The sequence below is a fragment of the Excalfactoria chinensis genome, chromosome 4 (assembly GCF_039878825.1).
Source record: "Excalfactoria chinensis isolate bCotChi1 chromosome 4, bCotChi1.hap2, whole genome shotgun sequence".
Taxonomy (NCBI): Eukaryota; Metazoa; Chordata; class Aves; order Galliformes; family Phasianidae; genus Excalfactoria; species Excalfactoria chinensis.
In genome coordinates this window covers 37,950,777-38,094,955 of record NC_092828.1, presented here as the reverse complement: position 1 = coordinate 38,094,955, position 144,179 = coordinate 37,950,777, and the positions used below count along the sequence as shown (strand labels likewise).

The window sequence follows — 144,179 nt, the reverse complement described above, 5'->3', positions numbered from 1 at the left end:
ACGTGTTGTCAGTACTGCTGAAATCCAGTGCCTCACCTATGCTCACATCCGCTAGTTGGACCCCATAAACAATCAGCAAGCATCAACAAATGCCAATGGGTGTCACTGTTTCTGCATGGAGGAATTCAAACACACATCTTTGCTTCATATGCACTCCCACATCAGAGACCATTTTGTCAGACTGCCCCTCTGCTGCCATCTGCTGCACAGCAACAAAACATAATGGAATACTGATGGGAAGGTTCAACCTGTCCCTGCCATACCACCACTACCCACCTCTGACACCGTCAGCCCACATCATAAAATAGGAGGCACTACTTCCAGAGCAACCATTTTATATTTAGGGAGACAGCAAACCTCACGAGGGGTAAAACAAGCTTTTTCCTCAGGGGGATATTTTAAAGATTATTTAAGCAGCTAAAACGCTTCCTTGCTACAGGAATCAAGGGAACGAGTGCTCTTAAATCTCAGGGATCCTTGGTTCATCAATCCAACAGCGCATACACTTTTTCTATTGGCTTCTTCATGTTTGCTTGTAGCTGACTAGAGCTGAGGCATCCAGGAGCAGCAGAATGCTGGGTTCACACAGGGCAGCCGCTGCTTTCCAAGCAGAGGACACAGGTTTTCTAAGGCCATCTCGAAGCACCTCAACACTGCAATTTGCACTGATTTATTACACAATTAGCAGTGGGTGCAGCTCAATGCTCTGTGCATGAGGGCAAGCACTGGCAGATCTCAGTACTTAAAGCTGACTTCATACTCAGGTACCAAAATAACCACCCAAACCTTCTTCACTGATTAAGTTAAGAATTTTGTCCAAAAATTAAGATAAATTTTGGAGATTCTCGTTGCTGAAAGTCTTCATCGAAACCCACACAACTAGGAACCAAAATTTTAAACTGATGACTTACACACTGCCTTGCCACACTGGATGCCACACAAGCAGAGAACATAGACATATGGACTTACTGTAAAGCCACAGCACAAATGCTTACTATGAAATGTAAAAGCATAGACAAATGAGAGATGGGGATTCCTGAGGGAAATCAAAGCCATATTGCAACTATGCAAACCAGGCACACCTGGGGAAGGTTTTCAACACATATGCACGAACCATTATAAATGCGAAACACACAAAAGATTAGGTGGGTTGTGAACAACAACTTCCTATAAGCACACAATGTTCATCAGGTGGCAAAACAAAGCAACAAAGATCTTCACCACCCTACTTTCTCCACAACTTGCTTATATTCAATGGAAATTCCATTTGCAGCAAAACTCTCAATTCCTGGGCCCCTTGCAATGTGGATCAGAAAAATGAGTCACCCACTGTGTTTCTATTGAGTATTTGTTCCAGTGGCTGCTGCTCGTTGACTGGATAAAGAGAGGCAGGGCCAGACAATTACTGTGTTTGGTTGTTTTTCAGATGGCCATTCTGACATCTGGGAGCACGCCTTGGCTCTGATGGCCTATTCAATGTGCCTGCAAGGCAGCTTCCCTTCCTTTTGCCACGCTGAACAGTAGGGCTATTATTTAAAACCTCTAATTGAGCAAACAGTTTTACATGGTAGAATCACTCCCCTTTGTCTAGAAAGATTATTTCCAGACTTCATAGAAATATTATGGGTAAAACACAGGCACGCAGAAAGGAAAGCCTGAAGTTACACCTGGCAGGAAGTGTCCAGGGGCAAAAAAAAGAGCCACTCACTGGTATAGACAGAACATAGCATTCCCGACATGAGGAAAAACTGTATTGCAACAGTAGTTAAACCTTCCCACCAGTCTTCCATTACACATCGTTGCTATGTGATAGATGGCCGCAGAGGGGCAGTCTGACAGAATGGCATCTGATGTGGAAATGCACATGCAGCAAAGGGGTGGCACTGAATTCCTCCACGTGCAGGAAAATCCAACCTTCTAGAGATAAGAAAAATGTAAATAAAGTCTACCTGCACATTGCTTCTGGAGATACTTCTTTTAGGGGTCTGATGACTAAAACAAGTAAGCAGAGCTGTAGGGACAGGCAATACCAGCACAACAGGCCTTCCCTCATGGACTGGGTACCGAGCGCCATTTTGTTTTGTATTGCTTTTTGATAAATCATCCATTTAACCACAGGAAGAAGAGGTTATTTTCAAATAAGCCAACAGCTGGGATCCTTTTGGACAGATTTTGGCATTTTAAATAAAATAAATAAATTAGAATAACTTACGACCTGACATCCTATATCAGTGAGAGATCAGAGAATGCTGGGTCTCCTCTGCAGCCAGCTGCCTCACACTGCACCTCATGCCATGGCTGCATGCAGGGCTGGGCTGGAGTGAGCTGAAAGGGCAGCGTGGAGGAGAAACTCAGCTCCTGTTAGGACTACATCTTATCTCCTCCATAGAGTAAGCTCCCTCAGAAGAAAGGAACGTGTGATACCAGTGCCTCCACTGGCACAAACGGGAAGTAGCCCCAGAAATTCAGTGGCTCCCAAAGTCCTCCCTGTGATTTACACCAGCTGGTAGCTCAGCATCCCACTGCATGACGTTAGATAGGAGTCACCATATAAATCATTATTCCTCTCAGCAGCTGAGGAGTTGTTTCTCCTCCAAGCTGAGAGGAGCAGTGGCTGAGGAGGAAGAGACAGCATTCAACCCCTCTTTTTTATTTTGATCCACTGTAATTGGGGTCAGGTCAGTGACCTTGTTTAGTCTGCAAGTCCCGTGCAATCAGGGGAGATGGAGAATTGCTCAATCAAACGTGACGCTACCCAGCTCTATGATCTATAAATGCAATGAATAGTTCAGATGACAAAGAATATATTTTTGTTATTGGATGGGCATCTCAGGCCAACAGATTTATTGCTGGGCAGCCAAAGGCACAGAAAGAAGAGACGTGTTTTCTGGACTTGTATGTCAGCTTGCAGCAGCATGAGATTTTAATCTCTCTTTCTATCAAACAGGAGCATTAAATCTTTTGCCAATCACCAGTGACTCCCTGGGCGATACCCCTGACTTGCAAGTCCAACGCTGAGTGAGAGGAGACATCATTATGACCTCCGTGGCAAGTAGTGCTATATATCACAGTTACAAATAACTTTCTCACAAAACTATGATCCCTTGGGCTCACCTCTTCACTCACTTGCTCAGAGGCAACTGTTGGTTCTGGTTCTGTCAAGGGTGGCCTGTGATACCCCCCCTTGTTGCTTTAGCAGAAATTTCAGCCCTCCTGTCCTTTGCAAGAAGCCAAGCATAATTCCTATGGGAACACACATGCTTTTGTTCTTTGATCATTTTGGATCTAAAAGGTTACAAGAGGTGAGTAGGCTTTCAAAGGTGTCATAGGCATCCAAGAAAGCACCTAAATACATATTTTAATAATGTGACATGCTGTGACTTGCAGTTTCATCTTATCCATACGCAGTCAACTAGTAGGTTACTTTAAATACACTCCACAGTTCCCTCTCGTTTTGGTGCTTCCTCCTCTGTGGTCATGCAGTTGCAGGAGGAGGCAGGGAAGATTTTTTTTGTTGCTGTTCACTCTCTTCCTGAGCATCATCACAATAACTCAGTTGATCCTCTCTTCTCCCCACCAAGTGCTCCATACACCATAGCTGTTATTCCTTGCTGGACTGCCTCTGCTGTCCCAGGGCATTTCTACCCTCAAGCCTCCAAATAATCTAAAAACTTACTTAAATTCATCAGCAAATATATTTGAGAGTCATGAAACACAAGATTATTTACGACTAAGAAAACCTGAGTGACCTGAAAATTACTGCTCAGCATTATCAACACAAAAGAAGGAATTTTAACTTAGATTTTAAGTATGTTTGATGAGCATGGTTAAAAAAGTGGAGGGTTCATTTATGTAAGTGAATAAAACAAGAATATTCTGAGTATCTGCTTTCAACTGACAATTAAGATGAAAACAGAGCAAATCCAGAGACAGAGTAGGAGCTGCTTACTCTAGCATAACTGAGTTTTAGTTCTGGTGTCCCCCCCTCAAAAAAGGGGTACCAGACTGTTCAGATCTTTAAGAAGCCACCAGAAATAACACTAGAATAAACAGCAGCAGATTACAAAGGACTTCTGAAAATATTTTGTGATGCCTGTTCAAAAGGAACGTTCGCATTTTCTCCTCGCATGTAGCCCAAACTAAAGCTCAGCTAGAAAACATTTAAGGGTCAGAAGGCTATAAACAGTGAGTGGTGAATTTACTACCCAGCTATGCTGCAGCTGGTCTAGAAGCTTTGAGTCTGACTCATAACACATTTTTGAGAGAAGCATAGGGTTTTGCTGTAAAGACTTGAGACATAAGGAGATGCGGCACAACTCCTGGTGAACTGTTTCAACAGTTAATTCCCTTGTTAAAATCTGCCCTTTGTTTTGTAGCTTTCAGCCTTCAAATCTTGTTGCATCCTTGTGTGCTCAGCTGAAGAGCTCTTTAGCTACAGAAAACATGGCTATGTTCAGTCTTTGATCAAATCACTTTTCAGTTTGCTCTTTATCAAGCTAAACGGGCACAGCTTCTGGGCAGCTTCCACATCTTTCATTTTGAAAGGCAATAACAGAAAATGCAAGATGTTATTCCAGGGGCAGCTTCGTAGGGCTCCATACAGACCTTATCCTCCTGGCCCTCCCTCTTTAGAAAGGCTGTCATATTTACAAAGCAGTGTATTCTTCTTGATGAATAATCTCACTACAAGCAAGAAGCTAGGCATTCTCCCATCTCCACAAAATGCCAGTTATGCCCCAGCTCTGCATCTTGCATCCTGCAAATTCAAGGCAGCTCACACAGTCACAAGAAAGAGATTAACACAGACCTCAGGTGCTTGCTTGATGCAATTTTCCACAGTCAAGGATTAGTCTGCACTGTTTTTGCTGGTGTTGAGGAAAGCAAGAATTGTTAAAGGCCGCTGGAGTGTCTTTTGGTGATAGAGCAAGCAAGAACTTGCTGGCATGCTTACAGCACCCACGTTATTCTCTCTCTGCTGTATGTGTAGGCAAATGGATAGCAGCATTATGAAGAGACCAAGATTAATAAAAATATTAACATTCAAAGTTCCATTCACTTGGAAGTACTGCTCTGTTTCAGCTCTGTTTTTAACCCATAATCTTAAATGTCTAATTCACTAATATTTTGCTTCAGAGACCAGTAAAACAGAGAAACCCCTCATAGCTGTGGGTATAAAAAGAGTAACAGGCTGGTATAGTTTTATGTCCATTCCACTGCAATAAATAGTGAAATAATGCAGATAGAACTATGATCCATAATTGTTATATAACCATTAACAACATCCATTATCATCTGTGGGAGATGAGTATATTGTTCCTATATACAAGTAAATGTGCACACACATCCCTGTATATAATAACCATCAGCAGATTCCTCAGGATAGAGCATTTCTGCTCTGCAAACCACAGCAGCATGGTCCCAGCCCTCTATGAGCTTCTGCCTGCTGTTGCATTGTACCCACCAGCACACAGTGGAGGAAGCTGAACTGATGTATTCCACAGTTCCCAGCCCCCCTGGTCATCGGGCACAGAGGCTTTTCTTTATTAAGGCAAAAAAAGTGGTTTAAAGGCCTCCTATTCTGTTCCACTCCCATGATGTCCTACAGCTGTGCCTTTGAGTGAGACCTTTTTTTCCTTAGTTAAAGAGTTCTGACATTTTCATTATTTAGCACTTGAAGTTTTATTTAAAAATACAAACCACCAAATTGCAAACTCTAATCAGGAACATGAATCATCTGTGTATTAGTGATGGAACATGGCACACGCAAATTCCTGCTTGTTTTTAAAATGCTCTTTTCCTGCAAAGGAAGCTAATGACTAATTGCTTCTGTTGGTCATGTGTGTCAAGTGGGCATTTCTGCTGTTCTGCCTTTACTCTTAGGTGCTAAGACCACTCATAAAGATAAAACATCCCATGAATGGTCAAGAGCTTGGCACAAAGTTCTCCCCCCAACTGACCCCCAGGCTACACAATAGCAGGACTAGCAGCCAACTGCATGTCTCTGTCAAGCTGTCACAGACTGCTTTGGTTGGTGGTTTTATGATTTACTGAAAAAAAGAAAAGCTGATCTAAAAACACCTGAATGAATCCAACTTTAATCATACCACTACTGACTCCAGATTTCCTGCAGTGAACCTTCAAGCATAAGGCTTCCATCCACGTTGTATGGTCATCCAAAACTGAATGTAGGCTCCTCAAGATATGACTAGCCTGAATTTAAACAAGGAAGTCCTACCATGAAAACCATCTCACAGCTTCTGCCTATGCACAGCTCACCAGCATTCATCAGCATTCATCAGCATTCATCATGAAGCTAGAAAGTTTCCAGGTGCTCTAGTCCTGCTCTGCACACTGATAAAAAAAATCTAGACCAAGCCACTGAGTTTCTGCTCATGCTTAATCCTAGAAACATCCTTAAAACAGCAGGGTGTCTTACCCATTTTCCATGGGCTTGTTCCAAGGCCTTCTGTCTAACAGGATTTCATTCAAAATGTGGTAAGAGGGCAAGATGCAGTTATAGTCAGTGTCCTGTTATGGTGGATCTGGACCCCTTCACTGAGCACTCCCCAAGGCCAGGCATGGGCAGTACTAACTCTCCTTCCAAATAGATGCAGAGACAGAAGAAATTAAAGATGCCTTTGGCTGGGCAAATAACCGGAAAGATCTTGTGTTCCTCCTTCTCTTCAATAAATAAGAGTATGCATTAAAAAATAATGCATGGTTGGACTGACCCTTTCCAGCTCATTGGCTGCATGGAAGTATTTTGAAAATTACTGTAATACATATTTACCCAATGAACCAGAATGATTCAGTTTGGCACGTGAATACACCTTATTAGAAGCTGCTTACACCCAGGTTTCTCAACTCAGCCTTCTGCTTCCCCCCCTACCCCACCCCCAATCTCTCTGGAGCACATATGAAATATCACATTCATTACACACAGGTCCAGGAGTCCCAAGTTATTTCTCCTATCTCCATCTCCACCCAGAGAAAAGGCAGTGCCATAAAAAGAGAATGATAAACATCATTAAAATTAGAGTTACGGCTTCTATGAACTGGCAGAATTAAGTCTACTTGTAGCTGAAGCTGAGCAGGCAAGCCAGCCAGGGTGGCAAACTGAGGCATGGATGCAGGTGGCCACCTCACCCTCTTGTGTAAAGCTCCCTGCAAAGGGTCCAGCCCCCAGAGTGCAGAGACTCTATGGCAACACGGTCTGAAAAGGCTCATTTTTCAGCAGGAAAAGAATACCTTTCCATTATCTTCATCTTCTGTGACAGGGCAGCCCACCTGCTACATGAGCCTACATCACTTGATGTGTTGGGGCCAACCAGCACCCGAGCAGCCTCTGGGAGAAAAGCGCCTTAATTGCCAGTAATGCAATAGCTCCACTTAGCACCCGCAAAGCAATTTGAAAATGGAATCAAACACTTACTGGCTACACATTCAGGGAGCAGCCGGCTGTGTTGGCATGTTATTCCACTACTTAACCACTGGGTCATGTATCTGGGTCTACAGATGGCTTTTACACCCATACCTCTTAAACAGCACCTGATACCATCACTGAACCCTGGCCCAAAGGGAGGAATGTATCCATTCTGATCAGAATGACTTTTCCTTTAAATTAAATACCATCTCAGCCAAGGCACCTAAAGGCTTTCCCATGGCCCCATTAGGCCCATGGAAGAAGCCTTCCTCATCTCCAATATGTGAAGAACTGCTCAGCTGCAGTTTGGCCACAGCACCATCATGCAAAGGACAAGAGTTAACAAAAGAAATGTAAAAAAATCTTTCCCCACTGATCTCTAACCAACAGCCCAGGACTCACATACACATCTTCCTACAGAATGCTCTTAGCAATATTTCCTTTTATTTTTGTCCCTTGAACTCTCCTTTTCCTGGACCTTTTCATCCAGGCATCTCCAGTTCACCTGCAGCCCCTGGGGAAAGCTGTACAAACAAGGATTTATTTGTGCCATGAACCTGCTAGTCTAAACGCTGATGAGGCCATAACAGCTCAGCCACTGGCTCCATAGGGAAGGGAACACAGAAGAAGATTATCTCCACCATAGGGACAGACTGAGAGAGTTGGGACTCTTCAGCCTTGGCAAAGAGAAGACTCCAGGGAGACCTTAAAATAGCAGCCTTCCAGGATCTGAAAGGAGCCTACAGGAAAGCTGGGGAGAGACTTTTTATTAGGAGAGGTAGCAAAAGGTCATGGGTAAATAGTTTTGAACTGGAACTTAGACTAGATATGAGGAAGAGATTCTTCACTGTGAGATGGTGAGGCACTGGAACAGGTTGCTCAGTTTGGTTGTGAATGCACCTCACTGGAAGCATTAAAGTCCAGACAGGATGGCGCTTTGAGCAGCCTGGTCTAGAGGGAGGTGTCCCTCCCTATAGCAGAGAGGCTGGAACTAGATCATCTTCCAGCCAAAACCATTCAGTGATTCTATGAACATCAGCAAAAAGTGCTTTGGACTATCTGAACGAGAGTATCAGCCATATCAGTGTCAGATACACACACAAAAGCAGAATGGTCTTACATCAGACCGACAAAGCATCAGCTTATCAACTATCCATGTGAAAATACTCACGCTATGGATCCTGCTGTATGTCAGGCACTGTGACACAGAGATGTAGCAGAACAGATCACAAACTCCCAGCCCCTGGCTCACCACACTAACATGGGCTTCAGCAAATGCCTCAGTGGACACTGTGAGGCTCTCATCAGCCACAGGCTAAACATCTAAATGCCTAAGCCTTACCAGAACTATTCTGTTGCTTAAATATATTAAACTGATTCCAAGGTTCCGGCATGCATTTGCAAATAAACCACAAGCCCAAAGCTCACTTTTGCAGTAAACAAATGTATCACCTTTGCTGCTCATGTGGCTAATCAGAAAATCATTAAGGTTGGAGAAGACCACTAAGATCATTAAGTCCACCTGCAAACCCACACTACACACAACTTAGCTACAGGACTGAGGGAGATTCTGCTTTCTTCACATTAAAACACTTAACCACCTCAAGCCTTGTTTGCTTCATTGCAACTGTTGAGTACTCCGCTACTTCTTACTAGTTTGCTCATTGTTGGGGTTGGAGTAAATTTCATAACAAAGTATTTAGTAAGAAGAAAAAGGAGCAAAGCTTCCATACTCAGAACATGCAAATTGGTTCAAAGCCTTCATCCTATGGGAGGGCTGGGGAGGGCAGGGGTCTGTTTTCTATTTTCAACAGTTCCCTAGTCAACAAAGTATTTTTTTCCAATGATTTAATGAAGGTATGAAGTGGGTTGTACCTCTCAGTTCAATACCTGGTCCACAAAAGAGGGAAAAGCTAAAGAGAACACAGGGCAAAGAACAAAGAGGCCATTTCAGAAAGCCCCCCAAAGAAATGCAAAGAACAAATAATAATTCTATTGTCCAGTAAAAGCAGAAAGGGAGGATTAACATCACAAAGAGGATAAGAGAACAAGAATCCCCATACTCAAAAGGTACAATTACACACCTCTTAAGGGCTTACCTGGCAGGACTACCCACAGAGCAAGTTAATCGACAGCAAAAGCCAGCTCCTGTCATTAATATCAGTAGCAAGGCTGCTAGACAGCAAACCTTTCCAAAACCAGAGCTGCTGGATTTAGAGGCTGCCTTCAGCTGCTCTGAAATTAGTCCTAACAAAATACAGCTGACATAAACTGGGTGGAGTTCTTAAGCCAACTTACTTCTGTTTTGGGTAGTATTTTCCAACACTGAAGTTCTAGCAGATTGGGCTAAAGGATCAAGCAAAAATGATATTGGCTCTATTTGCAATTTAACATTTCTTATGGTTTACTGTGATTAGAAATGCATTTAACCTGCCACCAGTGCTGGGGAACGCAGCGTTATAGCAGGAAGCACTGGTTGTTTTAAAACTTCTTATCTTAAAAGAAAACAAACAGCACCCACCAGAAATGAAGGAAATGGAATGTGAATTCTGTAGCAAAAACAAAAAACAAACAAAAAAAACCCCACAATAAACACAGGTTAACATTTTGAGCCCTGGCATTAGAAAATACAAGGTTATAGTTGCCATGGTGACTACAAATCAATTACTTTACGCACAGCTGTTACAATATTAAAGTAAACGTGTCCACAGTCAAAACTACTCCATGGCCTCTTGGGGACTAAGTTAAAATTGTTGTGGAGCCCAGAGCACAGTGGTAATGTAAATGCATTATTACATGACTTTTTTATTATTATTTCCTGCTTTGCATTTCAATCTGTTTAAGCCCCTCAGCGCTGCAGCACAGTTGGACAGGGCGAGAGGGATTTCTCCTCCCTAAAACCTGTCCTGTTTGGCCTTGCACAAGTCTGAATAGTGACAGGAAACCTGAGCAGTGGGAACTTGGATGAGAAATGCCAGATGTGCAAGAAAACTGACTTTCACGCAGGTCACGCAAGTCGCAATGAGTCTCTCTACACTGCCTTCAAAACCTCAGTATCCATGTGAGGATGATGAGCACCTGCAAAAAGTCAGCATGGCCCCTCTTGTGGCACACCTGTTAGGAAATGCCATTTACACGAGCCCCAGAGCCACTGGGGTATCTAGTAAAGCTAATATTTTCCTTTGGGTCCTAACAGCTTTTACAAGCTGATTTCCACTCATGTTAAAAGAAGAGTATCACCACAGTTGCATTGCTATTAGAACTCTAGCCCCTTTTTCACTTAATAGGCATCCTTTAGGGGACAGCAGTGTAACAACAATCTAAATTTCTGAGCTAGATTCACCCAGCTGGCTCCAGATAGGATACATAGGGCTTGTAGGGGCAGGGGGGTGAGCTTAGCTCTGTCCATGCAACCTAATTACATGTGACAATATTCAGAGAGTCTGAGAGCTTATTGATTTGTTTTATCATCACACTGTACGTCCTCAAGAGCTGAACAAGTGCCTGATTTGAATGATTGGCTTCATTTTTTTCCCCAGCTAATTTTAACAAGTGCTATCACCATTAACGCACATGCAATCCACATTTGAGCTTTCAGTCTTCAGCTCTGGTAGAGGCAGATGGCAAAGCAAAGGGGACAGTGCCTGAGAATCCACCTCATCTCCTTTTTTCTTAGTTTTTAAATAGTTTCATTTTGTATTTATTTATTTTTTTCCTACCTGATAGCAGGCAAGAGTTCCATTTGCTTCTACCTTCACCCATTTGGCATTACCTTGTGTCTGCACGAGTGTAAATCAGAATAATGATCATCAGCTCCATTTTAGTTCTAAGAGCTTATCCAGTAAGCTAGCGCTATTTTCCTCATGCAGTCTGTCTGTTCGTCATTTTCCAAGCACCAGGCAGCACGCTGAGTTAGAAACTGACACCTAAAATTCACAGGTAGGCAAATATACTGGGGTGGGGGAAAGCACATGTTGTACACCACTAAATGGTTACTACAAAGCTCCTGGTAGAAACTTGTTTTCCTTCAGTTCTGGACCAGTGGGGTGCTCCAGCAAAACGCTCACCTGTTTTCCGGCAGCATGTAATTAAAATGGAGACACGTGCTTTCACTCAAGATAAACAAGCATTTTCCCAGAAGTTTAACTGGAAAATTCACAGCTGGTTTTAGTGTTTAAATAAATAGGATCCCCTTTTTTTTCACTGCAGATTCACAATTTGTTTGCTTTTCCAAGCACGACTGTTTCCCCGCCTATTTTCCCTTACGTTCTCTCACATTCATGTTTATCAGTTACGCACAGAAATAAAACTGTTTTATGGTGAATACTCTCATTAATGTGCTTTAAACGCTGTTGACTTTAAAATGATCCACTCCAAAGCCCTAAAGGCATTTTTGAGATTAAAACTACCATTCCCCTTTCAGCACAACGTGAAAGCACCAGGTAGAAGGCAGAGATAGGAGAAAGCCATTTCCAAAGCTGAAAGGGATTCAGGAGATTTAGCCTCCCCAGCTTAAAATAAAGTTATGGCCCCATCCCTTCCAGTGGCTCATGTCTCTGACAGCAAATGTCATTAAAGCCATACGGAGAGACATCGCTTCTTGTTCTGAGTTGCTGAAACTTGACGACTGAGAAAATGACGCCAGCTAATGTGTCCCTCCAGGGCTGAGCCCTTTAGTGGATTTTTTCTCCATTTGCACAGGGCATACTGCTAACGGGAAGTGGTGCAGCAGCAGATCTCTCTGTGCACTACGTGCTCAACCTGATGGCACTGCCAAAACTGAGACCTTGCCCTAGCTCTGAAAATTCGGGTACTTTTCTAAAGGAGTTAAATGATGCTATCAATCCGGTTACCAAAACGATCTCCTACCTTATTTGCCTGTTTTAAGTCTACTTCTACACACGCACATACCCAAAGTGCCTTTGCTTTCAGATTCAGCTTCGCTCTTACTAAGAAAATGAAAAGGCAAATTACTCCTTTAGATGTCAGACCACACTAGGTGACCTCTGCTCTCAGGCCAGTTGCATAAAAGCCTTCCTTCTCTTTGGATTGCCAGATTTTTTTTTTTTATTATTATTTTTTTTTCTTAGGTTGGATATAAGAAAAAGGCTTTTTACAAGCATGTGAAGAACTGCAATGGGTTGCCCAGAGAGGTGATAGATGCACCATCCCTGAAGGCACTGGAGGTCAGGCTTGACAGGGCTCTGAACACCTGAGGTAGCTGTAGGTGTCCCTGCTCCTTGCAGTAGAGAAGGACCAAATAGCTTCTAAACGTCCCTTCCAACCGAAATGATTCTGTGACAAGGAGGTCAGCTTGTGGGCCTACCTGCAAGCTGGGGAGCATTCCAGCCTCACAGTGACTCATCTGCTTTTCTCTACATTGCCAGTAATGCTATGTTTTTTGGGATTCCCTGGGTCGTGGCTTCTGATTTTCTCCCTGAATCCATGCAGGTGGGATGAAGACTCATCCCTGGGGCCTGAATCAAAGCTGTCCGTTCCTACAGCTTTGCCCTGCTCCGGGTCTGCAGTGCCCGACACGCATCTTCAGAGCAATAACGAAGCTGTCAGCTGCAACCAGCCTTTGTGGATTACCCCTATACATTTTGTTCCTGTAAAGCCTCTATTAAGGATGCCATTCTGTGATACATATTTAAGTCAGTATCTCAGCACCACGGTTGCCTGCGTGAAAGAAACCGAGAAACTATTACTGTGAAATTGCCTGCAGCTCTTGAGCACAGGAGGTAGCAACTGGCTAATAGTTTCTTAGACAGCCCTGGCAGACGTGTCAGGTTGCTTCGCAACTGCGCAGCTCATGGGAGAGCAACACACACAAAGCTCCCCCTTCATAATGTCCCCAGCTGTAATTAATCCATAGCATCATTTCTATAGTGTCAGCAGCACCATATGGACTAAGCACTATTTTGCAGGACTAACCATAGAGGAGGAAGGTTGCAATTACGTCCCTGATTATTCTCCAGGGAAGCTATGAGTCATTTTATTGAAGACAGGAGAGTCTGAAAGGAGTGGATTTACCACAGATGTGGCCAAGAAGGATGACCAACCAAAGACAAAACAGCTGGATAAGCCTACCTCACATCTACAGCAATGCTGCAGGCTGGAAACAGGAGCAGGAAAGCTGCACAGAGCAAAAGGATTCAGGAGTGTTAGTCAATGTCTGGCTGAACATGAGCCAGCAGTGTATGCAGGTGGTCAAGAAGGCCAATGGCATCCTGGCTTGTACCAGAAATAGTGCAGCCAGCAGGCAAAGGGAGGTGGTCATTCCTCTCTACTTGTAAGGCCGCATCTTGAGTACTGTGTTTTGGGCCCCTCACTACAGGAAGGATACTGAAGCCCTTGAGCGTGTCCAGAGAAGGGCAACAAAGCTGTCAAGATTCTGGAGCACAAGTCTTATTCTGGGATTGTTCAGTCTGAAGAGAAGGAGGCTCAGGGGAGACCTTGTGGCTCTCTGCAACTGAGAGGAGGCTGTGGTGAGATGGAGTTGGCCTCTTCTCCCACATAACAGTGATAGGACAGGAAGGAATGACCTCACATTGCATCAGAGGAGTTTCAGCTTGGGATTAGGAAAATCTCAGAAAAAGTGGTGTTGCAGTGGCACAGGCTGCCCAGGCAGGTGGTGGAGTTACTGTCCCTGAAGGTGTCCAAGAACCACAGAGACTTGGCACTGAGTTGTGCATGGTTAGCGAGCATGGGTTGGTGGTTGGACTGGATCTAGAGGCCTTTTCCAACCTTAACGATGCCATCTTCTATACTGCTACTGTCTTTTGTGATCCTGTTTGTCTTCTTGCGTACAACAGGAATCCACAGAGCCACTCCAAAGCAACACATTTCCCGTCTATGTGGTACTGACCTCGCCAAGTTGTGCACAATACAAGAGTGAGAATTTACGAAAAGTGCATGATGTATTTCTTCAATACCAACATAAAAGCCTCTACTTCCCAAGGCTTTTAAGGATCTCCAGGGAGTTCCCAATCCAAGCTGAGTGTCCAGCTCCCCACAGGTATTTAAGTCAGCAGCAGGTGTTTACAGGTCTAGAATTAGTCACAAAACTCCTTTAAATGTCTTTCAAAGCCCTACTCTAGAACGACAGAAACATTTTTTTTAAACACAGAACTGCCTCACTCGCCCTTTATTAAAACAATTTTGTTGGCAATGCCATTATTTACAGATTATCTACTTAATTTATATGTCTATATTATATGCATAATCAGATTATGTATAAGCTGATTTATTCAAGGAGACATCTGAGAATGATTAAACATTGCATTTTGCCATTGGCATCAGCACTGCAATAGCAAAACTCACTTCAGCACCCTGAAGGAGAGACTGGATCACCCCCATGCTTCCCATAGAATCCCCAAACTGTCCCACTGGCAGACAGATGCTGCTTGGAGCCACCTCCAAGGAAATCACTAAAATATAAGAATGAGAACTTTTTCCTTCCCTCCTTTGGCCCTGCAAGTGTGAAGTTTACCAGGAACACTATGTATCCATTCAACGTAGGGAAAAGGAGTTTATACTTAAGAAAAACAACAACTGCTTGTATTTGACTCTGCCTTATAAAGACAGTTGAAATAAAGCAGTTATGATCTTTGTGACAGTCACTACTGCTAATGCCTATCATAAAACCCAGCAAAGAGGCAGATAAGTTGATTTATTATGCATAGCTGCTCCCATATATCTACTTTCTAATAAAAATCTGTGGAATGATTGCTTGCACTGAGTTTTGTGCACCCATATTTGTATTGCTAACCTCTCCTGGAAGATTTCTAAGCTTTATTTATGAGAGGCTTTTATCTACCCCTAGGAAAAGCATTTCAATGGGAATGTGCCAGCCCCTGAGACTTGAACCTGTTAAAGTACAGATTTATACAACATAGATTCCCTAGTGGAGAAACACGCTCTTTATCTAAGCTCTTGATTACTGTATGGCTCCAATTCATGCTTGCTGTCACAAAGGGTGCTGGCGATCTGAGGACTTTTGTACAAGTCCCAGGTGAGTCCTCCAGCACTGTCTCTTTGGGCAGGATCACAGAGGAAGAGTTTATTTTGAAAAAGGGGAGAAGCACTAAGGCAGCAAAGTCAGCCCACCTCCATTATCATTTCAGTTTGCCTTAGTATAGTACCAGTGTTGTAAGGGACATCAATGAAAGGCAACAGAAATGTTTGCATGTGCTCAGAATCATGGCCTGAGTATTATTACCATCTTCAACTTATTCTTTCATTAAAAATGTTCAAAATAAACTCTTCCTCTGAAATCATGCAAATACAGTATCCGCCCATGGAGGATTTATGGCTTCAAAACAGGCCCCATTTAACTGGGCCAGGTCTCATTCTGAACCTGAGGTAAGGCACAGCTGTGCATATATGCTGTCAGAGATGCTGGGCAAGGATCCTCACCCAACAGAGGTCTCACCATTTTTCACAGCTCTCTGGCCCAGTGTAATGCTTTGGTGAGAAAGTGCAAAGAGTTGAACTGGGTGAACATGTCTTGGCCATTCACACAGAAAATGATGGATCTGTAATCAGCCTCACACAAAATGTACTTCAAATTAAAAGGTTGGGGGTTTCAGAAAGAGGAATACCTGCTAAGTCATTTACCCTATCTATACTATGTCCTGGCATGCAGTCATGAAATCACAGAATGGCTTGGGTTGGAAGTCCATCGAGCCCCATGGGTTGCTGCCATGGGCTGTTTGCCCTACCAGATGAGGCTGCCCAGGGCACCATTCAGCCTGGCACTGGTCACATCCAGGGATGGGGTATCACTGAACTCAACACATCTTACCATAGAATCATAGAATCACTCAGGTTGGAAAAGACCTCAAAGATCACCAAGTCCAACCACAGCCTAACCATAGTACCCTAACTCTAACAACCCTCTGCTAAGTCATATCTCTGAGCACCACATCCAAACGGCTCTTAAACACATCCAAGGACAGTGACTCAACTGCCTCCCTGGGGAGCCTATTCCAGTGCTTAACTACCCTTTCTGTAAAGAAATGTTTCCTAACATCCAAACTAAACTTACCTACTTACCTTGAGCTTTAGTGAGATCCTTAATCTCGCTACCATCATTTTGACCACACTTTGCTGCTAGCAGCCTTGAAGTATGACTTAGATTACAGCTGGGGGAATGAATTCTCATTTCTCACCCCAGTAAAAATTAACACAAAAAATCCTAAAGTAACTTTATTCCACCTTCTGCTCTCCAACCCAAAATGAAAAACTGTTTAAATTCAGTTTGTGTGTTTCTTAAAAAAAAAAAAGAAAAAAAGAAAAGCCAAAAAAGCCCTACACTTTATATGGAAGAAAGTTCTAGAAAGAACTACCAACAGTTTCTCCCAGACAAATTTTCATTTTTGATTAAATCTATTTTTGATTAAATCTATTTTTGATTAAATCTATTTTTGATGCACTCGAGGACGAAACATATCAAGCTTAGGAAATAAGCGTGAGTTATTTCCAAGAATAATCAAGATTCACAGTGACCTTTTATTCCAGGCAAGCAAAGGCAAGCTGTGTGATGGGTACAGAAAAAAAAAGCCTGAGAAACAAGGAAATTTGCATCCAGAGGCAGCAAAGGGGCACTGAAATACGCTTGCTTTGCACAGAGGCCTACGGTGCCATATTATCACAGACAAACGAAGGGCTTGTATTAAAAATGCATAATTTAATCAAGAGGAAAAACTGCTAATCAGATGGAACTATGCAGACCTGATATTGATTTTTTAATATTAGTGTTATTAAATTCTGCTGTAATTTCTTACTGAATCATCCAAATGTAAATTAATATAAGGAGAAACAGTTAACAAAATTACAGGACCAGATCAAACATTCCTGCTCATTTACGAGCATCCCACTGACTTGCCTGGGATGGCATGAAAGGCTTGGCGCAGAACAGCACAGGTGCCAGCTGAGCGGGTTTCCCCTGGGCAGAGCAGTTCGCAATGAGCCCTGGTGCAGTTGTTTGCAGAAGAGTGGCAGCTGAGGGCCCAATGCAGAACCAAAACCTGAGCACAACCACAGGGCTGCCAGCTCTGCTCCACATCTCACCACCAGGACTGGTGACATTCTCTAATCAACTTCCAGAATTAATGCCTGCCCTGAGAAAACAGGTGGGCAAAGCAGCTGTGCAGGAAGGGACTGTCACTTGCCAAGTGAAACAGCCCCTCAGGGTTAAAGTGAGGAGAAGACCCCAAGTCCCTTCTCTCATTTGAGCCTTTCCGATGTGGCAAACCTCAGCAGAGAGAGATGTGCTCATCTTGAAACTCTGCCAAGGAACTTGGAGCTCACGTTTCAGACCACAAGCCTTGCTTCAGCCTGCTCAAATTACAGCAATAAAGTCACTCTGTAACACCCTTCTCACAGAAAACAGAGAATTATAAACACTGACTTGAGTTATGACAGCACTTCAAGCCCTGGCCCCACTGTTTCAAGCATCATAGAAACACCAGAAAAATTACACATGGGCACTTTCCCTTTGTCAATTAGAACATGGTAGAGCAGATATTATTTGTTCCTACAGCACCTTGTACCAAAAGGTCCCAATCTTTCAGGCAAATCTGAACGCACACACAAATACAGGGGAACTCTTAATGTTAAAGACTGGCTTCTGATGACACCTCATTTGATTTCCACATACAAGAGAAAAAGAAGATGCTCAGCAGGAAAGAGAGAGAAATTAAACAGCATATGTGACCAGCAATAGACAAAATTGCTCATTTTGTAAAAATAGCTGTATACTTCTCAATTAGAAGCTGATGCCAGTCACACTTCTTACTTCTTTTTCATTTTCTGCTATTTACCACGGGAGCGTTTGTAACACTGCTCACATGAGGAGACAGATAAAGCCGAGCCAGATTTCCCCTGCTTCATTTTTCTCACTGTTTTTACCAGTTAGTACCACTCTCTGATAGCAGGTCCTTCACAAGTGTAACACCATCACACTGCACACACAGCCACCGGCAGCAGCAGATAATGGCCAGGAAGCTGCTGCTGCTGCTTGAGACTCCCTGCTATGTTACACTAGCCTTAGTGAAGAGTAAACGATAATAACGTATCCACTTTTTTCAGCTTATGGTAAGGCATACAACATTCGCTGCAGCCACTGGCAGCACAGGGTAGGTTTCTAGATGCATTTACATGGCAAACACTGCAATACTGCAAACTCCATATTCTTGAATAACAAGTGTGAGGTATGTGCCTCACAGCACCCATCCTGCCGTATGCCAGCGTTTGTGGGTGCTCTGGCTAAAAGTGATGCATTAAGCCAAGCCACCACACGTGCCCTGCAGTTTGCACTCAGATTAAAGCTGGCAGAGCAATGTTCTGAGCTGCAATCCTACCATGGCAGCATACCTTGGAAAAAAAAAAGGGGAAAAAAAAGGGAGAAGGCTGGTTACTTCTAAAGGCCAATTCACCAGGATCTTCAGAGCAGTTTAACAGGTTTAGGAGAAGCAGCCAAAGCACAGTACTATGACCAGGTCCAGGAGCAAGGCAACAGGGGTTACACGTACACAAGACCCTTGCTAAGCAGCAACCAAATCCTAAACATTTCAGTATCAAGAACCACAGAATCACCAGGGTTAGATCTCCAAGAGCATCCACTTCAACCATCCACCTACCACTAATATTTCCCCACTAAAAAAAGCCCTCAGTACAACATCTAAATGTTTCTTGAACACCTCCAGGGACAGTGATTCCACCACCTCCCTGGGCAGCCCATTTTGGCATCTTAGGTTGGAAGGAACAATGAAGGATTACCTTCCTCCTGCTGCAGCAAGGTTTTCACCCACTAAATCAAGCTACCTGAGGCCTTTGAACCTGGCTTCTTTGGGCAAATAAGTGCTTTTGTCATGCTGTAAATGTTTCTGATGTTAGGCAGAGTTATTCCTTGCTAATTTAGGAAACATGAGATAGCTCATGAGCTATCTCAAACTGCTGTCCCAAGAGCTGTCCCAAACTGCTTCTTGTCTGCAAGAGCTAGCACAACTTTCTTTGCATTTGAGGACTTCTGGCTGTCCTGAACCTTCTAACTACAACAGAGTGAATCTGTTACCTGGGACTGAGAGAAGCCAGGAGGCTGCAGCACCCAAACTGACTGATGACAAAGCATGGATGGGCCCTTGCCCTCTGGCTGCAATGGGATGCCGCTAGCTTGGATGCAGCTTGTTTGGAATGATCCCAAAAAAAGTAGCTAACGCCATATCATTTCCTGAAACTTCTAAAAGACCAAAGCAGTGACATTGCCATTATGTTCCCAGAGCCTTTTTCATGACCCACTTATTCTGTGGAGGCTGTTCCAGGGTTAACTAAGAACTGAAAACATGGAAGGAAAACACCAGTCAAGAGGACAGCTCTTAACTCCTTGAAGGTTTTGAGAACAAAACACTGGAAGGAAGAATTGGCAATTGAATTCCACTTTATTAGAGGGCAAACCATTTTTGAAAGAAGAAATTATTGAGATAAATACAACAGCTGAGCAACAGGTCTGGGAGGGAAAAAAAATGATGGGGTTTTCTGCTTAAAGCCTTGCAGCTGTCTTGTCTTACACTTTATTGGCCTCTAGTGGAAAACAGAAGCTATGTCCTGAGATCATAGAACCTCATATACAGAGCACAAGGGAAAAAAATACCACTTCTCGCACAGAGTTTGTATTTACACTTGATTAAGGAAGCAATGCAGGCAACAAGAAAGGATGGCTTAGCTACCTACACACGACTGACATTGCTAACGTTCAGGAAGGATGCTGAGTTAAATGTTAGCTCTTTTCTACATAGAAAACACCATTTAGCTGTACCTTTTAACTGTCTGCCATAATACATTCAAATACAACCTCACTTGCAGAGGTACTACCTTTTGCAATGCTTGTTCTGGATACATTGAATGTGCTTCACAACCTTTTTAGCACTCTGAGAGCAGCAGCTTGGCTATAATGTCTAAATAGTCTAAAATAAGAAGTTTAGTCGCTATCATTGGTAAACACAGGTTCACCATATATGGCTGTATGAAACAGACAGCAACTGTGATAGCAGCGCTGCCTAGGTGTAAATTTAGTGACTAAAATCCCTTTGCTCCAGTTTCTGTGGATATAAACAAGAAGACAAGTCTCTTCAATCCATTCAGAATGGAATAATAACCAAAAGAAGTTTTGCAGTTTGCAGTGCAGCAAGATGTGCTCACAGAATCTGTCACTGGCTGCTGAATAAATCCAAAGAAGCATTTGACTTGTTTATTCTGGTCAAATCATTTGTGTTCCCCATTCACCTTCAAGGAGAGAAAGGAACAGACACCAACCACTATCCTGTTGATATTTTTGCCAGTTTCACCACTCACCTTGTATGAATGTGAGGAAGAGGCTGAAATGTAGTCAGCAGCAGGGAAACTCAAAGCAGTACCAGGCTGCATCTTGCTCAGGTTCCCTTGGCTCTGTGCTGAGGATCCAAGTGCCTTTTCTCCCCACATTTAGAAGACAGCAACCCAAAGCAGCCTGATTTTTATGCTGCAAGGTTAAAATATTCAAGCATAGGTGTTCAAGCCTATGAATCCTCAGAGCTGGATGAACTCTCTGTAAACTATGCTCGTTTCCTTTATGAGGGGAAAAAAAAAAAGTCAGAAGAAATGCATTTAACCTGAGCTAAGAAAAAAAGAGCTGCTCTCCACCTGCTACACTGAGTGGGATCTCAGAGCAGCAGCAAACAGGTATGCTGGCAGCAGGACCAGCGGGTGATGGAGCTTCACCAGGATAAGGCAACACCAGAAACAAACCAAAGTTACTGCAGCATTGGAAAGTTTTCCCTGGTGTCCAGAGAGGCAGATAGTCAGCTTTCCATACCTTGTCCTTTGGCTTTCTTTGCACAACATAAGCAACCCATCTACAGTTAGGCTGCAAAGCATTTGGCCCTGCTCCGATGCATATCCAGAAGCATACATGTGTGTGGATAATATCCAGCTTGGAACAGAAAAGGCAAAAAATAAAAATAAAAAATTGCACAAGCCTTAATAGATGAGTTTAAACTGCTTATCTGCAGAGGAGAGAGTCTTCTTTTAGTAACAGCTGAATAACATGAGAAAGCAGTCAGTTCTACATCAGCAGAACACATACCAGCATAACCAATTTGCTTTCCATGGGAGAGAAGGATCCTTGTACCTCAAGGTACTGAAAATACCAAAAGACTAACATGGCAAAACCAATCTTGAGCTGCCAGAAGCATGCAATGAGTGTGACTTTTAGTAACCTCTTCTACCACCACTAGACAATGCAGAACTTCTGAGGCTGCTCTCAAGCTCTGGATATAAGCATTTGCTTTTATACCCACCACAACTCAAAGCACAAATATTCAGAATTAGGTAATAACAGAGCAACAGTTCTATAGCTTGTGGCACATTTGGTGCCATTAAGTTATATACTGTACCTGAAACTGAGCTACAGCATAACCACTCTAGACCATTGGGTAACCTGTCTCCTTTGTGTGGCAGCACAAAACCAGCAGATCAGGATAATTTTGGTCACTGGTACCACCACTGTGACCCTGAGCTCTTCTGCAGTCTCAGGTCACTTCTGTTGCGATAGGGAAGCTCTCAGTTCCAGATATTCCTAAATTCTTGATATTCTCACATCTAGTATTTACCTGCCGCCTGTGCTGCAGCCTTGGAGATGAAAAGGGTTTCGTGTGAACAATCAAGACAGTTGGTCAAGCCTCCGTCTGACAAACTGGTCTTGATATTTAGCTGCAGCTATACTGTTACCTTAGTACCTGTGCACTGTTGCTCAAGAAGATGCGTTACTGCTTGACGAATGATTTCCTTTTATGTCCATAAACACATTCCAAGTAGCTTGTACTTCATTTTCCATGCGCTAAGATAAAAAGTGGAATTTTACTACATGCAGAAGAAATATACCCTGTCACCTTCTCTCACGCCCTACAAATTGTGCACTTTACCTGTTTATCGCACCTTAAAACTTGTGAAACATTTTAGACCTTCCACTGACATGAATCTCATTTATGCTCACTGGAAAAACTGAAAAGATACCCCACAATCCCTCCTTCCCCAAAAAAGATAATCAGCACAAAGGTACAAGACAAAGACTCATTGCTACCTAAAAATTAAAACTGAGTCAACATACAGATTTCATTGGAACTTCTATGTAGCTATGACTGAGTCTAACAGGTATAGGAAGGACATGTTCTGATTGATTCATCAAGGTTTAAGGCAAGTCAAAGAAAAAGGTGCATTACTTCCTGCTTAGTACGTTATATACGCGGTTACTGCTTTGTTTCTTCCCACTGCATTGATTTGATCCAATTAAAAAAACCCAATGTTATGGATTGTTCCAGATGAAGGCATCTCCGCTCCTACTTACAACGGTGTGGAAAAGAAAAGCGGTAATGATTCCTTGTGTTAGACCACAAGCACAAGAGAGCGTGACCCTGACTGAACATGCAAGGGAAGGGAAGAGAGTCCTGAGATTCATTTCCTGCTCAAGGGACTCAACAAAGCAACCTAATCAGCAGCACAAAAGAACAAAGTGGCACGTGCGTTAGTTTTAGGCTCTCTGTGCAAATATAGCATCCTGCACTAGTGGGTACATGCACACACTTCCCACACAGGCAAAAGAGGCAGTATACACAAGGAGCTTTATAAAGACTGGGGGTCTTAATCTAAAGCCTGATTCTCCATCTCTTTAATTGCAAATACTGCCTGAAACTGAGACAGGGTGTCAAGAATTACTGAAACTGCAGGTACAAAGTCTGGCCTTCAAGGAGGCCCGTCCTGGCAAAATGGCAACCAGTGTTGTGAGGGCATGGCTGATGGGAGTTAACAGAACGTTCCAAGAGTGGAAAATCCCTCTTGCTCTTTTTGTTCCCAGTAGCATTTAAATAGCTCAGCACAATATCATTTGTAGCATAGGTCACTGTTGCTCAGGAAAACATTTATTCTCACTCTCCCACCCTCAAAATGTTTTTCTACAGTGCCAGAATGGTTTTAATACTGTTCCAAACTCCAAGGTTTTAAATGTCAGACAACCCTACAACACTTTGCTTATAATAAAACAGCGAGCTGAGCTGTGGCAAAAGTGCATTATAAACAAACAAACACAAAGACCCACACTAACTGCCCACACTATGTACTGTATACTTGAGCACAATCTGGATTTTAAATGATTCCTAGAGAGATCTACTTTTGCTACTGACATTAAGATCTTTGAGAAAACATCTGAGTTGCCGTGGAATTAATTATAGATCTATGCAGATTGAATTTCCCAGGAGATTAAAAAAAAAGATATTAAAAACTGACATTCCTGGCAAACGAGAAACTAATGGACAAGTTCTCAAATATCAGATCTCAAGAGCATTGGAAGATGACAGTGCAGCAGTCCAGCTCTGTTCGTCATTTACTTCTAAACTAAAAGATCCTACAACATTATAAGCTGGAGTTCCTGTATGCCTGTGGCAGTAACAGTGGTGATCTACACTGGAACCAAAGCCACTCAGTCAGGAACATTGTTTTTCTAAGACAATATGAACTGGCATATTTAACTTTCAAACTACTTTTAGAAGATTCCACTGGTGACGTTCTTGTAACCACTCCATGTAGCTCACATTATACATATATTTTACAAGTCAAGCTCCTCATTTTCACACCATTACTTGCAAATTCAACCTTCCATCAACAACCAGAAAATTCACTTTTAAATGTTTTAGAAAGGCAAAGAAATCAAAAAGGATTTGTATTATTTAACATTTATTAACAAGAAAGAAAAACTAATTTGTAACAAACCATATATTTACAATTTACAGAGAAGCAAAATTTCTTAAGACCAATGAAACTACGCACTCCCAGCACTGACATATATTTCTACCTGGATGGTGTTCTTTAGAACTCTCTCCCATTAGACAATCTACAATCTGAAGGTGAACGTATGGGGAAGAGGGCTCCAACAACACGCTTCCTGCAGTTGGTCTAGAAAACAAAAAGCATAAAAATAAGCTCATCCAAATTAACACGGCCTTCGGTTAAAAAGCAACAATGAAACACCTCTGTGCTATAACGTTAGTTACTAGTCAGTAACAACCTCCTATTCACAGCAGCAATGATCTTAGAGCATCCACATACTCCAGTGGCAAATAATAATAAAAAATATATTAGTGTCAAATCAATTATGACTTTTAAAAAAGCACATTAGTCTAATTCAATTAAACACAGTCCCTAATAAACATGTTCCTCTGTATGAAGTTCGGAGCTGTCAAATTTGAACACTGACGCTTTTTCCATGACCAGGATGTTTTTCACATGCACTCCGGGAACATTCTCTCTTTCTACAGTATGTAATAGCTTTATCTGGGCAGGGTCAGCTTGGGTGGTAGACCCCTGAGTGTTGATTAATCAGGTGGCTTTTGCTAATTGCATGCCCTTAAGTTTGAACATCCCAGCACCCGTTGCTCTCAGTGTAATTTTTAACAGTCCATTCTATCACTTTCCAGAGGCTGGTGCACAGTAAGGGACATGATATACCCACTCAGTAACATCCTCCTTGGCCCAAGGTTGTTTCAGAAATGAGTCTAATTATCTGACTCAGTTCTATCTGGGGTGCCACGTCACCACAAAACTTGGTTTTCCAAGCCAAAGGCCACTTGATATAGAGAGCTTACAATCAGACTGTAATTCATTCCAAAAGTCAACACCTAAGGAAGCTCAAGGAAACTTTTTGCTAGTTGGAGTGGATAGAGCAGTTATTTTGCTGATCACATCCATAAGGATCTGATGATGTCTATTCTGCCATTGTATTCCTAAGAACTAGATCTCCAGTGCAGGTCCCTTGACCTTCCTTCTATTTTTTGGCAAAACTGCCTTCCAGAAGGGTGTGGATAACTTTCCTCTCTTTCTCAAAAACTTCCTCCGCTACGCAACCCCACATGACATCATCAACGTATTACAGGCATTCAGGAGCTTCCCCCTTTTCCAAGGCAGTCTGGATCCTAGATCAGCCCATGGTAAATGGCAGGGCTGTGTTTTCTCCTCTGGTGTAGTTGATTCCAGGTGTACTGGATGCTTCTCCAAGTGAAAGCCAACTGTGGCTTGCACTCCGCTGCCAAGGGGATTGAGAAATACACACTGGCAATGTGAGTAACGGTGTACAGCCAGTGATCCTGAAGGGCCACGCACAGCTCGCAGCTTACACAGTCCAGGCTCCTCTTCAGACACCAGAGAAATCACAAGAAAAGAATTCTTGATCAGAAAGTCAGGCAATAACAGGGTGCGAAAGGGCATATGACCCCACGTCAGCCAGACAGGTGGTACGTCATGAAGTGTGCTGCCTCCCTTTGGCTCGGGTCAGGGACATAACCAAAAGACTCCCTAGTCTGGTTTGCCCTTTTGATCATTATTCTTTACTGACAGTCAGGCTTGCAGCAATGAAATCACTGAACGAAGCCTGAGGGCTATCAAAAAGGACTTCATGGGATTGGGGTAGTTAATGGACAGTGCAGGAATACAGGTGGTGTTTTTCTCTATCCCTTCACATGGCAGTGAGGGACAATGAGAGGACCAGGAAAACCCATGTGATTAAACGTGATTAAGCAGGTGCCACCACAGAGATTCTGGCTTTTTCAACCACAGGGCGGCTTATTCTGCATCAGCCTGATGGCTGCTGACAAGGGTCACTTGGGTAAAATGGGTGAAAAGAATTCTGCCCCAGGAGCTGTCGGAGCTCATTGACAGAGATTTAAACTAGGTCTGAAGTGGGAGGGAGATGATAGTGAGCCTGCCCATGACACAGGATACCATAGCTAAGTTAAAAGGACAAGGTGGTATGATGATGAAGGGAACAGGGAGACTGAAGGTAAACACTACAAAGGAATTAAAGAGTTACCCTGCAAGAATGTAACAAGACCAGCTGCAGCAGTGCCTCTACACCAACGTACACAGATTGGGAAACAAACCAGAGTCAAAAGCTACTGTGCTACTGGAAAACCACAATGCAGATGCCACCATAGAAATTTGTTGACATGATTCCTATGACCGGAATGCGGCTGTTGATGGGTACAAGCTGTTCAGAAGGAACAGGCAAGGAAGAAGAGGCAACATCAGCCTCTGCATCAAGGAAGGAATAAAACATGAATAGCTTGTCCCTGAAGAATGGCCATGAGCAAGTCAAAAGCCTATGAGTGAGAGACGGAGGCAACAAAGGGAGCCTTGTGGTTGGGGTCTACTACAGGCCACCTGATCAAGTGGAGCTTGTTGATAAAACCTTCCTCCAGCTACAGGAGGGTTCACATTCACAAGATCTCATCTTGCTGGAGGACTTTAACCACCCAGACATCTGCTGGAAAAGTAGCATGGCAAGCTAAAGGTGATCCGTGGGGCTCCTGGAATGTACTGAGAATAACTTCATGAGATAGGTAGTAGTCCCCCCAGGGGGGAGAATGGTACAGGACCTCTTGCACATCAGTGTGATCGATGACATGAGGACAGAAGGCTGCCAGGCCATACTGACCACACAATTGTGGAGTTTACACTCTTGAGGGATATCAGACAGACAAAGAGTAAAATCAGAAAGCTTAATTTTAGCTCTTAAGGGAGTTAGTCAACAAAACCCCTTGGGAGTCCTCAAGGACAAGGGAGCACAGCAGAGCTGGCAGATCTTTAAGAAAGCTTTCCTTTAGGCACAAGAGTTCCCTATCCCCAGGTGGAAGTCAGGAAAGAAAGGCAAGAAGCCACTGTAGCTGAGCCAGGACCTGCTGGTCAAACTGCAGAGCAAGCAGAAAACGCACAGACAGTAGAAGCAGTGACAGGTACCATGGGAAGAGTATAAGGAAGCAGCTAGGCTGTGTATGAATGTGGTAAGGAAAGCCAAGGAACTGGACATGGCATGGGGCAGAAAGAAGGGTAAGACTTCTATAGGTACATCAACCAGAAAAGGAAAGTCCAAGACAGCATATCACTCCTTAATGAGCAGTACAGTTAGGCTAGTAACAACAGACAAGGAAAAGGCTAAGGTCCTCAATATTTTTGACTCAGTCTTCACCAGTGGTTGATCTACACACAGTCCTCAAACAGACAGTACAGAAAGCAGAAACTGAGGCAGCAGTGCCCCTCCTGCTGCAAGTGATGATCAGGTTCACAACAACTTGAACATAAACATCTGTAAGTCTATGGGTCCTGATGAGATGCATCCCAGAGTCCTGAGGGAACTGACTGACACTGCTGCCAAGCCAATCTCAATGATATTTGAAAAGTCGTGGCAGTCAGGTTAAGTCCCTGGTAACTGCAAAAAATATAGCATTCATTTTTAAGAATAGTGGAAAGGGTGACCCAGGGAGCTACCAACCTGTCAGCCTCACCTCTGTGCTGGGGAAGATCATGATGCAGATCCTCCCAGAAGCAATGCTAAGGCACATGAAAGGGATGGAAGTGATATGGGAGAACCAGCATGGCTTCACCCAGGGGGCTATAAAAATAGGAGGAGACAGATTCTTTAGCAGAGTCTGCTGTGACAGGACAAGGGCAAACTGTTTCAAACTAAAAGAGGGAATAGTTAGACTGAATATAAGTTTTGGGTTTTTTCTTATTTACAATAAGGGCGGTGAAGCAGTGGGACAGGTTGCCCAGAGGTAGTGGATGCCCCATCCCTGAAGACATTCAAGGTCAGGCTGGGCAGGGCTCTGAGCACTGGATGTAGCTGTTCACTGAGGGAAGATGACCTTTAAGGGCCCCTTTCAACTCGAGCAATTTTATGATTCTATGATATTTGTGCATGTGCAAATCCACAGTAGTGGGAACACACTCCCATGCTAGACTGCTGTGCCAAACAGCATTCCCACAGGCAACAGGAATGAAGATGTAAGAGCAGGTGGATGCCTGGTCTAGGCTGCCAATACAAAATCAGGACATGGCGTGGTGCCTAAGTGATGGCAGAGCCAGAGAAAAATTGTGCCAAGGCAAAAGATATCACCAGCATGCTGAATAAGTGCTACAATAGGTGCAGAAAGCACACACTGATGCTCTGTGTTAAGTTCGGCCAGGTGAAATGGCAATGAAAAGGATTGTTTTAGCAACGCAGAGCCAGCCTCATGCTTGAGGGATGTGGCTCAAGGACAACCACGTCTGCCTGGAGAGGTGTCAGTTCCGCTTCTGCAGTCTGAAAAAAGGCAGATGATAATGATAAACACCTTGCCAGTGATGTCCTAGGCCAACCTTCTTGGGATTAAAATTACAAAGTCAGTCTTTAGGAGGACAGAGGCCAAAGGAAGCATTGCATCACTTCTCTCAGCACGAGAACTGGGAGCGTTGCCAGGCCTTGTACAAAGCTTGAAGGAGAGAAGGCAGAGGAACACCTCTAAAATAATTCAAATACCTGGAACTGAATTGGAAAAGTAATAGTCACTGCAAACAGCATTAACAACAAAAACAAGGAGGCCTTTGAAGAGGGCACTCCCCCTCCCCCAAATTACTTTGGGCTGCAAAACAAAAACTGCAGGAAGAGAATATTCTAACTTGATACAGAAGTTGAGAGAATTGAAATGGTGGCAAATGAATGCATCCTAACACAGCCACAAGGACCAAAAGGAGACACAGACATAACTTGGACAGACAAAGCAAGGTAACAACTGCCAGCTTGCATAGCAGGATACAGTGCATCACACTGGTAGCACGTGTGTACAGATTTCCACAGAGAAAAGGAAGTTGTGATCAACACTTTTGTAATATATGTAATACTTTTCACTATTACAGTTTCAGGAATAATTTGAGAAAACTTGAGAGAAAACCTGGGCACTTAAGCAAGTTCTTAGACCATGAGTACATTCAGTAAATTAAAAAATGTATTTGTACTTCATCTGCACATACGGTTGTATGGAAACGGCCAAGGACAGGTGGAATACTGGGGCATGCACCTCATTTGCAACCCTTAGCATCTTGCCAGAGAGCTGAGCTTTGCAGCAAAACAAATGCAAGCTTAAAAAACCCTTCAGAAGAATAGCTACATTATTTGCAGTAAAAATAGTATTATTATAAGCAATAAGCCCCTCTTCCTCTCTTTTTTCCCCCCATCGAGAAACACAAGTATGTCATGCAATGTGACAACATGGGTGTTGGATGTAAGCAACAGAAGCCATTTCATGACAAGGTAATGACTTCTGTGAACTTCAGTGCTCTTAGCAACCAAACAAAACAAATCTGTTCTAAATTCTGATGAGATAATCCACTCAGAGTAATTTGTTTGGAAAGGTTAAATAGGAAGCTAAGATGGGACTCGGTACACTACTGAACAAAGAGGAAAAAAAAAAAAAAAAAGAAAACATTTAGTGCTGTTTTCTCTTCAAAACGCTGAGGGTTTTTTTTTTTTTGCTAGCTAGAATTCTGCTCAAGTCAGGCAGTCGTGTTCTAATTTCTGCACCAACTTCTGCAATTTTAAGTTACCTTAAGAGTGCACAGTAAAGCTGAGTTGCTTAGGAGGCAAACGTGTGCTTCTAATATGAAGAAAATCAGCCATAATGAAGTCAGAGAGCATTTGCCAGATGCAGAAATGCCTCTGCAATTATTACTTAATTGTCCTTCATGGGCCAATACTGGGAGTCTCATACTTTCCCCTTAAGGTTGATCCCTCCTTCAGCACTCATTCTTAACTGGCTACTTAATTAGTCTTCCTTCCTGGACTTAATTGTAAATTTGTTTTGATTAATTAGCCTCAGAGCTGACTTGGCGCTTACTGAAATACAGGAGAAGTGCTTAGTTTCTTCAGCTTATAGCCTACTGTACCCTATGGGAGCCCCTGCTTTGTCAGCAATAAAATTTCAAATTCAGATTGTGGAAAAACTTTTTCATAATTATCTTTCCTTCCTTGTAATTACCCCCTCTGTAATGCAACACAAAAGTGGTGATAACGTAAAGAAAGGTTAAGATTTAATAAGTTCATGTCTCTTGTCCAGAGGATTCTATTTCGTGTTCTCTAGTTGAATCTTCCAATTCTAATCAAGCTAAACGAAAGCGATTGCGGCACTGACAGAATCCCAAACCAAGAGAGTAAGCTGCCAGCACAGACGACTGCATTCTGATGGCACCAACACCAGAAAGGTTTCCTTCCCCTTCAGAAAAGCCATGTTCTTCTACTGAACTTCCTGTCACAGAACTTCAAGAAAACCCTTCATGCAACCCTAGGCAAGCCAGTTTGCAACAGCTTTAGCCACTAGAATGCTTACTTGAGAAGTAGCACAGCTCATCATTATGTTCATACCTCTCATACCATTCCTCTCCCTCTTTAGAGCATGTTCATTCCAGAAGACACCTACATGGTGATATCTCTGATATCTTGATCCATTCTCACTTTAGCTAGCGATGCTGGAACCTCAGGAAAAGGCAATTTCCACACCACAAGCATGTAAAAACGTTGAGATAAGTGATGTGCATCATCAGCTATCCTACTGTAATGAGTTTATTATTCATTTGAAGTTTTGGCAATTGAAAGTGTTTGGGAGAACAAAAGGAAGGGTGCTGCATGAGCAGCCTCTGAGAGAGAAACAACAAATCGGTGAGACAAACAGCTCTGCACCGTGCAGGAGCGGCAGGCAAATCCTGAAGGAGGCCACAGCCCATGGAGAGTTCCTGCAGGTGCAGGCCTTGGGCTGGAGCCACAGCCAGGAAGAGGAGCCCAAGATTGAGCAGGTGATCCTTTGGTCATTGGGGACCCTTGCTGGCGCTGTCCATCCCTGAAGGACTGCGGCCTGTTGTATGGTTCACTGATGGAGCAAGGGCGGGGGGGCAAGGAGGATGGAGCAGGAGAGACAAAGTATTCTGGGGAGAAGGGAAAAGGAGTTTTCAGTTTTAATTTTCACTGTCCTACTCTTATTTTTGACTTTTAGTAAATTAACCTCCCCAAGTTAAGTCTATCTGGGCTATGACAGTAATTGGTGAGTAATCCCCATCCTTACCTCAAGCCAGGCGATTTTTCATCTTTCTTTCTCCTCCTGCCCTGCTGAGGGAGAGGAGTGAAAGAGCGTGGCTGGCTACTGGCCAAGGTCAACCCACTGCACCTACTCATTTTTATAAACTTCCCACACAGCTATCAAGAGCACTGCAATTCTTCAGTTTCCAAATTTAGAAGTCCTTACCTATCAAGCTGCAAAGAGAAGTGTAAAATCTTACTTATCTTTTTTTCTGTGAACACTTAGATTTGCATCTCAATTCAACAGGCTGAGAAAATAAACACTTGGCTTCCTTCAGCTCATTTCATGTACTGCTTGTCTTGTGCTCTAAACAAGAAAAGACTACAGAAATGCAAAGCAAATGGAGTTCTACAGTCTTTTGTGTGTCTTTGCTTGGGCATGGAAGCTTAAATGAAGGGAAAAAAGAAAAAATAACCCAGGCGGGCTCAAGAACACTGGGCAACTCCTATAATATGTTCATTCCCCAATGCTCAGCAACCATCTATTTTGACTAGTGTCAACTATTTGTTTTCATCTTCAAATTGGAACACAGAAATTAGTTTGGTTGTGAATCCAAAAGGAAGTTTTTCCTATATGGCTGGAGAAATGCATCACAGAGAGATGCTCTTCTGACTCAGCCTGTGAGCACCCACATAAAACAATAGGATATTAAGGTGTTCACATGCAGCCATCAATGCTATGAAAGAGCCATGTGCCACACCCAGCAGATGGATGTATTCTCTAGAGTCACTGCTTAAATGCTGTATTACCACACACATCATGTAGCACAGTGTATCAGGAGGAATGCAAGAAACATTCCTTCATGCTGAAATGTCTTTGTAGCTATTACAAAAATGAGGAAATCGCTCTCTAGTTTATACTGTATTCCTCAGATGTTAATTTAATTACAGATAACTAATTCAGGTGCGTACATGAAAAATAGAAGGAACTGTGTATGCGCTTCAAAAGTTTGTTTTATCAGTGCTGTTTATTTCTGTGTAATTACTCAGCTCAGACTCTCCTATTTTGTGTTTACTAATATAAATATGCATGCACACACATCTGACAGTTTTGCAACCATTCTCCTGCATCCTCCTTTAAATTACAAAGAAAAGCTTTGTTCATTAAGACAAACAGTTTCATAAAGAAATGAAACCCTAAAAACATGAGATTTTTCAAAAGAACGTAATAACCACTAAGTCATTTTTCCTCAAAGGAAGCCAAAGCCCTGAAAAGTCTAACTTTTCCCTTGCGGAGTGTCATTGCCAGTTAAGCTCTTTAAACACGTGTTTCTAGTTGCTATCAAAACACTCACCACAGGACACATTTACCATCTAACATTAAGTTTCAGCTCTCTCAACTACTGCTGACTGAAAGTAATGAGTTAAAGGACCAAAACAGATTTCCTCAAAGAACAGTGTATGTACCCAAGTAGCAGCAAAGGCACAACCATCCCAACTTGAGTTCACAGGACATAAGCCAACAAGCTGAACATAACAAAGCAAGTACAAACCCGGCTCAGATCCCTACTATACTGTTAGAGGTATTTTCTGTACTCTGCTATAAATAAAAAGTTGTGCTATCTGAACTACATATATAAGCCACTGAAGTCCAGGGAATAATTTAAACGCTGTTTTAAAAGCTGCAATGTGGAAAAAACATTAGAGAGACCCTAAAAATTTAAGCTACAGACCACATGTTCTTCATGGGCTATTTTCTTCGCATTTTACTCAGTCCGGCCTTCGCCACACATCTGTTTGAAACCATCACAGTAGTTTGTGGAAACTGAATTACTAAACAAAGTAGAAAATACACCAATTAAAAGAATCCCTCTTTGGCAGGAAAAAAAAAAAAAGTCAACTTCTTAGATTTCAGAGGGTTTCTTTCTGTGTTAATTTTTTTGCAATATCTCTTTTGCTAAAGGAAAAACACAAACTGCCAAAGGTTACCACTAGTCTGACATACACAGCAGTGTAGGAAGCAGGAGCCACAGCAAGACCAAGCAGAGGTGAAGCATCAACTTTTTCCTTCCAATGACCAGTTCTCATTTGTCACAACTGCACAACTCAGCACCCACAGGAGCCCTTGAATGCAAACAGAACTTTGCAATTCAAGCTGTAGATTCTCCTGCATTTCCATGCACAACAAGACTGCAATTGTCAAGTTAAAAGAAAAATATGCAGTCCAGACAAAGGGTAAAAAAGCTGCCTCAATTCAGCTCCTGCTGTGCACTACTCTTTTTAAAAGCAATAATGTATCTGCAACTAGTTCAACTCGCATGCTAACAGAATGAACTTTGCAAGGTGCAGTGCCAAATTCTAATGTTAAATGGAAACTGACAACAGAATTCAAGTGAATTTATCTGCATCTCTAACAAACTCTTCTTCCTCCCCTATTCACAAAAGCCAAACCCTACTGAGTATAGACGCCAGTCAAGGACAAACAACTGTGCTTGAAGCACCATCTAATGGCAAATAGTGGAATTGTTTCTATAGATAGAGAAGGCAAGATTAAGAACTTGGTTACACTTTGTATAAAAGTAAATTCCTTCACAAAATAAGATACTTTTTCCTAAAACTATAGAACATTGAAGCCACTTAAACTACTTTAAGAAATCACAATCTGCTTTCACTGCAGACCCAGACACACTTCTAAACCAGCTGTTGCAGCAAAACACGTTATGTCACTATTTCTTAGAATGGAATTTAAACTAACACTGTGAAGGGAAAGGAATGATGAAATTAATAACTGATTAGGGCAAGTACTTTTTCAAAACTGTGCAAGCAATTTCCATGACATAACTGATTTTACTTCCCAAATAAAAAGCATTTTGAGATGCTGCTCAACAGTGGAACTGTTTTCTGCATATTACGTTGAACATTTCACACAAGAAATCAACTATCTAGGAAACAACCAAACCATCTAGTCTAAAAAGTGACTTACTTTTCAAAAGTCATAGTACTCTGTTGACACTCTCAGTCACAGTTAGGAACAACAAATAGGCATTTGCGGCATTCTGATGCTGAACTTGCACTGCCACTGCACATCTGCCACTTTTCAGTCTCTGGCAAGAACCCATCTGCACACATAACTTCTGCTTAGAACATTCAGGATGGATTTCTTATCACTTACAAAAGAAAGAAAATACACTCAAAACCTTGCTGCCAAGTTGAGAGAAGACAACAGCAAGGCAATGCTTCACCTCCATCTGAACGTACCAAACTATGATACTATGATACTATGATACTATGATACTATGATACTATGATACTATGATACTATGATACTATGATACTATGATACTATGATACTATGATACTATGATACTATGATACTATGATACTATGATACTATGATACTATGATACTATGATACTATGATACTATGATACTATGATACTATGATACTATGATACTATGATACTATGATACTATGATACTATGATACTCCTTCAAAGTGGCAAGCTGACTTGAGTTTTGCAGTAACACACACCCACATTTTCCTTTAAGGCCATAAGCTCCACAGTCCATACACACTCACCACCTTTGCAAGACATCCTTCTGCTACCCAATCTTAGCAGGCAGATGCACTGGAAATCTTGTTCTTTCTGATCTCCCTGATGGTCTTCAACACAACAAAGTTTCTACTTTCAGGCAGAGCTGATGAGCAGTTAATCTTGGAGATCCACCACATCTGTTCCCTGACTACTGAGAGACATGCTTAGGACAGGAGCAGAGGTTCTTTAAGTTTAATGCTACCTTTCTACTGTTTTCCAAGAGGCAAACTTCCAGATCTCTGTGGGCCTGTCTAAAGAGTTTAAAGCCTTGCAGACAGAGAGCTTTATGGGTGGGATTTCCTTCCCTCAAGCAGTGGAGAGAGTTTGTGTGCCCATTTGGTAGCCAATATGACACCAAAACAGAAGGGATGCTTTAATCTCACTAACCTTGAGGAGGCCAGCCAAGCCCAAAACTTAGAAGAGCTGCCAAAATCAAATTGTTATTGGTCACAACTGACTTCAAAAGGAAAAACAAGAAACACCTCATTGCAAGCCACTTATAAAATGTGAGGTTGAGTAGAAAAAAAGTTGCTTCCCTGCAAACTTATCTTCAACTGCAAATAGTTTTTAGCAAGAGGATGAACTAAATGGTAACTGCCGTATTACTGTTTCATCTACTCAGGAACTCAGCGAGGCCTAGTCACTGAATGCAAAGACGCTATCTAACTTCTAAGTATGTACAAAGTCAGCCTTTCTATACGCTATCGTAAATAATGCCTTAAAGAGAATGAAAAAAGTGTACGCATAAAATTCATGCATCTAAAACACCTCTCACACAGAAATTGTAGCCTCAGTGTCGAAGCCTTTTCAGACACAGTTTAGTTCTCACCGGTAAGATTTTTGTTTGTTTTTTGTGGTAAGCACTAAAGCCAATTCATCCTTCCTACTTTAACTGGTACTCTAGATTTAACACCAAGATCATGGTCATGGCTGCTTACCAGGTCAGTCCTCGATCCTCAAGTATTCAGCTCCTGAACAGTTTCCAATTCCAATTCAATTTTCTCTCTCTTCTTCTTCTTCTAGAATTGCATTGACCTCACTTAGAAAACACTCTACCAGAGTAGCTGCAGCTTATCCTTATGTTCAGCCAGAAGGAACCTTGAAGAGCTGAGGAGACAAATGTTATGCATACCATCTGCTGTCTAGACCTGGCTTCTGGAATATACAGCATAATTACAGTTTTCCCAAAGGTCATCATTATTATTTGTTAATATTTGGCAATGACCTACCACTGTTACACAAAATAAAGCTATCCACAACACCCAGAGCTTTAATACAAAAAACAGAACTAACACAAATTTTAGATAATAATCATACCCCTGTTAAACAAGGAAGAAACTGCTGCCATGAACATATTAGAAGAATGCTGGACCCTACCATGCAAGCATTCCAGCAGGGCACCTCCTAGGCGGCAGTTACTGAAGTACAGGCAGAATGGTTCTACTTGCAAAGAGGGATTATTCTGAGATTTACATACAATAAGGCTAACAGATGTAACTGAGTTAGCTGATGATGTCAAAATTCATCTAAGTGCTAAGCATTTTTGGGAGATCAGGTATAAAAGCACACTTCGGAAAAATATGTTTTTCCCCACTAGTTTTCAAGTATATCTTATGGTCTTTGGATGAGAAAAGTTCCCGTCGCAAAGCGAGGTTTTGTAGCCCTACACTGATTTCATCAGCTCTGCCTTCGTTTGTAAAGTTAAACTGGGTGCACTTAAACACACTTGGTATGCAAATAAATAAATAAAACCACAGGTATTTCAAGCAACTTCCTGGGAGAAAGTTCTTCACCTGTCATTTTTGAGTTGTATGAAACGAAGAACACTTCATTCAGAAGATTACTCACGTTATATCCATTTCCTATAAACTGAAACAGAAAAGGTTTTCTTTAGAAGCTACCAGTAATTTTTGAAGTCCTGTGCTGACTTCAACAATTATATTTTTATTTTGTATATTTTACCAGCTTTACAATGTTTGTCCAATGAGCCCTGAAGCCAACTCAGATAAGCAAGCAGTGTTTGTATCATTGCATCTAGATAAGTTCATCAACCATGGCCATTTTTGGGTCGCATTCCCTTCTTCCTAATAGGTTACTTCCCCATTCTCTACCCAGACTTAACTCTCCCAGCCATTTATTTCAGTATTCCTTCCTAGCATGGTAATTTAGTCTAACCTGTTCCCAACAGATTGATTTTTAAAGGCATGCACTTACTTGCTGGAACAGAAATAGTCCCCTGAAGTTAGGTAATACAATGTCTTAGCAAGGTGATAATAATCTGGCCACGGATAACATAGAAAGCCTTACAGAAAGCTGAGATTCTAAGATCAGCAACATTTCCTTTGCAAAATTTAAGTAAGTTATCCAAGAAAAAATACTGTTTTGTTCGTAATCTGTAATGAAGTAGAATAATAAGCTGAGCTGCAACTCCTTTCCACCTCCATTAAGATGCACAACTTGAAAGGTAGCAAGGGGACAATTTTTATTTAATACTTCTATCTTGCTTGCAATCCATTCAGTAAGCACACATGGACACGCATGATTTATGAGAAAGAAAGAAGAGTAATGTGCATGCAAATTACTTCCAGTAATTTCCTTTAGTTGTAACTGTTTAATTTCACAACTGATACAATTAGTTTATATTTCATATTCATATATATATATATATATATGCGTGTGTATATATATATACACCCCCATTTCAGGGAAAAAATATGAAAAAACCATTAACTACACATGCTACTTCTAACTATTCTAAGACTCTGGTCTCAAAGATAAACAGAGGGCTGGAGCACATCTACAAAGATAGGCTGATGGAACTAGGCTTGTTCAGCTCAGAGAAGGCTTCAGGGAGACTTAATAGTGGCATTCCAATATTTAAAAGGGAGCTTATAAGCAGGGAGGAAATGAACTTTTTGCAGTGGTTGATAGCAATAGGACAAAGGAGAATGGTTTTTAACTAGAAGAGGGGAGGATTTAGAGCAGATGTCAGAATGGTGAAGCCCTGGCACAGGATGCCCACAGAGGCTGCCAATGCTCCACCCCTGGAGGTTCTCAAGGCCAGGTTGGTTGGGATCCTGGGCACCCCACAATCCAGTGGGGGGGGATTTATCCTGCCAGTCAGAATTATTTCCATCTGTGATTGGTAAAGGGACTCTAAATCAGAAAGAAATTCTCAGGGTAATGCCAATGATATTGCTTGTTCCATTAGCAGTAGCATTTATTCAAAAGTAGCAGCATTTTAGGGGAAGAACTCTTCTAGAAACAGAGAATATTAAGAAAGTATATAAAATACATGGTAACTTAGAAAAACAAGTTTTTTCCTTTTACAGCTGCTGATGGGCATCAAAAGACTTAAAGAGAGAAAGAGCTCAAAAAGAACAAGTACATGTTCGCTTTTCCTTGTCTCAAGAGACACTATTTATAGGAATCTCGTCCTAAGTTGTAAATCAGGGAATAATATCTATAATAACAATGCATTTTTCCAGAGAAGACAATAGCCTAAGAATTTATGCCAACCACATGCTTTTCAAAGGAAAAAGAGACTCTGGAGAATTTTTAAGATGAGATAAATATCCCAAAGGTCTCTTGCAGAGCTCTTGTAAGTAGGCAAGTTTAATTCCATAGAGCACAGGAAATTCCTCTAAATGTAGTCAGAAAAAGAATGTCAAAGGCAAGCTGTAGCACTTCATAGGTGCTCAAGGCTGCTTAAGCACTGCACAGAGACAGTCAGAGCTAAGAGATTGAAATAGTTTTGTTAAAAGAAACACCGCTATAGAAAGAGACAGCAATAGGTGTTGCTATATAGAGCTAAACACAGAATTTTTGTTGTATCATTAAAACTCAGGAACTTGTTTGAGAAATTCAACTCAGCTAATAGGTCTTGTACACGTCACTCTTTTGTTAACATCCTTGAATTTTAAGCTTCTCAGGAATAATGTCTGGCAAACAGATAATGCGTCACTTCTAGAGGCAGTTCGAAGGAACACAAAGCAGACAATATTTTTTGTAACGTGCAGTCTGAACACTCACTACCAGCTCAAGCTTCCTCAAACTTGCAAGTAAACTTAAAAGCTGTACTCAGATCAAAGGTTCAGATAACTTAGAATCTTGTCTCATCCAGTGGCCAAAAGCAGGCACACCTTTTGCCTTCCAGAATGCTGTAGTGGATCAATAGCTTCTACAGAATACCCTCCACCTCTAGTGTGTAGTTCATTTTATTTAAAAGCTATTAACAATTAAGTCTTCTGTGAATTTATGCTGTTTTCACATTGAATGTACAAAAATATTTCTCTCCACAATATTTTGTTGATCTCTGACCCTGCCTCCCTTCTGAGCACTACCTGTTCACTGACCATCCATTGGCTGTAAAGAGTCTAGCAAAGCTTCCCATTTCGAGGTGTTTGAACATAGATTTATTGCCTACTTTTATCCATTTTGTGGGTTGTTTGTAAATCTCTGTATCTCTAGATCACAATGTGTTTGAATTTAACTCACATTCATATGCAATATTACAGTTGGTAGCAGCAAAATAACCACAAATTTTTATACCTTAACTATGCATTATAAAACAGAACATGTGAGCATCATTAACCAGTGAACTGATTAAGGGCAGAAGTATGGCTTATTTTCTTTCATCTCAGCTTTAAGTGCACCACAACAGCTCAGGATCAGTCAATTCCCTTCCTGACAGACTGATACAGCATTGGTGCACTATAGTAACAGGAATGCGTTTTTTTTTTGCATCAGATCACTAGCACATTCCATTACAAAAGGATTTTCAGGTAGAGAATCAGGAGCTGTCACAGGAGAAAAATCTTAGAGCAGAAGAACTTTCATTACAGAAGGGTTTTTCTGAAGCATCAATAGAAGAGGAATAAAGTTTGTACTCATACCTGTTTTAGCTCTTTTCTGCTTATGACGACTCTTCAGCTTATTCTTCACGTGAGGTTCAGCTTCTGCACCTGCTATTCCACTCATTAAATGCCTTCCTGAAAGAAAGTTGAGCGCAACACACTAACACATATAGTTATTTTAAAGATTATAATTATTTTAAAGAAAAGGGTACGACAGTAACACATTCAAGGAACATTCCAGAAAGCCAGAGCATGAGAGTTAAGTTTTAAGACAAAGTATTGACTTCAGGGACAAAAGGAAATACTATTTCCAAGAAGACTGATTAATCAGGAAAAGACCAAATTAGTCTGAGTACAAGATGCATTCCATCACCAGGGTCTTTTAACACTGAGATTAGTTAAAACATTATATTATCTGCTCTAGAAAGCAGTGCCCACGCAATGAAAAATGCTCCCACCTATGATCCAATAAGCAGTGCCTGCTATCACAAAATGTCTGACATAATAAACACACTAGTGCAAATACATCATTTTTTTAAATTATCTAAATTGTTAATGCAAGTTTATTTAATGTGCTCTGCTGAAATTAATCCTAACTTCAACAGGAGTACTGGGAAAAAGACTAATCAGCTGAAGACCATAAATAAGTGACTTTTTAAAGTTCCCAAATACGAAGCATCTCGAGGCTTTGATAGCAAGGGATCAAACCACAGATTTCCTTTTACTGCCCCGCCAGGGTCAAAGAGATGGGTATTTTGGAAACTTGTACCTGAAGGTTTCAATGTATAGGCTACTTGCTCTTCTTGCCAATATTCCAGAGGTTTAAGTTGTATCCTTTTTGTCTGATGAACATTAGGCGTATTGGAAGGCAGCACTAATTTAAAGGATGAATTCATTTTCATACTTCCTGTGAACTAAGTATATAGAAATGGAAAACATTAAACAATCTGTTGTTGTTCCATCTCAAGGGGTCAGCACTTCCCAGCTGATACTTATACCACTGTGCCTTCATATTAAAAAAAACAAAAGGAATGAGGTATTGCCAGTAGCCTCCTTTTGCATACATTATTATTTCACTCTGCTTTTTGTTAAGCAGTTACCATCCTAGCTTGACATTATATTTCTTTCTATATACCTTAGTCAACCACTGATATATAAACATTAGAGGCTCGGGAATATGGAGCAAATATACTTGAATTATGAAGACAAATCCCTAGACAGTAACTAAGAATCTTCCCCAAATCTGAAGGATTTCATCAGCAAAACTGAAAAGGTTTCGTCTTGCGTATGGGGCAAGAGAAGAGTAACTGAGGGTTATGTTCCATCTCCAAGGTCTGGAAAACGAACAGTACTCTTGCCAACAGAAAATCCCATGCATTTCCAGGACTTCCCAGATATTTATTTTCTGACTTACTACAACCTCAACTTCAATATTTCTAAGCTGCAATGTATGAATACGGTAAGAATTTTACATTTTGTAAGAAAAAAATAAAAGCTCCCTTAAGAGTTGAGAACATATTAGTCAAGATTATTTAAATGCTAAAAATAAAAATGGTAAATTAAAAACAACAACAAGCTTTGCCTCTATTTGTGCACAACAATAGAGTTGTGTGCCTTCAAAAACTATAACAAAAAAAATAATAAAAACAGATTACTGTGGGATTACAACACACCACATGCCCACTGTGTCATCTTCTCCCATGGGACCAACTCAGATACCACAGAAAGCAGCTTACCTGCACCCTCAGTTACGTTGTGAAGATTAATTCAAACCCTCTCACTGAGTTGTAAGAAAACGTGGCAATTCAAATGGTACCTATTGAATACACAAAAAAAAGTTTTCAAAAGTTAAACAAAAAATAAAGAGCAGGGCTGTATAGTACTCGAAAGAGGAGTTAAGAAGGCTTGTCTATAAACATATTCCATGTATTTCCCAGATTGCTTTCCATATCTTATTCAACTTAAAATTAAGGTTTTGAGTACTCTACATTTGCACGAAGCACTGAAGATGCTTATTGAATTAACAAACTCACTCATCTCTGATGAGTGAATCGCAGATTTCTAGGTGTTTCCCTGTGTTTCTTTCAGCAAAAATCTACATCGAGTTGGAAATGTCTTTGTATTTATGTACTCACATTAAGCTATTTTAAAGTTATCTATTTTTTGCCTGCCTATCTCGTCTGACAGTAGATTTTTTTTTATCTGACAATGCAGGTTTTCAGAGTTATCTGAAAATACATTCAAAAAGCCATCACAATAGGCGTTTATTTACTACTCAAGACTTTTAGTCAATTCATCTCCAAGATCCACAACTCCCAACGTTAACGTTCCCTCTAACATTTTTTCTTTAAAAGTTCGTGAAACCCAACATAGATAAAATCAATGTGTAATTTATGTAAGCATTAAAAAGCATCAGCTTGAAAGGCACAGGAAAAATACACATTCAAGTAAATATTCCTCAGACATCTCTCTAAAAAACCAAGTATTGTAACTACACGTACAATTGTACTGACTCAAGTGTGAGATCATTCAGCTTTACACCCCCCAGTATAACTTCAAAACAAACTTATTACTAGAAACAGCCACTAACTAGGTCCGAAAAAAACATTACATGAACTAAGCAAAACTTGTAATTGGCTTTAAAAGGAAAGAAAAGACTTTCTACCTCCAGGCTTCACATGCATTACCAACAGTTCATTTAACTTGCATAGGACAATTTAACATAGAAAACCAAGATATTTTTAGGTGAACAGACCATAGGGTGGGAAACATAGCTCTACAGTGGCCAGAAGTGATTAATCAAAGTACCTCTGCATAACAGTGCATCAAATTGGTACAGACTCGTTCTGCTCACAAAGAAGCAAAACTGCATCTGAGGGGATCTTGGCAATACCAGGCAAAGCATTCACAGGTAGGCCAGCAATCATATACCGAAAGAAGAGTGGAAGGGGCTCTGGCTAGGCAGCACTCCTTCTGAAGCAGCAGCCTCAGTGCAAAAGATGCTCTGCTCTCCCTTTAGTGGCTGGCCCTTAAGTGAGCCTGCTGTAGCTCTACTCTGGGTCACCTGGGGAGCACAGGTGCAAACAATGTCCCTGTGCCCCCTAGGCCAGCTACATCCCTTCACCAGGTGCTCAATCACCTGTTCAAACTGCCACCTAATAGCTCCCCTACAAACCTGAACCTATAAAATCCGTTCTGAGTATCGCTCAAGGACAACTATATCCTGAAAGGCTTGATGCCAGGCCTTAAACAGCTAACACAACATGGATCTGGTGTGTATTGTACCATGTATTTGGGCAGAACTGCAACTACAGCCAATTCAACTTGCATTTCTTATTCTGAAGAACAAGTGCTGAGGATACAGGAGAAATTACTACACAGCCATATCCCCTCTTTTGATGCAGTCCAGGATACCTCCCAGGCTGCAAAAGGACACTTCTTGTCATGCTTTAAATCCACCAAGACCCCCAGGTCTTTCTCTGCAGGGCTGCTCTCAGTTTCTACACATATCTGGGATTGCCTCAACCTAAGTGCAACACCTTTTAGATTAGCTTACTATTTTAGCTACGTGCCTCAGGTGTGAGTTATGATCCATTTCTACTGACTTCTGTATTAGAACACCACGAAGCACAGTAACTGCACCAAAGAGCTGTGCTTTATCAATACAGAAGGAGTAAGACTAAATGCAAGTTTCTCTATTATCTATTTAACCACCTGAAACAGTCACTTATTTCAACAACGTAATTAATGCTCAAAACTTAACGGAACATACCAAGTCACACTACATTTTACAAGGAATTAAATGAATAGCTTACTGCAGCCTCTGGTGCCTGCTGCTTTTTCTTTTCTTACTTGCTTTCACAGCTGATTGCTTGCATTTTTTTCTTGCCACCATCCTGTGCAGAAGAGCTGTCAGAATCTGTTGTATTTTGAGGCTCAGTGTCCCCTGTGATTGAGCAAGCTCTTTTATGGGCTCTGTGATGAATCCTTTTGAGTATCAGTTCATCATCAAGCTGATCATCTTTTCAGAATTGTTCATATTGCCTACAAGACGCTGCAGTAACTTTGCAGCTTTTAAAGGAGTTTTGTTATTGACATCAGTAAGTGATTCCAAAGCATGCAATACTTCCTCAGCTTTTTCAGATTTAGTCAACTTCTGAAGCACAGAAGTCTGTAATTCCTGATGTGGAGGTGAGGTAAACATTACACTTGATCCTACGGGCTCTCTTTCAAGTCCTTCTTCACCAGGTTCATTGTCAGAACTCTTCCATCTCTGTGGCTCAGGATTGGTATTACCATTTCTCTTCATCATTTGCAAGTTGCTGCTTAGTTTGTTCCTTGTGAGCTGAATGCTGATAAGCTTTTGAAGCAGGCTGCTGGTACTTGCAAGGAGTGAGGTTCTTCTTTGGAGACAGCATCTGCTCTTGCTGATGCTCAGCTGAGGGCACTGGAAAATCCTCCCTTGGCATCACTCATCTTTTGTTCTTCATCAGTTGCTTCTGAGTCCAAACCAGACAGCACTGGTTGTTCAGCTTCTGATTCATAGGAAATCTTCTTTCTATGCTTGGAAGAGCCCCTAAGTGCATCCTTTTTAGATTTTCCTAGGAATACAAACAACACATGGGCACGAATACCTTTTCTCCATAAAACCCAAAGAAATAAGTTTACATCAAAACACAAAAATAAATTTAAAAATTACACAAACAATAAATATCACAAGAACTGATTTTTCCCTCACATTTGAAATAAAGTTCTCTCTGATTCATATCATTTCCTAACAGCAAAAGAGCAGAAATGTTACGCTGTATGTGCTTCCAGTTTTCAGTGCTACCTGCTAGAAAATTCTTCCCAAATAATTCATGAAAAATGACCTTTCAATTTAAAGCACGTATCTTTAATCTCCTTTCTAGGGATATAAGAGCAAAAGCTTGTGGGTACCTACTTATCTGTCAGCTCATAGAATCATAGAATCATAGAATTACTCAGGTTGGAAAAGACCTTGAAGATCATCAAGTCCAACCGCAGCCTAACCAGTAGCCTATCTCTTAAAAAACAACCACAAAAACAATACTACAACAACAAACCTCTGCTAAATCATATCCCTGAGTACCACATCCAAACGGCTCTTAAACACATCCAGGGATGGCGATTCAACCACCTCCTTGGGGAGCCCATTCCAGTACCTAACCACCCTTTCTGTAAAGAAGTTCTTCCTAATATCCAACCTAAACTTGCCCTGGCGCAACTTGAGGCCATTTCCCCTCGTCCTGTCACAAGTCAGTAGTGAGAAGAGACCTGCCCCACTCTTACTGTAAGAACCTTTCAGGTACTGGAAGACGGCAATAAGGTCTCCCCTCAGCCTCCTCTTCCTCAGACTAAACAGCCCCAGCTTCCTTAGTCTCTCCTCATAGGGCTGATTCTCCAAGCCCTTAACGAGCCTCGTTGCCCTTCTCTGGACCTGCTCCAGTACCTCCATGTCCTTCTTGTGCTGAGGTGCCCAAAGGAAAAGACAGAGGAAAAGGAAAAGACAGAACTGCTAACTTAATTTTTTGGACTTCTAACAGTGGAGGATAGGGTTGGGGGAGAGGTGAATCTGTGAAAGAATACAGATCATGGCCTAACAGGCAACTAGCCCATGAGAAAGGACTTGTGTTACAGCAATAGATTACTGCAAATATCCAAACTCAGGTTCTCCACTTACCAAACATTCAGCTGCCACCATTCAGCATACGGTTAACACAGCAGAAAGAACCATCGGGTCGCTCAGGTAACTGACTGACAAGAAGCTGTCAGCTTGGAGATGCTTGGTGCAAAACCGCGTTCTTTCCTGCTCAGTCGCATAACTGAGTTCCTCACAGACCGTTCACCTACAGGTGTCTTTTCAAACCTAACCCTCGCGCTCCACTGACAGGGTCGCAATAGGAGGGGCACCCCCAGCCAACACTAACCCGAGCGCAGGCCCCGCCGCGGGCAGCCCGAAGGGAATGGGGCCGCTGCCACTGAGGGGTGGCGCTCCGCCATCCCGGGCCGCAGCGGCCGGAACGCACCCGGCACGCATCCATCCCCCGGCCCGGCTTCTCCCTCAATTCCGCCGCTTTCAAACCTCGGCGGCCCCGCCGCCTCACCCCATTGGCCAACTTTCTCCGCCCCGCCCCCTCCGCCTCGCTCCATTGGCCGGCGACCTCCAAGCGCCAAGCAGGGCGGTTGCTTCGAGCGCGCGCGGCTCCCACCTCCAGAGGGCGGTTGCTGCGCGCGCACGGAAGCGATGGGGCGGCGTCCATCACATCCTCAGCGCCTTCTGTGAGGGGAGGGAACGGGCTGGGTGCACAAGGGTTTCGTCTGGAAAATGCCAGGTGCAGCCATCCGTATTCTTCCTAAATGCTGCAGGGAAGGTCAGAAGCACATGGAAACATAAAGGTTTCTGGGACACTGATGGAAATGTCGCCCCTCAGTTCAGCAAGACCAACATTTCACTCCTAAACTCCTTTAATTTATTATTATTGTTTATTTTAAGGCTTTGGTTTATCACCTCTTACAGAAAGAAAAAAGGGGTTTTTCTCACATGCACACTACGAAGTTGATTTATGTTGGGTGGCCATACACAACTGTAAGCTTATTCTCAGTATTACTTTCGGCATCCCGTATCCTATAGAAATCCCAGATCTGATAGCTTCAACATTACAACACATTCACAGAGGAAAAGCCACTTAGAAAGCTCTTCTCCCTGCCTGCAGGGCTGGTCTGCAGCCACCTCCAGCTGGCAATGCTCAGAAACATTGCAGTCTTGTGCCGTTGTGAGGTACCATCTGAATGCTTACCTTACAGCAAACTAAGAAACACACTCCCAAGAAAAGATCCTTTCAATCCCCTCGGCCTGGTTCCCCTGTGGATTACGCACTGAGCGTCTGCTGACCTAAAAGCAAAGCACTGAGACTTCCTCTTTGAGGTGCTGCTTTTTTCCCCCCCTCCCTCCCCAGGATGAAGCTGACGCAGAACAAACAACAGCAGGAGTGGATTGGGGGGGCAGGTGTGTTAAAAATAACTAAAAAGCAAACTACAGGCAGAAGAAACCAACAACCAAACAGCAGAACTGATACCTAAAGGCTGCTGAGGAGCAGCATGGAGCTGCCTACAGAAGCCCCTCAAGCAGCACCCCGGCGAATCTCCCAGGAGAGACAGAGGCTCACAGGTTTGCCCTTGTACTTCCAAGGTAACCTGTCAGTCCGACGCTCGCAGTGCCAGGTAAGCTGTACCAGCCCACAGAGCTGACATGTTTGGGCGTTTCCTCAGCAAACTACTGCTAGGTGCTAATCCTCTGCTGATAGTGGTGGGAAATGCTTCTCGGTGCTGGCTGATGCAAATAGCTGTGCTGAAATAATGATATCCAGCTTAATTTGCTCTTTCATCTCATTTCTGTTCAAATTACTTGGAGAAACAAACAAAAGTAAAATAAGCTATACAAGACAACCATCAATATCTCCAGAATCCCGTTATAATTTACCTATTGAATTATAATATTACAGTGATCACATACTTGCTGAAATACGGATCGATTTTGACCAACTTCGCAGCTACAACCACAGAGAAAAGCTAATGCAGTACTTTAATACCAAGGCAGTTTGGATGGTTACATTGCTGCAGTGCATGATCTGTTTATCTGGAGAAGTGTATCCATCCTGAAATCTCCAGCAACGCACCACCACGATACATACTAGCTGTGCCTCTTTTCTCTTCTTGCACTGAGCTGATGATTGCATGTAGGTGGACTGGCTTCAAAACGTAATGGTGATCTGTTGAGCCAGGATAATTATTCACAGCCCAAACTGGTAAATGCCCACACACTTTTAATCAGTGCTACCATGTTCAGAGCATGTACTTAATCAAGCTGATTGCTCCTTTTTAACACTTGATAATGACAATCCCAACATTTAGGGACTATACGCTCACACCTCCATGGAAGCAGATGCACAGAGTAGAGAAAATAAGTTACGCATTGCGAAAAGGAGATATAATCAAGAAACCGAAAAAACACTGTGGCTCACAAATACAGGAACAAGCTAGTAGCAAACAGAAACTCCAAAAGCCAAAAAGGAGATAATTGATTAATGGTCCTTTTTTTCTGCAGCACTAAAAATTATTCAATGCCTTGCCTTAGTGTACCATGGAAATACCCTCATGTTTAAATAAAGCTCCTTGTTACTATCCTTCATTTATACCCCTGTATGTAAAAGCTCTTTGTTCCATGAAAAAGCCCTCCTTCTGAAATACGGTTAACTACCATAAAGGAATAGCAAAAAGTAACAGGGCACAGCAGTAATACAGAGCAGCCTGAGGGGACACGGGGTGCATTATCATTTATGAGAAACCAGACATCCAAAAGTATGAGGATATTTTTTGAACATGTGAAACAATTGGAAATGTTCCTGGGCAGCTGCTTCTCTATCTCCATAAAGCACTAAGTCTGCAAGGCACAATCCAAGAGCTTGCAGCCCCAGCACATGGCATCCACTGACTTCATTAACTTGCTCGGGATAGATGATTTATGGGGACATATGCACCTTCGCAGCACACTGCAGTGCTCAGGGGTTGGGGTCCAGAGGCTGAGTGCTATAGAGAACCTTATGCTATTACTTTGACAGAATCCACCAGGAAGACTAGTTAGGTGTTGCAGAACAGGGAGCAAGGATCCCCTGCAGGATACTCCGGGGAGAATTTGTTCACTGCAATTCATATGACATGGCGGATTTCGCAAGTTGTTTCTTTCTCAGGTTTTGTGAATATCTCCAACATTGTGCCAAAGAAAATCCCCACACAACATGCCCCAAATAAATAAACATACAACAAATAAGGAAACTGAACATTAGAACTGTCTTCAGAACTGCGTTACATTTTTGTGTTTCCAATCCTATAAGAGCTACTTTTCTTGAGGTATTGGTCACAAGAAAGCGGAGAAAAATGCAGAAACCTTTTCTTGCATGTGAACATATTACAGAACCTGTAAGAAGAGTGAGACAGTTACATTTACCTTGTCACAATGTTGATGTATGAATGCTACTGCGCAAAATTCAAAGCACATAAAATATCACTTCATGTACAGGAAGCAGAGTTAGTAGGTCAGACTATTCACAGGCTCCGTGATCTTGTCCTCTATCTTGTCTTCACTTGTCCAGCAAGTAAAGCAGTGAGGTCAAAATTATGTGCAAACAAACTCTTTGACTGAATATATTTTCCTTACTCCCTTTAAACTGATTAATATTAAAGACATTTAAATTCATTACAGTTGAAGCTTTCTGGTTCATTGCCAGACTAGGACAGTAGACAACAAAGCAGCGAGCATTAGTCATCTTTCTGCCTTGCAAAAAAAAAATAGTAAACTTTTTTTCCTTTTTGCATAAGCTGCATAGAAGACAAATAACGACTCGTCCTTTAATAATTCTTTAAACACTGATTTAAAAGCACACAATGACATTTTTTTCCATAGCAGTTCTTTCAGTACTTTATGGAAATGAAAAAGATTGTCTTGACAAACTGACACTTCCTCCTCTGTAACAGGAATTTAGACTGTTCTGGACAGAACTGAGAGGAACTACGCTCTTCTTTTATGATGATAAGAAGGCACCAACAGTGAGTAGCTGCTGTCTTTGTAACTGCAGATTGGATGACCTGCTTTGGTTATTTCACTAATCAGTCCTCACGCACCATAGATGTCTCCCTGCACCCCTTCCTCTCTCACCCACACAGTCCAGTACTCAACATAGCAACAGGAAGGCTGGTATTAAAACAAACAAGCCAGGGTGAAGCAAACAGCGGTGTTAATCTGTTTCATCAAAGCAAAAAGGAAGATTTTTTTTGTTACCTGACCTAAAAACGTATCCATGTTGCTCCATAACATCATGTGCACAAGGGTAAAAAGTGTGTCTTGATATGTAATTCCATCTTGCTCTGTACAACAGAAAAACGTTCTTGGTATAATCACTGGAGTATTATGGCTATTGATTTAGCTGAAGTGAGGAAGCAAGCATTTGGGGAGGTCTCTTGTCTTTAACGTGTAATTAAGAAGAAAAGGAAAAACCCAGAAAGCATGTTGTGGATGATAAGTTTCTGTAAGCAGAAACAAAAGACTGAGCTTTGAAATGTCCCTCAGTGAAACTTAACTCAACATCTGCTAGAAAATAATTTCTGAGTATTTTCTTCTAAACAAAATTATTTGAAGAACAGCTGCATTTTGGTGAATGTTTCCACTTGTGCTACTCCTTTTCTTTGTTTTCCTTAGTACTCGCACAAACTAGATATATCAGCTTTGACCTCAGTGACCAATATGAAACCAAATGAAAATGACTCTGCACAGTTCATCCTGATGCTCTTGAATGAAAAACTGGAAGTGAAGGTAACAAGAGAAAATCTGTGATTCGTAACACCTTCATGCCCTGCCCTGTCACCCATCAGAGCTCCATGTGGGAGTAGAGCTTTCTTCTTTGGCAGCCTGCAGCCAAGCACAAAAGGGCAGTCAAGGAAGGAAGCAGCACTAAGGAACCCAACACCAGGGAAAATCCTCCTTCAGGCATTAGACAGTTTTGTTTTTCCTGGAGCATGTGGGAACCTAAAGTGAGCAAAGAATTGAACAAGAAAATATGCAAGAAAAAAAGCAGAAAGTACCCCCACAGACAGACTCAGGTCACCTGTAATATCAAAAGGTCAGTAACATATCTGTGTGCCTCCGGTGGCGCAGCGGTAGAATTCCCGTTTGCAACACCAGGGGGCCCGGGTTCGAATCCCCCCCTGTGGAGCAGGGGGTAGAAGTGCCGCTCTGCTACACAGAGGGCTCGAATCCCGGGAGTTGGACTCGATGATCTCTAAGGTCCCTTCCAACTCGCACAATACTATGATACTATGATGATGATATCTGACCAGCGCCTTGTGCCCATTCAAAAGCTGTAGAGACTGTAGATCTCAGAGACTACCTGCAAGGTTTTACAACTGACACTCACCTACCTCCTTAGCTTGGCCTTCCTATTGGATCAACACAACCCACTCCATTTACTCCAACAAAACCCATGAGTTTTCACCTTCCCACCTTCATCCTCTCTCAGCCATTGAATCTGGAGCAGTGGAAGTGCAGAGGCTGTGATTTAGTTTGGCAAAGGGCTTATTTGCAGTCAAGGCACTTCTAAATATGTGAAAGTTATCTGAGCTTTTACATGGAAATACTGTATTTGTTTTTCTTTTTGCTGTAGTCATTCTTATATTCACTTCCTGTTCCCTTAGACTGATAACTGTGAATATGGGAAAGAATGGAAGGGTTTTATTCTCGCTGTAACAAAGGTAGGGAAGTTTTTTATCTTACTCAATCCTGAAAGCATGTATGAGGGCTTTTTTTGTCGTCGTATATGCAACAAGATGGCTTAAAGCCTTGTTTCTAAAGCGCTTGCACACACTAACATGCTCCCCTCTATCCCCTTCCCCCTTCAAAGACAGCAAAATTCAGGCTGGTTTCACCCCAGCTCATTGCCGTGGTATCCAATCAAACAGTTCCCAATCCATTATTGGCTGTCCAAGGAGAGACATCTCCACAAGTCCACCTCCTTGCACCTGTGAAAAAAGGAGCCTGCTCTGAGGGAAAGGACATCTATAAATACTTAACAAGGGATGAAGAAATGACTAAACTGCACACCTGAGAGAACCCATTGAGCCCTACCTTATACTTTACTAAGAAAAAAATAACAAGAGTCTTCATTTCCCATCAGCATCCAGCTGGCACTTAGTAAGAGAGAGAACCAGTGTCTCCCTATTCTGAACAGGGTGTCATCTACGTGTTTTTAAAATGATCATCAGAAATTACTGTGAAATAACTGCATATAATCATTTCACATAAGCCCATCCTTAAATGTTAAATACACTTCAAAAATAGCAAGACTTTCTCTAATGTTCAGGAGAAAAAAAAAGTTTGTTCACAGCTGAGTTTACATTGGTGTAGCTGAATCACTTAAAAAGCTGAGGTTAGCTGAAACAGGTTAAGTTCTGCAGTGTAGCAACAGCAAAATATAATTGTGCCCGCTTTAGTTAGTGGGTATCTCTGGTAAATGATAGTACAGATGTGTACGTATTCCGCTACTCCACCAAAAACAGATGTGCAGCATCTCACTCCAAACATAAGTAGACATGAATCTTCCAAATGACCGTATCTGCTTTAACCATGCAGGTAAGAAGACTACCACATGGCAGCTGCACTGCTGTTTTGTGCACAGAAAACAGTTGCTCGCATTTGTCCAGTCTTTATTATCAACTATGCTGTTCATTTTCAGTTGTCAGTTCCACTGGATGAGTCGTTATCACCTGGACAACTTACAAGAATCCATGAAGTGCTAGATAAAGAAAAGAGAAGAAGGATTCTGCTTAATGACTGTTCCAGCATATCCCAGAATAAAGAAAGCCTTTCCAGCAAGGACTACAGCACTACAACAACCACTATGCCAGCGTAAGTTCTAACTGAAATATGCCTCAGCCCAACTAGAAAAGCCTTCCTTTCTTCTTTCCGAGTATTGTTTTCATAAAGAGATTCAAAATCCAACTGTTGTACAAAAGGTTTAAAATATTCAATGAACAAAATGTACCTCAAGGCCTTTACAGAGATTTCACAACAAAACAATTACTTCTACAGCTTCTCTGCATTGTGTGCTGTTTTGAAAAGGCTGCATGTAGCATATTGCTATGCTTGATAAACCCTTTAGAAAGCCATTTGCTGGACCGCTGTATCTGCTCTTCTGAGAACATGCTGATTACCATTGAGAAATTCAAGGTAGATCCCGGTTGGCATTCACAGTCTTTGCAAGTGTCCAGAACGCATCACACTGAACCAGAGTGCCACTTTCTCTTTGAGAAGGGCGAAGCACTGCTCTCCTGTAATAGCATTAATCAGCAAGAATCCTCCAGATGTCATGTCCCTTGGCAGCCACAGCTAATTACCTTAGATAAGCCTGACACTGCGTTAACCTGGATGACCACATTTCTTTGCACAGCTGAGAATAACATAACCTTGCTGGTGTAACTTGCATCCATGCTGTTTCTCCTCTCCCTTCTATGCAGGTGCTTCTACGCAGTATCTCGGAAAGAAGCAATAGAGATGTTAGAAAACAACCCTTCATGTGGGAATTTGATCCTGCGTCCTGGCAGTGACAGCAAGAACTATGCAATCACTGTCCGACATATGCTGGAGTAGGTTGTTTCCATCATTCCTTACCCCTATTCTTAAGTAGTATGCACTGTACTGAAAGCTGAACTTAGAATACCTGCTAAATACGTGTGAAGCACATGCCTCACCTTCAGACTACTTTGAGAAAAGTGGGTGAGCAGGGATGGGCCTGACACCAATCTATGAATCCTCTCCTCCTCCAAAGTCAGTTTGATTAGACAAAGCAGCACTAAAAATCAGCCAACAAGTCTATTTCCTTAGAACAGTTTTCCCACCTACTGCCTACCCTTGAAATTAAGAAATCTTCGTGGAGAATAAAAATGAACGGGACACATCTCTTTCTAAAATGAGCAAAGACAAATGAAAGAGACAAATATTTTCTAACAGTAACTTGATCTAAAATCACCTTATTTTAACTGGATTGCCACATTCTAGCTTTGCAGAGCTTCAGACCAAGTCTTCTGAAACACCATGAATGACATCTGCAAATCCCAGTGTTCCCAGTTTCCTCTCCTAGGAGAGCAAAAGCCTCAACCTGCCACACACACTTTAGTAGGCTCTGGGGGTATTGCAAAGCACACATCCACTGCCCCTGCAGAGGAATTCATAATGACAACAACGGTACATCATAAGGTATTTCATTTCTAGCAGCCTGTTGACTTCCCCTTCATTTCCTTTCAGTGCTCCATGCATAAAGCACTACAGAGTGACATCCAGAGGAAGAAGTTACATTATTGAATTGGAAAGACAGGTAAACGAGCCATTTCCTTGCTGGAGATTCTTAAGCAGGTGTAAGAATTGCTACTTCACAGAACATTTAAAAAAAAAAAAGCTAGTCAATTCCTAACTATAATTTGCAAAAAACTGAAGTATGCAGATATTTTGCCTCTTGTTAGTTTAACTAAGCTAATCATTGAGAACAAGTTTAAGAACTAGGAGAGTAGGAAACAAAAACAAAACACCCACATTAAGCCTCTTCTCCCTTCTACCAAAACTAAAATCCAACCACCACCACCCACAAAACAAGACTGCTTCGTGTTTTCTCAACTCAGCCTTCAGTATTAAGTCTAAAAAGTCAGGGCAGCTGGTTCAAAACACAAGGATCCACAAAGCATTGCACTGAATCAAAGCAACACTTTCTCTCTGAGAAGGGCAAAGAACTGCTCTCCTGTAATGGCTGACTTCTCAAAAGATGACAGTAACTGAGCTGAGGTGCAGCCAAGGGTGCATGGACCCCATTGTGTGGTTTATGAAACTGTTTTTTCCCCCCTATCACTTTCCTTGAGACTTTTTGTTTTACCAACGTCCTCAGAAACATCCTAATGTTTTGATAAAGCATCTGCAATTAAACTACCTGCTGAAAGACCGGCACCAATCACTAAAGAGCACAAAGGCACACAGACCTAAACCTCTTTTATTTTGTTTACTCATTTGATGGAAAGAGTTGTGCATCCAAGGCTAAAGTTGTTACCTGTGGTTGCGGAGAGCTGTCCTAGACCTCCCAGCATCTAAGCACTAGATGTAAATCCAGTGTTAGTCGTTTGAAAAACAAACCGGGCATCTCAGCCTGCCAGCATGTTTTCAGAAATGCATGTTCTCAAAACTGAATGCTTTGTTTAGTGGTGTTCATTTTGTTACTGTGTGTGAAACAGGTGACAGTTACGAGCCTTCAGGATGTCATCAGTTACTTTGTGATCCAAACCCATGGGATCCTGAAGCCTTTCATCATGCAGACATGCAACGAGGCTCCGCAAACAGACCAGAGTTATGAAAGCAAAACACAATAGAAGTCCTGATGAATGACAGAGGCACAAAAAGGAGCCAGTGTCCATCCTCTGGGAAACTGGAGATCAGCCTTCAAAACAAGTACCCAAAGTGGGCAGCAGTAGGACCCAAATTTAGTATTTTAAGCCTCTAAAGCATAACGCCACGCACTGTATCTGACTTTTGCCACACAAGATGATTCACTTGCTTAGACAGTTTTGCTGGTGTGGTTATCACTGCTGTAACTCATGACATGTTTAACACTGAACTGAACTAAGTCTTCATGCACTGTGTGGAATGATTGCTTCAGCTATTTCATCAGTATACACATTTAGTGAAATAAATCTCCAAGTTATCCATCCCAAACAAATTGCCCTTTAGATGGAAGTTGAGATTGCTATCCTGTGCTGCACTAAAGCCTGTTTTCTGTAATTATAGAAGACGTGATAATTAACAGGGATGAACAGACCTTTCAACAGGTAGAATTAAGCCTGTTACATTTGACTGAAATACAGTTCCTTTCTTCAAGTAACTATTATACAGACAAAGCATTTATAAAGACAGAAGGAAAGACTATGAATGTCAATTTACCCAAGGCCCTTGCTCCTACCTGATACAGCTTAGATTTATATACAACCTCTGTATACTTTCAGGATGTGTGATTGTGACACAGTGTCCCGGCTGCCTCCTGCATTCGCTAAAACTTCTGCATAGAATCACAGAATCATAGAATTACCCAGGTTGGAAAAGACCTTGAAGATCATCAAGTCCAATTTGTCCACAAATTCACCACATGTATTTGGAAAAGGCAGAATGAAAACGTGCTCTTTACTCCTTGGGTTGGTAAATAAAATCCCAAATCTATCGGAACTACCGGTCCATTTTTGTCCAAACAGTCTTGTTAACAGGAATAAGTTTTTCCCACACAGAATCCTCACTACTTCAGGAATTAAAGAGAGACAGAGCTGGGAGTTTTCCATGCATAAACATTCTGGTAACTATTAAGAGTGTAAGAGCAACCATTAAGAAATTATGGGAAAACCAGTGTAAAAAGGTTGAATGAGAAAGATCTTCAATGCTGATATAAAATGTAATCTCTGTAAATCAACTGCAAAGAATAATATTCTGAAGGATTGCTCAGAGTACTCGAGCACAAAGGTTGTTAGTTCCTCATAGTTACAGCGCCTTGTTCCAGCTACTGCATAAGAATATAGCATCAGTCCTAGATACTCATAAGCCTTTTTAAAAGCCTCATATTAAAAGCCACTTGATGTGCACACTTCTTCTGTATGAAGTTCCCTTAGGTAATTTCTTGTTAAGATGTTCCCCAAGTTAACGTACATTCATATTGGGGGATAATAATAGAAAAGCCACCCTCAACCCCACCCAAACTATCAGCTACATCTTCCCGTGTTTAAAAGATAATGAGTTGTTACAGATGCTTCTGTAATGCCCCTCTGCTTCACTGCAGCAAAAAGGAGGTTCTAACTATTTAAGCCTATTCTTTATACTGAGATATCCCAGTAACTGACTGAGCTGATGCTAATTCAGTGCACTCTGCAACTCAGACTCACGCTGTGGACAGGTGTACGACTTAACCATTCACTATAAAGAAATGGTACCAGAAGGAGACAGTATCTGCTGTGGCGATCATCCAGGGCTGTCTGCCTTTACTTCCTTTCAACATCATTTCTTGCTACAGCACTCTTAATTTGGTAAGCGCAGAAAGGCTCAACCACACCGACTACTTTCTCTTTCTTGAAGACCAATTTTATTGTCGGAAGTGTTAACTCAGCTCTCCGATAGGGATCCACTTTCCCCATATTGCAGTTTTCCCCAGGGAACAGTCTTAGTGCAGATAGCGAACAATTCCAGCTGTCTTGACTTCAGGGAAGCTATGGCAATTTACACCTATTCAAGATCTGCCTTCCTACATTTCCATGTGGAGACTGACCTAGGGTAGTCGCTCTGACACGCAGCATCACTTATAGTGCAGAAGAGAGCACCGCCAGCAAAACAGAAAATTGCATTTGCTTTTAAGTGGATGTTTAAACATTTTGTGTGGATTATCTCGTGTGGATGCCCAGACTGAAATTCTCATTTGAGAATAAAATAACTTGTGAAATGGATTTGACACGTTCTTAGAACACCACAAGTGTCGTAAGTCAGCCATTTCCCCAGTTTTTGCACTCCGCTGAGCAGCGCTCAATTTACACACAGGGACAATTCATTAGGTTCGCCACTCTTCTTGATTTCTTCAGCTCCCCACAAACGAACATCAATCTTGTCTTGAAGGGAAGGACTGAACTGGACATTCCATCTCGTGGAGTGACCAATCCTCCTTTGAGCAAACTAGTTCAAAGATAATGGGAACAGATGAAACGAATCCAGTTTGTCTTCAGCGCAAAGCCACTGACTTTCATCATTTGTTTTAATTAAGGCTTCACAAAAAAAAAAAAGAATATATAGTACCATCTTTCATAGCTGAAAATTAGCACACTCCTTTCAAAACAAATGGTCCTGGAGTGACTTCTGTATCTCTACCATCAATTGTCTTCCTGAACAAAGTAGTATCTCACTGGTGGCCCTGGCAAGTCTTCATCTCCATCAGTCTCTGGAGCAAATGATACTGTCAAGTCCACGTACTTTTTGTCAGCTGATGGCTTCACAAGCTTTTGCATCCTACAAGGAAATGAAAAACAGTTTAAGATAAAAGAAGGAATTGCAGGGTGAATTCAGAGCCAAGTAAGAACTAATTTCATTGCCAGAAACCACAATAACAGAGCACGAGCATTCTTTTAATGTTGACACAAAAGTTATTCCTCCCTTTCAGCTACAGCAAATGGCATTCTAATACTTCTGACAAACTTTTCAGCCTCCTACTGAGCTACTACACTGCTCACTAACAACAACAGAAGATGAGCAGTTTCAGATACGATTCCTCACCCACCCGATTTCTTTGACATCCTACTGAGGTAGAAGACAAAAATCAGCTTTCTGGGCAGAATTCCGGTCAGGATGTTGGATCAAACTTTTGGTCTCAGCTTTTAGCACTCTATTAGGGAGCCCCACTCCAATGCAAATATCAGATGTGCAGTTCTCATGGAATGCAATTCTGCTGAAATTAAGACTTTCCAAGTCCTTGAATTCTGAAGGTGAATAGCTAGGAGGGGGAAAAGGCAGCCAGCATCCAGGACATCTCCTTTAATGTCCACAAAGGGATTTTAAACTAGGTAAGCATGACGTGTTTCAGCACTGCTTCCCCTCATTGCTCTCTGTAGATTTATTACTGCAACATAAGCCTCAGAAGATACAGCTAGCACTATGAAGTTGCACAATAAATACTTCAATCAATCGCACTTTCATTATCTGTCTTTAGATGTCTCAGAACTACTTCCTTGCTACCTTGGAGAACTAGTTCACAAGGCCAGCTCACATGGCAGCAGGCTTGAAGAACGCATTCATTTTTACTCCTCAAAGGACACGAGAGAAGAATTCACTTCTTGCTATACTTTAGGATGCAGGACAGAAAGCAGCGATCCCCAAAGTACTTGTTTTCTTGCAAGAACACAAAGCCTTAGCCTTTTTTTCAGCAGAGATATTAACGTCACATATATTTGCATGAGGAAATTCCAAGTTAGAGACATAATTATCACCTTGCTCTCTAAAATCTGTTCCTAAGGAATGTGCTACCAGTGGAAGCTGAAACTCTAAGATGGGATAGTCTAGCAATGCTTGCTGTCATATTATAGAATCAGAGGATCATTTGTGTTGAAAGGGACCTTTGAAGACCATCTAAGTCATCCACTCCCCACATGGCAAGGCCATCTTCCACTGGATCAGGTTGCTCCAAGTCCCACCCAACCTGACCTCAAATTTATTTCAAGAGATCAGCCACCCAAGAAGAAAGACTTTAAGCATCTCAAAAAACAACACATACACATATAAAAAAAGACCAGAGTTTGCTGTATACATTTTACAAAGCTTTTGGGACTGTTTGTAACAGCAACCCAAAAAAGCTGTAACTACACAGAAAGCTTGAATAATGTCTGGAGGTTAACAGAAATTCTTAATATTCTGACAAAAGGCAGCTTCAAACTATGCCTCGACATTATCATACACCCTGCTCAAAGCCACAGTCACATAAGAAGGAATACAAACAATTTATTCTGAGGTAGGCTGTATGCCAGGCACCCTAAAGGTAGGACTCTTGTCCCCTTCAAAGACATCCCTTTGCTCACACGTATACTACTTTCTCTCAAGTAGATGACTAGCAGACAACTGATCAATGCAACTAATTACTGCAGCAATGTCTGTGAGCACTGACCAGCATATGCTCCAGAAGAGCTATGATGGACAAATTCTGAGCTAGAGAAGTTCAATCAATGTATAAGGTGTGTTGGGTCAGATCTTGCTACCCTTTTGCAAAAGGTATAAATAACATTCTGCCCTCACATCTTCCAGTTTGATGTGCCCCCGATTTCCTGTCAGGACACATCACTGCAAAGCCTTGCAAACTTCTTTGGTTCTAAAAGGGCTGAAGTGAGCTACAACCTGAAGGAATTACCACAAACTTGAACAGACTACCATAAATCTCAATCTGCAACCAATACATTCATTCCTTCCCCAATGTCTTCTGCTTTCTGAATTAAATTGATAAATATCACCATGAGTTTGAAAGCCTGATTAAAAAGGATCAGTTTGACTTGTTCTGTTAAAACCAAAACGCATCATTTCTCCCCAAAATTGTCACACTTCTTTGGTTTCTCATGCTGGCATCCATCAGAGCAGCAAATCTGTCCTCAACACAGAAGTTAATTGACCTTCTCCCCCTGCCCCCCAGAAGTAATTACCCTCTTCCAATTCCCAAATATAAATGACTAGCAAACACTTGGGGAGAAAACACTGCTGTCAGACCCACAACTTTGTGTTATACCAGTCAACGTGATTTGTAGGTGCACTCACATATCCAGATCCATTTTCCAGTTATACTTACGTCAGCTTTAATCTTTTAATGTGACCCGGCATCACAGGAACGTACAGCATTTTGACTCCCTGCACAACCATAGTTGGTTCAATTCCATATTTCTCCTGGAATTGACAAAACACGTTAAAGGACTGAGATGACTCGCAGACCAGATACAACTGCTGTCCATCTGATTACTGAAAGCCATAGATCTCAGTCAGAAAATATGCTAACACACAGACACTGTTGTAAGTTTTGTTAATATACAACTGAACAAGCAGATTAACAAAGAATCTGAAAATAGGTTGGGATGCATTTTACTTAGGCTCAACCTCTCATTAACATCATTTTTGTCTAGAATGATTCTGGTTTAAATAATGATTTGACAAATGCAAAAAAGCCAATAACCCCAAACAAGAAAACTCTTCTTACTCTGACAGCATTTATGAAGTCCAACAGTGTAAAATCCTCCTTTCCATAAATTGTCCACCTGTCCCAGATGGTAAACGATATCCCATTTCTGTTTTAAAGAAGGAATGATTCTTTACTGCTTCAGAACGTGAACTTGGGCATATCCTTTAAATATATATCAAAGAATTGCTACCTCCTCCCTTGATTTGCCGTTTTATCTTAATCTCTTCCCTCCCCGATTTCTCCGGCTCTTTCACCTGCCCAAGCACAAGATCAAACCTAACTCCAAGTAAACACAATACTGGGCAATGAATTTACTGTTTTTACACCTGTTGAAAAACAGGTTTTGTACTGACCACATGTTCCAGCCTGAGCACACAGGATGTTTATTAATAAGCAGGCGACACATTTATCTCATCTAGATTTTTTTGAGCTACCAGCAGCTTCCACTGAAAACAAAACTAACCCCTTAAAACCACTAGTATAAAATTAGGACAGAAGGGTGTATCAGTTGCATTTCCAAACAAGGAGTTCTTGAGAGATGCATTATGAGATGTCCTTTGCAGTAGTGAGAACTTCAGTTACACTGTTAGCAGTAAATGGCTAATGGAGCTCAATAGCAAGCACTAAGTGACCAATCTTCACCTCACATGTCTGTAACATTTGACCAAAATTTGAACGTGAACTTTAATTCTACCACATTTCTGCTACATGTGCACATACAGTATGAAATCCCCAATCAGATCACTAACTGTGTGTATCTTGCACTTATTTTAAGTGAGAAATAGCATGTTTCCAGAATATTACCTTTCTACCATCAGACTTCCTACCTGATTTCAGTTCTTCTTACTTTAGCAGTTTCTGTAAAGACCATTATGGGAATGGCTAGGTTCAGAAAACAGTTCTTGTATGCATCAGCTGCGTAGCCGCCCACAACTTTGATGAGTTCCAGTGCAACCTGTAGTAAATACAAATAGTGTGTATCCATAAGACCAAACACAGGTGTTGTATCATCAACACTAATTTAGTCAACAGACCACACAATAGCAGTAAGTGTTGCTCAGATGAGCCTTTGTACAACCCACAGATTCAATCACATTTGAAGATGCAACCCAGACATGCCACAGAAACCAATTACACAGCAATTATTTTAACTGTTCAGAAACGTTCCTTACGCAGGAACTCCTCCAAATTATCCCAGTTCTTGACACTCCCAGCAGTGCAGTTCGTTCTGCTGAGGTGCATGGATCTGAACTACAATAGAACAGATCCTTACTACTCTTGACACTGGCACTCTGACGGAAGTTGGCATTAATTGCAGAAAACAAATCAAAACGCTGATATTCAACTCCTGTTTCTGGACAGAGGATCAGAAAGGAAAGCACTGAGGGACGACTATAGGTAAAACCAGACTGACCCTTCGTATTGCTACACAAGAAAAATTGAATAATATGTCCCAGTTTTGTCTGCAATAGTAGCTGATGTGGTGCGGTGATTTGAATTTAGGAGGAAAATAGCGCAGATCCAACACCAAAGTTTGAGCTGTTGCTGAACAGTGCTTACACTAAGTGTCATTACACTAAGTGTCAAGGACATTTCAGCCTCTTGTACCATCCTGCCAGTGAAGAGCTATGAGTGCACAAGGAAATGGGTGGGAACAGAACCAGTACAGTTAACCCAAACGGTGTCATGCTGAACAATAATACTGGGGAGAGCTGATCAGAGACTGGCTGAGCTTTGGTTGAAAGGTGGTAATTAGGAGTGTGGGGAGAAAAGGGAAGCTAATGTACAGCCTTCCTTATTCAAACCTTACCTCAACTTAAGAGTTTTACCTTTCCTTCCCTAACTAAATCAGTCAGCCATCCCACTGCACGGGAACGTGCAAACGGGTGTGTGGTGCTCAGCTGCCTGCTCTGCCAGGTTAAATCACAACAAAATCTAAGTTTGAGTTGAAAGTACTGATAACATATTAGACTAATAATTACCATTATAGTAGAGATCACAATGATGTATTCATACTAATTTTTAAGCCCGCTTCTTAAATGAGGCTCTGTCAGCATAGCGTTAATGAATAACCAGACAGCAGTGGTTTTAGGCAAGGAATGGTAAATGAAAGAAATACTATTTTCACTGTTTTTTATAAGCACACTCACCAGCCCTGAAACTGCAGCTGTAGCCGTTGCAATCGCAGGAATAATCTTGCCAGCAATGCGCTTTGTCTTGAATCTATCTGCTGGCTCAATGTTGTACATCTTGGCTCGCAAGTTTGATGCTGCTGTTATGAAATCTATGTGCCCGTTACTATCGTCATCTTTTTCAAAGGATATGGGCTTCATTTGTAAGTCATCTGTACATGGGCAAAAAGAAAAGCCAAAATGATTATTAGAAAACCAAAGGTGGCCTAAGCTTAAGTTACTGGCAATCAGAACTTGCACAGATATTTTTCATGTTCTGAAGCTTGGTGTTCAACTTACAATCATACTTGCTTTTCCTGCTAAAAGGGGAAATTCCCACACCAGTACATGCCATGGCTACTGTTCAAGTGAGCAACACAAGAATTATCAAGAGATCCAGGATACTGTTTCCCTTTCAACACCAGGAATAAATTTTGGAAGGTCCCACGCATGTTTCTTACTGAAGTCTACTCTTATAGCTCTTCTCATGTGGTAATTCCTCTATGAGCTTTGTTTATCTGCAGCCATATTGGTATGAACTCAGTATCATAGGAGACAGAGATCAGGGCAGACTCTCCATGGGATGGGCTGAGCTAAAATAATCTCTCCTCTGTGGACATTTTAGCCCTCATGAGCTACAGACGCATGAATGCAGTTCTTGTCCAAAGACCTCTTCATGTTACCAAACAAGAATCAAGAATCCACATTTTAACATTTAGAGAAGATACTGATGAAGGTTATCAGACTTGACAATTTAGGTCCACTTCAGATTGATTCTTGCAAGAAGCCTTCTCATGCTGGACTACAACATCCAGCTGTAATCTACACAGGATCTTCCCCTTCCTCGAAGTTTAACATGCCACTACGTGCACACAGTTAGCAAGGCTGTCCTTACACGGTAACATAACAGGAGAATCACTGAATTCTGAGATGCCTGCAAGTTTTCAGATCAAGCAATTAGGACAATTACCTGCACAGTACTTTGGAAAGCTTTAGCAATCAGCTGCCTGCCTCTTACAGAATTAGACTGCTTCATCCAAAGACCTGAATGCACTGCAATTGCAAGATGTTACTAAGCTAGAAAGCTAGTATGCACTACTCACTTTGCAGAGCTTCATTGGACAGTATAGACTTCTCCAGCTGGAAAATAGCATTTCTTTCATCCTCACTGCTGACTGGGATATGATCTGGTTTTCTTGCAGTTTCATCAGTTTGTACAACCTGCAAGTGTGTAGTGTTTAAAGGAATAAAATACACGCACTCTGTACAAAACAAGTGTACTAAATTTTCTTTGTTCCCTGCAGCCTTCCCTCCCAGGTATGAGAGACATGGACTTACTAGAGCAAGTCCAGCCAAGAGGCATAAAGATCATTAGGGCAGTGGAGCATCTCTCATATCAGGAAAGGTTGAGAGAACTGGTGCTGTTCAGCCTAGAGAAGAGAAGGCTCAGCAGGATCAAAGTATATAAATATCTGGTAGCAAGGAAGTACAGAGCCAGACTCTCTTAATTGGTGCCCAGTGACAGGACATGGAGCTAAAGGTACAAATGAAGCACACAAAATTCCACAAGAAACAATGTTTGCATTGTGTTAGAAAGATGCCAGAGATCTTTCCATACATGAGCCATTTTGTGGCTCTACGTCAAAACAGGTTTTTGTTTCATGAGGCAGGCATTCACTAGACAAGTATTAACAATGGGCAAGAAAACATGAAACTATCCTGAGAAATGTTACCTGTGACTTTTGAGCGATAACAAATGCTGGCCACTGTACAAGAACACTTCAGCTATTTTGAAATTAATGCTTAAAAAACAAACTCAAAAGATACTTCCGTAAGACTACATAGAGAGTAATCATGAGTTTTCTCCAACCAAGGATTGCTTTAAAGCTGCTCACAAGTCACATTTTACTACTTTTATTAACTTAAAAACCTTACTGACTTAGCACCACATGTGCACTGTAAAGGCTAAGTCATTCACACAAGCCCCCCAAAAATCCACCCTGTATTTAGCATCCGGTGCACAGACATCCTAGCTCTATCAGTTGGTGCAGTTCTATACGTCCCTACTTGTTTCCCCAAAAACCATTTCCATTCACGTTTCTTTCAGACCAGCATTAATACACAGAACAGTGGGAGATAAGCAATGCTTACATTGTGTGGATTATGTTTCTAGAAACTTAAATCATACTTACTTTGTTTGAAGGTCTGAACTCTGGTACCTTCACGGATGAGGTTATTTTCAGAATAGTTTCTTCTGACAAGTCCTATCATTGTTTTGAAGAAAAATGATTTCAATTTATATCAACTGAAAAAACCCTCTGCAAAGAGACTCTGTATGCAGGGACATTTAAAAGAATGCCAAAGCAAAAGAATCCCAGAAGCAGGCAGTGGTGTTTCACTGAAACATCATCACTGAAACTTCGGACGAGATTCACAATGCATAAGACCTGCAGAGGAATGAAGTGCCTGGCACTTAGCAAACTGGGCTGAATTTATACCTCTGGGAAATAAGATTACTCCTATAATCGTACTGATATGAAGAGAAAAAACTTCTTTGAACCAAATGTAAGATATGAATGAAATGCACCTAAGGGAGCATTACCCATGCAGAATACTTGAAGTAGTTCAGGAGATACGATTCAGAATGTAAACATGTGACTTGCAAGAAGATCCAGTTAGAAAAGACAAAGGCTAACATGGAAAACAAAGGATAAGCAAGCAACAAAGAGGCTGTAAGCAGTAAAAATAACAAGTAAAATTACAACTCCTCAACAAGATTCCTAACATACTTAGAAAATGCCTGAAAAAGATCTTTCAATGCAGTTATTATACTACATAGGAAATAGTCCATCAAAATAAGGATTTACAACTTCCAAGCTAACTGAAAATACCTAATCCACTACTCGTGCATTTTTCTGGTTTGTAATCCAAATCAAGATGAATATGTATAAACAGCTGCTGAATAATCCATGCTGAAGGACAGACGAAGAATCACTTTAATTAGTTCTTGGTAAGGACAGGCCACTGGACACTGGATCAGACTTGTACGTCTATATAATCAGGTTATGAAATAAGAACACTATTGCAGTACTGATTACCTGCTCTGTGAAAGGAACACAGTACACTGTAGCGAAGAGTTTTGCTGCGCTCACAATGAAATCATAGTGCCTAAAGGGGAAGATAAGTAACTTTTTTGTAATTACCCACATGCACATTTGCAACCGTATTCAAAGAGATCTTGCAAATATACATCGAGAAACAGAATTTCTACTCTTCAGAGCACGTTGCCTAAAATAAAGATTGTGAGGGTCCCCAGAAGTCTTCCCCAAAATTAAGTGACATTTTATGAGTGTGAAGTTACTTAATGCTAGGATTAACTATTCTTTTAACCCCTGCAGTCAAGAGAGCAACTACAAAATCTTACACAACATCAATGGAAGGATAAAAATCTTCACCTCAGAAATACTCTGATACTTAGAATGGTTTCAATTTTTCCCTCACACTAAGAATGAGTAGCATTTCTTTAGACCCACAGTAAACAAAATGCGTAGTTCTAAGCCTTTTCATGCTAGATAGATATTGTCAGAACTTCCCACAGCACCCCCTCTGATCTCATGCCAGCTAGGTTAAAATTACCAGCAGTGAAAGTTTAAGATGGTTCACTCAGTCTGCCACTGTGTAAGTACCCATTAGTACCCATCAAATATCAGTCCAACTTGCAGTGCTATAATGCCACTGGCTGTACAATGGAGTGAGCTTCGCAGGGTATTTTAAAATGCAGAGTAATACTTACAAAGGATCATTAAAATCAAACTTCACTGGGAAAGGCGGCCTCTTTGGTGACTGCCAGAACAAACCTGGTTAGAAGACAGACTTAAGATGAAGTCCTAGAACAGCAACACATGATGTGTGCCATGAATTCACAGGACGCACACAGAGGTATTTGTACTTACTTCCATCTTTTAATCGTGTATCAAGAGGAAATGAATGAAGAAGTTGAAGAGCCTAAAAGGAAAGACAGAGTGGCTTTAGCAGTTTGTCAGACTGACACAACATCACAGAAACAAAAAACCCCTTTTTAGTAATAACATGAAATCTTTATACATCTTTCAGGGCTCTCCAATGTTTACCACAAGTCATTTAAAGAGTTAAGAAAATCTAGGGTACCTGCATCATGACAGAGAGCTTAAAGACACAAGTACATGTAGACAGAATGACTTAAATCATCCACAGGATGAAGATGACACTGTCATCACGTGTGAGATGGTAGATGGGATTTCACCAGTCCCAGGTCCAAGCAGAATACTAAATACAATAAGCAGAGTGTTTCCCCAACCTTATTACACCTACAAAATTCTGGAATACAAATTCATAACTGGGAAAGCAACATTTTCAAAACCTAATAACTGTCATCACAACACAGATGTGGTACGTTTACTAATATACACTTCTTTACCACAGAATTCCCCCTCATCCTCCCCCAAACACATCTGAAGCAACACTGTGGATCACACTTGAATAATGACTGGCCCATATTTCAGCCAACCTTTCTGTGATAGCTTTAAGAAAAATCAAGGATACAAATATGAAGAGCTGAGTTACACAAAGCTTAGTAGGAGATAAATAAAGGTATTATACTTTAACAAAAGATACCTGGTCAGTTGGGAAAAATGCCAACAGAACTGCATGGAGAAACCTAAATAGAGCTATTAGGAAATTAACAGAGCAGTCTAAAAAGAAAAAAAAAACTCCTCCAAAAAAACACCACAGTAAGAAGAGTTAGGGATGCAGCAGATTTAGATTTGAAGCAAAGCTTGTTATTAATGGAGAAGGAAACACGTGCAAAGACTTGGAAAACTATTCAGGGATACCACATCCCTTTCAGTCCACAGGTGCCCCACTTCCACACCCTAACCTACCTTGTGGCTAAAATACTTCTCAAACTTTACTCTTGCTAGTTCCACACACTGAGTCCAATTTCGGGGTCTTCTGCTGAGTGTTTTAATAACATGAAAACAGCCTTCTAAACTCTCCCCTGATTTTATTCTCTAGATACAGAAGGAAATAAATGAATATTTAAAAAGGTTAGTCGCAAAAGTCAAACAGCAAGTACGATCTTATTGAGTAGCAGGTAAAAGGAAACAGAAGGTCGCTTTATGAACATTAACCTTCATGAGATCCCTTCCCTCCAGGTTTTCCACAGAGCTGTTGTCTACTTGTTCTACTTCCACCTTGCCTGAATGACCATTAGCCATTACAGACAAAAGCAGATACGTGTTTAAGTCTGATCTATTAGGTAGTCAAGTTCACTCAGAAGTACATCTTCATTTTTTCCCTGACTGCACATCTGTATGACACTGACTGTTCTTGCTAACAATCCCTCAGTTTTCAATTTCTGTATCACATACAGAATCCCTGAGCTAGAGAAACAGGCCACACACAAGACTAGCTCTTACTAACAGCAGGAAGATCCTACAAAACATCAATAAATGGCTTGGCCAAATAAGTCCTGAGAAAATCTGAACAAAGTCAGCAAACAAACCAAACCGTACTTAACGTAAATGGAAACAAAATCCTTACAGCATTAGTTCAAACTCTACGTTTTATCCAGGCAACATTCTCCTACCTGTAAAACTTCTTCTGCAGATGGATAGGTCTGCCAAAACTTGTTGAACAATGAAGGCTTGTGAGAAAATAAACTTTCAAACTAGAAAATACAAAGAACAATAGGGCATTTAACACTAAGTACCTCAAATATCTCACCTTTTCAAATCAACAGTCACTTCAAAAGCCTGTGAACTTATTTCCTTACCTTATCTCTTGCCCACTGTATTGTATGTTCAATAGCAGCTGGGAAAGACTTCAAGGTGCAAAAAGGTATTTCCTCTTCTGGTGGATCCCGCTATATTTAAGGAGAATTGTGTGTAAGAGCAGACTTATTAAAGTTGGTTATCAATCACAGGACCAAGAACTTGAAGACTATGCAACTTTCTCACACCACTATTATAAAATACAAAGGTAGCTTTTCTTAAGCCTAAACAAAGAAGCATAAAACAAATTTTGTTTTACAAAGAAGAATCTGAACAACACAGAAAGTAAAATTCAACCCTAAGGCACAAGCAGCAGAAGTAATTATCAGCCTGTTTATCCAAGGCGTGCAGCTCACAATTATGCACACTTGCACGGTAAAAACCACCCTATCTTGCAAAGCCAGAAACATTTTTCCATCAACTATAGTAAAGCTGTAAGGATTGTCAACATCAATGCTACATGGCAAATGGCACAACCTTCTAAGGAAGACTCAAGATGTGGAAAACTGCAAGAGTTTGAGGTTAACATCCTCCATTTACAAAGAACTGATATGTATCTTTGTACAATCATGCAGACTAATGCCTGCTACTGAGACTTGCGTTTCTTCTGCCTGCCTTCGGAGATGGTAATCACCAAAACCAGAACACACAGGCAGAAAATAGCTCAAAGAAAGAAAACCACAAGCAGAAAATCAACTTGCATTCTTACTTTGAAGGGAGCTTTAGGGGACTAGCTACAGAAGTTGATAGCCATGAACTACTTACGTGACTATTATATGACTCTGTCAGATGAGGCACAACAACTTCTGTATGTCCTTTTGTTCCCATGGTTCCAGAGTCTAACAGAGGACGCAGGTTTGCTACACAACGACTGATATGGAAAGACACAGATATCAGAATACAGAGTTATCTCTATATCTGCTTTGCAGACATCACCAGAGCACAACCCAAACGGACACAAGGACCTTTCAGAACAGTGGAAAGTTAAAACTCAAGAAAAGAACAGGTTAAATAAGAGCAGCCACTTCAAGTTAGATCAGGGCACCATGAACCAGAGCCAATCAATAATTCATTTTATAAGTAGGGATTTTCACATTGAAATTTAAGTACACATTCCCATATGCAAGTAATTCAATCTGAAGACTGCTACAGCATTCTCCATATCCAACAGCCCTCGACAGCTGTTTATTTCCAAGTCAGTCAGAAGACCTCTGCCACACAAAGAGGCAGAGAGGTTTTTGCAATTTTATTATTTTTTTTTAAGTAGAATCATTTGAGTTGAAAGGGACCATTAAAAGTCAACTAGTCCAACCTCCTTGCAATGAACAGGGACACCTATGGCTAGATCAGGTTGCTCAGAGCCTGTTGATTCCAACCTGAAAATAAATCCCTTCCTCCTCCCATCCACCAACCTTATCAAAGGAGCAGAATAAATCTGAGTGAAATGCTATCAGATCTTTTAAGTAGTTGCAATTCAGAAAGGTTAAAAATAGGGAAGCAGAGGTTCACCTACCTATCAATGTATCTCCTTGCTTCCACATTGTCCAAAGCAGTCACAATCACATCTTGTCTGGTGTAAAATTCATCACTGTAAGTGTTTTCAGTGGCTGGACAAACTTTATTAATGTACGAGTCAATTTTTAAGCAAGGATTGATGTTCAGAGTTGCTTCTGCTGCAGTATAGCTTTTAGGTTTCTGAAATACATATACGTGCATATATGTTATTAATATTCTGATACAGAAAACCTGGTCAGAAACGCGTTGCTTTCTTTTGCTGATGAGACAACAATTCGCTTGCATAAAAATGCTAGTATGCAAAATATACAATACAGTAAATTATCAACTTACGTACCTTCTTTGCAAATGTTTTTCTTAGGCTGACTTGTGCATAAATGGTACAGCATAAGCGTACTCAGTAACTGAAACAGATGCTGCATACTGCCTCTCTTGCTCTTAACATGTTGTAAGAAAGGTGCAATTCATGACTGCCAGAGGGTAAAATCATTACTGCTACTTTGACTATGCAGCACAAATATCAAATGTATATGAACAGTCGCATCACAGCTAGGTGTTCCACACAAAACCAGTTTCAAAAGCCAAACTGGAATAGAGTTCTCAACCTACCTGACACTTCTAGGATTTCAAAAGACTATATTCAATTATCTACAGATAACCAGATCTCAGGACAGCGTGACTTCTGATAGCTTGCAGAGTTCACATTTAGCTACCCACCCAAAACATAATTAATTCCCAGATTTGCCTAACAGACAGGAGGGCAAAAAATCCATCCACTGGGTTTTGGGCAGAGGAATCCTTTTTCTCCACTGCTGTCAAGATTTGACCATCTTTTTCTTATTTTGTGCCGTGTTTGTAAGTAAAGGGATACTCTCTCAGCTTCTAAGGTGTAAAAAACATTTGTGCCATATGTTATATGATCTTATGTATTTTTTTCCCCAGGCTATTTACTTGTTTAATAAAGACTCAATTAAGACAAACCATAGCATCTAGCTAACACTTAAGTCAAATTACATTATTTAAGCTTAAGAAAACTTCTACTAAACAATCGAGTTTATTCTCCCTGAATTTCAATGGTATAACAGGCATTTCTGGCATGTTAATTCATGATACTTTCTGATGCACCACAGCATTTGTAATCCAATTCTCTGAACATTTGCGAGATTTCATTAAAGACAGCAAAACAAATAAAGGTCAGACCAGTTAAGTTTATTCAACAGATACCAGTGATAACACCAACATAGCATAGCTATCATTTAAAAATATACTGGACTACATTACAGCTGCTCTCTGGATACAGATCCATACATTCAGAAGTTGCGTTCTCAGTGGTGACACAGAACAGTGAAACAAAACAACAGCCCAAGAAGTTTATTGAATGAAAAAGCCTACCTGTATGTGATGAGGTCGAAAAAGAAACTGTCTGTTCAGGTTGGATTTCTCTATCAAGTCTGGATCTGTAATTGTAACCTAAGTCAGAAGGGGCAAAAGCAATAGCTGAAGTTGATTTAAGTGTAGCACTAAGAGATGCTTTTGAAGCAAACTGCACAAAAATAAGTCAAAATGAAACACTCTTCCTGTCATTCACTATTGCCCGTAGCTCTGCCCACACTCATACATTTTCTTTCAAAAAATCAAAATGCAGCAAGGCCACTTCAAGTGTGTTCTGCCTCTAATTGCATAATTTCACTCCATGCTGAGGCCATTTGTCTCTATGCCTCGAGACTGGCCTGAAACAAGGCTTTGACTTCACACTTTTCAAGTAGCCTAAGTATTCAATTCTTCCTTGTTACATTACTTATATATAATGAATGTGAAATAAACAGACGCACATGACTTACCAATCCTTTATCTTGCCCAGTACCAACACCAAGAAGTGCAAAGTTTTTTAGCATTTCACAGCCTATTGCTCCACAGCCAACCTGAAGAGAATGAAATATTCAGAGAGGAGCCTTTGTAAGAGAAATTGGTAAATAAAAGTAACACAGACAAATCAGGCATCTTCTGGAGAACATTATGAATGACTTAAACATGGGTACCAGATAAAACAACCAGAGAAAACATTCCTGGATCCGTGACCTAAAAATATGGAAGAACTGGTTAGAAACATAAAATGAATTTTATCTTTGCTGTAGCAACGATTAAATAGCAGAGATCAAGATGAAGAAGGGAATGACAAAATCGAGCATCAGAGTACTGACCCCTGGAAGCATGGACATACAACAAAGCAACACCACAAAACCATTACTCAAGAGCGATGTGAACCATATTTCAAGCCAGCAAAGGACATCACAGGTAAAATGAATAGTTTATATTACTATATCAGCAGTATAAGAAAGAAAACAAGGAAAATGTGAGCATGCTGCTGAGTACTGAGGGTGTAGCAAAAGCAGATGCTGAGCTGAGGTAATTTCTTTGCATTGGTTTTCACTGACAAAGTTTGCCAGGCTTTTGTCCCTAGAAATGGGTTCAGTAAAGGAAAGGAACGGTAGGCACAAGGAATCAAGTGAGGGACAACCTGAAAAAATGACCACGACAACGTAAGCAGAGGACCAGACAGGATGCATCCACAGATACTTGACAGAGCAGGCTGATGTAACTGCAAGCTCTTCTCTATAGTCTTTGAAAGACTGTGGAGGTCAGAAACTGTGCCCAATGAATGGAGAAAGGCAGATATTAAATCCATATTCAAGAATACGTGTGGGGAACTGCAGCCTTATCAGTCTTATTTTGGTACCACAGGCAATCACTGAGCAACTCTTTAGAGTTGCTTCTCAGTGTACAACAGAGAAGATGGTGACAAGGAATAGCCAGCATGGATTACTAGAAATAAAATGTTAAGTGACAAGTTGCCTGCATTGTGTGATAGCAACTAGATGGATGGATGAGGTAAAGTGCTATGCACACATGCATTTTTGCAAGGTGTTTGACACAGACTCCCACAAGTATCCTTAAATCCAAACTAGGATATCATGGTTGATGTTGGCGGGCAAATGCATTTGGGCAGGCTAAAACACAATAGACATTACAGTGGCATTGGAGGAGACCAGCTGAAACAAACAATCATCCAAAGGTCCTGAACAGGCTAACAGAACTCCATGAAATTCAACACAGGTAAGTACAGGCTCCTCAGTTGGAGCACATGTAGGTACAGCACTGCTTGTGTAGGTAGTATTGCTGTTGAGATGGGTCCTTGATGGACAGTAAACTAAACACGAGACAATATACCCAATCAGCATCAAGTCCAACTTCATACAGCATAGTATTAAAAAAAATATTACATAAGTTCAATTAAGGGGCTGGAACATCTGCCCTACAAAGAGAAGATAATACATCCATACTCCCATTAGCCAGAGAAGAGTCTGAGATGGACATATTAGTGGCTGATTTCTAGGAAAAGGTTCCTGCCGAGGTAAAGCCAGTTTCTTTTTAGAGGTGTACAGCAGAAGAATGAGAGATAATGGACAAAAATTGAGACAGACAAAGTTCTGGCCTGACATAAATAAATGCTTTCCTTTATAAGAATATATAAGCACTGAAACTGCTTGTCCAGAGATGACAGACAACCATTTTCCTTACAGATTTTCAAGACTTAAATGGATTCTCAGCTTTGAGGCTAGCTCCAGAAGTTAAGCATTACGTAGAACACTGTGCCACGCAGCTTAGGACTTGTCTATTGCATGGATGTTTATGACAATTTTTAGACCACTTATTGTACTTTAACACACATAATCAAGTCTGACCTCTTATCTTCAAGACAGGTGGTGTCAGTTGTGCTCGCAGAGTATTTGCAAAAACCTTAATTGTCAGTTGTACTCACCAAGAAAACATTCAAATCATGCAGCTTCTGGCACAGAGATTCTCCAATACAAGCCCTCAAGGCATCATACCTATCTCCCCTAAAGAGAGGCAGGAAACAAAAAGAGTAGCAAGTTATTTTTTTCCATGGGGGATATCATCGTTACAAAATTCTGCTTTGATGCAAATAAAACGACCGAGTCCCCTGCAATCCCTATTCCTCCCATTCTCAAACAGGATGCGCACTTTTAAGCCCAAACTTCTCTCCCTCCAAAAAGCAGCACTGAACTGACTTCAAAAGACATCTGTGCCTACTTGAGAAACAGTACATAAAAAAAGCAGACTGTGCTGATATTTACCGTGGAAGAAATTCTTCAGAGCCCATCTTTTCTAGAGGCGTAACCATGTCTAACATATCTATATACAGCTGGAAAAACAAAAAATAAAGAACTGTGAAAAACAGTCGTGTTCTGTTTAAAAAAAAGTAAACATTTAAGCATACAGCCGAGTCCAGAAATTTTGTTACAGCTCATTATAGTTCACCATGAAATTTTTGCAGACGGAAATGCCTGGAAGCCACTGAAATCTGAGCCACAGACTTATCACTTGGATTGTGATGTCTGTAATCAGATGATTGTGTGATCCTCTGTCACTGGGACTGTGACACTTTTAACTTTATTCTGACATTTGCCCTGTGAGCCCTGAAAGCACTGCTTTTGTACACAGTAGCTTAAGATGGTTTTTGGCAACATCACACTAAGTATGATGCCTCAATCCCAAATAGAAAAGCTTTAGCTAAAACTGCCTGCTCTTTTACAGTACATGCAAAACCACCACATGTTTCTAAGTTCAGCCTCAAGTCCTTTTTCTTCCCCCCATTACGCAAGTTGTTCAGCACTCACAACATAACCACACTTCACCACATCACTGTTAAAATAAAGGTACAGAAGAAAAATGGCCTTACCCATTGCTGCAGTGGAGAAAATTTTCCTGTAACTGCTTTCAGCACTTCCTGGCTAGCAACACCACCCACTGCTGCTGCCAGAGGAGCTAGAAATCCCTGAGCAGTTCTGGACAGCCACTTCACTATATCTCCATTTACCTGAGGCTTAAAAATAGAACAAAACAACGTGTGTATATATATATTTTAATCTCTCTCTCTCTCTCTCTCTATATATATATATATATATATATCCATTCAACTGATCAAGTCACATTTCTTGCATGGCCTTCAGAAAATCACCAAATTCATCTAAAGATGCATACGAAGATCAGAACAAGAGCCAAAAACTAAAGCATGGCCTTCAGAAAACTGAGTATATTAGAAATAACTCGTGATCCTTATTTGCTACTCACTTTGTTTTCCAGGGTTTCACTTAGGGACACGGCTATTTTCAGCATTTCCTCAGCATCTTGAAGGCATCTAGACACGAGGGTGAAAACAACAAATGGTCACTTAAGCATTCTTGAGTCCTTCTGAAAACACAATCAATTGAGAAAGAATTGCTGGATACAGAAGGAAGATTTTGGAAATCTGCATTGGCTTTAATATTAAAGAAGCTCTTTAAATGTTAAGGACAGCCCAAGAATAAGAGCCTGAGTGGAGAAGCTCATGTGTAAGTCAGGTGATTTACACAGTACTTTCATCTCATTGGACTCAGAGGTATCCATATAAACGACAATTGAAACAAATCACCACTAATGAAAGAAAACGGAGCATTCCCAAGCTTTGGGTTATTTGATTTTTTATTTATTTATTTATTTTGTCTTTTTAAATCCACGAGCTGACAGATAATTCAGGAATCAAACAACTTCTCCCATTTAACCTCTCAACGTGAAGAAATCAGAACAAAGAAGAAGCATTTACGCTGTCTGCAAACCTAGGCCCAGAACTTGCCACTGCTACACCAGGAAAGCCCAGCTACAAAACTGGACAGGTATTAGGTAACACTTTTCACCTAGATTTCAACTTTTAATTTCTATGTCACCTAAACACCAGATAGGCAAGGAACCCCACTGCACATCAAGCCACAGAAGAGATGTGCCTGGTTCAAGGCTTAGCAAACATAAGATTGCTGCATTACCCAATGTTCGGCATGCGACCAAACTTCTCCTCAAAGTGGTTCAATGCGAGCATGGCAATATGGGTTTGCAAAGGTGCCTGTTAAAGACAACAACAGCTGTTGTTAAAGACAACAACATACTCAAACTGAAGGAGATAAAAGCAACCATTAATACAAACTGTTCAGCTCTAAAAATGTTTAAGTAGCATTAAATGCCAACTTGAAACATCTTCTGCTAGTGGTTTTACAAAATGGGTTTCAGCTTATGAAACGCTGCTCAGGATGAATGCAATACCCCTTGTCAAGCACCCACTTCACCCAAGTCCAACTAGAGCCCCCCAAAAAGAATTTAGTGCTGAAATCATTAAAAAAAACATTAATTTTCTTTTAATTAGACATTAGAACACACTGCATTATACCAAGTCTGAGTACCAAAGCCCAGTATTAATGGCCAACATCAGAAAATCTGAGCAGACAGGTTAGATTTCACATCATCAAACAAACAAATCAGGAGATGAACATTTTTTTAGTTACTCAGCTTAATGAGTACATGGCTCATTTTTTTAATATTACTAATACTTCAATAAAATTGTGTTGGAGGCAGACACAGGCAGCTTCCTCTTGGATTTTAAATACTAGTAAATCTTTTTACAAAGGAAAAAGAAATTGTTCCCACACCCAACTGCTGTTATTCTTTCTACATTGCCTTGGCTCTGAATCCTTCATATTTGTTTTTAATCAAAGCTCATCAAAGAAAAGATGCTGTTTCTTTTAAGCATTTATACTGCCATCCATTTGTAGAAAACTGATATTTTAAACAGCAGACTTACAGAGAGATGGCTGAGCTGATGAATATACAACATAATTTGCGCAATTAATGGCTAAGTTTCTCCAGAATCCAAACTGACAGTGCATGTTTTATGTGAGCACACAATCTGCCCTACTCCCATTTCATCCTCTAAACTCACATTTAACAACTGCAGAAATTCGAAATGTTTATTGCTACACACATAAAGCTGCAGATTATATCCTCTGTAGTTTCAAGCTTACAACACTGACACTCAAATCTTCACACATTAATTACCTCAGGCTTGATAAAATCTGCAACTAGGCACGTTGGATTTGTTAGCTGCTTCTCCAACCGTTCCTGGAAAAACAGAATTCATTAAAGTAACACAGGCATTTAATACAACAATTGCTCCTTCTTGAGAAAACCAATATGCTTCCTGAACAGACTTGTATTCTTCTTAGCATTTATACTACTCTCTTCATAACTGCAATGAGAAAAGATGCATAAAATAAAACTGAAAGCTTTGTCAGTCAAAAGTGTAATGGATGTTTCACATCACAGTGGCAAGACCCATTTCTCCAACTGCTCTGTGGTCACCTATTGAATATTTTACAAGAAACTGGTTGTGGGCATGTATATCTTCACAACTCACCACAAACAGAAAGCCACTGCTTTGCAGAGACAGGATACAGCCCTGAGCTGGTCATTCTCATATCAGCTGCAGCTGGTCCTCACTTCCAGCTCCCTTGCAAGACATTTAAGTGCCACCAGGTTCAATTTTCTGTGGGCCCAAAATGGCACACAACACCATATAGCTTGCAATCCCTTTTACACAAACTCATCACTTTTTCTCAGAAGATGGCCAAGAAACCATATACTTATTGTCTTTTATGGGCTCCTTGCCATACAGGAATGGGATGCCCATGTATTATTTTCCTATACTAGCAGTTAACTTTGAGTTTAAAGTATTTCTTATTAGTGATTTATTTTCACCATCCTCACCGAGTTAAAAGCAAACATGAATCACGTGTAACCGAATCACCTCCTGAACTCTGCTTTCAACGCTTACATTAACACTGAAGAACCTGGTTTTGCCAAACACACTTACAAAGTAAAACATCTTGGGTGTCTTCACTTGGACAGCTATACCACCATGCAAATAAGGCTCCATGTCTGACGTATTTCCAATGCTGAAGGAGTACGGGGACACCACTGAAAAGAGGAAAGAACACCGTGGCAGTGACAGACAACACATGCTACAATTCTACACATGACAAAGCAGGCTTTTTACACTGCCACAGCTTTTTATGTTCTAATTTTTTAGCATGCAACCTTGCTTTGAAATCATGAACACAGCTGACCCTCCTTAACTAATAGGATTTGTCCCTCTCTGCCAAAGTATTAGTCTCACATGATCTATTGTAACATAAGCCTTTTAGAGTAGCAGTCTTTCTAATAAGAATTCTGATGACCACAGCTCTGTAACGAAAATCAAATCACTCTTTTTTTTTGGACTGTGCACAGCAGCATCCAGTATACTATTCAGAATCAGATTTTAGAGAAGACCAGAACAACAAATAATAAAGAGACAAGTTCCAGCTGCCAAGCAAAGCAAATGAAAACTTTCCTCTTAGACAACCTGGAGCATTATCCAGATTAAAGGAAGCTGACCAAAACATTCTGGTAATTCATGGGACATGAAGACTGAAACAAAAAACTGGGTTATAGTTAATAGGAAAGAACATAGCACCAGAATTGGCTAAACAAATAAATCCAGAGAAAACAGATTCAACCACCCCTTCAAGGGACAGCTTTCATCTCAGACCACAAAGTAATTTGTGGTCCCCACTCCCCTCAATTAGATGATTCCTCAGCACCCAAAGGGAACTGAGTAGTAGGCCTAAAGACCTCCACAATGGAAACAAGAGCAGGGTAAACTGCAATTCATGAGAATTGCTTCTAAAGCATGCTCAGAAACTGAGTGATAGTGATGTATCCCTCTACGCTTAAATTATAACACAAGGAACTACAAGGCAAACAGTAACATACACAGCAGCATGAATGTAGTCCAGAACAGTGACAGAAGCACAGGCTTTACATGATTCCCAAAACAAACAAAACAGTTGTGTCATCAAGCTGGTGACAGTAACCTCAGAAGCTACCAACTACCTTCAACTACCTGGGGGTTTCTACTGCTCCTTAAACAGCAAGGTGAGTTTAGATAAGCTTTACTAAATAGAAAAGAAATTAAGACAACACAAGGAAGACCTCCATATCAGAAGATAATTTTTCTTGTGAGCTTACTGTAGATTCTGCACACCGCAGCACTCTTCTGGCTATAACAACCAACAGTACAGTGAGCTCACAGGAAGACCAACAGGCACACCGCAAACCAGTCAGCAACGCTTTACCTGTTATCTGGTGTGTGGAGCCATTTAAGCACGACATTCCATTAACCTCTCGAAAGGTTAAGAACTGTCCTGTTTCAAGCCTGTGTGGATGATTTTCAAGGCAAGTGACAATACCAGGATTTGACTGAAAGCAAAAGCAGCAGAGTTAGCAAAGAGAAAAGAGCTTCATTTAAAGATGCCACATGTTATCAAAAAGTTTTTCTGACTGCTCAAACTGCAGTTACTAATACTTCCAGCACCTCAGTTCTGCCATACCAAGGGAGTCATCTAGGACTACTTTTCCATTCCAGAGAGTGGAAATACAGTGCAACTAAGCTCAAATAACAGATTATGAATTGTAAGAAAAATAAATGAAAATAGTACTTGCTGTGGCATGCAACCAGGAAAACCCATAATATGTAACTCTCAATGGCTTATGTAATTAACGAGAGCAATCAAGTCGATCAAAGACATGACTACCAAATCATTACATCATCAACTTCAGATCATATACAATTTGTTATACAGTCCCTTATAGTTCAATTCTGTTACATCTGGAGCGGAATTATGACAGAAGACTTGCTAATGGATGCACAACATTCTAGTCTGGACTTCCAAACAGAATTGAGAGGAGCTGAAAATGTTTACATTATAGAACACAAGATCAACTGGATAGCCTCTCTAATACTTTCCAGTTCAAGTGTTAGCAGTAACATCTCTTCATCACCTCTGCAGGCTCAAATGATCAAATACGTGTCTTCTCATGGTGGGCTCTCAATCCCCTTTATCATCCCAGTAGTACTCCTCTATGTGTGCTGCACTTTCTCATTAAAAAGTGGCTAATTTCAGGAGTATTTCACGGCTTTTTGTGAAGACTTCACCTATTCCCACACCAAGGCTACATCTTCTCCGTATTTTATCTCATCCTTTCTCTTAAAAAGCCTGAACGTTATGATCCTGCATTTTAAGTAACATCCAGGAGGCATTAGCAAGTTCCATGCTATTAGCACTTGTTACTGACTGTTTTTGACAGAGATATTACAAACATGGAACTTGGTTCACCTCTGCTATGCGGTTTTCAATTTCAGGCTAACAAACTGGAACACTCTGTTGGCCGTGAGGCCAGTAATGACTTACAACAAAGTGAGGTTATGCTAGCACAATTACATCTATCCCTTACTTGCGTTATATTTGAAATGAAGATTTCCTTCGGCTCTTCTCCTGTTGTATCTAACACTTCAAATTCATCACCGAAGTCACAAAACAAACGTGAACATATTCCATACACATCTGCACTGATGAACTACAAAACAAAGCAAAAAATCGTGAGCATCTCAGAAACAGCTCATGCCAAAATAACAAATTCTCACAACCAACTCTGCCCTAAGCTAGTAGAGGGAAATGCTGCTCTTAAAATCTGATGAAAATCTGTCACAAAGAACCCAGGCCATTGACTACAAAGCACAGTATTAAGAACAGACTTGGAACACTCACTAACATTTCAGAAGCTCTGCACAAAAAACAGGAGTCATGGCAAAAAGCAGCAAAGTACTGCCATTTCTACCACAATCACATTTAGTCTCACCCTGTTCTCTCTCAACAAGAGTTATGAGCCAACAGTGACAACTATTTCTTTACCCCAACTTGTTTTTTCCTTTTTATTTATTTTTTTTAATTTCTGTCTAAAGCACAAACCTATGGTTACCCAGATAACATCAAACAAGCGCATAGAACAGTAGCAGCAAACTCCTCAAAAATCACACTGCGCCATCAGCGTGGTATCTGCAGAAAACTACATACCCCACAACATGCTTTCTCCATTTCTGGAAAGAGCAAGTTGCAGAACTATCACTGTATGGATTAACCACCCGTTTAATTTTTCTATTACCTTAATGGGTGGCTGCTGAGCATGACAGAAGTCATTAATCTTCTTCTGCAGCGACAGGCTTACCTCAGTCAATATGACACACTGTGAGCAAGAATACAAATAAAGCTAAAACACCAAAAACAATCAATGCTTTAAGGATGGAAAAAGTAGAAGTAACAGTAAGTTACTCTGGAGTCCTGAACCTCTAAGACTCCTTTCCTCCTCCCCTAACTTAACAGAGAAAGGAGCTTCATGTCAAGTTTTCTCATTAGATTAGAACAGGTGGGTTACCGCTCCACTAGTTGGGGAAGTGAGATGAGCAGGACCAGGAACAGCAAATGATAACACTGATATATACTAGCACTAACCATCTAAACAGTGCATACCAGGAAGTCTGAGTAAGATTGACACTCTCCTGAAGTCTGGGAAAACATTAGGTTATAAAGTATATGCACCGTGTCCCATTCAGCTATATACACCTTATTATAGGTGAGACACTCAGAAATTTGCTTAGTTTGGGTATAACCAATAACCACAAAGTACGAGATCCCAACTCATCCATCCTAAGCCAAGCACACAGGCAGGAGACTGAAAAACAACTCATTCCACTACAGAGTGGTTTACATTTTGCTAATTAGCTCCATGTGTATGTAAATAACTTAATTAAACAGAAAGTTGCACAGAATACAATGCACAAAATACACATAGAACATACTGTAACATAACTGGAAAAAAGTCAGTTTTATCTTGTAGATAAGAAAAATATTCTATCACAAGTAACTACTTATTGTTGCAGAAAATTCACGTAGTTGATGTGAAGTGGTAGGAACAGAAACAGTTTCAGTCTTGAAATCACAAGCAGGATCATTTAAATAGTCCAAACACATCTTTCCTTCAATCATCTCAGAATGTACTTGGAGATTTGTTTCATTTACTTGTATAAAAAAAGAACAAATTGTTTGCTCTGTTGAACAGTGACATACCTGATATTGCTTTAGGAAAGACAGATCTGTGCTTTCATCTAGTGGCACAGTCGATGCTGCTACGTGCACATATGGATTAAGCTCTGCAATGTGATGAAGAGTGGCCTCAGCTCTAAAAGAAGAGGAACAAGATTTTTATGTATTTACAAACTGAATTTTCTAAACTGAACTTCATACTACACATGCCCTACAAGAGTTCCTAACAACAATCAGAAACTTATTTCTTCACATTAAAATTCCTAGCAGGTCTGAGGAAAAGAGCCGTATCCAATAGACAGTAGCACATGCTGATATTCTGATGTCACAGCCATTTTCCCTAGGCTTGCAAATGTACCCTGGCCCTCACTACTAAATTTGCCTTAGAAGTGAGATATTCCACTTACATTCACCCCAGAGACTTGACCAACCTGCTCCTTTGACTGACTATGTCGTCTTCGTGGATGAAGAAGTTGATCCCTAAATCCCATTTTGTGCACTGCTTGGTGTCATGAACCGTAAGAGCCTAAAAAGGAATTTAAAAACCACACTTATTGGGTTAGCACACAGAAGGATGGAATAAGCCCTATACAAATTGCTGTAAAGACTAGCATCATGGAAGGTCTGGTTGTAATGCATGTAGGAACGAGCTCCTCCAACCTCTTTGCCAAGAGAGCTCTTCCTGTTTGAGACAAAGGAATGGATCTGGAAGATAAATTTCATTAAACATTTTCCTCCCAGCTTGCAGAGATGAGAACATTTAAATACTGAGGATGGTTTCTGCCACACTGCAATTAAAATGCAAAACTGCAATCTGTAAATTGAACAAGCTCCCAAAATTATTATGGCTTTTTTAGTGACTGGAAGAAACAATGTTAAAAGGCTTCTCTAGTAAAATTAATCCCAGCAACGCAAAAGCAGTTGTCAGGTTAAAGCACACAACCATTTTAGATTCTATATAAATGGATTCTGACAAGTGACTGAATAGGGTAACATTTTGAAGAGATTGGCTTTTGCGTTTACACCAGTCATGTTATGAGAGACAAAAGCACTCGATACCTTATCAGCATTTGTCTGAAATATTTCACATAAACTATTTCAGAATGCTTCTACTGAAGATCTAAGAAGGTATGAAGACTCAGACTTCACAGTAATTCGAGACTCACACCGTAGCACTATGACATTCTGACTACCAGCAGTTTTTGTAGCTGGATCCTCATATCTTTTGCAGTCTTGCCACAGAAAGGCAGTTTCAGAAACTTAGGATTAGCTAGCTTAGTGGCGCTGCCCTCCTCCCTCCTGCTCACCCAAGAACAGAACTGCTTTACATACCTTTACGCCAGCCAGAATTATATTTTTGGCTAAAAAAGATGAAAAAAGAGGCAGTTACAGATCTCTCACAAAGCTCTAAGTGAAAAGTCACGTGGGTGGACAGTAACAGTATGTCATTCCTAAGAACTTCACAGCTTAAGGGTTTGTTTTCTTTTATGTTTAGTTTAAGCACTCTACACCACCACTAAGAGCAGAACAACAAGAGCAAGGTTAAAAAAACACCTCTACATTTGTCATTCATCAGCTGCTCATCCCACAAATGTGATTACAGAGATGCTAATGACAACAAACAGCAAAACCTCACATACACAACCTGGCATTCAGTGCAGAGCTCCATTAAAGGCAACTGAAAGGGTAACAGCCCAGGTGTGGACAAGATTTCTCTTGGCTGCTTTTTAGAGAGTAAACAAAATGGTTACGGGGCCTCCTGCACTGGTGCAATTATACAGTTTTAAACTGAATTGCATCTGTTCCCTCCTTCCCTCATGTCCCCATTTCTTGTAAGGCAATAATTCAGTCTATAGATATTCCTGCATTAGGTTTATTGACAATGAAACCTGATAATCTAGGTTATATACTCTCAATTTTCACCCAAAACATGACATTTTGGGTAAAGCCACCTGCACTAGAAACACATTTTCAGTAGAATTTAGAACTTTGTTCTACTAGAAAGATTTTTAGACAGAAGCACTCAGTCTTTCTGTCATCTATGCTACTTACACATCTTGAACATATATTCACTCAGATACCTCAAACATTCTTATTACATCTTAAATCAGCTTTAGAAGCAAGCTGGGACAGTATGCTTAAGTATGCATATGTCTGCTTACATAAATGATACCCAAACTTACCAATCTCTACACCAAGACCACCTACACCACTTAGGAACACATGGGACTGAGCCATCTTCTGCATTGCAGTGTCTCCAAGAACATACCTCTGCCGACTAAACCAAAGATAAACTCAAATTAAAACAAGACACAAAATCAAGGGCAAGGTAAAATCATTTCAGTATCCACAGCTATTCCCTTCCTTCTAGTGTCCCAATCAGCTTTTAATCTGCACTGCTACCTTCTGCAGATGAACGTGCAACAGCAGCGACAGGTGCACAGCTATATTTACCAGTTTTCCAATCAACAAACAACGAAGAATGCAACATGCATAGTCTGAACTGTACGCTGGTTTAGGAAATAAATGTGTATCAAATGCAATGTTTGAACCCACAATACAAATAGTAAAGTGCTTTTAGTAGAGCGCTTTTCAATTCCATGTTTTAGAGAAAAAAATGCTTTTTGTTTCAAATCAGTGCAATTTTTTTTTTCAGGACAGTATAAAATCACTTGAATAACTCCTGAAGACACAGGAATTCCTTCCATATCAGAAATCTCCACATCAGGAAGTTTTGCAATCAAACCCAGAGCCCTGAAACAAGCAGCATTTCCAACCGCAAACTCAATTAGAACTATTTTAAGCACCATCACCTGATGGAAAATGATTTTTGTGAAACTTGGGTCAAAAGCGAGCAGCTCAGTTGGTGCCTTATTTACTCAGCACACAAACAATAAGATTTTTGGTTTTGTTTGTTTTTAATAAAGAAGCTTCTCTTCCCAGCACATTTTTCTAGAGATACTGTTTGTTCCAATACAAACACTGTAAACCTCAGTCACGCCAAACGATCTCAAGTTAATGCCAGCTAACAAATTAAAAAACAAAAATTAAAAAAAGTTCACGTGCGTAGATCTAAGAGCTGCTGAAACATCAAGAACAAAACTTACAAATCAGATACTCTTACCTATACAAAGCATCGTCGATTTCCATAGAGTCTGCTGCCATGACGCAATGTGACTGATTTGCACTAAACTGGTTACAAAATAAAGAATATAGTTAAAATAGATTTCAGCTTGCCATCTTCCCACCACTTCCAGTTATTCTGTTGAAAATCTGACCAAAAAAATAAAATAAAATAAAAAATAGTCATATTAAGACATGAAGACATTTAACTAAGAAATCAAATCAAACAGTTCAAAAGAGTTCTAAGTATAGAGTACGTGCACTGTTAAGACCTTCTCATTTTAAAGTTACCAGCAAGCACCAGGACTGTGAAGAAGCTTTGCCACTGGAAAGGCTGACATGCAAATTCATGCAAACTTTTTCTTTTTAATATGATGAGGTTGGATGGGCTCTTGGGCAACCTGATCAAGTGTATCTTTTAGTGGCTGGCAACCCCACCCATGGGTTCTTTGAGGTCCCTTCCAAACCAAGTCATTCTATTTTCAGTCTTTTGTTAGGCAGACTAGGAATTTGACTCTTCTGGATCCGGGAGGAACTGCCACCAAATACAGGAGGAAGGAAAACAACCCCCATGTTTGACCCAGAGCAACAGTATCCATCACAGCTAAGAAAGAACACATATAAGATCTCCACAAACAGACATGGAAACCAACAGATTCTTAGGTGCAGCTTACAATCCTTGCTCCTAAGAGAGTTGAGGCAGGGATACGGTGGAGTACAGGCCACAAATCTGAAAGCTGTTCAACAGTGCGGATACTAGATTTCACACATTAGCCAACACAGAAGGCAATTAGCATGTAGCACCTTCCATCACTAGCCACTTCAGCACTGCCCCTATGCACTCACAGCAAGCACTGAATATAAACAGTACCAATAATAATAGATGATCCTAGGAAACAGCTCTCAAGGCAGAAAGTATCAGATCATATCTACAAGTCCAGTACTTAAATCTCTGCTCAGCTAAAAGCCTTAATCTTTCCTTTCTGTCTGGAAATCCAGACTTAAAGTCTCTTCAAATTACACCAACACAATCTCATAATGGCTCAAAACAACCATCCCTGAGCTGCTCAGCTCCTCCATGGTCACTCTCCATGGCACGTTCACTTTGGGACTGCCCAAACCAAGATGGTTCTGGTACGAAGGTGGGAAAGCACACCCACCCTGAGATAAAACACACACATCTTCCACCCTCACAGCCCTCCAGCTGCTTCTGCTGCAGCAGCATGCTTATGGACAGCCATCGCATGTGCTCAGTCCAATAGCCATTTGTAAATAATGATGATGTGCAAGGAACATACAAGGTTTACCATATAAGCCACAAAGATACATTTGAGAACAGCTTTTCCAATACATATTTATCTACCACCAGCTGTACTTCCTGCATTCTCTGTTACAGCACAGAGCTGCTACCTGCATGCCAACCTTGTTTGGCAGAACAAGTTTTGTTACTCCAAAAGAAAACTTTGTAGCACTTCAGTCAAGCGACTCTAGGACAAAACTTTGCTTACGTATTTCAGCACCCAAGCCATACTTCTCATTTTAACTTAGCCCATTAGAACCTCTCTCAAAGAAGGTCCCTGTTATGGATCCTTACCAAGGGCTCAATGCTTAATACCTATGCTTCCATTCCTTCTCAGCCGCAGCTGCTTGCAAGAACATAGTTCACCAGAGACAAACTAAGAAGCTACGTCTAAGAAAGGAGGGCTGAGATGCACTAAAGAAGGACAAAAGCTCAGGAGTCGGGGCTTTTGGTTTAGTTTCACGGTGCTTCTTACCTCGAAGTTACCACAGGCTCAGCCAACTACTTGCTGCTCAGCAGGCCGGGGCAGCAGGGAGGCCTGGCCGCATCCCACCTACCCAGGGCTTCCGGAGGCAGACCCCGGTAGATGCAGACTCCCTGTTTGGTCAGCGGAGAGAGAGGACGCTCACACCCGCTCTTACCAACCCTGGGGGGCAACACCGAGCTAGGACGGCGCCGCTTAAGGGTATCTACACAAAGCCAAAAGGCGTTTAAACAAACCCGACCCTCCCCGCGGCCCTCCGGTCTTCGGGCATCCTCGCGGCCGCCCCTCGCCTTGAGAGACTGCTACCAGAACCCCCAGGTCATTCCCTCGGCTCAGGCCGTACGCCCACCGTCCCGCCCCGGGGAACCCCTCCCGCACGCCTCGACCCGCAGCCTGCCCTCACCGCGGCGGCCTGGCACTGTGAGCAGGCCTGCGTGCTGCCGGTGCGCCGGGGAAGAGAAGCAGGAAGCCGGTGCCGCTCCGCCTGCGCCGACATGAGGGGCCGGGCTAAGGCCGCGCCGGTCGGCCCCCCTCCTGGTCCGCCCCTCCGCGACATGGCGGCCGTGAGGTGGGCGTGCTATGTGCCGTAGGGATCGGGCTTCTGCTCTCACGTGGTGATTTGCAACTGAAAGCTTTCGGGTTTTTTTTTTTTTTGGCCGTTTTGTTTTGTTTTTGCCCCTATTCTTCAAGCACCGTGCTGCTAATAAATAAATAAAACGTAATTTAAAACAAATAGACACACTGTGTACAGGAGTTAACAGTTTACATGACAGGTTATTTTTGAGCCCTGCCCTTCAGATGCTGTCTCCACATGGTGCAGGACCAAAGCCAACAAAATGTGGCCTATCAAATGTAGACCAAATTTATTTAAGTGGGGGGTTGCTGAGAGAAATGTTGGCATCCTCAGTGTATGCTGTATGGCATCTAAAGGTACAAATCTGGCACAGGGTGGTCACACAACAAACACGCAACAGCCCAAACCCAAACAGTGCTCATGGAAACCCCTGTGGGTTGTTTGGTTTTGTTTTGCTTTTCATAGAATCACAGTCATTAAGGTTGGAAAAGCCCTCTAAGATCATCCAGTTCAACCACCAACCCATTCCAACCATGCCCACTGACCGTGTCCCTCTGAATGTTCACCCACTGCTCAAACACCAGTGACTTCACCACACCAGTGACTTCACCACACCAGGCTGGGCTGCCTGTGCCAGTGCCTCACCACTCTTTCCGAGAAGAAATATTTCTTAATACTCAATCTGAACTTCCCCTTAGGCCATACCCTCTCATCCTATCACAGTTACCTGGGAGAAGAGGCTGACCTCATGTTGCCACAAGCTTCTGTCAGGCAGTTGTACAGAGCCATAAGGTCTCCCCTGAGCCTCCTCCAAACTGAACCACTCCAGCTCCCACAGCTGCTCCTCATAAGACTTGTGCTGCAAATTACTCATAGATCCATTGCCCTTCTCTGGACACACTCCAGAGCCTCCATGTCTTAATTGTAGTGAGGGGCCCAAAACTGAACGCAGTACTCAAGGTCTGGCCTCACCAGGGCTGAGTACAGGGAGATGATAGAGGCATTCAGCCAGTGCAGATCAACTAAAGCAAGCTGTGTCTACTGCAGTCTCCACAGAGCTCTGGCACCACTAACTCCACATTGCCTTCCGTTTGTATTTCTATTTGTATTTGGCATTTTTAATATTGGCATTTCCATCTCACGTGACTGGTACATGATTGACTGGTATATGACTGACTTGATCACCTCAACCCAATAATGGGTGCAGCTTTTGTGCTAAATCATTAAATAAGACTAAGAGCGGCTGGACAACACTCATCATTCAAACACAGGCCTTGCTCTGGCAGGATTACACTGAAGGTTCATGCCTGCTAGATGTGGGTTTCTTACAATGCAAAGAGAAGACATAGACAATCTTCCTAGGACCACTAGAGGCCACTACAAGCCTAAAATGGTGTACTGCAAGGCAGGATAAACCAAGAAAGCAGTGCAGGAAGAATGCAATTCATACTAGTAAGACAGTGGATATTTAAGGCTGGTATTTGCTTTTCAGCTTTTTTGCAAAAGACCCGAAGTCAGAGTATACAAATGAATATAAAATCAGTTACATTATTTCGATGACTTCAAGGGCAATGCACATACCTCGTGAAAGGAATTAAATAGATAAGGACTGAGAAAGAAGTGAAAAAGAGTTTGAAGATGGCAAAAAAAATTGTCAGCTTTAATTTTAACCTTTAATTTGTGGTTTCTTTCCTTAAAAGCGAGCACATTTCTCTCTCTGTACATATATCTAAAGTTAAACTAACACTTATTACTTTTAAGGATGTATCAATCAAATGTGTTATGAAAAATTAAAAAAGAAAAAAGATTCTGCTACATACCCTGTTTCTGTCCTGGTTAATGCACTCTTGAGATGCACATCACCTCAATATGCAGTCATTCCACATAAAGCAGATTTTGTGTAGTAACACTGAAAAGCCCTTGGCCTAAATGGAGAAATAGCAACAAGCAGTTAATCTTGTCCATTGGTTCAGCAGGAATAAAGCAAAGACTAACTGTCAATGAAACTATAAATATGGGCATTCTAAGCCCATAAATTCTAAGTCCAACTGCCAAATAAAACCAACAGTTTCTGTTTACCATAGAAGCCAAAGAAACTGGTTCCCAGACACATTAAAAACAAATACAAACCCAAGACTTCAGTTATTTAAAACAAACAAACAAACAAACAATAAATAAATAAATAGAACACAAAATAATCATTTGTAGTTGTACCAGATTAAAGCAAGCTATAGTTTTTGAGACTGGCAGAAGGTACCAACACGAGGCTTTCAGCCTTCTGACTTTCTGAGGCCAATCATTGGTACCCTGCTGTCATATTGTAGATTCATTCTGTATGCAGGTACTGAATACTTTAAAGCCAGTGTTCGCAAGAGGAGCTACAGCAGGTAGCTGTAAAGCTCCCTTCCATCTGCTTTGAAAATCCCTAACTAAATCACTAACACTTTTTAAGTCTAAAATTTTCTGAATTTCAGGCGCAATTTCTAATTCTTGATGAGAACTCCCTCATGGAGATTTGGGAGGATGTATTTACTTTTCTGACTTATTTAGTTAATATATTAGCCACAAATTTCCATATCATTTTCTCACTAAAATATGTTACGCTATTCCCTTTAGCACACAGGCCTGTGCAAAAATATCCAGAAATCCATATCAGAAGTGTTTCTTCAGTAGGCTTCCAAACATGTTGCCATAGGCCCATGGCCATGGGCTGCCTGGTAAGGCTTTAATCTGCTCTTTTTGGGAAGATGTGCAATGTGGAAGTGCTTTGCTGGCACACATAAAAGGCTCACACCTTCACAGTGTGATGGGCTAAAGAGTCTTCTGACTTAAAGCTGCTCTAGATAGTGACACCTTCCTAGAAACCACATTAACAATGTTTTTAAAATCTTGATGCAGATAAACAAAGGTACCAATTACCCAACGTGATTCCAAGCTAACGTGCTTGAAAGCATTTCCAAAAGCAAAAGCCAGCTTTTCCATGCACGTGTAACTCCAACACAAGCTGCAAGTTGCCAGATAAATATTAATTGGGGTATATAATACCATTTGGCTCTCAGCTCTTCTAATTTGTTAACAGGAACAGTAGACGTGGAATTGGAATTTCTACAAGCTTTACTTACATAAGGTATCCCAGTGACTGCTTGATGTCACTCAACCAGACCTCCTCAGGCAATTAGGCCTTGTGCAATCAGGCTGTTATTTTCTTCCTATGTGTGCTCCAGGTTGCAAGTTAGCATTGGGCAAGCCTCAACCAACTTGATTTGGATAACCAGGAGTTTGGAACATGCTTCTGGAAGCTGTAAACCTGCCTGGGTAATCTCAGGAGAATTGGTATGTCACCTGCATAGAAATCCCTCCTGCCAGGAGCCAGGAGCGTCACATTACAAGGATAGGATTTTGCAAGGCAAGAAGCAAGGTGGTTGTTTCCTGGATGAAGGTTCAGATTTAGTCTCAAATTTACACAGCACTAACTGCATTGAAATTCCCATTAGAGAATTTTAGTATTTTAGAAAATCAACATCTCGCTTCTGTTGCTACGGAAATGTCTGCGAAGCTCCAGCCACTGTCAGAACCAAATCTCCTAGGATCAGGAATGAACAGAAAGAACCGCTGCTTCATAACAGTCTTACAACAAACTAGAGACTGGTCTGTTCTGAATCAATCACACATTTCAGCATAGTTATTATTAAAGAAGAAAGGACAAAAAAAGGAGCAATTGTCTTTAAATACATTTAATGTTATGAAATATATTACCTTTATATCATTCAAATCCTGACTAAACCTTAACAACAATAAAAGGTTTTTAAAAATCTTTTTCCTTAATCACACAATAGTCTCTCTCTTTCTTTAATTCTACAGCAGAAAACAGAGTCTTCATAAATAAAACACTGACATGGAGTATAAGACAAACCCAGGCCAGACAGCTTGTTAAAAGTTTGTGAAGAAAAGTGCATCTGGCTGGCTCAGGACTCCCTGAGTAAGGTAGACATTCTCCCACACGCCTCTTGGCTGTTTGGCCTCTCACAATAAAACCTGAAATAAAGGCTGCCTTTCTCATTTTAAAGGTATTAAATACATGTTACTTTCAGTGTGAGGTAGGAACCAGTTTATACAGATTATAGATAACCCGGGCCTTGACCCCTTATTGCTGCCCCTCTGTTTGGTAGGCAAAAAGGTAGATTTAAGTGGAAAACAAAACCTTACATCTCTGTGAAAGTGAACTACAGTTTACTTTCAATTGCAGTCCATCCGCTGATTGTAAGGAAGGGCTTTCAGCTTCAAAACAATAAGAGGCACAAAAAACTAGGCGTAATTTGTTTTTCCCATTCTGTTACAGAAGTGGGACCTGAACACTACAAGTAAACAGTGTTCCCAAGTGACCTAATCCTAAACTCTACAGTTTGTATTTAGCCCAGAGTAAATTCTTAGTGTAAAAATAGCAGCAACTCAAAAGTGCATAAATTACAAACTTCATCAATAAATTAAAGGAAACAGATTTGCTGCATCTGACTATCCTCCTAACTGTCCCAAGATCCTTTTCATTTTTAAATGAACATGGAAAATAAGAAGAAAGAAACTATTTCAAAAGCAAAGCTGAATTCTTTCTGAGACAAGGCATCTTCATTTTTGACGGTTGTTTGTTTTGTTGTTTTGTGGTTTTTTTTTTAAACTAAAATTCAAAAGGTACAGAAAAAAGACTGGAAGGATCTGGAAAATAATACGATCTCTCTCCCACCCCTTTAAGGCTTCAACATAGGATTTAAGGATTCTGCATAGGATGTGTACATTTTCATTCAGGGCTTGAGTTTTCAGGAAATGCTAAGCGTCCTATTCCCATGGATTCTGATTTTTACAGAGCTTGCACAGTAGAAAGGCTGAGGAGAGACCCAGTCCTGAGCAGAAGAGGAGGTGAGATGCTCTGGAGAGATTTTCAGTTGTTTTAAGTTTAGCTGTGGGGATTGCAGCTTCTTTCATGTCTCGTACAGACTCCTGTGAGTCCTGTATTCACAGCCTAAAAGCAGTCCTGTGGCCATTCAAAGACAGCAGAAGGAGACAGTACTGGATTGACATTTTGGTTCCATATATTGAAGGCCTGGGCTGTAGGGAACAGCAATAGTCATGTCACTGGACTCCCTTCCACCAGCAGTCTAGTAGATGTGCACAGAGGTAGGAAAAGTGCTTAATCTGCATATAAGGATAGCATTAACTCTGAAGTTTTCATCTGGACTGTTTTTCTTCAATATGAAATTGCTCTTCAGACTCTTAAGACAGGATCATATTTATCCATGGCAGAAATTAATCCGTCAGTGAAGCAAGATGGTTTATCGCTATTTATTTTGCAGTGACATGACTGCTGCTGGCTGGCATGCCCTTGGAAAGCACAGTATTTCTTGACTTGAAGTAAAAAGGTAGATCCCAGACTATGTGTGGCGAGGACTTATTTTTCCTTTAGCATAAATTTAAATGCTGGGTTGCATTCCAGTGATCTTGTTTGTGGGGTCACACATTACAAATAAAGTTTGGTAGAGCTAGTGCTTCTGTATCATTAGCATGTTGCAAGTTGAACAGTCTGTAGAGAAGGGGATTCAGAAGTAGCAGCACAGTGTTGCGATACAGCACTTCTACAGTAGCATTGTCGAGTAACTTGAACTTCATAAAATCTACCAAAAAAGTTCTGTTAAAAAATGTGCTTTATAACAAGAACATCAAACTTCTGTCTTCTCCCACTGAACTAACTGCAAGCACAGAAATCCTCCTCTTCCTTTGTTAGGACCTACCCTCAGTCCTGGCGGATCCACTGTTAGCTATGAAGACCACTGAGCAGAGTGAGTATCCAGGGTCTCAGATGCAGTCTGTGCAAATGATGATCTCCAACAAGAATAATAATCAAGGGTTCACTTTCCTAGAAACACAGCTGTGACGATATTTGCTTCACTGGAGGAAGAAGGCTCAGCTTCCTCTATGCTTAGAGTGTAGACATCTTCAGACTTCAGCCATAGCTGAAGAAAAATTCTTATTTCCTGAAAAATGTTTGTGTTTATTAAGGAGGTAAATCGCTAGCTTTTAAATGTTAGTTTAATAACAACCTGTTTATAATTTCTGATAAAAATGAGAACGCTTCAAAGCTCGAAGACGAGGATGGCAATCTCAAATGTTTAGTATAAATTCACAAGAGCTTAGGATCTCTGACAGCAAAGATAGTGCTTGCTGCAGGCAAAACTTGCTTTGACCAGAACTAATAGGAATACATATACTAAAAAAAATAACCTTTCACAAGACATACAGACAATTATGAGTTACACGTAACCTATGTATTTATATCCATTTTTGATTTTGGAATTAGATGCCAGTTTTTGAGGTAATCCAGTCACGGAAATAAGTCACTCGTGTGTAAACTCCAGGTTTGTTTGGCTTGGCACATTCATCTCCCCAGCTCACTATTCCCACGAGGTACCACATCAGTCTAGAATCTGGAGTAACCAATGGTCCCCCAGAGTCTCCCTGGAGAAAGAGAAGGGAAAAAAAGATTTAATAAGATTTAATCGTTCAGAAGGGAAACTATAAGTCTCTTCATAGACAAGAGGGGTTGGTGCATCCAGTAAGACAGAAAAGCAAGCAGTATTTCAAGAGCTGCCATTTGTGCAGAATCCAGGCTGCTTATGAAATTTGAGTCTGCAGTCAGTGGCTATTTCCTGTTTGCCATGAAGTCTCTTGACCTGTCTGTGATTGTATGGTATCCTTTCATTAAAAAATCCCCTTCTGGTTTTGTGAAGCATTCCTCAAACTGCTTTGCCTTCTCCTCATACAAAGTCAGGGGTGGTTTTTTTTGTTTGTTTTTACAGTAACCACTACCCTTTCAGCAAGCTCTTTTAGTCACTTGCAGCAATAACATTTCAAAAAGGATTTCATCAGAAAATTGGTCTTCTAATTAGATAATATCTCCTTAAGATATTAGTCACTCTCAAAGGCTGAATTCAGATACTGTTAATAGCATGACGTGGTAATAATAGTTCAGTGGAAATCTTGCAGTGTTAAAGGCAGGGGGGTTGGACTCGATGATCTCTGGAGGTCCCTTCCAACCCCTACGACTCTGTGATTCTGTAATTGTCACACAACAGAACAAATTCCCCATCATCCAGCAAAATGCATTACTGAAATGCACAGCAGCTGCGCCCTTTAGTTACGGTCTCTTCAATGCTGAGTGGGACCGAAACAGAGGAATTAGGTCTCCACAACTTACCTGCAAGCAGTTTTGTTTAAATCCATAGGACTAGGATTCTGGAAGGGGTCTGTTTTGAACCAGCACTTACAAATGTATTTTTTATGAGTAACATTAATAGTAGTTAGTATTTTTGCAGGTGGTAACATTTTTGTTCAAACACCTGCAAAAATATAACCACCTGCTAGTGGTTGCTGTCCAGCAAACAAGGGTCTGGTGTAGAACGGCAACAGCAAAGGAGGAATAAAGCATCAATATGCAGGAAGCAGGTGCTATTTGTGAAAAATGGTTATATTTCATAGGAGATATTATGAGAAGTCATCGGTCTTACAGCAGCTATTTTGAGTTACAAAATGAATTTCATCCCATGCCATGAAAGATTTAAGTTCTGAGTATTATACTAATTTAGCTCCTTCAATATGGATTTTATGTGCTAAATAATGTAAAGAAATTCTACCTCACCTACCTGTTTGAACAGAGAATATTTGAAAGGATTAATATGCTGTTAGTGAAGCCAAATACTGAAATCAGCATTAAAACAGTTTTCCTTTCTAGTTTTCAGCTGTGGTTACCTGACAAGCATCTACTCCTCCTTCCAAGTACCCAGCACACAACATCCTGGGTGTTATGTCCCCATCATACACTTCTTTTCTGTTGCAAGTATCTGAGTCTATAAGTTTCACTGTTGCTTCCTGAAGAGCGTTAGGAGTCGGACCTGAGGGAAAGAATAGTTCAGGCATTAACACAATTGCATTTAATGTTCTCTTATGAAGCACCAGCTTAATCTGGTGTAATACGGAGGTGTTACTTCTTACTCTCTCTAGCTTGGGCCCTTAAGGAAAATGTACATACTCACAGTGCCGCTTAGAAACAGTGCCTCAAGTGTAACACTGTGTTGTACAAATTACCTGTCCATTTGGGCACACAATATGGGATCGAGGCATCTTTGTTCTATTGCTAAATGCATTCACAGCTTGGCCTGGTATGTATGAGTCTGGAGAAGTGACCAAATGCAGCTCACTGTGGAAATTTTCCTTGAAAGCCTGCACAAGTCTCTGTAGCTTCTGGCTTGAGCTGAGAGAATATTTTCTTAGACCCTCCAATAATACATGCATGGCTTGACTACCTGTCTCAAATATCTATAGTATAAAATGGAAAGGCTGGGAAAGAAGAGGGCATTTATGCTATTTTCTGCTTAAGTGAATAGTACCTCTCTCTTTGTCAAGTTTAATTTTAGAGCAAGAAACTGCTGCTTACTGTTGAACAAATCTATTACGTATAGACAAAAAATCAGGCTTGCTGCCATACAACATAGAGCTACCTGTTCAGTAGTAAATCAGTACAATAATACATGGGTTGCCTGGCAGAGTTTGGACTCACCGTCATTGGTAAGCGCTCCCCAGCCTGTGATGACAGCATAAATATTATATGGAAAGGTCTGAGATGGCTCAGGCAGGCAAACACGGTGTATGTTACTTGTAAACTCAACTTGTTTAGAGAGCTTCACAAGTGCAATGTCATAATCGTGTTCTGGGTAGCGGTATAGTTCGTGAATAATGATAGTCTTGACTGATCGTTTCAAGGTTGGTGGCTTCAGAAGAGCTCCAAAAGTAGCAGTCCACTTGTGAGGGTGACTCATTCTGAAAAAGTTGAGAGTGTGATAAATATTTGGCTGTAAATGCAAGTACTCAGGAGATTAAACTTCTCAAGAACCTTTATGTTACAACCCCTTCAAGCCAGTTCCTTAATAGATTATTAAAGCGTCTGTCACTTCCCATAACACTGTGCCCCATGTAATTGTGGGCTACTGCTAGAAGAGGGCAATCTTACACTCCCTTCTCAACCATGGTCTCCTACTCCCTTCAACTTCTCATTCTTGATCTAGCCACTATTTAGCAACAGGGCGTATGTAATCAATTCAAAAAGCTCTTCTGCTAGAAAAATCATCTTCTTTACTCTTTCTGGATGTTAATAATTCACTCAAACAGCTGTTTCATCTTACATGTCCTGCAGCTTCACAACAACTGCACTTGAAACAAAAAGTTCTGAGAGTGTATGGCTGAATGGAAAGATAGAAATCTGGGCTTAGAACTTCTGGTAGCAGCCTGCAGCAGCAGCAACTTAATTGCAATGTGAAAGAGCACCTTTAGAAACAAGTGATGGGTCTGCCTCAACCCTAATCCTTTTTCTCATCTAAGGCAGAAAATTGTTCTCCTGGAAAGAGGTAGGGGTGTGCTATCAATCCGGAAAGCCCCACAGCTTGATCCAAGTTGTGCATATTCTGCTGCAGGTTCTCAGCTGGGAACTTACTCTCTGAAGCAGTGAGCGGCAGATACAAGCCATGTATTGCTGATGAGCGTTGCACCACAGCGATGGACATTATTGTACTGCAAACTAGCTTGCCACGGCCAGTCTCCAGTCTCTGCAGAAGACAATCCTCCAACTATTCGCAAGGATGTTGCTTTTGCTATTGACTTGACTGATCTATTTTGCCGTAACCCGCAGACTGTCAAAAAGGAAAACAAATATATGTATTAGTTACTCCTCTGTTTAGTAAACATGCCTGCCAATGGCTGTAGGTACTGTGGAAAACAGATGTAAAAAAATCACACACCACTAGGTTCTCCAACAGTATACCATCAATATGAAAACATACCTTCCACCAGCCCCCAAAACAGAGATCCTCATGCACAACCCATTCTGTTAGAAGACTGACAGTTGTGTTAGCACAACTGACTATCATGGTAAACCATGATGGTCAACAATTCAGGCTGAGGTGAATCAAATCAAGCCCAAATCAAGAATCAAAACCCTTCACCACACAAACAGGACAATCCCCAAATCTAGGGATTGCCAACTCAAACGTTTCAGGTGATCTGTCACAAGAATACAACATGAATGATGGCAATCATCCAAGCCACGGGTTTTTCCCAAACACGCATGCAGACCACATGTGTGTACTAAGTAAGTTGTTGCTTGGAACCAAGCAATCATACACTGCACGTTGCACAAATGGCAATTTGCAAATGAACCTTGAGTGTTACTTCAGGCAAAGAGCAACATGCCAATCCAAGCCAGAGACTAGAATAAAAACAATCACACACATGGATACCTCCAGCACAGTGTGCATCCATGAAGTATTATTCTCCACACCCAAAAAGGAATGAAAATATCTCTGGTTTCAGCCACAAAATAGACATTCAGGAACAGCTGAAGCTCCCCAGTAGCTTTAGAAACTTCCTCAACTGAGGGAGCTGCTTCAGCTTTTTTCTCCCATTCAGACAGTGTCAAATTCATCTTACCTGGACCAAGACTCACTAGCTTTCATCCAGGCCCTGATTTCAGCTAGACATTAGGAAAGTAGAGATATAGGACTATCCCGGTTGATTGAAAAAGAGACAGAGCTGAGAATTATTTGCATAGTGACAACACAAAACAAGCTATTGAACTGTCTGTCTCCCTCAGACAGTGACCCAGAGGGGGGACAATGTGGAAGTCCGCAGTACCTCACTGAAGAGCTGCCAGCACCAGACCCTTGAAGTCCTCAGAAGGCAAACACTGGAGCCAAGCAGAGTGTAACCACTGCCCCTTCCTGCTAGGATCTGCACAAGGTGATGTTAACAGTACCTTACAGTCAAAAGCAGCAGCGATAACCCAGCAGATTGAAAGCCGTTCATAAACTGGGAAAATATCACACAGTATCTAGAAACCCATGGGGTCAGTGTAGTGTCTGCATTGTGATGGAAGTTAAAACTGCAATGAAGGAAATCAGTGGCATGTAAAGATATGGCTATACTTGTACCAAAATTGTACAAAATTTCCCATGTGAAAGGAAAATGGGAGAGTATACCATACCTGGTGAGATTGTTTATAGTAGCATGTTTTCCTCCTGAAAACTATTGGTAATCTTCAATTACTGGACCTTGATCTGCACAATGCTATCAACTACCTGTGCTGTCAATGTTCAGAACACAAGGGAAAACTCACAGTTCCCTCAGGAACCCAGGAACACCAGAACTTAAAATGAACCCAAAGAGCAATGTTACTTCATCTTCCATTACTTGAAACCCATTTGTAAATGGCCTTTTATAACTTTTCTAGCCCTAAATAAGCTTTGTCCCTGAAAGCTTAAACATCTTTAAAACAGACTACCTCAACTTGACCCTTACAAATGCATCTTTAGAAGATTGATCACACTGTCTTACGTTTCTATAACAATTTTTGTGCTACCAGCCATCCCAAAGACACATAATAATTTCATTATAATCAGAAACAGACATGACTTTTGTACATTTTCTCATTGTCCTTCCTTACTTCCAGTACACACAAAAGGAAGTTCCAATCTCACAGTTTCTAAGAGCACACTGAAAGCCACTATTTCATACTCCTCTGCACGTGCCCATTCCTACTAGTTTTTGTGCCATCTTGCATTCACAGGGTGTATGACAGGCCTCTGCCCAGTTGCCATCCTTAAAATGTCGGGAGTAAACCTCATCACTTAGTGCATGTATGGATAACAACAGGAGGTGAATTGTTATGCTAAGGCATCAAAGACAAGCAGTGTATATGAAACAGAGTCTGCAGTCTCTCCAAGATGCAGAGAGGACTGGATGTCAGCCCTGTGCACACAGGATTAGATGCGACTAAGTACATGTTTAATCCATTTTTAATAGAGATTGCTTTTAAGTGTAACCTGCTGAAATCCCTGATAAGGACTCTGTTACCTTCGACACATTCTCATAAAGCTCTCAGCTAGCTGCTGTGCTTGATGTTAAAGCAGTCAGTTAGACCAAGCAATTACGTTTTTCTTTACTGGAAGTCCTCGCCGTTCACTCATTATTTTTACTACCTACACCTAGGAGTTATCTACATTTCTTAACCTAGGATTATCCACATTTTTTAGCCTCCACGTAAAAACATGGCTTAGTGCCTGTGTGTCCAATGACACAAAATAAGCAAGTGTCCTGAACACCACATTGCTCAGGCTTTGTTTGTTAAGTCATCCATTTCCTAGATACCAGGTTTTTACATTTAAGATGGACCCTCCACCTTCCACACCGACGCTGCTGAAGACAGGGTTGTGCCCTGGCCATCTGTCATCTGTAGAGTGATGCAGCAGGACCTGCATATCTTCTATCTGCACAAACCTGGGGATTTCTAAAGAGCTCTCTCTAAACTGCTGTTATATTAATAGGAGGACCATTTCATTACAGAAAAACTGAAGGAACTCAGAGGTGGGTGTGAACTTTTCCTAGACAGGAGTTTGACCCCATTCATCCTGATTGCTTTTGTCAGTAGTGAGAGTTTTCCTAAGTACCCAGAAGGCACTAACAAAAGGTTTCCCTATGACTGAGTAAGACTTCTCATCTAAGCAGGATTTTATCATATGTGTAATGCACAAAGACACATTCATTTGACAAGAGGGGAGAGGAAAGGCTTTTAAGAGCCATGAAAAGTGCTTGGAGAATCTTAATGCTAATTTAAATAATCAGAAGTTTCTTAAGCTTAAAAAGCCCAAACTTACTGTCATTGAAGATTGCTTCTGCTCTCCTCCTCTCCACAGCTGGAAAAAAATAAAAAAGAAAGTCAAGAGTAAGGCCAAGAAAGCATAGACAAGGCTTATCTTCTCCATGATCATCCAGTTCCTGTGGCTACTTGAGTGCTGCCCAAGAGGCAGAGGTAGGCTGCAATAGGAGCCAGTAGAGCTCATATGTGGTTATGTCCTTGCACCAGTTGTCACAACCCCGCTCTGCGGTGCAGTTTGATGTACTCCAGCCAGTCAGTATCCTCGGAGGTCCAAGCCAAAGGGCTGCTCTGGGTATGTGACAATACAATACACCTTGGCTGTCACTAATGAGCACTGGCTCAAGATGTCCACCTCTCCACCTGCTTACACAGCAGTCTCTTTTTCAGGAGAGCTACCATTCCAGGTGCCACCAATCTAGAGGATAATCACGCTTCTAAAAGCATTGTTAAATTATCCAGAGGTTCTTGTATGGAACCCACAAGTTCACAGTCTGCAGATAAGTCTGCTGCCTTTCTCAGCACATCTCCTACCTTATCCACTTCCTTCATTTTTATTTTCACTTTGCAGCTACACAGAATAATATCCTCGCTTGGATCCCAAACCATGCTGACCTGGACAAAGAATTTCTTTTGAATGCAAAGGGCTCTGCCTGTTGACTACTGTGCTCTTACCACATTTTGCTTGTGCATTTGACAGTCTTCCTGGTAAGCATGTTTGCATTCCGCTATTACTAGATAGATACCCAATCTTTAAATGACATTAAGCAGATTATGATATAAAAAGGAAACCAAAGGACTGCAAGTGAGCATACAGCTTGATTGCAGGGAACATCACAGAATAAAGCCAGTGGCAGGACAGACATATGTGCGTGCAACCACTGATTTATTTTATAAAAATGGGGGGTGAGTTACAACTGGAAGTTTATACAGTGACACAGTTTTATTCACCATTCACGTAATAAAGCCAGATAAGGTTTACTGGCGGGCAAGCAACAACTTGTGAGGACTCCTGTCAGTACAAGTGCTTACTTGCACCTAACTGCTGTGACAGAGAAAGGAGAAAACATTCAAGTACAGGTACTTCTGGGCTTTGGAAATGCTCACTATATTGCATTAATTTCCTTGGATAACATCGCTGATTCCTAAAATTTGTAATAGTTCCAGATGGTAAAAGTCACACCAACAGAGAGGTTCAGCAGTGTTGCAAAGTTTAATAAGCTAAAAAGTGAGGAAGGAATGGGTGGAGAGCCACACTAAAGATCGGGCTGATTCATCTGTGTGGTGATACTGGCAAGAAGTTCTTCGAAAAAAACTGGCCCTATTAATTTATTTCTACTCTTATAAGCATCCAGTGTTTTCCTGGAAATTCATTCTGTTTGCAGTACTATTCAGCATTTGGGTCATTCTGATATTGTAAAGCTGGAAAACGGAAATAAACTAACAAGCATAATAAACAACGAAAGCACAGCTTTTGCCTTCAAGTGCAATATTGACTTTTTAAAATTATTATTATTTTTTCTAACTCCTCTCTGGGTGGAGAGTCATTTAACTCATAATGCCTAATTATCAAGCCTGAAGTCAATTATTAATACTTATATTATGTTGCAAAGCTAATCAAGAAGACAAAAGAAGCAACGAGCTTGTTCAAGCACAGTGCCAAAAGCAATTCAGTTGGCATGTTCTCACTACACCGAGTTTTGCTATGAGTCACGCAGCTGTTTGGCAAGGCATCTGTCTACATCTCTATTTGCTTCTTTTATGAGGCACCTGAAAAAACCTACAAACCTCACGTGAGCAAAATCCTGCTCTGAGACCTATCCAGTGCTTCCAGACAGGCTGTCCCAGATGTTGTTTCTCCAAATACAAGTACAGATACACACTGTGAATCTTAAAACAGGATGCCTGTACAGATCTGAATTTTAGCATATTGTATCAAGACTACGCACTTCACTTACTCTCTTTTCCACTCACTGCTGAAGTGCACTGACATCTGCCCATAAATTTAGTGCTGTATTCATCAAGGTAGGGTCACTGCCTTGCTTTAGAGATCTGTCAGATACAGCATCCTGACTGCCTATCTCACTCTGAGGGCTGGAACAGAGGTACCAACGAAAACACCACAGAAAACAAAAACAAAGCAAACAAGCAAAAACAAGCCAAAAAAACCTCCACAAAATAAAGGGAGTCCTTAAGAGGCAAAAGCAGGTAGCAATGAAATCTGGGAACACATCACAGAGATTAAACTAAGGACTCAAAGACTCAGGACTCGAAACCATGATCCCAAACTCAGAGAATACATAACCTGATGTGACAAAACTTTCAGATAAGCTGAACCCACAGTAGGTTCATCACCATCAAAAGCAGAAATACTTTGAGTTGCATGATACTTCTGAAAAGCACAGGTTGCTTGCTGTCTCACCTCATGGGGGACTTGCCTGCATTTGTTACTTGACATTTTTGGCCTAGCCAACAGCACATCGGTTCAGATTGTGCCAGCCAGCCTGTTGCAAGCTGTGCCTTGCAAGGCACGAGATGATTTCTCTGCCCTGCTCATTTACTAGTTGTCCCCAGTTGTTTGTACTACCAAGAAAAAGCATCAATTAGTAACAAATAAAACCTCATATCTCATCCCAGCTACATACAGCTGGAAAAATAGTTATTTGTACTGCGTTTAGGAAAACAGTGTTCAGGCTTCCACTGTAAACAAGAACAAGTTCAACTTGAATATGCATTGCCTACATGCCAAGTGGAACTTGCTATTAAATTAAAGCTTGCTCAACTTATAAGAGAAAACTCATGTTTGAATTAAAATCACAGCAATCTACTGAAACACAGAGTAGAGAAACCACCTTTAAAAGGAGGGCCCTGTTCTCCAACTGGATGATCATTTAAAATAGTTATTTTGTCTATACAGTTAACTCAGTCTTTGGCCACACAGAAGTTATTGGTCTGTTTCACATGAATGAGAAAAGTGACCTGGTACAGTTATTATTTAAGATTATTATCAGTTAATTTCCCATTTTTACTCTTGAATACACAGCATGGAAGGAAAAGGGTAGTAAGCAAAAGTAGGTAAGCAGCTTGATTTTGAAACCACTAGTTTCAAAAGTTGCACCAGGGGAAATTCACATTGGATGTTTGTTAGGAAAAAGGCTGCCCAGGGAAGTGGGGGAGTCACTGGAGGTGTTCAAGAATGTTCACATATTGTACTAAGTGTCATGATTTAGTGGGGAAAAACTGGTGACAGGTGGATGGTTGGACTGGATGATCTCAGAGGTCTTTTCCAACCTTGGTGATTCTATGATTCTAATATCTCTACCCTAATGCTCTTAAATTATTTCAAAGACCATGAAGGCCCAGGTACTGGAATGACATAGGAATTAGATCAGTCCTTCAGAGTGGCAGACTCAACCATGTTCCAAAAACCATAAACGAAAGGAAATGCAGCAGTTTCCTGAAATATAGCAAAACATGCTCTGGGGTCATCAGTAATGACTTGCTCTTCTTTGGATACATATTGCAGACAACCTAAAACATACTCCTACTAGCATTGCTATAAATTCCTGTTGAGATACCAGGGAGTAATCTCCTTAGAGTTAAGCACCCTTGCGGAAGTAGCATGCATAACTTAGAGACAAGTGACGCAATTATCATTCCTTCAGCAGGGGAGAGTTAACCTGGTAGGGACAAGACAAAAGCTTTGTACCTCTAATTGTCCCTGTCACCCTGCCCTTCCCTCCCTGCTCCTGTCCACAAGACCTGTCCTAATATCTGTGACTTCCCCTCATCGCTGCCTTCAACTCCATCTTAATTATTCTCCATTTTCTGATTAAGAGAATAGCCCATCTTTCACCGAAATTTATAGGTGCAAAATTGATGATAATCCTCTCCTTACAGAGGATGAATGATTATTTAGTTCATAAACATCTCTCCTCTGTGAAAATAACATGCCATGTGTTGTCACACATTCACTGAAGCCACGTGAGTGGCAATACGTATGTGCTTTTGGACCAGAGGATTCATTAGCCAATAACATATGCTGGAATCCTTATTTACAAGTCATGCCCTATGGCATCTGCAGTACAGCATATGTTCACTTTCCTTTCATCCCATCCAAACTAAAGTAACACTTCATCCCTATCAAGGAAAATACATTTTATTTTTTTTTCGGTATGCTTTTCAGTTAGCTACATTGAGCCACAAAGCCATAGGAACTATAGTTCCAGTTAAAAGGAGTATCACAGTGTTTAAAATTTTACTTTGAATTCAGATTCTGGTGCCAGCAATGGCTTTGTAGCCCTGTCTGTCACTGTGAAGGGTGAGATGTAAGCCTGCCATGAACAGAGGATGCAAAGTCACATTACTGGAGCAAGACTGAGCTACATTGCCACTATCCAGCAAGGACTAGCAGCTGCTGCTGACTTACCTGCTCTATCTCAAGTACCGTCTCCTTCCCTTAGGTGTATGGGAACTGTTTTATTTCCTAAGTCTTTTTAATGCATGGCTCAGCTTCTGCAAAAATACTCATTTTAAAATACATTTCAGTGTCTCTCATTTCAGTCAGGCTCTGTAATCTGCTGCAAACACTGAAATATACCACTTTGTGCCAAAGTAACATCATCAAAGTGGGGGAATGTTGGACCTCTTGTATTTCTCAATGTGTTGATGCACATCCTGTTCCACTACCCTAGGATGCTATTGTGGGTTGTAGAGATACCAAGTATTAAAAAAGCACAGATTGCCAGATATATTCTTTGAGCTACATCTTGATTAAATGTTATTCAGTAATTCAGGTCAGACACTCATCTGCATGTCTCCCCAAAAAAAACTTAATAAAGAAGAAAGAACCTATTTCTTAGGCTCTGTACTTTGAAGGAGCCTGATGCCAGATAAATAGAAATAATAACAGTTGACTTGTTGATCAAAACCAATTCATGACTCATTGTTCATGGTCAAAACCCTCGGCTGAGTGATAGACGGGAATACTTCCTACTCACTTTGAATAGTGCCAGTGATCTTGCAACCAGTTTCTTTCTGACGTCAAGAGTACATTCCCAAAAACACTTTTTGAGAGACTTCCAACCTACCTGGCAAGGGGAAATAGGCTGGCAAGCTGCTCTATACTTTGCCTAACAGGGATGCAGGCTGTGAGGTGACTCTACTTCTAACCAGGAAATCCTGGGGAAAAAAAAACAGAACAGCCTTATCTCTTTGGTGCCAGAACTATATAGAGGACAAACTGTAACACCTTCTTTCAGTGCCAATGGAATAGCAAGTCCTCACTGGGGTTTTTCTAAATCAGTCATGACCTGACATCTCATTCTGCTGTCCTTCCATGGATCTTCAGAGAAGTTAGGACTTTATTTGATTCTCCACTGAAAAATATTCAGGCAGACAAACTCCATTGGATGCAAGTGCATAAACCTCTATCACCTCCCATTTCCTCTTAGACCTACAGCTGATATCTGGAAATACCACCATAGTTGTCTAGGGGTCTAGGAACGATAATATGAACAACAACAACAAAAAAAGGAACAGGAACTTCGGTAATAACACATCTGAAAACATCCCAAGAATGTTTGTTTTCTTCTCAGCCCTATGTAAACATCATTAACTGTTTAGTGATGATACAAAGTCGAGACAGTATTATTTTGCCTTTTTTTTCTTTGTTTTACATACTTGTTGTATTTTCACATCAGTGCTATCCATCTTCTATGTTTTTTAAAAACAAAACAGAACCACCAAAAAACCTCTAAACATCAGTTTAGATTTTATCTCTTCAAAGCTCTTTATTCCCCACCTTCTGGAATGAAGAGAGAAAGCAAGACCCTTGGCTGGCAGACTAATTCTGTGCTTTTGCCCTGGACTGCAGCCTCCAACCAATCTGCAGGCAGTTTGCTGGATCTGATCCCCAAAAAGCAAACACTTTTGAGTGAAGTGCAAGTTGAGACACTGTTGAACAACAAGATTAGATCAGATGCAGGGAAGAAGACTTACTCATTCTCCTTATCAGACCCTCCTAGCATGCCATTTAAATAAGCGCCTGACCTGGATTTCTTCAACTAGTTAGCTATGCTTACCTAAGCTACGCTATATCATGACCCCCAAATTAGAATATTTTCATAAGGTGATTACACTAAGAGATCTAATGATTTTTTTTTTGGAACTATTATGAAAAAGTTCAAGAACTGCCTCAAGACAAGCAAGGATTCCAGCAGAAAAGTCACGCAGAGCATGGAACAATCCAGGGCTTCTCAGCTGTCCTTGATTTAACTACTAGAGTTGGACACGGTATTTTAGGAGGGAGAGAGAAACTGAAAATGCAAAACCTCTCTGGACTTCTGAGATATGTTGTAAAGTGTCACTTCTCTCAGGAGTGGGGAAGAAGTTTGTATTTGAGATATTCATTTCCTCAGAAAGTACAGGAGAACTCCTGTACTCTCCACTTGAGTTGACCTCGTTGTCTTACATGGCACTGCCAAATGTAGCTTGCTTAAGACTCATAACACAGTTGAAATACTATTTGTAAAGAAATATCTGAATTTTACTGTTGTCTTCTAGAAACAGCAAGGTATTGTTTATGTACCTTTGTATCATGTGTAACAGTTGCACAATGCTAGTCCTATCCTGAGTAGCAGACCTATGTAGTCAGTGTTTCATGGTTAAGACGGGAGAGCCAATTAAAGCAACAGGAGGTTTATCATACAACTTTATCATACGATTTTATCAAAGCAACACTGAGATGCCATCTTTATCTGAAACTAAGTATTTAATGAAAACCCTGTGATTCAATTATACCAGCTAATTTTTTTTAACTAGCAATTAATGTATTACTGTAACTGCTGGTGCAGTTCAAGGTCAACAAAAACAGTTTTGAACCACTTCTCTTATTTACCAGATTAAATATAAACAGCTAGTAACTTGATGAGAAGATCACACTTATTTTCTAACAATCACCTTTGCACTCCTTCCAATTTTATCCCTTAAGCAAGTCAAACTAAACTCAAGTTTTAAGTTTCTGTAAGTCATGATTAGAAAAAGCAAAAAACAACCACAGCACTCTTTCAAGTTTCTTTGATTTATGGTAACATGCTGTTTCTGTCTGAAAGGAATATGATAAGTGGTGCTTCTTTGTCCACAGGGATGACATTTACCATCATGAGCCATCCCAATGATAATGACTGAATGGCCCATCAAGAAACAATGAGCATATGACAGCTCATATTTGAATTTCCCTACATTGTTGCAATGCATCTTCCCACCTCAAGTACCAAGAGGCAGAACAAATGGTTGCTCTCAATCACTTTTGAGTGGGAGGAAGCCTGGATCCATCCAGCATGGGATTTGGCCCAAGATTCTTGTTCATCCAACAAAGCTGTCTGGCTTCCTTGCACCTCTGCTGGCTTAAGTAGTCTAGCATGAACAGGCAACCAGGAAGTATACATATCCATGTACTGTACTGTCACTGTTGTGCTAGGACTAAGCAGAAGAACTGCAAAAACAAGTGAAGCGAGTATCTGCCCCTTCCTTTTGACCAGCAACTCATTCTTGAAAAGTCTGACTCACAGAAAAAAATGCTAATAAACAATGCTTAGCCTTATGCAGAGACAGGAATCTAAGCCTACAGAAAAACTCTCTAACAGATGAGAATTGTAGAAGCACACAGGAGAAAACTTGCCTTTCACTATCTGTTCAGTAAATCACTAAATTAAAAACAGTGCTGTAACTCTCCGCATCTGTCAGATGCCAATTTTCTTAGTAAAGAAAGGGCCAGTTCCTCACCTGAGAGTTCACACTGATGGGAACACTCCCCCTTCCTTTTCCTTTAACCTAGAAATCCGAAAGGAATTTTTGATCTCCACAATAAAAAAGATTTTTTTCCAATGTATGTGCTGTTTCCTCACAAAGACTGTCATCCAGACATAGTTTTTGCACTTTCAGGCTCCCTGGGGCTGTAAAGACCTAAATAGCATGCTTGCCTGCACTGCTATGTACCAAAACACTGTGGTGAGGCTCCCACTCTTTACCCTGATGGGTAAAAATCATCAGAAGGCAAAACCAAGTTAAAGCAATCAGAAGAGAGCAATAAGTAGATTTAAGAGACAAGTAATATCCTTACTTGAGACAGTAGAAGATCTGACATCTATTCGCAGGGGCCCAGTGTATTTTTTCAGACCCCTCCATAAGATCTTTTCAACTCTCTTGCGCAGTGCTTCTTTGCAATCCGTGGCAGAGAACCAGAATGTGAGCAAAGCTTCTGCCACCACACCATCGGCATCTGGGCTGCAAACCAACAAAACACAGTCTGGTTACCTTCAGCTCATTTTTACATACCTTAGTTTTCAGCTTAGCAACAGTGTCACAGAGGATTAAATACATGCTTGAATGGTCTCTACATTTTTGAGAAAGCTGACTGTTAAAAGAAATCCAAGAAGTGCTGAATTGTCCAACGTACCTTAGGCTAATACAAGGCACAATGTTTTCTACGAATAAATGGCCAGACCAATGTTACAGTCCTGGGGTCTAAGAAGCAATCACTGACCACACGCTTGCGATGCAAGAACAGGAGGGAACTGATTTGCTTGCAACAAAAAGCTGGATACACAGTACTTCCAAAACATCAGACAGATAATTATTGGTATTTAGAGAGACCTTTCCAGCTCCCTGTATATTCATAGGAAAAAAATCTGCCATCAAAAAGGTAGTTAAGAAAAGAAGAGACAGTAGTCAACCTAATTTCCACCACTGCAGCCTCACGCAAAGTCTCTGCTTGGATATTCCTGGGTGAAGACAGAGAAGTGAAAGAGAAGGTCTTCCAGTTATATCTTTCTACTTGGAGCAGTTGTAATTATATAAAGGAAAAAGGAAATTAGCAGAAAGTGAGTAGCTTATGCACCAATCAAGTAATCAGCTTATGATAGTAGACAAGAACATGCACCAGAGCAAAACATATAGTTCTGCTACTGCCAGTGAAGGGTAATGGAAAGGCCAAGTATTATTAGCCTACCATGGTATGCCGAGTGCTTCATAACTGAGCAGACAACACACTCCTTGCCTGAAGGATCTCGTAACAGACCTAGTAGCTAGCTATACATGAACTTTCCAACAGGCGTTTTTTTCCCTTAGTGACAATTTCAGCATGACTGCTCTGTTTATTCTTCAGATATTATCTGATCCAAATGTGGGTGTTGCTTTGCATTTCTAAGGTGTTCCTTAACCTCTCCCCCCCACTCCTCTTCCTGTGCTGTGCCACACTGGAATTACCGTATCAACTCTTGCAAGTACACCACACCTCTTGAAACCCTCAGGTAAGTACAGCCTGCCTTGAATCACTCTCTATATAGCAAAGATCCAGAGCCAAAGACACCTATCAAGACATTTTCTGTCTTTATTGGCAAATGGTGGATATTCTTATTAACACATTCCTTACTCTGAACCAAAAATAATGCTTTCCAAGCAAGTTCACAAGAATGACTCTGATTAGGAAAGTGTGCAATCTAAGCATTTAGAGAGGCATGAAGTGTGCAGAAAGAAATAACATCTTTTATTAGGCCAAATGATTTATCTGAAGAAGCAAATAAGATTTGGTGCACGCAGGTTGTGCACCCAGCATCACAGTCATCACAGCAAGTACCTCAGCTTGCCCTTGGGAACAAAGAGTATTGAAAGGTATTACTTTTCCTTACATACTGGCCTCTCAGATCCTTAAGCCATCTTTCTACACTTACAACACCATAGCCAGTATCTGCAAACATTCCCAAAGCTGCACTGAAATATTCAAATAATGACTTATGTGATATGCCTAACCGGGAGTTAAGCTAAGATAAAGCTAGGATTTCACAAACAAAAGAACTACAAGGAGAGATCAAACACTAGGTATTAGTGGCAAATGAAAAGAGAATAAAGCAAAACAAGAACATCATTTCACCACCATAATCCCTGATCTCTTCATCGCAAAAAGTGGCAGAACTGAGACTCAGAGCAAGGCAAGAAGAAACAGCATCTGCATGGAACAGCTGAGCATACTGGAGCTTTCAAAAAACAAAGAGCAGAGCTCATGGGGTTCAGAAGCAAAAAAGGAAGTGTCTGATACCACTAGGTGATCAGAGAGGAGGGATGGAAACTGACTTTCACCACTTCCTTCAGCATAGAATTACAGGCCATCAAATGATCCAAAGGAGGTGGTGCTTTCACAGGAAACTCCTTATTAAAGGATGGAGGTGCAAGGAGTTCAGGATTGGACAAGTCCTCAGAAAAGACCTCTACTGAGGGCCAAGCAGATAAACCACAACCACTTCAGGAAATCCCAAGTGGTAAATAGCTGGAGATAGGAATCATACAGAGGAGCAATTATCCTCTGCAGTAGTTATCCTGTGCTGCTACTGCTCTGTAAGCATGTGCTTATGCCTGCTCTTTGAGATACAACAGTAGACAAGAGAGTCCCTCCTAACTAGCAATATTTATGTTTTCCTTGACAATATTAGCAGAGTAGCAATTGTAAAAGTAAAATGACATCATGACATCTGCAGTATTGTTAAAGAAAGTTTAGAAAATGCCTTTTATTTTTTCAACCTTCAGATAGCTCAAGTTAAATTTGTTTTATTAGCTAATGCTTACTGGAGATTCAAGCACAACCTCATACAGAGTTTGGACTGACTGAGATTTATATTCTGCACCAGGATGCTCAGCCAGAGGTAATACTCTGGACATACATAAGACCCCACAGTTAATCACATCAACGGTTCTCTAGCTGCGCCTGGTGAGCAATTTGTTACATCTCATCTCTATGTGCTTTTCAGAATCTTACATACCTCACTCTGACTAAGCGTGAGCGGATGTACTTCTTTCTTAAAATGGAATTGTGAAATGTCTTGTCCATCTGTTGAAAAAAAATAAAATAATAATAATACAAGTTAATATGAAAAAAAATGGGGATGTTTTGATGGAAGGAGCATTCAGAAAAAAAAACATTCAGTTACAAAATCACAGATTGCAGAGCCACAGAAACACAGTCTAGCCCAATCTCTTAATAATACAATGCCAGATTTCCGTCTGCTGTTCCCCATTTAGCCTAAGGCACACTACATTATTATGCTACTAGATTACTGTTCCATTTACTCCTAGGCACAATGGGATATTTATAAGCATTCTGGAAACACGCTACAGCAATCTTTCCAAATGTAGCATCCAAAAGGCTGCTAACAGAAAGGATACAGCATGCTGTGCTGTGCACTGCACCAAACCTCTCCTGCAGGCATCTTTTTTGACAGAATGTTTAGTTTTCTACAGATTTCTACAGGACCAAGGATACCAGTGATGTCAAATTCTACACTCGCCCAGTCACTGTTGTGATTTGCCATCTTCCGATGAAGAAGTTTAGAACTTGTTTTTATAACTCTGAGCATAAGGAATCAAACCCTGAATGACATCTTTGCTGGTACCAGCTTAACCACATCCTGCTTAAGGTTGAATGTTGTCTCAAGATTGCATGATCAGTGTGAGACAATGCAGCGTGATATAACAGAGCATGAAATTCTGCCAGGAATACTTCAGGATCACTGAAGTATTGAGAAACAACAAAGTCACAACTGAGTTATGCAGTTCCTTGTACCAGCAAGACCCAGCAAATCAAATGTATACACCCTGGAAGTGTCAAATATGATACAGGGAAAAAAAAACACCCCCAAAAACATAAGAAAAACAACTTAAAAACACTTTACAAAATCATGCAAGTTTAATTTTTTGTAGGTTTGAGTTCATTCAGGCAGTTCAATTCACAACCAAGCCTTCAGAGTTCTCAAAGTTCTGATGAAGTCTCGATACTGAAATAAGGAAATAAATCAGAAATCTGGGGATGATTCCTCCCAGAGAACACAAACCCCTCCTTCCAACCTTGGTTGTTCTAAGACAAAGGCAGACATTCATGCATACAGAATAATTTCAAGATTAAAGCTGCCTATTTTTGACTGATAGTAAGGTGAAAAGGATGCAGAAAAAAATAGAAGTACTTCATGGTCACACACTGAGCTGAAATCTTGCTGTTACTGACAGCCATCTGAAATTACTTAAGCATTTGGAAAGACAGTTACATAGAAAAAAATATAGTGTACAGATATCAACTGCAACGAGCTACTGTATATGTAAAATGGAATTTATACTGCCAATTTGCAGACCACCAGCTTCTACCACTGCTTTTCATGAGACATATTTAGAAATAAAGAGTAAAGTATTTTGTTTCCTTCAACTCTAAAGCCTGCTTCCCCCATCCATGGCCTTTGGTTATTGGAAGTATTTGCTCTTAGACAATATATTGATTATTTTTACTTACATTTCATGTCACAAATCTAAATGCTTCCCTGATCACTGTTTTAGCAGAAAACCATCATTCATTTTCCCCATCTTTGGATTTGCCTTAGTACTACATAACCAATAGAATAAATACACCATCTTTTTTAATTTATTTTTTTCTTTTCTAGTGGCCCTCACAGGGTCTTTAACATCTTCAAACCTAATCTGGTATTTTTTCCCACTTTTGTAACCTGCTATCTCTTACCAGGACAGACGTGCTCGCCAAATCTCTGTGCGCGGCCCCTAACCCCCACTCTGCTGATGAACTGATTTCTGACAAATACGAATCTATCCCAAACATACTCCTTCCTTCAACAATGATTTTGGGAACCTGAATCACTAGCAGTTATCTTTATATTCATGTAGAACTTATGTAGGAGGGAAAAAATTTAGAAAGATATGTGCCAATAATAACTCATAGAGAATAATTGCCTAACTCCTATTTTTACCATAAATCTCCTGGTAAAACCTTTCACACCCACATCCAACAATAAACATTTTTTCTCCAGCGTGCTTATAGCTTTCTTTTCAGACTGAGTAATAACTCTGGAAGCAAAAGCAAGTAGAACTTTGTTCAACAACTAGGTGGGACCCAGGCCTGATTGGGTGAAGCATCTACAGTCATTTTAAGCATCTTGTTTTGATTGCAGCCATTCAAAGGAGACGCTGTTATGTTCAGATCCCTTAATTTCACCACTGATTAAGTGCATCTTGCCTGCTTTCCTGGCCCTTGTCTAGCAGCTGGCGAATGGTGACAGCCACTGTTGCAGACAAAGTCTATAATCATCCTTAACAAAGTGCCAAGTACTGATTCTTTCAAGCGAACAGCATTTTTGTGACAGACCTTATTTTTGCATTTGTTCAAGCAAGATGTTTGACGAGATTAGTTCAGTGTAATGTAACCTGGTATTTTGCTAAATCAATTTCAAATCCTCTTTTTTATTTTCAAATCAAAACTTTTTTCTATGCAGTAAAACTTTCTAAGACAAACTGGACTTCACTCTAGAACCTTTCCATGCTACTACAGTAGCTAGTACCAAAAACAAAATAAAAGGGCAAAACATTCCCACTCTTCTACAAATCTAGCCACAGAGGAGTCTCTTCCTTGTTCTGTACAGCCAGAAGTTGTCATACACCTTGATGAACAAGACTTGTTTTTCTGTTCTACCTTGAGTAACTCTGGATCTCATCATCCTCTTCTTCCCATGTCGCACCATGTCAGCAGGGCCAACCCTCTGAACCCAAAGAGCTTTTTGTGATGTCAGAGTCAGCAGATACGCCCTGCCTCCCTGGGACCCAAAAGAAAAGCAAGCTCTGGAACTAGGTCATGTGTGACAGCAATCAGATCGTTCACTATGAGATGAGGCTGACTTGAGCTGTGATTGTCCAGATGTGTAGTTAGGTCTAGAATTGACCCAGCAAGGTTGGTGTGGCAGCCTTGCTTCCTTCTACCACACAATGCTCTGTCACCTCACACAGGACAAAAGGACTCACCAAAAATGTTAACTTAAAATCAGTTTGACAGAACTTTTCTCTGATATTTGCTGGACCCACTGAATTGTGCTACTGGGATGTTCAAAGGCATTCATTTGGTTTGGGACGGAATCTTCTTGCTGCTCAATATTACTATTCTTCTGTCTGCTGCCTATTTAGTCCTTCTACAGCTATCTTCTGACTACATTTTTCCCTTTGTCTTGCTAGCTCTCTAGGATGTAAAGATTATGACCAGGGTTTTTTAAGAGTTTTTCAAACTAGAACATGCTGCCTGGTTCAGTGACTCTCATAGTATTTGACAGTAACGATACAATACAAATTACAGTTATTAGTTCTGTTCATTCTGCACCTAGCATCAAACTCACTGGCCAATTTGCATCCAATGTACAGCCCAGCCTGCTGAGAGTCCAGGCAGCCATTTGACAATCAAGCGGCAGCAGCAGTATGCTTGGGAGCCTGACACAGGTTTCAGCTGGGAGGTTAGTGGAGAGCCCAACCAGAGATGAGAGGAAGAGGGTACAGGAAAAAGATAAACAAACAGGGACAGCATGAGAAATTGAAACTGGCACTGTCCTGAATCAAGATGAGGATGTTACAATCCCTTTAGAAACAGAGATACCTATTACTCACAGCAGTGGCAACCCTACAGCCACATTGCTTGCCTGAGGTGAAGAAAACAGACCTGAAGGAGAGTGAGTGTGCTAATCTGTAGGCCTCTGGCAAACCAGAAGATCTGAAACTTTCCCATCAGAAACCACACATACAAAGACAGTGTGTGTCATACGCAGCATGGCGGGCAAGAACGGCGCGATCCCATGCACCTGCACACATCGCCATAAACTCTTCACAAAGTTTAAATTAGCTAACTGCTAAAGCTAAGAAGTAAGCACCGACTTTGCACTAAAATGAGCTCAACTGAACAGTTCTTAGAGGCAACATATGCCAGAGAAATAACTGGGATGGAAGAAATTAAGAGAGCTAATACCTGGTATAACATCGGGATTTAAAGGATCATACTCATCTCCAGTGTAACCAATTTAAAAGGAATGCCATGGTAGTAGTTTCATTACAGCCATGTAATAGCAACAGCTGGAATTAAGGTCATGTAAGTATCCCCATCTGTACTCACAGCTTTCAATTGTCCATAATTATCTTCCTAAAACTTTCACACTGCAACAGAAATTGTGTCCACTTGGAGAGAAGATTTTCCAGAAAATCCAAATTTGGAGAGAAACCCACCTAGGCATAAATACAGAGAAGGGCTTTTTTTTTTCAGCCCCTTGAAAGGTAGGCTTTTCCCATGAAAATTACTCTGTTCCCTTTCTTTTTTAAGCCACACTAATGTGTAAGAAGTAGAAATATAAGAGCAAATAGATCTTAGGATAAGATTAATTTTAGAAAATCTAGGACATCTCCAGTCAAGTTACAAGTGCCTAAAAATGATGCTGATCACACAAGTACAGTACTGAATTTGGATTCTCCCTCTTGACAACACCGTGTTTTAAACAACCTCTCTCTTGACCAGTCAGATTTTGATCTCAGTGACACCAGCTCACATCTTTAATCACTTCATTGATTTAATTATCAGCAAACAATGCAGTAATTCTGGATCACAGGCCTATAATTAAGATAAGATTCTACCCTTAGTCACACACACTATCAATAGCTGCCCTTTATTTCATTTTGAATTCCTTTTTCCAGCTCATGTTCACATTCATTTTCCTTGTGCTCATTTTATCCCCCTTTTCATGCTGCATACTGGATCTCAATTTCAGTTATTGGTGGGGGGGGAGGGGAAAGTGGAGAGAGTTGTGATTTTGCAACCCAGTACATGCTTATTAGATCTTCTGCTTTGATTAACTAAGGCAGAGGGCACGGGGTGGGGGGGGTGGGGGGGAGGAGGAAGAGAGGCAGGAGGGCAAAACAATTAAAAATTAGTTTATATGTGTATTACTTAAGAAAGTCACATTGCATGAAGAAGTTAAAGTATGTCTGCATCAAATTTAAAGAAATACTAGGCAGTTGGTTGATGACCTTAACCACTTCATCTTGCGAATTCATGCTACTGAGGTAGACAGATTTCAAACTGACAGTTAGAAATCTTACTGGTGATGAAAACCATTCAGCTGCAGCTTCACCTAATACACTGCATCAACTCTCACTAACATCTCAAAGTACATCGTATTTTCCTCTTTTTCCTTTTTCAGCGGAAACAAGAAAAACTAGAAAGAAGTCAACAAAAAGAAAGCTTCTCAGTTTCAAAAGCTACACGGGGTATGCCTCTACCAGCAGTCTTTTTTCTCCTTTTGATTTCAGTGGGAATTTAAAAAGAAGGTTTGTTTCCTCTCTCAGCATAGCAGCATTCCACCTATGTCTTTAAGACCACACCTGCAGTGTTCAGCCTCAACCTCTAATTCCAGAACTAAACAAACATGCTGTCAAACTGTCACCATGCCTACTGGCAGGCTGCCACGTCTCCCACTTGGCAGAATTAATGAGGAAAGCTGCTTTCTGCTTTCTTTCCGACTTTGGTCACCCATAGAGGGCACCCTTATTATATCCTGCTAATCCAAGGGCAACACTTTGATTTTGCAGGAAGCGTTCCCTTAAAATGAGCTTTCCAAACAGAGGTTGTGAAATACTTTCTATTTATTTTAGGATTTCTCCTCGTAATACTCCTAAAAGATATTTCACATGAAAAAAAAAGGATGATTTATTGTTTTCGTTTTTGTTTTGTTTTGTTTTTTTTTTTCCCAACACACAACATTATTTTGGAGAAAAATTTAAAAAGAAGAGTATTATATGAAAATCTCTAATATTATTCATTAGAAAGCTTCATTTTTCTGTCTTTACTTCAACAGCCATACTACTAAATAAAAACAAGAAAAACTTTCAGTTGAAGTTTTGACCTTTGCACCTTTTATCAGTACTAAGCAAATGCTTCAGACACTGTGCCTAGGAATGCTTCATTTTAAATAAAGACATCGCAGTTACATTTGAAAACACTACCAGATCTCTTTTGAAACTTATTACAACCACCAACATTCTTATTTCACTTCAGTGTTGCAGGACCCTTTCTCTGAAAAGCCTCTGTAAAGATTTGGCAGCTGAAGTTACAGTAATCTCTTTTTCCTGTGACCTAACCAATTGGTCTTCTCTTTTCTTCTGTGTTTCAGTGGTTGAGAGGGAAAAAGGTATGATTTACAAAGACAGAGGGAGTGAGCAGGGAAACAGTATGAGAAGGAAATGGAGCTACACGATACCTGTGGTGACCACTGCTTCAACTTGCTATTAAAAAGAAAAGTCCAGTTAGGCTCCCTCGATCTTCATCACACTCCATTTCTCAGGGCATGTTCAGTGTGTTAGCCATTACATTCTTTGCAGCCAGGCCTCCCAGAGCAAATACAGTTGTAAGGACTGTTTCAAAAACCTGCTGGCTTAGATATCCGCTCTTATCGAGTTAACCTCCAAGCCTAAGGAACATAAGGCACTGTTCGAGCAAACCACTTGCTTCTGGTGCGTGTCTGTATAGAATCTCATGTCTATTTGTACTTTAACACCTAAGCCAAGTCTTGTAAAAGAGTTGCCTCATCTACCTGCTCCCCTGCTAGACTTTTAAGTTAGGCTCCATCTGAATTTCTCTCAGATGGAAAGCATAGCCAGTAAGTCTAGCTTTGGTGCTGCAGATGTGAAAGTAAGCTATTCACAGCACAAATCAGGACTATAGCAAGTTTATAATTGAATATAAAGCAGACAGCTGGTCTTATGATTAGGAGAACTGTCTGCTGAAGACTAATCTAATTGCCAAACAAGGCTATTGGGTATTAAAGCACAGAGATGACAGCTGAGAGAGACCACTGCAAACTCACGCATTGTAATGCATGAAACCTCAGTGGGAGAAAGGGGCCAGGTGGGTCGTTTTCTGATCATCTCTAAGCACTTAAAAAATTCTTTTCTGTCCCTCGGAAACCTTTCCTTGGGTTTTGAAGCAGCTTTATGGATTCGCCCTTCTAACTCTTCAACTCAGTTCCCCATCTGTACAGCAGAGACATTGATGTCTATGGACTGGAAAACTGAGGAGGACTTAGGTCATAATTGAAATGAGCCATAAACAGAGTAAGTTCTGCACCAATATGCAAAGGAACAACTTCTCAGTAATGGTGACAGAGCACTGGAACAGGCTGTCCAGGAAGGTTGTGGATTCTCTTTCTCTGGAGATACTCAAGAGCTGACTGGATGCCCACCTGTGCAATCTGCTCTAGGGGCCTACTTTGCAGAGGAGCAGGTCTCTATAATCTCTGGAGGTCCCTTACAGCCCCTACAATTCTGTGATTCTGTGCCAAAACAGCTGAGAATGTGCACTGTGACACTGAGGATGCAAAGGACTAGTCAGCTCCAGCCCCTCTGCCCAGATCCAGCCAATTTGTTTTGTGTCGATACTGGATGGTGGAGGGAATAGGGAGAGCCCAGGTACCTTGTGGAGGGTGAGATGGCAGGGAAGCCCGTGTCAGTCCACTCTGTGGCTTGAGGTACTCATGGAGGGAAAACAAACACCTTGCCTCTCCCCCAGCAGCCCAATTAGCCAAGGAGGGAGCCATGCTACACTCCTACTTGAGAAGCATCTATCCACCCAGCCCACAGCCTGGCTTACAAAAGAGCAGAAGAGAATATGGGACAGTGGTCAGGGCAGATCTCCAAAAGCAGGGGAGAGTACAGTGCCTAAAGCAAGAGTCCTCAAAAGGAACCATTCACATGGATTAGGGGAGGGAGAAGCAGCCAGACAGTAAGGTTGGCCAGAAAAGTAGGCAGCACAGGTATACTAGGTGCCCAGGAAAGTAAAAGGGTGGTTTAGATTATACTGAAAGAGGGGAAAGTCTGTCTGAAAGACATATAGGCATCCCTCTTTCTCCTACAATATCTTGGAAAAAGAATCAGAAAGTTATTGTGATAAGAAGGGAAGATAGGTACATATGCAAGTCATTGGTGAGTGGAGTAAAGGCTGGTATTTACTCCCTTGAGCAACCAGCCATGTACTGAAGGGGACACAGGCCATAGTTGCTTAGTATCCATTAGTCTCTCACAGTTAAACATTTGCCAGCCTTTGTCTGAGGCAATTCTCTTTAGGAAGTGTTCATTTCAAACTCTCTTCAACACACAACTCCTTCCCATAGCGTCAAAGACCGCAGACTGGGCAAAGGCAAGGGACCTCCATCTTTCTCCCTGAATACAAGACAGTTGGCACTGCTGACCAGAATCATCCCAGTCACTTGGATCCATATTGAGCTAGCTGTTTCAGCTCTGGCTGCAATTTGTGGTGCCGGGGGGTTCTTTAATTAAAGAAGCAAAGCTTAGAGCAGGGCTTTGGATATCTCCCTTGGGATGCTGTTACTAAGAGGGTGGTTATGGCCTTCATGGAACACTTGGGAAATGTAAAAGCAGAATGAATAGATATTGTGGGAGAAGAAAAAAATAAGGTGGTACAGGGACTAGAGAAAACCAAAGTGTATAACAGTGCAGGAAAACAATGGCATCTAAGATGGGAAAGGATTGTTTAAGCAATAAGTGGACCTACTACAAAACAGTAGATGCAAATGTGCCCTTTGTATTCAGTTCAAGAGCAAAGGGTCTGACACAGTGCATTTTAGGCCAGGAAGGGAAGAATGACTGGTCCAGCCAGAAAAACAAGGAGACTGGCAGACTGGAACATCTCTTTCCACAGCAGCATTCAGTCAGATTTGCTCTTGAAAGAGAGCACAAAGGGAACCCTTATAGCCACTCAAATGAAGCTAAGCAAGAAGCAGACAGCTTTCATCATCTGTTCCTCAGTCCCCCCAGCTCCACCCCACAATCCATTTTCCAGACTTTCCAGTCAGCCCTGAGATGTTGACTGGTACACTGGCTTCATCAGCTCTCTGGCATGATCTCCCTGCACTCCCTCCCACCTTCCATGAGATAAGAGAGTTGGGAATGTCACACAATGGGTGTTACTATTCTGCTGTGGAAATTAAAGCAAACATCAGGATGCTTTCTGCTAGTCCCAAGGAAGGCATGGGTTGACCTATCAATGGGATTAAAAGCCTTGTTCACAGAGAAACTTCAACACTCATAAGAGTTCCTTTCAGGGCTATTCAGGGAACAAAGAAGGCTTCATAAGGGAGGGATCAGAGAAGGGAACACTAGCAGGGAGTTGCACTAACTCAGGTAATTTAAATGCTTTTGATTATCAGAGATGATTCACTTCTGTTCACTCTGCACAAAGTATTGTGAAAGATGCTGCATTTATCTGCATTGACTCATTATTTCACAACGTGAGCTTAAAGTATCGTTCCTACTAATGATAACTGGAAGGCTTGGGCATCTAAAACTGTGAACCTAGCTGGGGTAGGACTACAGAGGGTTTTGGTAAATCCAAACAAATCGGGAACCATGATAAAAAACTCATCTATCTACACTTCTATTAGAAAGATGGTGTGAAAACAATGACGATGAAAACATAGGTGCTCTGAGGCAGCTGTCTGCTAAGAAATCAAGAAGATAATTCTTTCTCTAGGAAGACTGCTTTGATTTTTATCACCACTGAGTTTTGCTTTGACAGAAACAGACTCATGGAGACCATACCATCATTGATTAGTGTGTGGAGTTACTAAAAAAAAAAAACAGTAAACCCAATGGACAATTCTCAGTCTCATCCAGCAAAGAAGTCACCAACTTTGAAAGAGCAAAGTTAAAGCATGAATTATAGTCAACTTGTAAAAAAAAGTCACAGGAATTAACAAAAGGCAACTGCTGCTGTATGACAGTTACAACAGTGCTTATCTGGTAGAATTAATGTACTCTGAAATCATGTTTCTCACTGATCAACCAGCACTGCTATTTATCCTCGCTACTGTCAGAAGCTCCCAGTGCCCACAGAGCAGACAGAGCTTCTAAATCACTGGCCTTCTTTCAAGTACCTGAATTAATAGCCAGGTTCAGCGGACATTCTGGCTGCACTGGACACTGTCAGAAAGAACTTATCTAAAATTGGCGATTCCTTGCTGAAGGAGTCACATCAAAAAAAAAAAAAGAGGGGGGGGGAAGGTACAATGAAGCAGAAGAAAGGGACTTCTCAGCCTCTTCCTTCCTCCTAACTCAGCAATGCACAATGTCTCCTTGCTCAGGGATAACATTCCCTCTCCAAGGTCCTATCAGAAGGTTTAAAGCTTGCCATTATTAGGTAATAGCTGTCAATTGGTAGCACCTAAGTAAACTCAGCTTGTGTAAGAGTACATACAGACACACATCAGAAGCAGATCTTGTGAAATACAGTACAGTAACTGGTAGTAAAAGGGAGCAGAAGGGAAAGAATACAAAAAAAGAGGACAACTTGACTAAGATCTCCAAGGCTCTCAGCAATAGAGCTGAGAAGAGATTCAAGCACTGCCAAATCCTTCTTCTCCAGTACAATGTTCACAGTTTGTTGTGAACAAATGACATGTCCCTATGTTAAATGATAGTGGGGAGCAAAGTATTGACTGTCTTATTAACAGAGTATCTCTGCAAGGTTGCTAAACAGGGGGTAAGAGATATGTATCAGACTCTAATGAATGAAATACAAAAAGATACAAGCACAATCACATGTTTATTGCTGTAAAGAACTAAACTCTGTAATTATCCACGGGGAAGTGTCTCAAAGAGAAAACAAGAAAGGAAATTGCAATGTATCTATTTATTTCCATAGCTACTGCATGAGCACCCTCTGTTATTTGTAGGAAGGTTTCCCAACAAAACATACCAAAGAAGCAGGAAAAGGGCTTGCGTATTGTTTTCTCAACACCAGTAGCAGCCTGACAGATAGAGCTCCCCACCTCCATTAAGAAGAGGGTGTAAAAGCATGCATCCCTTCAAGACAGTGGGGCAGCATAAAAACCAGAAAGCACTGCCAGGTAGCTAGCTATAAGAGGAGGGAGGAGGGAAATGATTCGGTTTCTGGTGAACTCTGTCACTAGTGGTTGGACTCTTGTGTGCCTGGTGCTGTTCGTACATGTATAAAGGCATACAGCCGTCAGACTCAAGACAGGGAAAAATTATCATTGATGTAAAAAGACTCTGAGAATATTATCAATATATACCTCACCACTGCAGTGACAGAGAGAGGTGATGTGCTAAAACAAGGTATTTAGGGACTGCTTAGTCTGCCTAGTATGACTACAGATTTAATGCTATCCACTGCTCATGCCTACTACCAGCCAGGGTTTTAGGGAATACCAGCGACTTGTGGTCTAGGTGATGGCTGTTCACATTAAAGGTTCCTCTATCATCATACAATCCTCAATAAAGGAAAGGCTTGACAGTACCAACTTACCAGTCTCTCAACCCTCTCGCTCAGGTCTCTAAACCTTCCTGAGGTCTGTCTGGACAATTCATTACTGTACTGGATGTTGGTGATTTTTATGTTGCCACTGTAATAGAAGAGCTTCTGATCTGTAGAGAGAAGAGGAACAGGCAATACTCGCAATGCACCAAGAACTGTGAACTTAGAAGAAGGTCTGGGGGCGACTAAGTAGATGTCTGGGGAGAGGATAATCCTTCACTTGTACTCAGCCCATTCAAATAAAACTTCTAAAAGCTAGGAACCCAGGAACAAGAACTCTGCTGGGTGACCTACGCCAAGCAGTGGCAAAAAAACCACAGTTTCTCCAGCAGTTACTTTTGTGGCCATCGAGCAGCATGCTGGGCTCAATGCACACAAGATCACAAGTAGCATCCTACTGATCAGCTACCTTCCTTCCTGGCCAGCATGTCCACACAACACCGAACACTGGGAAGCAGTTGCTGGAGATCAGAACAGGAGAATGGGGAAACACACACATAGATTTGAGTGGTTCAGCTGTCACTTGCTTAACAAAGGCCAGAAGGCTCATGTGTTGACCTCACCCCAGAAGGAGATCAAGAGGAAGATGTAAAAGGAGTGAAAGCAAGTGAAAGGCAACAGAAACCACAGCCCAAAGCAGCACCCTGAGAAGCAGAAAATGCTCCTGAGAAGAGATCTGCAAAGATGCTAAATGAGGATGGAAACCGATCCAGAGAATCCAGTGGCATGATGAAAAACAAAATCTCAGCATTATGTGCCACAAGCACAAAGGAGATGCACTAAAGGCAGGAACAGAACAGTGGTAAGTTCTGTAAAACTTACCATATGCCAGAAAATAAACTAGGAGACCAATGGTGATGGCTGCTGCCAATGCTGTTCCAATAACAATTAGAGCAATTTTCCACGGCTCGAGATGTCTTATTTTGATGGCTGGTTGATGTATTCTGGGGGAAAAAGAAAAAAGAAAAAAAAAGAAAAAAAAAAGAAAAAAAAAAAAGGAAAAAAAAAAAGGAGACAATTTCTAAGAGGTATTTTGTTATTAAAAAAAAAAAAAAAAAGGAAAAAAGAAAAAAGATGCTAAAGTTTTTTCCCTTAACATCAGTTGATTCTTCCCAGAAATACTGAGTTTTCATCCAACATCTTTAAAAATGAAAACATGAGTCAAGACTATTTTGGAATAGATGTTGGGATTTGCCAGTCACAGAACACTGGCAACAGAGTTTGATTTTTACCTTCTTTTCTTTTTTCAGGACTTAAATATGAGTCCCACTAAGAACTTCCTTATGTGATCTCTGACTGGAAATTCCCAAGGATAAACTATTATGCTCATTTTTCAGCTAGGTGGAATGCTTGTAGAGCAACGTAAGCATCTTTCAATAAATTAAACAAGCCGGTTATTACAGCACATTTGCTCCCAAAAGTCCTTTGTGCAACAAAGTCGGTAAAAAGCATCCCATTATTTATATAGTATGTATATACTCATTATCCAAACTGTTTGGTCTATTTATTTATTTATTTATTTATGTTGCAAAGTAGGACTGGACAACAGTAACAACAAAAATAAGAGAGAAATCGGTTTTGGAGGGACTGCTCGTCCTTCCTATTTTACTGAAGCTAAATCACAAAGCAAAGATAAACATAGTTCTAAGTACATTCACCCGAAGGGATGAAATGACAGGGAAGGGCAGAGACAGGTGAGTGGACAACAGAATGCATGTAGGAAGCCTTGCCAGGTACTTTTCTCTGCTGTGCTCTTAATTACACAGGTGTTAATCCAAATTAACAGCAAGTAAGTCAATAGTCAGTAGGTCAGTATGATATTTAGACAAACTAACTGCCCCCAAAATGTTATCAGAGCAAATTTTGCCTATGGCTACGAACCCAGAGACATCTTAAGCCATATTTTCTATGATGTTATCAGCAATTACAAAACACAGAACAGGAAGGAAGGGTTTTTGGCTAAGAGTCATTGCTACTAGAGCCAGCCACCTCATGTGTTAATGTTCATACTTTCAGGTCAGAGTAGATCTGGGAAAGAAGGCTGTGGGGACTCAGTCCTGAAGGTATTTCAGTAAGTTCCCACATTCATAACCAAGTAAATACAGCTTGCCTCTGGAACATCTATGAACCTTACGTTTAAATGCACTGAAGTTGAAAATCATTGCAAGGATCCACTGCAGCTGCATCCTGACCAAATCAGCAGGCATGTCGTGCACTGTACATCAGAAGTAGGTTCTGGTACTTCATTGTAATTTCATTTTAAAGCCTTAACTACTTGGAAAACATCTGTTTCAGACTAAATGTGATATTTGCTTGAGTGAAAATGGAAGTTCTCATTTGTCACTCATATAATTTCTGACTTTCCCTGGCTTTCCTATCTAGTCCACTCCTCCTACCCTCTAGAACAGCTTATTAATTAAACTCTAATTTCATCTGGTTTTCTTTAAAGTGCATTTATGAATATACAGCATAAAAACAAAATAAAACAAACAAACAGAAGACCAAAAGTAAACAGTTCTATTAAGTGTTTGGTGATAAACAGCTCCAATTTTATTTCTGAGCCTACCAAAAGGAAGCTGCCTTTACACCTACTGCAGAAGTGACAAACAAGAACGCATGAATGGTCAGGACTTCAGCTGATTAACAAGAATATTTAATAAGCACTTCAATATGCTAACTTTCTTTGATAATCATTGAGGCTTTGGCTGATCAATCTCCTTTGGCATTTTTTCCTCATGTCTCATGTTACCTTTCTTAATAAGCTACACATTTCTAGACAGATCAACGCACAAGCATTCAGACTCAGATACAGGAAATTATAGGAAAGTGCCCCTAACTTCTTCATGAACTTTTTTTCCTTTCTAGCAGACAATGATCTTGGTTATTAGAAAGTACATAGGAAATGGGATAATTCAAATAATTTGAAAAGAGAGTTTGTAAGCACTTTGGTCAGAAAATTGACTAAAAAAAAATCTAAGAGACCCATACCTTCCTATGTCTAGTACTATTATTTTTACTATCTGTGTTTATTTAAAATTTAATGCCAAAGCTACTTAACCAAGCTTCTAATGCTTGCTCACATCTGTGGTCCTTGCAGTCTGATTTCCATGGGGCACATTCATCGACCAAGGCAATCTTTATGGATAGGTCTGTGACCTAGTTAATTCAGTATCTAACAGGACTCAGCTTATCATCTGAGAAGTCTCACAGCTCTAGTAGGTTTAGCAGTAGCTCTTAGGTTGAATCATTAAGTCAGTGGTGAGTTCAGTTTTAGTTTATCGTGCTTTATTTTTTTCCCCTATTGCTTCAACAAGCAGTCAAAACTAACATATTCTTTCCTCTGCCTTTATGACATTGTGCTTTGCAAATGTTTCTGCCATGTCTGAAGTAAGACTAGGTTGTAAAAAGCCCAACAACAAATCTACCCCCAACCAAGAAAACCCCACAACTAACTTGACACAACCAACACAGATCCGTTATCTTATCTTAGGCAGTCTCATTTAAAAAATAAATTATCATCCTTAAGCTGAACAGAAGGAAAAGCACTCAGAAGGTCTTTCAGCTATAATCACCTGGCATAGCCCCAAACCAAAATGCTGGGTTTGAGAAACCCATTTAAAAGGCAGAATGTCAGCTTCACACCGCAGATGAGTGTGAAGAAGTAACGGCCTATTGTATCAGTGAAAGAACGGTATCAGACCAGAAGTAACTTGGCTAGGATGCAGTTATATAGACAATACTGTGTAATGTATTACAAACTTTCAGAATTCTTTTGCAAATAGTATATGATTTTTTAAAACTCTTGTTCTGAATTTATTCCTTTCAAAGTTCCATGTTCCGCTTAGCAAACAGAAACCCTCATCTGCAGCAGTTACACACATATGTAATCTTCCTCATCCATATGACTTTCACTTAATTCATGAAACCTCTAAGCTGAATTTCCTCAGATAAGCAGCTGTTGGATAAATACATCTTAAGATAGACACTTAATAGAGGCAGGGCAGTCTTGGGAGAACTTATTACCTAGGAGAGATGTTTACTTGTGGGTTATCAAATGTCCTTTGTTCTTCATGCTATAAAAGATGACTGCTTAAGCAGATCAATTTTATCCATCGTTTTAAAATGTGCAGTATTTCATTCTTATTTAAGGTGCTATTAGAAAAACTGATAAAAAGCATTTCATCAGCATTAGCAACAATGGTATTACATACACATAAATAGGACAGTGACAGGATCCTAATCTGTTCACTGGGTATATGGAATACCACAGTAGAAGAACTATACATACATTGTCTCCTGAAGAGTTCTGCAAGTCTGATATAACAGACCAGCCTTTCTCCTTTGTGACAGTTTGTGTGCATGTGACAGCTTATACCCACTGAGAGTTTGGCCCAAAGTATTCAGATTTTCCTATGGTTTGCTGAATAATTTCTTGCTGAATAATAAATTTGCCCACTTTATAGTTTGTCAACAATTGATGAGCTGAGTAGATAAACAGTGAGATGCTATGATCTAGCAACATTTTTTTCACTGGACAGGTATGGACAAGTTTCTTTGCAGGACAAATGCTGCTGAAATCAGAGAAGGCTTCATAGCCAAGAGGTGCAAATGAGCGAAGGGCAGTCCTCCAGTGGCAGAGGAATTCAGCAACTCCTACGTTCATTTATGTATGAAATTTTTTCCTGTTATCATCAAATCTGTCCACAGACTACATGCAGTTGTCAGACTGTGGTATCAGGAAGATGTCAATCTAAGCCACCTCAAGCTTTGTGATAAGTTCTTTACTAGGAGAGTGGTGAGGTCCTGGAACAGGCTGCCCAGGGAGGCTGTGGATGCCCCACCCCTGGAAGTGTTCAAGGCCGGGTTGAATGGGGCCCTGGGCAACCTGATCTAGTAAATGTGGAAGTTTGGTGGCCCTGCCAGGCAAGGGGGTTGGAGCTTCATGATCCTTGAGGTCCCTTCCAACCCAGGTCATTCTGTGATAACAAGAATTAATTCAGAACAAAGATCTCTGTAATCAGAAATACAGAAATGGACAGAGTATGTGATGGAACCTTAATTTAAAGGTTTCGGCTGACCCAAAATGCACTATAATAAACTATGAAAAGGTTTGTAGTGATGTACTTTTGCAACACTCCCTAGTAGGAACAGTAGAGACCAGAAGTGCAGTTGATATTACACTGGGGCTTGCTCAGTTAATGAAGATTATGAGATTTTAAGACTAGGGAATAACTTCTTTGTCATTCTGTTTTTCTACCTGAAAAGCTCAGAAAATGAGTGTGTGGCAAGGAAAAACAAACAGTAATAATTCTACTGGCATCAAATCAAGTGTGGTGCGTATCAGAATTTCACTACAATTTTCTGGACTCAGGAACTAGACTGGGGCAGACAAATGAAGAAGTTTCTGTTTGATACCATGCAGGAACATCTGCCTCTTGCAATAATCAAGCTTAACTCCCATTAATGTCAATGCACCATGACTGTCCTTGCACCAGGGCTGGTATTCATTTCCTGCTACACCTCAGCAGTCTGTAATTTATACCTATTTTGCCCACCTACTACATGACAAATTGGTGCAAGTGGCACTGCATTTCCACCTACATACTCACTTTTAGACTAACAAATTCAACAGTAGCTACTGTGCACCTCATCCTGCCAATCCACAAGATCTTCACAAGGAAGTCTAGGTAGGTCAGTGCTCCTTAGACCACAGGGCACAGCACAGCAGAGGATGGACAAGATCAACGAGGCTGTCCACTCCATCCTGTTTCCTTTGCTTCTTGAAGGATCTTACAGAGCACACGCTTCAGCTTAGCTCAAACTGTTGTAAAAAAGGCATCCTGAAACTGGATACAGCTAGTCTCATCTAAGAGACTAGGGTACAGTGTAATGCGCTCAAAGAACAAGTTTCACAGCTGTACGCTCATATCTATATCTCTGGCTAACAAAGATCTGGACATTTAACAGGTCTTTGATTAAGACTAGATAGTCTCCATCCTTTCCCAAACATTTAAATATACAGTTATCCAACACAGATTTCCCCCACATACATAAGATTTTACAATAATCTAAAGAACTATTAAGTCCACTAAATCCTTTCCTTCTAAAAGGCAACCAAAATGGACTTAAATCTTGTTTAACTCCCTTCTAACAAACTGTTATTAAAACTATTTACACCACTGTTGATACAAAAAAGATAATAGCAACTAGACTTCTATCTAACTAGAAAAAGGAACAGTTTTTCATTCCTGCTAGGTAGAGGACTCTCACATACTCTTCCCTCAAACAGGTATTCACAACTGATGGGGATTCCTTTCTCACTGACTGTCAGGCAGCACAGCTTTAAAGGTATGGATGCTGAGCCAGACAAAGGTTTTTGGATGTCCACCAGGGTCCCACTAAGGATCAGAGCCAAAAGTTAAAGTCAGCCTCCTCCTAGTAAAGTCAACACTCTATCAACAAAAACATTATTGTCCTTAGGAAAAAACAAATAAACAAACAAACACACTTAAATGGGCAGAATGAGTAACTTTTGTCATGTCAGTTCAGAAATAATGTTGTGATTTCAATAAGTCCAGAAATTATGTCTTGTTTTGTGTTTGTTTTTTTAATACTGAGGCTGGAAAAATAAAAAGTATCCTGCAATTGTCCACAGCCTTTTGCTCAATAGAAGGGCAGAGAGAATACTGTGGTCTTAATCAATGGAAGGGCAGAGTGGTCATAAGCAATCATACCCAGAGATTCAGCCATCCAGCCAAATCATGAGGGTGCTGAAAAAAACACATTTTAGACTCTTTGTTATTATATTTCTGAGGCCACACTTCCAAGCTTCATCAACTGCTGATGCAAAATCAAAATAAATTCAAGGGAGGCTGAGCATCTCCTATTGCCATTTGAATCCAGGAGCCAGAGCCTTTTTTTTTTTTTTTTTAAGTAAGCAAAATTTTCCAGCTGTCTTTTCCAAATGTCTTTGAGTTACAATGAAACAAGATTAAGAACATCCAGCATCTCTGTCTGCTTAAAATCCTTTCAAACACAAGACACCTGGTCACTAGACCCAGAAATCATGGCTTCTTCTTTAAAAACTCTGACAACAACCTCAAACAACCAACACCTACGAGGTACCCTCTCCTTATGTAGCCATGCTGCCTTTGCTGATTTAACATGAACCCTTTGTACAGTCGTGAAAATAATACTTCAACTAGACCTGACCAAAAGGCACGTCTATTCCAAATCATATTATTTAAATTTAATTTTGACACAAAAGAGCTTACTGAATTCTACATCGGTTCAATAAAATCCTGCTGGGGGCAGGAAAAGACAATTACAGGGAGGGAAAGGTAAGTATCAACCTAAGCTGTCATATCACCCTTCTAAACAGAAAAGCAAATCTTTGTGCTCCTAGCCATGCTAGGAAAGGATTTCCCTCTCCATTTCTCACCCCAACCATACATTATTCTTTTCATGCAAAAGAAGTCTCCAAAATCTTCCCTTCAGCCCGCAATTTGCTGCTTAGCCTCCCCCTGTCACACCCTTTCAGACTGCACATTTTGGATAGATCGACAGTGTGCTCTACTTCTAAAAGGATGAAGGTGGGCAGAGATACAAGGAAGTTTAAAAGCAGACAAGAGAGCAAACAATGCCTTTTTTAGATCTGTTTATGTCCTTCACTTCCTTAAGCTCCCCCATAAGCAACATCCCTCTACTGCCATTGCACCTCTAAATCAAACTTACTGAGTTAAAACACACCACCTACTTTTGAAGATCCCATGGTAGATCCCGGTAGGTCTGGTAGCCTTTCTGTCCTCCAACCAAGGCTTGACTAAAGTCTGGACTGCGTAGTGAATGCTGCTGGAAAACGCAGGAGTCGCATTGACTGGTGTGACGAGAAGGGAAAGGTGTTGAATGAAGATCCTTCATTGAGGCACGGCTGGCGCAACACCCAGCACCCTGTGGGTTATTGCAAAATAAGAGAGCAAACTTCGGAATAAAAACAAACAGAGGTAAGCATGGAGTCGATAAGGAGACTCTAACCTTCTGATCAGCTCAGCATCAAAGAATTCCCCAGGCAGAGATGGACAGAGCAGATAAACCGGCCCAGGCAAGAAGACTTGTTCTTCACCACAGCAGAACAGGAAGTGTGTTAAATTTCCCTTTCCTAGCACTCCCTTTCTGTCCAACTTGTGTCCTTATAGCAGGCCTTCTGGCTGGCAGCACCTTCTACCATACACTCACTGTAAAAGCCATAAGGGAGAGCCACCACACCGTCTGCACTGCTAAGTCACTTGTCTGCTGAGATTGCCAACACAAAAGCTGAACACAAAAACAAATACAGACATAAATGGCTTGGTCAACCAAGCCTAACCTCCCTCGATGCTCACTCCTTCACAGTCGTCCTGGACTCCCCTGGCACCAGGGACATGACAACTATAAGTATCCAGCCTCCTAATTATACATTAGTCATTTAATGGTTGGCATAACCCCGCCTGTGGAAAATGCTTACTCTGTGAAAAGGGCCACCAATCTCCTTGGAATTCCCTTCTTCCAGCACAAACATGGCTCTACAGAGCCAGATGGAAGGGAAAAAAGTTGATGTTTCCTGGTGAGGGATTCTGCCCTTACATCTAAACACACAGAATAAAGAGGAAAATGATCACAGTCCAAACTCCTGGTTCACAGCCTCTGATGCACTTGGATTTAGGCATTGGAATGCACTGCCCAGGGAGGTAGTGGAGTCACCGACCATGGGGGTGTTCAAGAAACATTTGGATGTTGTGTTGAGGGATATGATTTAGCTGGGAAGTATTGGTGATGGTTGGACTGGATGATCTTCTAGGTCTTTTCCAACCTGAAAAATTCTGTGATTCTGTGATTTTTACTATAAGGCTTGACATGTTTGGCTTTTCAATGACGTACCAAGAATTCAGTCACTTTGGTGGTAGTGCTTATTAACTTACAAAAACCTGAGTAACAGGGAGGCAAAAAACAGTAGGAATAAGTTTCCACCTACCTCTATCTAGTGCCCTCTTTCCCCCAAAATGTCCACTCATAGGAACTTCAACGCAATTTGAGGAACAAGTGTCACGATGGTGTACTTCTAGGATAATGGTAAACGTTGTACACCACTACACAGTTCTCCTGTTTCTCTGATCTCTTCCATTACTTGGATAAAATTTGCTTTTGATTTTTTACTTCTTGGCTCCCTGTAGAAAAAACATTGCTGCAGTTACCTACCTTACATTTAGTGACTAAATACACAGCTAGCAGTCTCCAGTGCTAATACTCTCCTCTTGACCTTCCCTTCTACTTCCCACCCAGTACCATAAGTTTCTTCTTGAAGAGCAATAAAACCCAAAGAAAGTTTATGAAGAGATGACCTTGGTTAAAGAAACTTCTTGCTCCACCCAGAACACACCTGCACATCCACAGGAACTCCAGCATTCCATCCTTACCAACCAAATGAATTCCAGAGGTTATTCAAAATATGTTTAAATCCTTTTGCTTATTTTTTTTTTTTAACCTTATGATCACAGATTATTTCATTCTTACAAAACACATCCTTGTAGAATACAAAAGACTTAATTAAGCTTGGGATAGAAACCAAAGAAGAATGTAGCAATTCCTTCCCAGAATGGTCAAGCGGAGGCTGTGCACAATGGTGTGTGCACAGAGATAAAAGAAGCACTGTTAGTGGGTTAGTAACATTAACAGCTTCATTAGTGTTGTGGTTTAACCTCGCAGGCAGCTGATCATCACACAGCCTTTTGCTTACTCCCCCCTTTTCCACTGGGACTGGGAGCAGAACCAGAAATAAAGCAGAACTGGTTTGAGATAAAAACTATTTACTAACATGGAAAAGGAAGAGAGAAATGGTAGTAATTATAATTTTATGTGTTTGTATATATACATTTATTTACAAAACAACTGATGCACAATGTATTTGCATACCACCCATCAGTGGTGCCCAGACAGTTCCCAAGCAGTGGCTGCCCCTCTGGCCAACTCCTCACCATATTATAGTTTTTTCACATGATGTCATACAGTGTGGCACATACCTTTGGCCAGTCTGGGTCAGTTCTCCTAGTTCTGTTCCCTACCAGCTCTTTGTGCAACCCCCTCACCCCCCCCCCCCCCCCCTTCCCTAAGATCCCCTGCTAGCAGGGAAGGACAAGAAGCTAAAACATCTTTGGCTCTGTGCAGCACTGCTCAGCGACAACTGAAATATCAGTGTGTTATCAACACTGTTTTTCTCCTAAATCAAAACCAAAGCATCATACCAGATGCTATGAAGAAAACTGCCTCTGTTTTAGCTGAAACCAGAACAATTAGTATTTCAAGCCCACTAATAATGGGCCATGCATACCCTAGGCCAAGCACGGCCTTGAAGTATTGACAGTGTACAATGCACAGAAATTTCCCAGATGTTCCCAGAAGAGCAAAGGCCAACTCTACCTATATGGGTCAGGTAAAAAACAAATCCCAGCAAAGAGTTTTATTTTAGCAAACAGCTGGAGCTGTTACTCAAGATTTTGGTTTTTGCAGTGAGATTTCTTGGAGAAGGAGAGTATTCACTAGTAGAACACCCAGTTGACAAGGGTTTCAGGAGGTAGTGCTACAGCAAAGGACTTGGACAACAAATACATGTACTTCGGTTAATTTCTGGAGCTCATCTCAAAACGACAGACTTTCCTGTTTTCGCTCCAGAGCATGAACAGAGATCTTCCAGAAATATGATTTGGTTTCCTTAGGATCAACGAATATTTTTGTGACCTGCCTAATAATTAAAGTAGATGGCTTTTTTTTTTTTTTTTTTTTTTTTTTTTTTAAATACAGTGGAAAATAAAGAAATACACTTGCCTATGTCAGAACATACAGAAGCTGTTTACACATACTTGTACCACGAGAACAACATTACACAGGCCAAGAAAATACAATCATTAAGGAATAAATTTCTTCATAACAAATTAGCAAATTACAAAGTGCTCGGTATTAGGGAGTTATTTAGCAAACACAGGCAGTAGTTTTTTGGTTGATATTAGGGAAGTAGTAGAGAAACTAGCTATCAAAGTATAGGGTGGGAATGAGACAATGTGGGCGCACGGGATTTGGTGAATGAAAGTGCAAAAAGATGTAATAACAATACCTTCCATTTAACCCTGCAAAGTCAGCCTAGCCAGTCAGACAGTCTGCTTGCCTAAGAATGCTAATAATAAGCTGCCTTGGTTTATGTTTGCATACTCACATAGGCTGCATGACTGTTGAGATGGAAAACGCCTTGAGAGAAGGCCATTGGCCAGTCCCAAAGCAATAACATCTTTGGAATTCATAAGCAAAGATATTTTACATAATTGTCTACCAGTTATTCAGCCCAGGCCATGAATTTTAGATCACAGACTGTGTCAGGCATTATTTTCAAAGTGAGAAGTGAATATTCCTGCCAGCAATATTTAACAGAACTACAGAAACACTGTTAAAGCACATGGTACTGATCAGCTTGAACTAATTAGACCTGCTTTGAGCAGAGGGCTGGACGATTACCTTTGAATATCTCTTCCAACCTAAATTATTACGTTATTTTGTAAGTTACCTGGTAAGAACAAATAGACCTGCTCCACTAAAATTCTTCCCTAGGAGATGTCGACTCATCTTCCATCAGCTCACCTTAACAGATCAGATGTAGCATCAGGCCCCTCTCCTCCTGAAAATATAAAGGCATTTTGCATATCGCTTTCAAAATTTCTTCATACTTCTTAACTCGATGTCTTAACTAGCTAGAGATATGCTGTATTCCTCTCCTGTTTTGACAAATAAAAACAACTTACTGTCCCATCCTTTTGTTGGCACCTGAAATTCCCAGCTATGGCTTTTAATAACTGATAAGTAGAAAAACAAACATGTAATTTCCATTAGAGGGATGAAATGATTCTCTAGAGCAAATGTCAGGGCTGGGAGATAAGCCAGCTGCTTTATCTTGAGCCATGAAAAGTCACTTGAGGCCAAATTTTATTACGTGCCCATACAGCTTTGAGATACTAAGTGTGAAGAGGCTCTAAGATGTTATAGCAATGGCCTCAAGCTCTCAGGTATGCTAGATCCTGCCCTGGTTGGTTTCCAAACAGTCCCTCTTTCCATGCCCTTATAACAGAAACTGCTACACCCGTCTACGTTGCAGCCAGAAAGGCCAGCCCAGAATACCGGCAACGCCCTTAGACAACAGAAGTCCCCCACTTCCAGTATCATTAAGAAAGAATTCATAGCCTGTCACCCCATTCAGGACAAAATGGTAACACATACGTACCTGTCTTCTGCAGCTGCTCAGCCAGAGCTGCTACTTGGTACAGCGAAACAGGCCAGCCCACATTTTGTTCCCAGGGTTACCTAGCAATCGGGCTAATGTCTAGTCACTGCACAAATCCTCTGCTCATAGTCAAGATGCAGAGCATCTCCAATCATCTTTATATGATTAGATCGGGCCTAAAAAGAAGTGAGGTACATTACGATAAAAATAAATGCACTATTACCTTACAGGTACTGCACAAAGTATCATTTCACACAGCAGAAAGACTTACTGGGACCACTGACGCAGTCTGATAACCTAAGCCTGTCAGTATTGAAGAGGCATTTGGATTATGCCCTCAGTAACATGCTTTAACTTTTGGTTAACCCTGAAGTGACCAGGAAGTTGGACTAGAAGACCTTTGAAGGTCTCTTCAAACTGAATCATTCTACTTTATGTCTTCTCTGCAGGGGACAAATTACCCCAAGCAAGACTTTCTTGTGGCTCTATGTTTCTAGAAAATGGTTAGCTTAGATTTGAAGGCTCAGGGGAGACTTCATCGTGGCCTTCCAGTACTTAAAGGAAGATTATAAACCAGGAAGGGGAATAGCTGTTTACATAGGTTGATAGTGATAGGACAAGGGGAAATGGGTTTAAACTAAGACAGGGGAGATTGAGGTTAGATATTAGGAGGAAATGTTTCGCACAGAGGGTGGTAATGTACTGGAACAGGTTGCCCAGAGAGGTTGTGGATGCCCCATCCCTGGAGGCATTCAAGGCCAGGCTGGATGTGGCTCTGGGCAACCTGGTCTATTGGTTGGTGACCCTGCCAGTGGCAGGGGAGTTGAAACTAGATGATCATTGTGGTCCTGTTCAACCCAGGTCATTCTATGATATGATATGATAATTTGACTTCATATTAGTTCTTAGCAGTTAACTTGCCTTTCTGAAACTTCTGTCACAGTTATTTTCTGTCCCAATTTACTTTGCCCCAGCTTTCAAGACTTGAAGTATGGTTCTTGTGAACAGCCACTTGATGTATCATATGTTGTAATGGTCTTTGAGGCTTCTTGTACTATGCCAGACATAATGAGCATCATGCCCAAGTATCTTATGCCCTTTTCAACTATGGCTGTCTTTCCAGTCAGACTTTAAGGGCTGAACTATGAAGAAAAGCCCAGCATGCTTTCAAGCAGGACTGCTTAGTAGCAAAATTAGGATCCCAGTTCGGAGTACTATAGGTTTGGTGCCTTTAAGTGAGAGCTCACACCTGAGTAACCCTCTCTCTACCTATTTGGCACAGGATAGCTTATTTTCCTCTCCATGCTCTACTACTTTCATTGGTTACTGTATTGGTAATAGCACCAGATAAGCTGCAGACAGCATCACGGGGTACTGCATCCAAGGAAAGTACTGGTCAACAGTGTGAAGATGGCCAGGTGTCAGTTGTCCACAGGTTGTTTGCTAGAGCACTTACCTGTCACTGAAACCATCAGGCGCAGTCAGCTTGTCTGAGACAGTACTATAGACAGGCTAACCCAAGCCCCCTCAAATCAAGCCAGATCCTGTTGCTCAGGATTATGTCCAACTGGGTTATCAATATCTTCAAAGATGGAGGGTCTATAACCTCTCCTGGTAATCTGTTACAGTGGTGAAAAAAAATATTTCATATGCTCCTATCATCCATCTAGTGCAGTACAGATGGTTTCTTAGTACCAGTCTGTCATTTGGGCAATGGTCTGTCCACTGGGCAAGGATGATCTCAGTACCAGGTACCTTTGGTATGCAGGTCATCTGGCCTGGAGTGCCAGACTGTCTGGGTCACACAAAGGTGGCAGACTGCAGACGATCCTAAGAGTCCAGGGAAGGTCAGAGATGTGTGACAATCGCAGACAGCTGATTGCTTCTGACTTACAAAGAACTGTCTGTGATTAAAAGAGCTCTGGATGCACCAAGCTGATGGCATGTCCTTCCTCAAGGACTGGACAGTCCAGAACCAGAAGGTTAAAATCACAAGAGCTGAGGGGATAACCTTGAATTAGCATAGCACAACCTTTCAGATTACCTATTGAATTCCTTCCCTTTTCCAGTAATCAGGTAAATCAGAGAATCCATGTATTTCTTGACCTATCCAAGCTTACAGAAAATAAACTCATCACACTTTTATTTTAAAGTTTCACAAAAGTCTTTTCTCTGTCTTTAGGGAAACTGCTAATTTGCATCTGAGTAAAAACCACTAGCAACAAACAGAGGCTTGCAAACAGCATTCTTCTAAGGAAGTGTCATTTAAGAATGCATTCAATTAAAAAGCAAATTTTAAAGTAAAGCAGATTAGCAGCCATTTATAATATTTCCCTAACTCTTCTAACCAGATCAGTTCTAAGAGGCTTTCTTTACAGCAGTAACATATCGAAGAGACCAAGAAAACTGATACTGACAGATACGTTTTCCACCACACATACAAAACAGCAGGAGTTGCTTCTCTATTCAGTTCTTCATTTCTATTCCTTCAGCAGAAACTCCACGCACACGACTCCCTCTGCCAGATAGGGTGACATCAGCTGAACACATCTTTGGATCATGGTACTCTTTCTATCTGGGACTGTTCAGCCTGGAGATGGCTGAGAGGGGATCTCATAACTGTTTATCTAAAGCACAGGAGTCAAGTCAACGGAGGCACTCTTTTCAGTGGTAAGAAGTAATAAAACAAGGGGCAATGGGCAGAAACTGGTACATGGGAAGTTTCATACTAACACAAGGAAGAACTCTGTTACTCTGAGAGTGACAGAACATTGGAATGGGCTGCCCAGAGAGGTTGTGGAGTCTCCTTCTCTGTTGATATTCAAGACCCATCTGAACATCCCTCTCTGCATCTGACTGTAGGGTGGAAGTCTACTTAGGAGGGAGGTTGGGCTCTATGATATCTAGACTTCACTTCCAATATCTACAAGTATGTGATCCAGCCATCAAAAAAAACAAAAAACAAACAAAACAAACAAAAAACAAAACAAAACAAAAAAAACCCCCCACACCACCATAAAACAGCTTAGATATAAAATGTCCTTTAAGAAGCTCATCTATTGATTTCTAGCTGAGAATGTACCAAGATTCCCATCCTTAACAGAAAAGGACAAGACTAAAACTGACAACTTTGACCCACAAGAATCATCAGTTTTCAAAAAGAAGAAGTCAAAGCAAACAGCTGCTTTATGCCACTGTTGACATTCCATCCTACCAGACTCAAAATTGCTGCTGCTCTTCATTATTCTCTTTGATGGAAAGCTGACAAACTGAGAAAACAGGCCCAAGATGCCAATGCTACCTGATATTGTGCATTTCCAGTTGATTTTTCCACAACACTGTGGTTTGGTTCCACTGCAGCAGAGAAGCAGGAGAAATCTACTTGGCCTTCTGCTCATACCCATAGTATGCTGTATGTATATATGTAAAGGGGAATACTTGATGTCATCTTCCTCATGTTGGAGGGAGGGGAAAGGAAGAGATCAAAACTCACCCAGTGCTGCAGATGCCTACTCTAAAAGCTGAACAACTGTAGTCTTCTCAAACTCTGCAAGACAATCATGGAGCATCTCTGCATCACCAAGGCAACAGTGACTTGGTACCCTGCACTCCCGATTCCCTCCGCTGAGCTGAAACAGAGCAACACAAGTAGCTAAGAGATTAAGGCTCTTAGACAACACGATTCACCCTCTAGTGGCTGACACAAGACCTTGTTTTTGCCTGAATGCATGCAAAACTGGGTAACCTTAGGGCAGGTGAATTAAGCCCTGTACAGATGAGCACAGCGACACTTCTCAAACACATCAATGAAGACAGATAGTCAAGGACCACATAAAAGCCAGTACATAAGTACATGGTTCAGAATCGCTGCAGTGCTGCAAAACAGATCAGTCCCTGGCTCTCAGTTGTTTGCCATGACACAGGAAATTAACAAATACATGGAAGACATTATTTTTAACTGTTTTTATTAAATTAACACATAAATTACATTCCTGTGTGCCATGTTTGATAGTATAATTAGATGCATCTTATTTTACCTTGATGATAATTTCAAACAAAAACATGGTGGAAAACAGATAAATCCCGTGTTTTCATAAAAATCTAAGACTTCAGCTTAGAAAAAACACATATCTGCTAGGCCAGCTAAAGCAAACAAAATTTTTTCTGCCTATATTATTTCAGGTTTCCACAATTTCTCTCAGGAAAAGCTAGACAATGCTGACATCATTGTGGTTTTGCCATAAGAAAGGGATTTGGATCCATCTGGTCCATGTGCACTGGCATTCCTGTGGATGAGGAGCATTCTTTGAAGTGATCTTATTGCATTTTCATTTATACTGCTTTGCATATTCAAGAAGCCTCAGAGCATGCAAACCACATTGCTTCCAGGAGAAACCAGACAGGAAATCTTGTTCCAGCTGCTATCATGACAACTGGAATCCAAAAAAAGGCTTCCAAAACACACACTGTGTAGATGTCTGTTCCTCTACAGCCCCCCTCCTGGCTACCCTGCACTGGCTCTTAGCACTAAGGTGAATCATGTACTAGATCTCTAAGTTCACTTTTTCAGCTTTGTGTGCACTACTTGGGAAAATTACATTCATAGAAGCCCTTTGCCCAGAGAAAAACACTTAACTCTTTCTCATTTTGTTCAAGTGCAACCAGAAAGCTGAGAAATTCAAAAGACATCCTTTGGACATCTACTTACCTATTTTTTGGAAAACAGTGAAATAGTTGAGATTTTCGGGTCTAAAAATATTGTGTTCCTGAATTACAATAACATTTGTCCTTTGAAAACCCAAGTCTGAAGTTCTTTGGGAACTGAAAAGTCTTTGTACTTGAGTCTTGTAATAATGCTTTTCTTCAAGGTGATTCACTGTCTGGGTATAGTTACCAACCAATAAATAAATAGATAAATCTTACATTTGTCATGCATAATATACAGACAACATAATTCAAATCCAAGTTCTGCTTAAGGGACTAAAATGAGATTTCTCTGCCTCAAGCCTATGAAACCACTTTGCTACTTCTTATTCCTTACCTAAAACTTACACCACCTAAGTTTTATTTTTGGATCACACAGCATTCCGTACAAAAAGCTCTCTAAGAGGGCATTTTAAATGCTGGGTATTCACAATATACACAAACACAGAAAAACATATTCAGACCTTCCTCCTTCATACAAATCTTTTCTGAGAGTCCAAACACCCCACACCTCCAGTAAAGACAAAGCATGGTTCACCGTACTTGCAGGCACCTAAATCACAGGATGTGTAATAAAGTAATTCCATAACTTGATGGGTTGCTGCTCTGTTGGGCAGGGCTTCAAGCAAACTACAAAGATCCCTAGGATTAACACTGATGACGTTAACTGACCTGTACTGAATGTGGACAATGCTTTAATCCTAAGAGTATAATTAGTGAGGGCCCCCTGTCCCCAGATCTTTTAACTATGAAGATGCCAAAAATCCTGCTCCTTTGCTTATCTTTTCTGGCCTGGCTTGTCTGCCACACTGGATCAGCTCTGGGTCTTGGTAGTGTGGCTAGTAATTCCTTTGCTGAGTGCTTCCTCTTCTGACCATCAAAAGCAGATGAGCAACTTCTGTATCTAGCAATTAAGATCCCTCACTGTTGTCAGTATTAGCAACCAGAATAAAACATTGGAAATATTCTGCAGATGCATTAAGGAAGGCACTTCATCAAGAACAGGCACGTTCCACTTGTAGGGTATAGAAAGTTTGAGAAACATCAGGCTCCTGAAAATGAAGGCAGAGAGACTATGAAGTTTGTGAGATCAGATGGTTTATATATAGTCTAGCAGTAAGACACAATCATTAATTCCTGACAGGAAAAATATCTTTACTTTGACTTATGGGTCATTTCTTTTTTTATCAGATATCAGATATTTAAGTACAACAATAGACTAGTGTGAACACAAAGTACTATTTGGTCTCAAGTCCAGAAATCACTTTCATGGCAAATGCTGTGGGCTGTTCATATGAAGAAGGAAGTGGACACATTCAAAGGCAGTGGACAGAAGCTGGCTTTTCTCAGCAATCGCTTGTTCAGGACAACACAGCAAAAAATACTTCTGAGTTCACTTAGGTATCTGTATGACATGATACTAGGAAATGGAATTTCTCTAAGCCATCATCTGTTCATTATTAGCATATGCTCCATGGAACAATGCAGGAAAAATGCTCGAGGAGAATTCAGAAGTGCAGCAGTCTTAGAGTCAGGGGCTTGATGGTAGCTGGTCTACAGACAGGCAGGGCCTTCAAAGCACACAGCAAATGGATGGGTCACATTTTAGTTACAGCTGTCTTTAGATCCTGGTAAACAGATTTGTAGGCTCATTCTTGTCCCACAGAGTAGCAGCCAGAAGATTCGGACACAGAGAAGAGGGTCTGTATGCTGCACAGAAACCAGTCTTTGTCCATTTGACAGAGTACTTCCAGAACAAGCTGCTGTGTCACATGATTGAGTCCATTCCTTTCTGGTTGTTGGCCAAACCAATTTCAAGTCCTAGACTACTCCAAGCTTGCCAGCACTTGATACATCACCAGGTGCCAAGGCATCAGCTGTTTAGAGGGTAACCACAGAGCAGAATGTGTCAGAGGAATAGCCTTTCACACAGCCCACAAAACTTAAAACCACCGCAGGTTTCAGATGCCTGTTTTGGAAGCAATCCAGTCTCGATAAAAAGTCACTCGCATGTACACTCCTGGTTTATCTGCCTTGCCACATTCATCACCCCAGCTCACTATTCCCACGAGATACCAGATTCCTCTGGAGTTTGCATGCACCAGTGGCCCACCAGAGTCACCCTAAGGAGAAAAGCATCAGCAGACAGGAACAAAAAGCAAACAATATTCATCACACTGTTATGTTACAATGGACAGAGACTTTTCTCTAGATCACAGCTATGAGTTTATGTCTGCATGATTTACGGAGAGGATAGAGGCTGACAGCCTGTATGTAATACAGTCTCTCCTATTCTAGACCATTACATCTGCATTCTCTCAAAAGTATGCTATAAAAAAACCCAATAAGCATGTAAATGCAGATCACAACCTAGAAGCAATGAAGCTCTCAATTTACATCTCTTACAATGCTGAGCCCCATAAATAAAAGATATACCATGGGAGAATCTTAATTATTTCTTATTTCTAGGAAAAATCACTTACTATCTTGCCTATTTCTTTTTACTTAAGATGAGACTTACCTGGCAAGCATCCACCCGTCCCTCTAAGTATCCAGCACACAACATCCCTGGTGTTATCGCTCCAGCATACACTTGTGGTCTATTACAAACCGCGGTGCTAATAATTTTTACTTCTGCTTGTCGAAGCTGATTAACACCAGGGCCTAGAAGGAAAAGTAGTATTCAACTTTGCAGAGTACACAATCTAAGATATGCAAGGATTAAGAGTAGCCAGGCTTTCCTACAGCCTTCCTGCCATTGCCTAAAGAATGTCTAATGAAAGTTATTTTCACCTCAAGTCTTTCACCTGCTATCCCAAACACAGCTGTTCCCCATCTTTCACTCCCAAAAGATGCTCTTTAACATAATAGGCAAAAGGATTTTTGTACATTTCAATGTTCAGTTCAACCATTGGCTACACTGTGTACTTTTGACGCCACTGGAAAGATCCATTTGATTAACTGCGAAGCAACTTCAGACCATTACTGTACATCTCAAGAGTCTATCATGAAATATAGCTTATAGCTCAAATTGCTCTCCTACTAACAGAATTAGTGTCATCATCTCTAATCTCAGTGACACTAGCCAATTTGCATGAAGCTCATTTGAGCCACTTGATAAACTGAAGCCTGAATTAGGATAAAAGAGAGATTAACTGACAAAAATTTGATAGATCTGTGACAGACATAACCGAAAGGTTTGTCTTAGATCAGGTCAGAGGACTTGGCCAGTGAAAATGGACAACAGAATGCATTGGACCACTTCAATGCATGCAGCAACAAAAAAGCTGTTCTTAATTCTTAATTAAGTCATCCTGCAAGAGTTTTTCCCACATTCCAAGCTACTGATCAAAACACCTCCAACCAACTAAGTCCACCAGTGCAAAATAAATAAAAATCATAAAATCAAACAGCAGTCTTCTTAGGTGTGTGAGGGGCAAGGAAGCCTCCACAGGGAATAAGGAGACACTCACCATCATTCCTCAAAGCTCCCCAACCTGTGACAAAACAGGAAGTATTATCCCTTAATATGTAAGATGCTTCAGGAAGACAGACACTGTGCACATCACTTGTGAACACAATAGGGGAGGCAAGTTCCACAAGAGCTATATCATACTCATGATCAGGGATAAGGCCATTGTATTTTTCATGAATGATAATTCTTCGGAAATATCTTCTCTGTTTTGGAGGTCTCAACAGAATTCCAAAGCTGGCAGTCCATCTGTGAGGATCTCTTCCTCTGAAAAACATTGGCAAATATGTCACAAGCACACAAAAAAGATTTCCATAGAAACACAGTTTTCTGTTTAAGAAAAATGCCACATGGTCAGGCTTGTATACAGAACAGAGAAGAGCCAAACGTCATTGTCTTCCAGCAGATAAAGACATCAGTGGTTCATGAAAAGTCAGAGTAGATTTATCAGAGCACCACCCTTAAGTTGTAGGGCCTACAGGATGAGAAGGTTACTGATTACTTACGCTTTAAAGCAATGGGCTGCAGTCACTAGCCACGTGTTACTGATCACTGATGCACCACAGTAATGTGTCCCGTCAAGCTGAATACTAGCCTGCCATGGCCATTCTCCATCCCGTGCACGCTGTCCATCAGTTATTCTTTCCACTCCTGAGAAGGAGAATGCCTCCTTCCGTATCCCACAGACTGTCAAAAAACAAACAAAACAAAACAAAACTACAAAGGCAGCTCTGATAGCTGACTGAAGAAACCCAGGGTCTGCCTGTTGGGCAGGCCCATATGGCTTCTGGCACAGGCACAAAAGGGCAAAGCTGCCAAGACACAGCCTCCACCTAAAGCAGAGCAAAGAAATCAGGTGCTGTGCTCTCAAGGGTCTCAGGATAGATATGATGTAAATGAAGATTGGTAGAAACATTACTAGTCGTCAGACACACAAAGCAGTGTGAACTTCCACAGCAATTGAAGGCTGCATACCAGACTATTTATTTTCTCCAGTAAGTTTTTTCTGTTCCTTGAGAAAAGTCGGATCCAAACAAGAAACCACTTAAACATGAAAAGCTCATGTGAAACATGCTGAATTCCCAAGACAATGCCAGGCAGAAGTGCCACAGGTCTCTAGTTCTCAGAGACCCTTTGTAGCTGGTACAGCTGAGAAGGTACTGATTCTGTTTCCATATTTACAGAGGAACTATAAGTCCTCACTGGAGAGCATAAAATGGTAGAAAGACTCAGAACCTGTCCCTCTCCAGAGCTACTCCACTGCCTTGCTCTCACGGTGGACAGCTTTCCTCTCTCCCATCCTCTGGTCTTTCCTTGAAGACTGCAAGCTTTAAGCTCCAAACTCTTACAGACATCTATTGCCAAAATTTTGCAGGTGGAAGAGGGCGGAATGGAAGACATTTTGGAAGGAATAATGCAGCTGTTACACATGGTGCCAGGTCACCAGATAGCTCACTTCCACTTCTGTGTTTGGCACAGCTATGCAGTAATCTCTGACTCCCCTCCAAGGCCCAAAGAAGACATGAGCTCTGTGCAGTGTACAAGACAACAACCCTTCTCTTGCAAACAATTACTGTTAGCGGCAAGAGAAGAAAGGAATAATGAATTAATTAATGACCAGTTTAAGAGCTCCTTTGCCAGCAAAATACTCAGAGTGCCATTAGCTGCTATACCTGTAGAGACAATGGCTTACCAGCTTAGGGCAGAGGCAGGAATGAATGCACATACAATGAAACAAAGTTCTAAACAAGGGCTTTGCAGGCAGCAGATTGTCTTGTAGAAGAAAAGATCTGGCATGACCATTT

General features: G+C 41.0%; 4 protein-coding genes and 1 pseudogene across 4 annotated transcripts in view; 1 reads left to right on the top strand and 4 right to left on the bottom strand.

Moving 5' to 3' along the window:
• Positions 1-38,710: 38,710 nt before the first annotated feature.
• LOC140251545 (uncharacterized) lies at positions 38,711-45,610 on the bottom strand (annotated as a pseudogene).
• A 986-nt stretch (positions 45,611-46,596) lies between these two features.
• Positions 46,597-54,800, top strand: STAP1 (signal transducing adaptor family member 1). The gene is made up of 8 exons (XM_072336184.1): positions 46,597-47,022; positions 49,333-49,404; positions 50,054-50,167; positions 51,046-51,102; positions 52,083-52,255; positions 52,864-52,992; positions 53,651-53,720; positions 54,622-54,800. The coding sequence occupies exons 1-8, from the start codon at positions 46,900-46,902 to the stop codon at positions 54,754-54,756; spliced, it is 873 nt and encodes a 290-aa protein (XP_072192285.1). The 5' UTR covers positions 46,597-46,899; the 3' UTR covers positions 54,757-54,800.
• A 1,693-nt stretch (positions 54,801-56,493) lies between these two features.
• Positions 56,494-86,911, bottom strand: UBA6 (ubiquitin like modifier activating enzyme 6). The gene is made up of 34 exons (XM_072336036.1): positions 86,787-86,911; positions 86,375-86,496; positions 84,601-84,668; positions 83,660-83,754; positions 82,809-82,837; positions 81,908-82,002; positions 81,501-81,612; positions 80,539-80,619; positions 79,831-79,953; positions 78,672-78,795; positions 77,369-77,472; positions 76,555-76,617; positions 75,492-75,568; positions 74,764-74,830; positions 74,372-74,515; positions 73,767-73,834; positions 73,430-73,508; positions 71,451-71,531; positions 71,002-71,079; positions 69,608-69,789; positions 68,860-68,965; positions 68,097-68,186; positions 67,911-67,991; positions 67,204-67,332; positions 66,238-66,289; positions 66,078-66,141; positions 65,383-65,452; positions 64,477-64,548; positions 63,388-63,505; positions 62,264-62,457; positions 60,941-61,068; positions 60,132-60,219; positions 59,730-59,824; positions 56,494-57,415 (listed from the first exon to the last, which is right to left on the bottom strand). The coding sequence occupies exons 3-34, from the start codon at positions 84,639-84,641 to the stop codon at positions 57,280-57,282; spliced, it is 3,066 nt and encodes a 1,021-aa protein (XP_072192137.1). The 5' UTR covers positions 84,642-84,668; positions 86,375-86,496; positions 86,787-86,911; the 3' UTR covers positions 56,494-57,279.
• A 6,356-nt stretch (positions 86,912-93,267) lies between these two features.
• On the bottom strand, positions 93,268-133,601 carry LOC140251708 (transmembrane protease serine 11E-like). Its single transcript, XM_072335768.1, has 12 exons — positions 133,488-133,601; positions 130,911-131,103; positions 129,657-129,850; positions 122,723-122,844; positions 121,892-122,010; positions 110,517-110,584; positions 107,825-107,988; positions 99,704-99,742; positions 96,490-96,685; positions 95,560-95,819; positions 94,752-94,894; positions 93,268-93,461 (listed from the first exon to the last, which is right to left on the bottom strand). The coding sequence occupies exons 3-12, from the start codon at positions 129,818-129,820 to the stop codon at positions 93,300-93,302; spliced, it is 1,437 nt and encodes a 478-aa protein (XP_072191869.1). The 5' UTR covers positions 129,821-129,850; positions 130,911-131,103; positions 133,488-133,601; the 3' UTR covers positions 93,268-93,299.
• Positions 133,602-140,155: 6,554 nt separating this feature from the next.
• LOC140251832 (transmembrane protease serine 11E-like) overlaps positions 140,156-144,179 on the bottom strand; it is a 15,681-nt gene continuing 11,657 nt past the window's right edge. Inside the window, exons 7-10 of the mRNA XM_072335927.1 lie at positions 142,881-143,061; positions 142,376-142,641; positions 141,424-141,566; positions 140,156-141,025 (exon numbers count right to left, since the gene is read on the bottom strand). Coding sequence (XP_072192028.1) covers positions 140,864-141,025; positions 141,424-141,566; positions 142,376-142,641; positions 142,881-143,061 — 752 coding nt within the window. The 3' untranslated portion in view covers positions 140,156-140,863. The remainder of the gene's footprint in view (positions 141,026-141,423; positions 141,567-142,375; positions 142,642-142,880; positions 143,062-144,179) is intronic.

Bases quoted from the DNA above. Each gene is read 5' to 3' on its own strand.
- STAP1 (XM_072336184.1), top strand. From the start codon at position 46,900: ATGGAGCTGCCTACAGAAGCCCCTCAAGCAGCACCCCGGCGAATCTCC. The intron at 51,103-52,082 runs GTAGGGAAGTTT...GTTCATTTTCAG, and splicing joins TTATTCTCGCTGTAACAAAG to TTGTCAGTTCCACTGGATGA. The intron at 52,993-53,650 runs GTAGGTTGTTTC...ATTTCCTTTCAG, and splicing joins ACTGTCCGACATATGCTGGA to TGCTCCATGCATAAAGCACT.
- UBA6 (XM_072336036.1), bottom strand. From the start codon at position 84,641: ATGGCAGCAGACTCTATGGAAATCGACGATGCTTTGTATAG. The intron at 83,755-84,600 runs GTAAGAGTATCT...TCTTTGGTTTAG, and splicing joins ATCGACGATGCTTTGTATAG to TCGGCAGAGGTATGTTCTTG. The intron at 67,992-68,096 runs GTAAGGAAATAA...TGTATTTTCTAG, and splicing joins TACAGTGGGCAAGAGATAAG to TTTGAAAGTTTATTTTCTCA.
- LOC140251708 (XM_072335768.1), bottom strand. From the start codon at position 129,820: ATGAAGGATCTTCATTCAACACCTTTCCCTTCTCGTCACACCAGTCAA. The intron at 122,845-129,656 runs GTAGGTGGTGTG...TTTTTCCCCCAG, and splicing joins CTACCATGGGATCTTCAAAA to AATACATCAACCAGCCATCA. The intron at 94,895-95,559 runs GTGAGTCCAAAC...TCTTTCCCTCAG, and splicing joins GGGAGCGCTTACCAATGACG to GTCCGACTCCTAACGCTCTT.